Source organism: Pyrus communis, chromosome 5, assembly GCF_963583255.1.
Source record: "Pyrus communis chromosome 5, drPyrComm1.1, whole genome shotgun sequence".
Classification (NCBI taxonomy): domain Eukaryota; kingdom Viridiplantae; phylum Streptophyta; class Magnoliopsida; order Rosales; family Rosaceae; genus Pyrus; species Pyrus communis.
This window is the reverse complement of record NC_084807.1, coordinates 24,055,922-24,197,449: the sequence shown is the minus strand read 5'-3', so window position 1 is coordinate 24,197,449 and position 141,528 is coordinate 24,055,922. Positions and strand designations below refer to the sequence as shown.

At 38.1% G+C, this 141,528-nt stretch overlaps 17 protein-coding genes across 18 annotated transcripts; 12 read left to right on the top strand and 5 right to left on the bottom strand.

The window, feature by feature from the left end:
- Positions 1-968: 968 nt before the first annotated feature.
- Positions 969-4,977, bottom strand: LOC137734634 (auxin transporter-like protein 2). Of its 2 annotated transcripts, none has more exons than XM_068473884.1 (9): positions 4,830-4,977; positions 3,810-3,999; positions 3,513-3,698; positions 3,282-3,394; positions 2,744-2,927; positions 2,539-2,636; positions 1,941-2,148; positions 1,510-1,767; positions 969-1,335 (listed from the first exon to the last, which is right to left on the bottom strand). In XM_068473884.1, the coding sequence occupies exons 2-9, from the start codon at positions 3,978-3,980 to the stop codon at positions 1,120-1,122; spliced, it is 1,434 nt and encodes a 477-aa protein (XP_068329985.1). In that variant the 5' UTR covers positions 3,981-3,999; positions 4,830-4,977; the 3' UTR covers positions 969-1,119. The 2 variants fall into 2 exon arrangements, with proteins under 2 accessions (XP_068329985.1, XP_068329986.1); XM_068473885.1 differs by lacking the exon at positions 4,830-4,977 and adding an exon at positions 4,189-4,413.
- Positions 4,978-15,072: 10,095 nt separating this feature from the next.
- LOC137733659 (large ribosomal subunit protein uL10-like) lies at positions 15,073-17,704 on the top strand. The gene is made up of 5 exons (XM_068472805.1): positions 15,073-15,543; positions 15,626-15,694; positions 16,723-16,821; positions 16,905-17,297; positions 17,401-17,704. The coding sequence occupies exons 1-5, from the start codon at positions 15,286-15,288 to the stop codon at positions 17,545-17,547; spliced, it is 966 nt and encodes a 321-aa protein (XP_068328906.1). The 5' UTR covers positions 15,073-15,285; the 3' UTR covers positions 17,548-17,704.
- Positions 17,705-27,243: 9,539 nt separating this feature from the next.
- Positions 27,244-29,066, top strand: LOC137734668 (nematode resistance protein-like HSPRO2). The gene has a single exon (XM_068473928.1). The coding sequence runs from the start codon at positions 27,377-27,379 to the stop codon at positions 28,835-28,837; it is 1,461 nt and encodes a 486-aa protein (XP_068330029.1). The 5' UTR covers positions 27,244-27,376; the 3' UTR covers positions 28,838-29,066.
- A 7,391-nt stretch (positions 29,067-36,457) lies between these two features.
- On the top strand, positions 36,458-38,747 carry LOC137733858 (uncharacterized). The gene is made up of 2 exons (XM_068473054.1): positions 36,458-37,968; positions 38,282-38,747. The coding sequence occupies exons 1-2, from the start codon at positions 36,581-36,583 to the stop codon at positions 38,535-38,537; spliced, it is 1,644 nt and encodes a 547-aa protein (XP_068329155.1). The 5' UTR covers positions 36,458-36,580; the 3' UTR covers positions 38,538-38,747.
- A 185-nt stretch (positions 38,748-38,932) lies between these two features.
- Positions 38,933-42,085, bottom strand: LOC137733859 (glycosylinositol phosphorylceramide mannosyl transferase 1). Its single transcript, XM_068473055.1, has 5 exons — positions 41,748-42,085; positions 40,725-41,118; positions 40,272-40,435; positions 40,069-40,139; positions 38,933-39,346 (listed from the first exon to the last, which is right to left on the bottom strand). Exons 1-5 carry the CDS (start codon positions 41,942-41,944, stop codon positions 39,186-39,188), a joined length of 987 nt encoding a protein of 328 aa, XP_068329156.1. The 5' UTR covers positions 41,945-42,085; the 3' UTR covers positions 38,933-39,185.
- A 7,215-nt stretch (positions 42,086-49,300) lies between these two features.
- On the top strand, positions 49,301-50,974 carry LOC137733856 (aquaporin PIP1-2). The gene is made up of 4 exons (XM_068473052.1): positions 49,301-49,726; positions 49,826-50,124; positions 50,250-50,390; positions 50,538-50,974. Exons 1-4 carry the CDS (start codon positions 49,390-49,392, stop codon positions 50,628-50,630), a joined length of 870 nt encoding a protein of 289 aa, XP_068329153.1. The 5' UTR covers positions 49,301-49,389; the 3' UTR covers positions 50,631-50,974.
- A 1,739-nt stretch (positions 50,975-52,713) lies between these two features.
- On the top strand, positions 52,714-55,565 carry LOC137733857 (eukaryotic translation initiation factor 3 subunit F-like). Its single transcript, XM_068473053.1, has 6 exons — positions 52,714-53,052; positions 53,169-53,248; positions 53,692-53,921; positions 54,712-54,833; positions 54,911-55,024; positions 55,258-55,565. The coding sequence occupies exons 1-6, from the start codon at positions 52,831-52,833 to the stop codon at positions 55,345-55,347; spliced, it is 858 nt and encodes a 285-aa protein (XP_068329154.1). The 5' UTR covers positions 52,714-52,830; the 3' UTR covers positions 55,348-55,565.
- A 6,903-nt stretch (positions 55,566-62,468) lies between these two features.
- On the top strand, positions 62,469-63,356 carry LOC137734454 (uncharacterized). The gene is made up of 2 exons (XM_068473719.1): positions 62,469-62,765; positions 62,877-63,356. The coding sequence occupies exons 1-2, from the start codon at positions 62,469-62,471 to the stop codon at positions 63,354-63,356; spliced, it is 777 nt and encodes a 258-aa protein (XP_068329820.1).
- Positions 63,357-63,661: 305 nt separating this feature from the next.
- Positions 63,662-64,891, top strand: LOC137734453 (uncharacterized). Its single transcript, XM_068473718.1, has one exon. It carries the CDS (start codon positions 63,662-63,664, stop codon positions 64,889-64,891), a length of 1,230 nt encoding a protein of 409 aa, XP_068329819.1.
- A 5,837-nt stretch (positions 64,892-70,728) lies between these two features.
- On the top strand, positions 70,729-71,440 carry LOC137734452 (WUSCHEL-related homeobox 7-like). Its single transcript, XM_068473717.1, has 2 exons — positions 70,729-71,071; positions 71,244-71,440. Exons 1-2 carry the CDS (start codon positions 70,729-70,731, stop codon positions 71,438-71,440), a joined length of 540 nt encoding a protein of 179 aa, XP_068329818.1.
- A 2,065-nt stretch (positions 71,441-73,505) lies between these two features.
- LOC137733871 (26S proteasome non-ATPase regulatory subunit 7 homolog A-like) lies at positions 73,506-77,469 on the top strand. Its single transcript, XM_068473071.1, has 10 exons — positions 73,506-73,814; positions 74,600-74,692; positions 74,775-74,856; positions 75,461-75,557; positions 75,649-75,724; positions 75,870-75,928; positions 76,102-76,224; positions 76,634-76,691; positions 76,791-76,876; positions 77,003-77,469. The coding sequence occupies exons 1-10, from the start codon at positions 73,628-73,630 to the stop codon at positions 77,072-77,074; spliced, it is 933 nt and encodes a 310-aa protein (XP_068329172.1). The 5' UTR covers positions 73,506-73,627; the 3' UTR covers positions 77,075-77,469.
- Positions 77,470-77,645: 176 nt separating this feature from the next.
- On the bottom strand, positions 77,646-78,866 carry LOC137734451 (uncharacterized). Its single transcript, XM_068473716.1, has 2 exons — positions 78,863-78,866; positions 77,646-78,546 (listed from the first exon to the last, which is right to left on the bottom strand). The coding sequence occupies exons 1-2, from the start codon at positions 78,864-78,866 to the stop codon at positions 77,747-77,749; spliced, it is 804 nt and encodes a 267-aa protein (XP_068329817.1). The 3' UTR covers positions 77,646-77,746.
- A 357-nt stretch (positions 78,867-79,223) lies between these two features.
- Positions 79,224-80,879, bottom strand: LOC137734006 (uncharacterized acetyltransferase At3g50280-like). The gene has a single exon (XM_068473247.1). The coding sequence runs from the start codon at positions 80,792-80,794 to the stop codon at positions 79,304-79,306; it is 1,491 nt and encodes a 496-aa protein (XP_068329348.1). The 5' UTR covers positions 80,795-80,879; the 3' UTR covers positions 79,224-79,303.
- Positions 80,880-109,021: 28,142 nt separating this feature from the next.
- On the bottom strand, positions 109,022-110,330 carry LOC137734007 (protein SRC2-like). The gene has a single exon (XM_068473248.1). It carries the CDS (start codon positions 110,239-110,241, stop codon positions 109,291-109,293), a length of 951 nt encoding a protein of 316 aa, XP_068329349.1. The 5' UTR covers positions 110,242-110,330; the 3' UTR covers positions 109,022-109,290.
- A 9,877-nt stretch (positions 110,331-120,207) lies between these two features.
- LOC137734450 (probable folate-biopterin transporter 8, chloroplastic) lies at positions 120,208-120,740 on the top strand. The gene is made up of 2 exons (XM_068473714.1): positions 120,208-120,621; positions 120,735-120,740. The coding sequence occupies exons 1-2, from the start codon at positions 120,208-120,210 to the stop codon at positions 120,738-120,740; spliced, it is 420 nt and encodes a 139-aa protein (XP_068329815.1).
- An 11,937-nt stretch (positions 120,741-132,677) lies between these two features.
- On the top strand, positions 132,678-137,142 carry LOC137734136 (peroxisomal nicotinamide adenine dinucleotide carrier-like). Its single transcript, XM_068473431.1, has 11 exons — positions 132,678-132,863; positions 132,947-133,024; positions 133,194-133,268; positions 134,306-134,436; positions 134,672-134,726; positions 135,041-135,148; positions 135,695-135,763; positions 135,831-135,938; positions 136,091-136,159; positions 136,435-136,489; positions 136,657-137,142. The coding sequence occupies exons 1-11, from the start codon at positions 132,783-132,785 to the stop codon at positions 136,836-136,838; spliced, it is 1,011 nt and encodes a 336-aa protein (XP_068329532.1). The 5' UTR covers positions 132,678-132,782; the 3' UTR covers positions 136,839-137,142.
- Positions 137,143-138,878: 1,736 nt separating this feature from the next.
- On the top strand, positions 138,879-141,430 carry LOC137734828 (signal peptidase complex subunit 2-like). The gene is made up of 5 exons (XM_068474120.1): positions 138,879-139,077; positions 139,184-139,335; positions 139,503-139,584; positions 140,647-140,789; positions 140,966-141,430. Exons 1-5 carry the CDS (start codon positions 138,976-138,978, stop codon positions 141,060-141,062), a joined length of 576 nt encoding a protein of 191 aa, XP_068330221.1. The 5' UTR covers positions 138,879-138,975; the 3' UTR covers positions 141,063-141,430.
- Positions 141,431-141,528: the final 98 nt, after the last annotated feature.

The window sequence follows — 141,528 nt, the reverse complement described above, 5'->3', positions numbered from 1 at the left end:
AATAAATGAGTAGTGGCGGATTCAAGGGATCCTCTTAGGTTATGGGATCCTACTGAAATCGGGAAACATAGGGAAAAAGTCGCTAATTGACCTTATGGTCATCTAGTATGAGACCTGAGAATGCCCACAAACTGTTAGACGAAATGCCTCCTAGGCCAAGTTTGGCAAGCCTTAGCAAGTGATGCTCAACCTGCTTTAAGACAAGCCTTAGCAGCATGCCTTGGCAGGGGTGATGCTCGACATTAGGCCTTCGAAATTGTTTATAGAACTAGGAAGAAAACAGCATGCTCACTAAATGCTCGGCTAAATGCTTCAATAAAAAAATGAAAATTTTGAGTGTTGCGCACGTTTGAATCTTTTACACTAAGATCCCAGAAAGTTAAATTTATGAATCCGACCTTATCCATGAATGCGCATGATTTTTTTGTGTGTGGTTGGACGGTTGAGCCAATCCGTCGGTCAGACTGACGAATTTCTCCCATCCAAGGAGAGTGGGCCGCCCTATCATAACGTCACATGTGGGATGGATCTTGAGTCGGCCATCCAAGTCACTACTTGAGTTTCGCAGTTACACTCCCAATCCACATCAAGGGATCCCCACCATTCACATGTGACCAGTCAAACCCATAACGTACATAAATCAGCCGCAAAACGACAAGCATGAAGTTTTAATCATGTTAATCTGCTTGTGAGAAAACCAAAAACTGAAAATTTTGAATCCGTCAAAAGCGTTTAATTTCATATTGGTCATCGAAATCATCCGTTTTCGGTTTCATAAGGATTCACATGCAAATGATTTCAGATATGAATTATTTATAACAGTAATTATTTGGAATATCTAAAAGTATGACATTTCGGTTGTAAAAGTGTTTAATTCTTCTTTAAACTCGACGTATAATTGTATTCAACATCAATAAACGAAGAGAATTTATCTAGTAATTAAGTAGATTGAACATTTTAAGATAAACTAAATGTAACAAAATATTGCTTTGATTCAAAAGAAAACAACACCAATCCACTCTTCAGATCTTGCAATAATGTACTATATTTATAGGGGCTACACAAAAGATAAGGTAAAATGCAGGACACCATGTGTATGATACAATGTGAGAGAGAAGCTTAGTGATGTGGTGGTGGGGAGGCTGAGACTTTGGGAGGGCACTGGTAGCACTTTGCAAACAACCCAAAAGTGTCAACTTGCCTGATGAAGTTGGTCATGCTAGCCCACCCTCCGAATCCGAACCCGACTACGAGCACCCACACCACGATGAATGCGTTCACCACGTACATGCCTGTCCAGCTCGGGAGGAAGAACGGAAGCTTCTCTGCCGCATTCTGCCCACACGAAAATCACACAATTGCACTTTAATAAGTAATGCAAGACCAGTGATGTATAATGAAATGAGTTGCAGACAAATATGTGCTAGGTTACATAGTCTACGAGGCATCGTGCACACGCACACAGACGTATATAGTGGTCTAATGGGGAGATTAGGATTGAGGCATTACCTGGCGAGCAGCGGCGGATTTGAAGGTGAGCATATGAGCTAAGGCGGGTATGACGTAGACGGTGAAGCTGACCAAAAGAGCGCCAACGGCTGAATTAATGGGACCGAAGAAAGGAAATATGATGGCCAAGAACCAAATAGGTATCACCACAGGCAACCTGGCAATTGCCCTCAAACATATGCTCTTGGTGTCATGCATTCCAATTACTTTCTCCCAAACGAAATACAATGGCGTACAAGCAAACCCGAATGTGATGAACTGCATATGCCAACCACATGGGAAAATTACATAACCAAAATCGAAATGTTTCAAATTCGAAATCATGGCTCCGAATCTAAAGCAACCATAGTAGCTTAGCTGCTTAGGCAGCGCCAAAACAGCTAGAAAATTTAACAATGTGTACAAGTAACTAGAGTCATCATGATCATCACCTGGTGAATGAGCATCAATGTGACACCCGCATCACGCCACTTATTGCGGGGAAGGAGCGAGAAGGCGTTCGAGTGGGTGAGGAGTTGGTCGCCAAAGGCCCAGTACACAGCAGTTGCAGATGGAAGGGTTAGAGTGAATACATAGAGGGTAGCAAAGAGATAGACATACTTAAACTTCTGAGGCTTCCACATTGCATGCATGATTTCCCTGCAAACAATAACATCAATTATACCACTTATTATTCCACTTTTATTTTCCACTTTTATTCTCTCATTTATATAAGCATGACCATTCAACGTCACTCAGTCTTCACTTTGTCAGAAAACGTCATGAGTTCGAACTTCAGGGCAATAATTGTTAATAAAAAAACAAATTTTCTCACTCATATCATTTTCATGTCCCTTTCATAATTTTCACTGCTCTCTTCAACCCATTAATGGCAAGCAAAAGCTGCATAATAATGAATTCCACTGTGCAAGAAAACCCTTTTGAAAACTGAGTAAGAAAATAAAAATAAAAATAAAAAGGAAGAAGGAACATCATGATTAATTCAAGTCAAAAATTTAAAATTTAGTAACACTTTAAATAAAGACTCACACAGTAACGGCGTGGCCGCCGAAAGTGTACAGTATGTTGGTGGCGCCGGTGAAATACAAAACCAGTTTATCTGGTCCCGAGTGTTTCACACCCTCAACCTGTACATCCAAAATAACAGAGCCAAAATCAACGGTGGATAAAGAACGCAGAGATAGCCGAAGAGCGATCAGGGACGTTGATGAATGATTAAAATTAAATTTTTTACCTGGCCATGAACAATGGATGCAATGGTCATGTACCAGGCAGTGTAGGTGGTCATTCCAAGCCCTAAAAAGGACCAAATTCTGTAGTTGTGGAAGGAGGGGATGAAGACTGTGGTGGCACAGCATGCTCCAAATATGTAGGTCCATGTCCTCTTGTCCAGATGGTCATTTATATAGTATATGTTGCTGCATAACCGAGCATTAATCAACAACACAACTCAATAGTTAAGTACTAATCAAACGAAACAAGACGGGAAACATGCGCAAACAGAACTCGTTACGAATTTGTAATCAAAATTAGAACTTGCTGACACTAAACAGACAATAAATAACCCCTTTGAACTCCAGTAAACGGAAAAACGCACAAACACAACTGGCCACAAAATTTTAATCAAAGTTGAAATGGTGACACTAAACAGACAATAAGCCGTATAAAACCCACTTTTAGTGTTCTTCAAATTCAATTTTTTGATTAAAAACATATAACCGGTTTTATTTGTGCATATATAGAAGAAAAGCCCGTCATTAAAAATGACGTACCTTGCACAGCCTATAAGTTGGATGACAGATCCAAAGAGGAGGAAAGTGCAGTTGAAGGCCAATCCAATGGCTTTCCAGTAAGGACCCAGCAAACCATCCAACACTTCAAACCACTGATAAAAAAAATCCCCACAACAGAATCAAATCAAGAACTTTTCTTTTTTCTTTTTTTTCTTTCTCTGAACTGAAAATTGAGTGAAAAAATGGTTTGGCATTGTGAGAAATCATCACCTGGATGACATGGTTCTTGAAGCTGACATTTTCCTTTTCTTTTCGGCTTCGATATTCGACGTAGAGAATGCTGATCAGATAAGCAGTCCAGCTCCCCATGATCCCGTAAAATACCTGGAATATGATCCCCGAGAGCATTCCCAGTTGGGAGAAGGAGTAGGGCAGAGTCAGCAGAACCTGAGCAACCTGTTCTTGTTTTGACCAAAACAGAACAGAACAGGGCAGGACAACGTTAGATTATCAGAATTTGTGTCCGAAAATGTGAATTTTGAGGTGGGATTTTGGTAAATCTGTGACCTGGTTCGATGCGCAGCTGAACCAGGCGTCATAGACGGAGCCGCCATGCCAGAGGAAGCTTCTGAGGTTAAAACCCGAGTTCTGATCTGCTGCGTGTTCTTCTTCTTCTTCCTCTCTGCCATCGGTCTGGTTGAAGGTTATGGCCTCCTCTGATTGCTTCTGGGCTGACATTTCTTACGGATTAAAGAATCTGAAACGTTTAACAGACATGTTAAACCATGAGATTAAGGATTAATCACTCCAATAATCAAAACCCAGAAAGCAAAAACAGAGCAAAGTGAAGAATAAAAAGATACTCCACCCAAATCAAATAAAAAAATCTGACTTGTTTTGGATGATGGAAATGTGTGAAAAGGAAGAGGGTTTGTTGGGGATATACAATGGAAGCTTTTATGTGGATTTGACAAATGTGAGACTGTCTGCAGAATCGGGTACTTTCTTTAACTCCTCTCACTCTTAAGAGTGTGTATAGAGAGAGAGAGAGAGAGAGAGAGAGAGAGAGAGTGATTTATCTCGTTTTGGTCTTTGAATGAACGAAAGGAAAGCAGAGAGAGAGAGAAACACGAGCATGCAATTGCAGTGGCACTTGGGTTGGCCGTTGCAGAGAGTTTTTAATTCTGAAAACTTTCAAAGATTGGAACTTTAAAAATAAAGATATAGACTTTAGGACTCGTGTCAGACGCAGCCGAATTTCACCCCCTCTCTCCTCTGCGCTCTCTCTCTCTCTGTCTGTCTCTCTAAACTTGGCACAATCCGCGGCAGGAGTCAAAGATGATTCTGTGGGAAACAGAAGAAAGGAAGGGCAAAAGGGGAAGTTTATGGAGGTGGTGTTTTATGGGGGATTTTGATTCCTGGGTTTTTGAGAGAATAGAGAGATCTGACAGAAAGAAGGCACCTGAGAAGGAAAAGAGCTGCAGAAAGACCACTACTTTTGTGTATAAGAAAATATAATACAATTATTTATAATATATTTCAGAAGAAATTGAGAAGACAATAGAGCCAAATGAACAATGTAATTACCAGAGCATGAAATCTATTCCCTTCTCTTTCTCAGTTTCTCTGTCTCTGTGCACTGTGTTTCTGTCAACTGTTGCAGAGAAGTTAGCTTCTATAAGAAAACTTCTCGCTCTCTCCCCCTCTCCCTATTTCCCTCTCTCTCTCTCCCCCTCTCTCTGTGAGAAATACTGAAGTAGTTTTATAATGGCAGAAATGGAGGTGGTTGGACGGATTAAACTTGGATAATTCATTTCCCCGAACTAAATCCAGCTTCAGTCTTTTGTGTCAAATTCTCCTTTTTGTGTATCTCTAATATTATTTTTGTTACCTGATTTTTCTTTAATTTATTCGAAATAAATGTTAGAAGAAAAATAAATTAGTGAAGAAAAAACGAATATGAAAATTACTTTCTTTTTTTATTATGGTAAGTACATTACAATTATATCATAATTTGTATTACAGTTGTTTAGAATGCCAATTAAAATCGTGAGCTCATGTATTTAAAGTCATTGTCATAAATTGGTTTGACTCGTAGTTTGATAATTAATAGTTACATGTGTAATATGTCAAATTGTTTGGTAATAAAACATTATTAGATAAATAAACTTTGAATTGTAGATTTTACACATGTTGTATCCACGTCGTGCAAGCGAAATATTTCTATATATGATGGAAATCCAAATATGCTAGTAAATCTCCATTGATTAACTTCAAATCCAAGGTGATTATAATCATTGATCTTATCTTATACTCTTGAGAAATCTCTAAATTTTCATGAAGAGTGGAGAAGACTTACAAAATTACTTAATTACACTTAAGAGCTATTAGTTCATTAGCACCTATAATATAATAAAAGATTTTTAGTGTACCGAGAACATGCTTTAGTATATCATGTGTTATAATACAATTTGTTTGAAACTTGAAAAAAAAATCAACCGATTGTATTATTACACTTGATGTATCAGGCTGTGTTCCCGACACACTAAAAAATCTCTTTAATATAACATGGCCCATCCAATTCAATATGCAGTCACTCATCTCTGTATTTCATTTACTGTACATGTGCCTATAACCTAGAAGCGTTCAATAAATATTTGCATGATTTCTCCACCCCTAGGCCTTTGATATATCTATAGTTACTTCTTCACATTTTATATGAATGAATAATAGTGTATGGCTTTCGCTCGACAGATCCAACGTACGTTGCGAATAACAAGCTGATGACTCCCAAGAGCTATTATCAACTGAGTCATTTAATTGTTGAGCTAAGTCTTCTTAACTAGTTTCGAGTCTTTCAATTCTTGGATGATCTTTCAAGTCTTAGTACAATGAATTTCTTAGGCTTTTTATGTGCACTTTGGAAAGAAGTATATTTGGACATGAATTGTCATACAGTCCTATAATATGATTGGATTGGTAATACAGTGAAAAATGAACATAAACATTTATTATTAAAATGTGTTTGAAGAGATTCGATGAATGAAATTTTGTGGAGAAAGTCTCATTCTTTAAGAATTTGGTGAACTGCTCCTTTAACATGCAGTCAAAAAGTAAGCAGAATTAAACCTTTTAATGGAGACTTTAACCTCTATCAAAATCACCATTAACGTCTGTTTAGTTTCCTTTTTATCATGAGTGATTAGATAATAAACATGCCTATAGTGGGTGGAGGGGCCTCCTTGGTTCTTCATCTTTTTACTTAGCTTTTCCATAATATGCTCTCTGTCTCTCTTTTCTCAATTATCTCAATCTGACTCATAATTCATGCTAATTAATTCATTAATTAAAATTTGCATGGCTCACCACCTTAATTAGTAATCTGGTTTAATTTTTAGGGACATCATCCTAACCTAATAGTGCCTATCAAGTCGATTGTATTGACAAATTTACGTCTCTCTCAACCGTTTTCCCCTTTTTTTAAATTAAAAAAAAACAATTGGTAGCGAGCCACGACTTTCAGCTGTTTTAAAATAACCGATGAGATTAAGAGAATCATTAAGTAGAAGTAGTCTAGCTAGTTCTTGTTCCCATTAACCTTTTGTGAATACTAGAAGTATATATTATGCATCACGCATGCCCAAGCCTAAACAAAGTATTAATTTTGGGATTAGTGAGCAAATTAAGGTAATGATCAAAAAGCATTAGATTGGAAATGTAGACGGGTAGTACACATTCGGAACAATCGCATAATTATAGAAAATATTTGAATTCTTACGTATAAAGAGCGAAACAGTGTTAAAAAAAGATTATACTCAGCAAGTATTTCATTCAATTTTCCGTTAACTAACATCAATGGGTGAAGAATATATATAATATTGCATTAATATATACACTGTATATAACAAGAAGATTATGGATTCTATAAAGGGAAAATTAGGTTCACATCCTTCTCTTTGTTACTCCATTGATTAAAATCCTATTCATTTTGAATTTTTGATCAAGGTCATTGGGTATTAATAACATCATTAATTATTTGAATAATAAAATATTTTTATTTTTAAATATATTCCTTTAGTGTTAAAAAATGTTACAATTAGTATATTTATATTTATGGCTAAATTTTTTATCATATATTTTTATTTTTAGTTTGTACCTATTTTTAATTTGCAAATATTTTTTAATTTGTACAAATTTTCTTTTCATTTTTAATTTGTACCCATATATTAGTTCCTTTTTGTGCCCATATTTTTTAAAGTTTTATTTGTGTTTGTATCCATATGTATAACATCACGTGACATTGTATATTTAATCAATGATAGAAAAATTACATATGGTATATTTATGTTTTATGCCTAAACTTTGTATCATATATTTATATTTATAGTTTGTACCCACTTTTAGTTTGCAACATTTTTTTTTTAATTTGTAGTATTTTCTTTTTAGTTTTATTTTGTACCCATGTATTAATTTCTTTTAGAACCTATATTTTTAAAAATTCATTTGTACTCATATTTTTTAATCTTTTATTTGTACTCTAATTTGTTTATAATGTACCCATTCATCTTTATTAATGTCACATCCCGGCCCGGGGTGGATCACTTCCCGGGCCCGCTTCACCACCGTAGCACGATATTGTCCGCTTTGGGCTTACCATTCCCTCACGGTTTTGTCTTTGGGAACTCACGAGCAACTTCCCAGTGGGTCACCCATCATAGGATTGCTCTAGCCCTCTTCTCGATTAACTTCGGAGTTCCTACGGAACCCGAAGCCAGTGAGCTCCCAAAAGGCCTCGTGCTAGGTAAGGATGGGAATATACATTTAAGGATCACTCCCCTGGGCGATGTGGGATGTTACAATCCACCCCCTTAGGGGCCCGACGTCCTCATCGGCACACTCGCGACCAGGGTTAGGCTCTGATACCAATTTGTCACATCTCGGCCCGGGGTGGATCACTTCCCGGGCCCGCTCCACCACCGTAGCACAATATTGTCCGCTTTGGGCTTACCATTCCCTCACGGTTGTCACATCCCGGCCCGGGCATGACCAATTCCCGGGCCCGACTCGACCATCGTAGCACGATATTGTCCGCTTTGGGCTTACCATTCCTTCACGGTTTTGTTTTTGGGAACTCACGAGCAACTTCCCAATGGGTCACCCATCGTGGGATTGCTCTAGCCCCTTCTCGCTTAACTTCGGAGTTCCTACGGAACCCGAAGCCAGTGAGTTCCCAAAATGCCTCGTGCAAGGTAGGGATGAGAATATACATTTAAACTCCCCTGGGCGATGTGGGATGTTACAATCCACCCCCCTTAGGGGCCCGACGTCCTCGTCGGCACACCACGACCAGGGTTAGGCTCTGATACCAATTGTCACATCCCGGCCCGGAGCGGATCACTTCCCGGGGCGATGTGGGATGTTACAATCCACCCCCCTTAGGGGCCCGACATCCTCGTCAGCACACTCATGGTCAGGGTTAGGCTCTGATACCAAATTATCACATCCCGGCCCGGGACGGATCACTTCTCGGGCCCGCTTCACCACCGTAGCACGATATTGTCCGCTTTGAGCTTACCATTCCCTCACGGTTTTGTCTTTGGGAAGTCACGAGCAACTTCCCAGTGGGTCACCCATCATGGGATTGCTCTAGCCCTCTTCTCGCTTAACTTCGGAGTTCCTACGGAACCCGAAACCAGTGAGCTTCCAAAAGGCCTCGTGCTAGGTAAGGATGAGAATATACATTTAAGGATCACTCCCCTGGGCGATGTGGGATGTTACAATTAATATACCACTTTGTTATATGTGAAATGTACCAATTTTTTTGTAAAATGTAACAATTTTTTTAACACTATGGATACATTCTTTTGCTATTTATTATTTCTTATTTTTACATAGTTTTTATCCATTTATTCAATCAAAATGTTTGAATTTTTTTATTGTAACTGTTTCTAATAGTATTATAATGAGGGATTTTAAATTTATAGGATTATAAATCTCATAAAATATCAAACAATTAATGTCAAAACTATAAAAATATAAATATTAATAGTAACATAATGAGGTGTACAAAGTCAAGGGACCTTGATCAAACTTTGAATACTATTAAGGTTTTAATCAAAAAATGTTAAAGATTAAGGACCGCATTCAAAGTATCCCTTCTAAAAACCATTCGTCACAAACCATGATATATAACTAAGGTTCAACCTATGCCGCAAGATATGAATTAAAAAAACCCTAGCCGTCTGCAGAAAAAAACAAACGAAAAATTCTCTACCGCCGGTTCTTTATTTGGCTTTAAGATCAGCGGCAATCTTCTTGAAAATCAATCTTTGCAATTTGCACCTACCACTAACATCATTTCAGCATGACAAATTTGGATGGTGATGAAGTGATATTATTTTTCGCACTTCATACGTAAGGGAAAGGGTCCAACCATGCCATAATCATCACAAGGCATTTGTAGGGTACCCCACAAAATAGAAGAATATTTGCTTGAAATAAGAATGAAAAGGAAGATATTGGATATATTTGGCTTCTTCCATATCTGCAAATGCTTCTCTCAGGATTTGTTTCAGAATAGCAAACTGTGAGCTCCAAGCTTTCCTCTTTGTAGTTTATTCTTGGTATTTTCTGTCACTTTTTTCCTCCCCTCAGAATCTGTCTTGGTTATCAAGCATCCTAGGACATGATTTTTGCACCCACAAAAAAAATGGTTTATAATTTTGTAAAAGATCCATTACATGTATATTTATATAAATATATCGTTTGTACACAAGTTCGACATCTCTCATCTCTAGTTTAGTTAGAGAAAAATATTTGATGCACATATTTTTTAATATACGCACACTTCATTTGAAAACTATTTTAATTATCTTTCACTTTATTCGATGCAAATTTCATTGAGAAAAGAAAAGAAAAAAAAAAAAAAAAAAGCCTCTATGAATTTGAGTCCCAAGATCTGAGAAAATTTTTAGTGCGCTGAAAAATTGGTGAAAATCGAACTTGCATAAGAGTACATAAAACTAACTACTTTCCGCCACTACGATAAAACGTCTTTGTTGATGGCAAACTCTTAGTTTGGAATGTGATATGAAAATTTCAACCTATTTGAAATCTCGAAGTCGTTGCTGTTTGAACAATGGAACCTTGAATTTTTTATATAATTTTTTTTTATACTAGCTGAGTTCTAAATTTCTTCACTACTAAACTTGTTCTCGTAGATTTTTAATTTAGTGAAGCTAGGGTTTTGGTTTGGTATATCAGATTAATGAATCTGATATGTAGGTTCGAAAGAACATTATTAGTGAACCTTGTTAAACATGTGATTTCTATTAACGAGCTTGATACATAGGTTCAAGTAGGGCTGAGTCATCGTTGCAACATAGAAATGCTGCTTAGTTGGATCAAAAGTTAATGGATTTAAACTACTAAGCAAAATTTTCAAGTTAAACTCAGTAATTGACTATGATTCTAATCTTATATCTAATTATCTAAAAAAAAAACTATGTAAAAGTCATTTTTCTAGTTAGATTACAATACAGCTCGAATGAGAAAAATTGCTAACCTCTCGTTGGAAATAAAATTTAATCAATGATAGAAATTAATTATTAATGTTGGACCCAAATCTATGAACGTTGACTCGAATATTCATCATTTCTAAGATTGTTATGATTGTTGTTGTATCTGTATTGAGAAGATGCGACAAAGTGTTTGGATCATTGTGCAATGCCTTAATCAAGTGTCCAGTGGCATGACAAGCCGATGATCGTAACTATGTCCACCATCACCCATTCCAAAGTGCCTCACCGGGCCACACCAAATTCCATCGGCTAAATAAAGAGTGCAAAACACAACATTTTTAATATATAATCAATCATTAATTTGATGGTTTAATGTTGCTGGATATGTTTAATTAATTTTTTGTAAATATAAAATGTTTTGGATCATCTTCTTCAAGTTTATGTGGCTAAAGCTTAATCATTGATCTGCATCAGCCTGAAAATTTAGTAATGAATATTCTGAATGTAATATGATTTGGGCGTTTGGTTGGTCCACCAATATTTTCAACTTTATTTGCATGAATAATAATTCGGTTTTATTATTATTAGGTCTACAATTTGTGCATATAATTAGTGATATTGGAATGCTAATAATTGTATTAGTGCATACTGTTTTTTTTTTTGTTAGGTCATGATATCATTAACGAGTCCTTTGTAAGTTTTACATGCTTGTGTGTATTTTGCTCTACGTAAACTCTAATTTGATTCACGAGTAAGAAGTTTCAAGTTCGAAAGTCTGTTTATAAGAACAAACTATGTGAAGTAAATGGAATCAAAGCAGGCAACAACCATCAAAATGATTCAATTCAAAATCATACTAAGACTTGTTTGGAAGTGCTTATAAATGACTAAAAGCGTTTTTGATTTTGGTGAAAGTATTTTTTGAACTAATTCTTAGCAAATTTAAAAGTGAATCATGAAAAAACACTTACACTATGTTTGGATGAGGAAAATAAACTTGGAATTTAGATAAAAGTCAGAATTTATAAATTGATATGCATCAATTCTCTTGTTTGGATTCATAAACATAGAAATTTAGAATTTCTGCATGGAAAAAGAACTTGGAATTTAAGACCTTCAATTCCCAAGTTTAAATTCCATGTAAATAGGTGTCATTTCCCAATTTCTATGATTGGGAGTTTAAAAATAACAAATTCCGTATTCAATTCCATTGTTCTTTTAAATTAACCAAACAAGAAAATTCACAAATTATAGAAAATAAAATCCTGTCATTTCAATTTCCGTCATTTTAAAATTCTTTAGTAATCTTAAATCTGTTCATCCAAACATAGTGTTTCCTACAAGAAGCACATAACTGGTGCTTCTTGCATGAAAAATAGGAAGCACCTTCAAGTGATTTTGGAACCCAAATTTTTTATTTTTTATTTTGTTGTAAAAGCTAGTTCAATCATTTTAAAAGTACTTCCAAACAAGCCCTAAATACATTTAGAAAAAATCATGCTAAATAAGACAATCATCTCCTACATGTCCGTTGTCCACTACAACCAGGTCCATCCTTTTGAACCCTACAATTTCTTTCTTGCTCCACACTTTACACTACCATGTGACAAGTTTATCTCTAAGTGTCCGCTAATAAGGGAGTAACGCTGTACCAATGTCGATTGTATTGAAGCAAAGATTGTACTGTGTAACCAAAGATATATTATTGTAAGATAATCTAATTTGACATTGGAGAGACATGAGCCTGTTGCTCTAGTAGTGTCGAATTCCACGGACCATGTGTTAGTTAGCATGGAGTCTTTTCAAAGGACACCTTCCACCACCTACCCAATCTAATATGAAATATATCATGGACTTGGAGACTTGAATTTTGGTCTTTTGTCTGCCATTAATGGCTCCCATCGATTTTGCATCCATTAACGCTCACAGAAATTGTGCTGCAACATGAACTCACTTGTCTTTGTCCCTCTCCTTATTTCTGACCTCTCATTGCTGGCTCTAACTTCCGTTACCCTTCCCACTTCAGCAAAAATCGAAGTTTTGGGCATGGTTGTCTGGCATCTGCGTTGCATAAGGCATCACACTCGTAGACGGACACTCTAAATAAGATAGCATTGTTATCTTATTGTGAATGTGTTGTCTTACACATCAGCCGTAATCAAGATATTGATTAGAGTATGTCGCGTAAGATAACACATTCACAATGTAGCATAACCATGTGTGTGGCTCCCAAGGTCGTATCCATAAAGGCCAAAATTTTCAATTTTAATAAGGATGATGTTATCCACACGCCTCTTTTTACCTTCCACACAATCCTCATAATTTCCGATCGTTTACTCGAATAAATTGAAAAAGGTCAAAAGATATAAATTATCAGAGTTGTGTGAGAGATAAATGTATGGATAACATCACCCCTTTAACAATCAAGTAGGAGCCTAAGGCTTGTGCAAGAAGCACTTATGCTCACAAGCACTTGGTTATTTAAAAAAAAAAATCAAATACTTTTCTAGTTTTGGAGGTGCTTCGCCAAAAAAGGCGAATTTATTAAATTTTTCATTAATTTAAATCATGTGACTTGCATGTGTTTAAGGACTTATCTTTTTTTTTTTTTTTTCTTCGAAAAAAAAAGTACAAAGTTAACTTGGAAGGGTAAATTAGAAATTAGATTCGCAACCAATATGCAACGTTAAAGGCATATAGGCAAGGAAGTGATGGTATTAGCTTCTAATATGTGTTACGTGCAAGTCACGTGACTTAAGTTGACGAAAAATAGGTTATAATAGTTTTAAATATAATAGTAAGGATGAAATTAGCAATTTTTAATGAATTTAGGGACTTGTTTTACCGAAAAAAAAAAAGTTTTAAAACCTAATTTTCACTCAGGTGATAATCCATAAATTAATCAGCAGTTTACCCAAAATTTTATAGTCATTTTTTAGATATGAAGGACATGAGTTGGACTAAAGCTTGGACCATTATTGAAGGCTTGCCTAAGTTGCCTTTTAACTCTTTCAATTGACATATATCTAAAACTGTAACACATTGAGATATACATTCAGCTAGAAGATAAATTTTATGATATAAATTCTCGTACAAGCTACATTTGAGAATCGAAAAATGGGTATACCGGAAGCTCGTCAAGTATGCAGAACAAAGAACCCTATTTTACTTTCAATACTCGACTACACGTGGAGTTGAAGAACCCTAATAAACCCATCATCAAGAATTCTATTGTCACGTTTTCACTTTTCAGTTTTTCGGTACCAAGATTTAAGCCAAGAAGATGAAGATCATCGGGAAAATATCAACAATTGCCAATGATTCTTCCATGTTGTTGTCAATCCTGCTCACACCAACAAGACAGATTAAGAACAACGGACCATGAACGAGCGTATGCAAACTGCATCCAGTTTTAGTGATGGCTTCGAATTCAACACCATTTGAAGAGCAAACCTGATGGCAAGTTCCCCTTGTCTTTGTTAATTGAGAAATCATCCAAGTTGACGAAGGCCCGATCCTGCCTCGTTACCTGCTATCCCGAACTCGGAAATAAAGGAGAAAACGTTGCACTTCTAAAAAGGAAGAAGATGACTGAAAGCTACAAGCATTTCAGGCATGAAGAACTGATGAAGTTGACCAGGGAGCAGGTGCGGTCACACTTTTTGCAGGATTCCGAAAAAGGCTTCTTTCTTTGTGCATTTGTGGAAAATATCTGCTTCCTGTTCTCGTCGTGAGCGTTGATATTCTAAGGGGACAAATATCGTAGAACCGTAAGGAAACTAAGACGTGTGCGTGGACTGTGTAGGACATGCAAAAAAGACGCACTAATCTCTGTTCTAGTGGTCATCAGACTCATCACACCTTGAAGCTGTTTGGTAGCCCCCGTAACGTCCATCAACTATTTCCATGTTTTTAATGGTTTGCAATTCCGTAAAATGCTTCTTGAAAAAACATCGTGCATGTGCTTTTCTAAAAAGAGCTTCAATAACCAATAAGCACTTCAAACCCATTCCAAAAGCAATCCCAAACAGGCCCTGAGGTTTTCACGTAAAATTTTCGGTAAGATTATTCTTCAAATGCAATACTACCGGTTCGAAAACTTGGCTGAATTCGCCACTTATTTTTGGGCCTATTAAAGGGTCAAGTTCACTTGGGCCTATGACTCCATGAGCCCAATTCTTACCTAAAACCAAAACGGCCCATCCATCACAGCCATCAGATCGAAAAAACAAAACTAATTTACAACCGTCCGATCTAGGTTTACATCTCCTTCCCTCCACCCCACTATATAACCCCTCACTATCAACAGTTTTCCTCTTCCTCCCGCCTCCCAAGCTTTCTAGGTTTTCTTAGTTCCTCCAAAACCCTAGTCTTTCAGTAAAAAGAGAGGTTAAAGGACGGCACCGTCGCTGTCCGCCTTGACAGAGCCGCCGCTTCGTCTTGGCCCTCGATTTTGGTCTTGCTCTCTTTCCCAAACTTCCAATTTCCACTAATCTCACAAGCCCTAATTCCCTTAAATCGCAATGGCCCCTAAACCCTCCAAGGCCGACAAGAAGATAGCCTACGATTCCAAGCTCTGCTCCCTCCTCGACGAGTATGGCCAGGTCCTAATTGTCGCCGCCGACAACGTCGGCTCCAAGCAGCTCCAGAACATCCGCAAGGGGCTGCGCGGAGATTCCGTCGTTCTGATGGGGAAGAACACGATGATGAAAAGGTCCGTCAGGATCCATGCGGAGAAGACGGGCAACAGTGCTTACCTCAACCTCGTCCCTCTCCTTGTGGTACGTTTTTTGGCTCCATTTGTGGTTGCTGATTTGTTTGTATGAGTTGGTTTTCTGATTTGTTGTTGTTTTTGGGATTTAGGGCAACGTCGGTCTGATTTTCACAAAGGGTGATTTGAAGGAAGTCAGCGAAGAGGTTGGCAAGTACAAGGTAACCGAATTCAATTTCCTTTTTCGTTGTTTGAATTCATGATATTATCAATGTTAATGCGTTTTAGTGGTTGTAGTGATTTAAGATGCGTATTGTGTTATGTGAAACTGTAATATGTAATTGTTTGTTGTGTAGATTTCAAATTGGTATGAAATTTAGTGTATTTATGATCGATACGAAACCCAATTTGTTGAATTACCCGTAAGAGTAAAATTATGCTGGTTTTGTTGTTTTTGAATGTTTTTAAATCCAACAAGACCATTTACTTTCAAATATGATTATGTACATGGTTAAGCATTTTGGTCTGTTGTGTATGCTTGAGTTCATGCTATTATTATTATTTTGCATCTCATTTGTAATGTTTTGTATTGCTTATTGTATAATAGAACATGATACGTTGGTACAATTGGGCTAGACTCGGCGCTGATTTTCTGCTAACCAGGGTTTTAGTCTGCACCTCTGTATCTCAGTTCTATGCTTATAAGCAAAATCTGGCTCTTTTTTTTCTTCATATCTTTAGGTTTTTTAATATTTTAAGAAGATTCTCTTTTCTCTACAAACTTTGATGGTTTCGTTTTGAATTTGTGATGGGGGAGATTGATCCATCCCTAACTGGGCAGTTAACGAGCAGGTTACTTATGCCTTTATATTCCCTAAGTAAACGTCGCATATAGATTGCTGTTGATGTCGATGGTCCTCCCTGCTTTGGTTGGGAGCTCCTCCGTTGACGGTGTTGTCATATTCCATCGCCTTGTGGAGCAGTATCATTGCTTTTACTACTTGGGCATGCCCATGATACCTACATTTTTCAGAAAAAAAAAAAAAAAACTTTTCAAAAATTATTCTAGAGTTACTTCTTCTCAAGTATACCTTAACAAAAGGTGACATCTTTTTTTGACTTAGATGATTATACATGGGTTTAGTTTGCCTCATGATATTTTTTTGTTAATCTTGCAATCGATCCCATTTTGTTTGTGTTTTACTATATCTATCTAATTGCTAGCTGTATTTAATTTTGAATTGAGTAGGTTGGAGCCCCTGCTCGTGTTGGTTTGGTTGCTCCAATTGATGTGGTGGTTCCTCCTGGTAACACTGGTCTTGACCCATCTCAGACCTCTTTCTTCCAGGTGTGTAAATAATCGTTCACAATAAATGGTGATTACTTTTTTGTGGGTGTGGTAGTTCTGACTTGGTATGTTACGCATTTCAGGTGCTCAACATCCCCACCAAGATTAACAAGGGTACTGTTGAAATCATTACCCCTGTTGAACTTATCAAGAAGGGAGATAAGGTTGGCTCTTCTGAGGCTGCCCTACTTGCCAAGCTTGGAATCAGGCCATTCTCATATGGTCTTGTTGTCCAGATGGTGTATGACAATGGTTCCGTCTTCAGCCCACAGGTGCTTGATCTGACTGAGGATGATCTCATGGAGAAGTTTGCTTCTGGTGTCTCGATGGTTACTTCATTGGCATTGGCCATCTCATACCCCACCCTGGCAGCAGCACCACTCATGTTCCTCAATGCTTACAAGAACGTATTGGCAGTTTCTATTGCCACCGAATATTCCTTCCCACAAGCAGAGAAGGTCAAGGAGTTTCTCAAGGTATTGTGCTATTTTTCAACTGTTTGTGTCCATTTGCTTTTCGTCATTGCTCGTTTCAGTTCATTCTTGTTGGCAAGTGATTAATTGTGGGTTAACAATGCAGGATCCAAGCAAGTTTGCAGTTGCTGCAGCCCCTGTTGCTGCTGCTGCTTCCGGAGGTGCTCCAGCTGCTGCTAAGGAGGAAGAGAAGAAGCCCGAGCCCGAAGAGGAATCCGATGAGGAAATGGGTTTCAGTTTGTTTGATGATTAAGAAGCTATGGTTCATAGCTGAACTTGAGAGTGGAAATTCACATTTGCGTGGTTTAGTTTATTGCCGGGCATGTTTAATTTTTCTAATGTCGGATATAATGTTTTTGGTAGTAGTGTGTTGGATATTTTGTTTATTAATATAATGTTTAGTTAGTTTATGTTGTGTACCATTTATTTAGTGGTGTCAAGAACCTGTTGAGAATTTTTCAGGCTGAGACTACAGTAAGTAATTTTTAGTGCTTTTTGGAAAAGCACTTGGTAATGCCTCTTGCATTTGCGTAGTGTTATCTAGCCCAGATTACACGTGTTACAAAATCCCTTCTTCGCGAGGCAATAACAGGCGGCGACCAGGAGCAGCGTCGTTCATTTTCATCCACTCTTTCTGTTATCATTTCTTTTTGCCCGTCATTATCATACCAATGTCTCCTCCGGGATCGTCCTAATTCATTAAGTCTGATGATCTGGATAGTTGGAATTTAATTCAACAGTTATAAACAGGAACTTACTTTAAAAGTTATAATAATTTTAGCTATTAAATCAAATTTTAACTGTCTGAATCTCCGAACCTAATGGATTAGAAGGGACTCGTTGGCACGCATCAGCCTACTTTAACATGGCGGTAATCTTAGCGTTCATCACAATCTACATACCGCTGCGCTCCCAATCCAACGACAAAAACCCCCAACCAGGCTGCTGGGTTGTCGCAGAGCAGCACCGACGGCGTGGACCTCTGTTTCTCCAAATCTCGACGTGAGCAGCCCCGATGTTGTTGGGTTGGAGCGCTGCCGTGGGTCTGCCGTGTGCCGGTGTCATGGGTCAGGGGTTTTGGTCTAGACGGGTTGTGGGTTAAGAGCAGCGTGGGTTGGGTGGTGGTCGATGAGTGGGTGGGTGGGTCGAGTGATTTTCAATCCAATCCTAAGCCCATTGTGTTAGTCCACACCAAACAGTAGACGAATAGCCTAACCTAGCCTAACCTATCCCATCTAATCCTAGCCTAATCAGTCCAAAATATCAAATCCCATCTAATCCTAGCCTAACCAGTCCAAAATATCAAATCCCATCTAATCCTAGCCTAACCAGTCCAAAATATCAAATCTTATCCAATCTAGTCCACCAAATGTGACTTGAAGTTAGGAAATGGATCATCTCCAGATCATTTTCGCTAAATTCACTTAATCACTTAATCGGGACATTTGAAATTTGATTCAACAGCTAAAGTTATTATAACTTTCAAATGAGTCTTATTTTTGTAGCCGTTAAATTAAATTTTAAGAGCTCGAATTGATCGATTGAGTAGATTTGATGAAAGGGATCCATGATCCTAAAGTTATTATTTTACAAGTACACGAAGGTGTGATAGGGGTCTTTTGGTAGTGTGTATAAATGCTTTCGAGAATGAAATACATTATGTTTTAGTTTTATGAGTTTCTGGTACTAAATTGGTGATACGATAACAAAGTCCCAACTAATTGCACAGATTAGATGGGAAGATGATTAGCTAGGCAGGTCAACCCCTGTGGTCCCACTATCCATCTTCAGTTGACAATACTCTGATACACGTTCTGCTTCAACTGTTTGCAAACATAGACTAAGCTCTCATTGGAGTCTCGGGTATCGATATCGTGTACAAGGGGGTCTGTATGTTATCCTAGTAACTGGCTGAATCGACATCTGCAACATCTCGTATATCATTAGAATTTTGAATTTTAAGATGCAGACTGACGAAGAACATAATGTGATGAACTTGTGCAAAGGTAGGGTTAGCTTGCTCCTTTCATGGCTCAATCTTTCCCAATATTAGGTCCCTCTGGTCCCCTTAGCCCCATGCTACTGTTTTTTTTTTTTTTTTTTTTTTTAATGATCATTTGACTTGCAAAAGACAGGAACAACGGTGGTCATCCCCTCACGTAATGTCTATCCACATAAACCACGAACGGGGCAGGCACGCTGGTCCTTATTTCCTTAAATTAATGTTTACATTAATCAATTCAGACCCTTTTAGTCTCAATACATTATTATTTTAATATGCTTTTGAGATTTATGGAGGTGGGGTAGGTCATGAGTATTGTTTAAAGGGAACTTTAACGTAAAGTTTTCGGTATTGTTCACTTTAACGAAAAATCATATTTTTACACTAAAAAATCAATTATGATACTATTCACTTTACCTTTTATTTTGATGTAGGTGAAATATTCATACGTATATGAAAATATTGTTGGATATATCGATGTCAATATCGGTTGCGTTCAACGAAAATTATGAAAATTTGTAATTGCTGAGTATATCAACTCATTTAGATCTAGTCAAAATTAGAGAAACACTTCTCAAAAATAAAAAAAGTTCAAAATTTTGAAATATGTAACGCTTCCTACATATTTTCTTTCGTGAATCGGTAAATGTATCGAAATTTATTGATTTTTCTGTACCCTGCCTATGTAGGTTGAAGTTTGCATTTTACTCCCCTACAAACTAACAACAATTTCGTGAATATAACACGAAAGAAAATAACAACAATTTCGATACATACTTGATTTTTTAGATATTTCGATACTTGATTTTTTAGATATTTCGATAAAAATAACAACAATTTCGTGAATATTTTAAATACTGGTTATGAGTCAAGAAGCATGAACAACCAACAAAATGTCCACGCAAAAAAAAAATCTTAATCTTAACTAGAACGAGGTTTTTAATCTAGGAGTGGCAAGTGGTTGATTAATGACGTTGGTGTTTAAAGTTTAATGCGCTAATCTTGTATGAGTTTGAGTTGTGCACGTCGCGGGGTGCAAAGTTATAATCTTTGTTCCAAATTTCTTGTGCTGGGAATCTTTTGGTGTTGCTTGTCGTGCACTATGATGATTGATGGGACAAAAAATGGTTTTGTGAATTGTGACTTGGGTTTGGGATATTGTTATCATCCGTGTAATATTATCCAAGCACGCTAAGCATTTTAAGAACAAAAACATTGTTCTGTTTTGTAATGGTTTGATTGTTTTCAACGATCAATTTCAGATAATAATGTCGATACCATTATAGAAGTGATTCTTTATCTTAATAATTTGACCTTTTCCATCGTGGAGTATTATCAGTTTATTCATGTTATATCATATAAGTTTCGTTATTATTAATATAATAAATAGTTGCACGATCCGTTAATCAAATATAAAACAACATGAAAATAACAAATTTCAGATGAACTCATTAACAAGTTGGGAAGTTATCGGGTTTCCCGTTAAGAACTCATTAACGAGTCCGGTTATGTGTTAAGAATCTGGTAAGATATTGTCTGCTAGATCTATACATTAGATATAACAATTTCTTGCTTGACGTGTCAATCCGACACGAAACGACACGACCTGTTAACGAATCAGGTCGTTACTAGGTCACATGTTAAGGACTCGTTAAGATAGCAGGTTTGACACAACACAACCCATAAACTAATGAATATGACACTAAAAACGACACGAACACGACAAATACGACCCTTTTGCCACGTTTAGATGACACCTTAACTATTGCTAATTGATTTTAAAGAAAGTTTAGTATTATAACATATGAATTAGTAACACTATGTGAACACTCTGACCGTTAATCCGAAAACTTTCTCATAATGATGCTCAAAGAGCTAATAAAAATGAGCTACAATGGCATATAATTGAATGGAGGTCAATTTGTTTTCTTTTGAGTTGATTTGTAACGGTGCTATTTTGTTGGTATAATTCTAAGTCACACAACGTGATCGTGGACTTAGGCAAACTGATGGCTAGAAAATTGGTCGACCTAATCTTTTTCTTTGACGTTGGTCATCCAACTAATCACTTCATATTTTTCTTAGTTTCTTCTAGTTAGAAACTAAGAATATTAAAATGTTCTAGACCTAGCTACAATCTCGAAATATGTTACTTTTACTATTCACAGATATTTTCGTTCATAACGCATTTTTTTATTTTTTCAGTAATTTTTTATTTATTGTTTGAGACGTTTGAATTATAATATTAGATATATTTAAAAAACTACAATAACATCGCCAACACCTTTTTTTTTAACTTGGTACGATGGAATATGAACAACTGAAGGTAACATTTTTTATAACGTCTTACATAGATTCCGATTCAATCCTATCTAAAGAAGTGGATAAAGTTGGGGGCAATCCTTAGCATCCGGTGCATGATAGCGAATAATCCCCCACTTTCTGCCTCAAAGCATGCTTCCTTGCTAGGAAACCACTCCTAGCCCACAATTGACTTTCCTCCCAAGGTCAAATAAAGCAACATCAACGGCAAAAGTATCTATTAGATATTAAAAAATAAATAAAATACAATTTTGTGCTTGTATTATTGGCTCCTAATAAAAATGGTTACATGCACTCACGATTGCAACTATCTACTCGTTTCGTGAGCTCTTGTTTATCCCACCATAAGCTGTTGGACATTTATCCATATCGAAAACCGGCCGACTTTCTTAAATCTAACTAAACAACACCGTATAGCTTATTGCTTGATTAATTCAACTTCATTTTAAATGAATCCTGCACTGCAACAGAAAAGTTACCTTTTTCTGATTAAAAAATCACACTTTCGAATTGTGGAAATAATCTTTTTGAAAATCAAGGATAGGGTTACATGAAATAAATGTTTTTCTCGACTCTTGCAAAGCATGAGCCTTTTTAACTTGAAGTTACTTTTTTTTTTTTTTTTTATCTACGCCTCTGATGATCTGTCTACTTCTAATATACTTCACATCTAATACACATTCTACTCGAAAAATAAATTCAAACTCTGATGTAAAAAATGAGTAAATTAATTCTAAATAATATGGTTACGCTTGGTTTGCAAATTCTGTGTATGTTGAGTGCATATACAAGGACCCAATTTTACGTCCAATTGTTTTTTTTTTTTTTTAATAATTAAACACCAAACTTTTATTGGCTTTTGGTTGCTTTTGATGGGGTGGGCATATCCAGACTACCATACGTGCACGAGAACTTAACGGCTAAGCCAACTAACCATACCCATCCCAACTGCACCCGTCGTCGGATCATACAACTCCACCACCACCACTACTGTACGGCCAACATGGCTGCATCCTAGTGGCTTGTTAGGCACCGCCGCACAACAGTGATGATCCCACGTGTCCCGCGCACCTGTGAAGTGGGTAGCTCACGTGACCGCCACACCACGTGTAGGGAGGTGGGGGCACGTCTCACATGGTTAACCCCGCGTGATTTGGTTGGCGACCAAAAAGCGTCGCCGAGTTGGAAGGCACTTAGATTGAGTCTCGCTTTGGTGGGCCAGCGGGTAGCGGACGCGTGGCTAGTTGAAGGCGGTGGGATTGGCAGAAGTTGATGGCGGTAAACGCGGGGGATATGATCCAATCCAAGTCCAACTTGTTTGGGGATAAGAGATTTTTTAGTGTTCTCAGAATACAAGAATGAACATCACATATTATTGTACAAATGAACAAAAACTTATTATCAAATATCTCTTCAATTGTACAATAACATGTTCGAGACGCTAAAATATCTCTCAATTAATTGAATTGGATTTGGAAAAGGAGCGGAAAAAGGACAGAATTGAAGTTAAAGAGAGTGATTAGCCACTGATGGCGACATATGGTTTGGTGTCCTCTAGGAATGCGGAGGCAAGCAATATACTTGGGTCATGCAACACCATCTTTAGTGCACATTTTCAACAAAGATGGTTTAAGCATGTCCTCATTAATGCATTGATGTTTGTAGTGTAGGGGGCAACGCCGTCGCAATCGTCGCAGCGTCCTCCTTCCTTGTAACCCTCTTGCACTACCTCTTCTTGTTATGAGTTATCCAAACAGTCCCCAACGGGAAGAAGGACGTACAGTGCATACCCATAATTTGAATTGAAGAATGCAATGCCACGGCCACTTGGTTTATTTCGGGTTAAATATTATGAGTCATCTGGATTGGATATGTATGTATAAAGTAAATGTAATGTAAGGTCCGTCAGTTTGGCTGCGTAATTTTATTATAAGGAAAATTAATAAAAAAAATTTAAAAACTTTGAGTTTTAATCAAAATAATAAAAAAAATTGTTGTAAGTGAATAGTATCATAAGTGATTTTTTAGAGTAAAAATGTCATTTTCGTTAAAAATGAACAGTACCATGAATGTTCTTTTTGCTTTTCCACTTCGTTTTCACTACCAAATGTGAAACGTACAATGTTGGAAATGACATAGGTAAGTTCGAATCCTTTGAGTGCAATGCAAAACATGCAAACACCCAAATCCATCGTTCAAAATTCAAACCCTAGAGATTTCTTTAATATTTAGAAGGTGTTTTGTCATACACGAGGTTGAGACTTATAGGTGTGACGGTACATGAGCTTACTGCACATTTTCGGCTTAATTTTGACTCTCGTTGTTCTCATTCCTTTTAAAACTTCAGCTCGCGCTTGCATGTCACCATATATGAATTGTACATTTTCTTGACACCATTTTCGATGTATTGCAAGATTTCAATTTTCAAATTCTGCACCAAACAACAAAGAGAATTTTAATGAAAAACACCCGATATTGTTCACTTTAACGAAAAACCACATTTTTACACTAAAAAATCAATCATAGTCACTTTACCTTTTATTTTATCCTTATCGTTAAAATTCAAAATTTTCAAGCCTTTTTCATTACTTTTCCTAACAAATAATCCCAATATGCTACAAAATTTTATTAGAGGAGCAACAAACTTCTCTATTTGGTTGCTCAAAAACTTATTCCAACCTAACAAATAATTTTCTGAAAAATTCGGATATTCTTTATTTTCCTCGCAGTCTTCGGAAAAGGAATCCTAACTTTATATGGACATGAGCATCAAGTAATTACAAAAGAAACCAAAACCCTAATCAAATTAGTCCAAACTGTTCCATCCTATCCAGAATGCTCTTCCATATGCAGTTGGCGTTTGTAAAGACTAATTCGGCTTTAATCCAATGCGAAGCGGCGGACTAAAAGGCCGTGGTATAAAATTGGGGGGAGTCGGCTGCAGTCGTTTTCTTTCCGCTTCCCGAAATGTCCGGACAGATTTTTGAGTCCCTTCTCCTAATCCCTATCCCAACTTAACCGACAAGGGCATGGTTTCGTAAATTCTGGCTACAAACTCATGTCGCCTTCTTTAGATTTGTTGACCAATCGAGAAATGTCGACAAACATTTTCTTCTACTCAAAATTTTTGGATGACAACCAATTTTAGAGAAGGGACAACCCACGAAGCATCCAAAGAAGGAACTCGAATAAAATAATGGTCTTCTTTACAACTTGGCTACAACTATTAACCACAAAAAAATAAATATGATATATTATATTATATTTGATTCGACTCATCTAAAACTTTGCAAATTACAAATTTGTGGTCAGTAAATCTGGTTTAGGAGGTGTCGAAAGTTGGCTACAACTATTAACCACAAAAAAAAAAAATTGATTCGACTTATCTAAAACTTTGCAAATTACAAATTTGTGGTCAGTAAATCTGGTTTATGAGGTGTCAAAAGTATGCCCTAATTTGATACAATAATAAAATTTGTAGGCTTATGCAAGTCTACTATCAATAATATCGATATTGTCTCAACTTAACTGTCCATTACTAGGTGTTGAGTTTTATTTTAAAGACCTTGGTGATGTTAGAGATTGCAACTTTTATATGTTATGAATTTATTATTTATCTATGACCGGACATGAAATCTTATTCTCTAACTTTTTTTGTCCGTACAACCCAAAGTCAAAGTAATTTGAGGGAATGGTGAAGGTTCATAGGGTACGCCACTATTTTGTTCAAAAAGAGAACAAAGCCGATATAAGGGAATACAGAAACTTTTTTTCTTGTCGAAAGGGAATATAGAAACTTGATGGAGTGAGAATTTTCTATTACAGCCAATGAGTGTTGGCTCATTTAGTAAGAGCTCTGTCATGTGTCGTCTCATCAAAGTTTGATTTTCGCTGTCTACATTCTTTATTGGTGCATAATTTGTAAATTTTTACATAAATACATAAAAATTACAGCTAATAGATAGGTGCCAAGAATAAATCCTACCTTAAGATTATGAGTATACCCTGATGGTGAAAAATAACCAATCACCGCCTCAACTTTTCTTTACTAAAAAAAATTGTCTATTACAAAAAGAAGGTACATGTATCGCCGTAAATCAATATTGTAGGTATGGTTACCAATTAAGGGAAGCTAAAAGTTGTCAATTAAATTAGACAGTTGGGTGTATAGTTGGATACAGAAATAAAACGTGTTATTTTAAAAACAAATGAAAATTGAAAAAAAAAAACTAATAAAAATGGTTTAAAAACTTTGAGTTTTAACAATAAGAACAAAATAAAAGGTAAAGTGAATAGTATCATGATTGACTTTTTAGTGTAAAAATATGGTTTTTCGTTAAAGTGAACAGTACCGGGAGTTTTTCGTTAAAGTTCCAAAAAAAAAAAAAAAACCCAATATGAAAGCAATTTAGTAGATAGTAGATGGACAACGTCGCTTAACGTTGACTAAAGTCAAACTTTCAACATTCCACACTATTTTTAGGTCCATTTGAAACGAACGAAGTTATATGCATTACAAACATTATTAGATATTATTATTATTACAGGTAGTGAAAATTTCAGAACTCGAATCTTGGACAATTCCAGCACTAAAAGTTCAAGTTTTATATAGAAACAGGTGTATAGCTTGTAAAAAAGTGCATCTTGTTGAACACTTTGGACTTGTTATCACCAGCTAAACCGAATTGTGCATATGTCAACTTATATGTCTAATGAGTGAATTTATTGAGTGTTGTCGGCGCAACCTGATTACAACAAACATTTTGGTGGCACAAACATGACCCATATTAAACATTCAGAGGGTCCTTTACTCCTTCGAAGATTTGCATTTGTACATTTTCCAAATTCTAGGTGTCCACATTAGTCTCAATCTACATCTGTGACTGATTTCAAGCATAATAAAAATATATCATAAGATTGATATGTCTCACTTTAAGAATATATCTACAAGGAAAAAAAAAATGCGTGTTACAGTTAAATAAAACAATAACATAACGAGATGGTATTAAATTTGGGTTTTTACTTTTAGACAACGATATGTCTACACTAATAAGGTAGAGAAATATATTCAATTTGAACTATTATTCACAATATTAAAACTAAAATCTCACACTTACATGCAAGAAAAAAAATGTATTTTTTCTCACAACCCTCAAGTGGTAGTATTGCTCACCACCTTATCTATTAACATTAGATGAGTTTAATGTTAAAAATTTGTGTCTACCCACTATATAAATCTTAAAAATTAATCTTATTTAACGATAATAAATAAAATGATAAGTATTACCATTATTTAAAAATGATGAGCAAAAATATTTCCGTGTAAAAACACAACCCAATGTAATACTAATAGCGGAATACAGTTAAAAATTAAACCGACTTTTTCCTTTTTTATTTTGTTTTTGTATTTTTATTTAGTATTCGTTTGGTTGTTAAGAAGCTACGCTGCTACGGACACACCGTATCGGTAACTGGTTAGTCGTTTGGTGATATGGATAAGCTTCATGTGTCCACAAAACAAAAATATTAAAAACCGACTCTTTTTTTTTTTTTTTAAATTTTGTTTTCAAATCCACGACTTTCAAATTCCTCGTTCTTCATGCCCCATATATTCCACACGCCTTTTCTTCTCTTCAATTTCCTCTGCCCCATAAATACCCCTTCCCCCTCCTCATCCAGTTCAAACGCAACTCAAAACCTAAATCCAAAATTCTCAAAAACATACAAACATTGTCAAAAACGGTTTCTCTTCTGAAAAATGGTTGATTTAGATTGGAAAGCAAAGATCGTCTCCTCCAACATGCCCAGCAAATCCCCCAAGCTCTCCAACAAGCTCCACGTTTCGGTTCCCGGTTCGTTTCGGGCCGCCTGCCAAGTCCAGACCGACATTTTGGCCGCCTCCGATATGTCCTGCTCCACCTACGAGCACTACCTCCGCCTCCCTGAGCTCCGACAGCTCTGGAGCTCCCACGACTTCCCCTCTTGGAAGAACGAGTCGGTTCTCAAACCGGCTGTTCAAGCTCTCGAAATCACGTTCCGGTTCGTCTCGACTGTTTTGTCCGATCCCAGACCGTACTCGAACCGGCGCGAGTGGAAGCGCCGGCTCGAGTCGCTCACTACCAGCCAGATACAGCTCATCGCGATGTTGATCGAGGACGATGAGGAAGACAGCGAGACGCGCGGAATGGCGCCGATCGTCGATCTCAGCACGTCGAATGGGGAGCTGGCCCGCGACGGGAGCATGGCGGAGGTGTGGAGTTCGGGGGAGCACACGGTGGTGAGCCGCATCAGCGAGGCTAGTTTGCTGCCGCGGCTCGCCACGTGGCACAAATCGGAAGGGATGGCGCAGAAGATCTTGTACTCGATCGAGTGCGAGATGAACAACTGTCCGTACTCGCTGGGTCTGGGTGAGCCGAACCTCGCCGGGAAACCGAACCTGGATTACGACGCCGTTTGCAAGCCGAGCGAGCTGTATACGCTGAGGAAGAGCCCGTACGACGCCCACGTCGATAACTACGAGAACCAGACGGTGTACGCCACGCACCAGGTCCTCGAGTCGTGGGTCCACGTTTGCCGGGAGCTTCTCAAGCGCGTAACGAGCCGCATCGAATCTCGAGACTTCGAAAAGGCCGCGAGCGACTGTTACGTGATCGAACGAATATGGAAGCTCCTGGCGGAGATAGAGGATCTCCACCTTCTGATGGACCCGGCCGATTTTCTGAGGCTGAAGAATCAGCTGCGGATCAAGACGGTGGACGATACGGAGTCGTTTTGCTTCAGATCGAAGGCGCTCGTGGAAGTGACGAAGCTCTGCAAGGAACTAAGGCATAAGGTGCCGTTCATATTGGGGGTTGAGGTGGACCCCAAGGGTGGGCCGCGGATTCAGGAGGCGGCGATGAGGCTGTACTCGGAGAAGAAGGCCGGTTCGGACTCCGACTTCGGCTCGGAGAAGATCCACGTGCTGCAGGCGCTTCAGGCGATTGAGTCGGCGCTGAAGCGTTTCTACTACGTGTACAAGCAGGTGCTGGTGGTGTTGATGGGGAGCTTGGAGGCGAAGGGGAACCGAGTTGTGGTGAGTCCGGAGACTTGTGACTCGCTGAGTCGGATATTTCTGGAGCCGACTTATTTCCCGAGCTTGGACGCGGCGAAGACGTTTTTGGGGGATAGTATAAATCACGATATACACAGCGGAGACAGGCGGAGTCGGCGGACGCACTGAGCGGTTGACGCGTTGACTGATTGGGTTTGGATGTTGACTCGGTCTATTAACAAATTTTTTGACCGACCCTTGTAAGCTCTAGAAGGCGAATATTCTTTTTAGTTTTTACTTTTTTTTTTGTCCCGTCTTGGTATTTTGGTTATTTTGTCTTTTTATTTTTTATTTTTATGGTTGATCAAATCTTGTAAAATATTACAGATTTTTTTAAAATGTTAGGTAAATTACATCTTATTCTTTCAAATTTGAATGCAATTGCAATTTTATATAATATTTTTATAATATATAGATTTCATGACAAACTTTTATTTTGTTAAAATTTCACACATCTATTAGTTAAATCATTAATTTGACACTAAGCTTTAAAGAATGACATGATAAATGTACAAGTCACATATTTAATGACATGGCACAGAAAAAATAATTGGTCATTAAAAATCAATTTAAACAAAAATTTGAATTAAAACAAAATAAGGATCCACCCCTCCTCTCCCACCCGAGACCTCCATCCCCATCTCTTCTGTGTCCACCACCACCAATCATTCCGTACAGCCATGTCAATCCTCCCCCTTCTTAAATCTCCCCCTCCCAATCCTAATACTTCTAGATTATCAAAGTTGAAATTTACACAACCAATAATTTGAAAACAAAATATATGATTCCCAAATCTTGAGACACAGCATGGCGCTGATTGATACCTTCGACATCGACAGCTGAACGACCTTGCCACCCAGCCACTGCAGCAACGAGTCAAGCTAATGGTTTAACTAACAGTTATATGAAATTGCAACAAAATAAAAGTTTGTGTATACAATTGAAATATTTGAAAGATATTGTTTAAGGTTACAATTGCACTCAAATCCGAAAAGTAAAATGTAATACCCTTGAACTCTTCACAATTCGCAAGTACCTTCATCATTAAATGATATGTGTTTGCTGTGTGCTTGTAAGTTTACTCCCAAAATTTATCTGTTTCAAAATTTCAAACAGAACTTCCCTCACAAGAAGCCCTGAAGCCTCTATGCGCAACTCTCAGCCACAATGTCGGATATCAAACAATGACGGATAAAATCTATCACTTGTTAGTGCAATATATTGTTGCATCAAACAATGACGGATTTAATCCACCGAGCCAGACTATGGTGTTTGACGAAGTCCACATGCAGTTACTGTAACGTGACTTGAGGAGTTTTGCTTCACTTGGAACTCTTATCTTTTCAATTATTCCATGTTTATAGGACTTGTTTTCAAATGTTTGTTGTAAGTTAAAGCTGCGTGTAATCGTTTGTTCGATTTCTGTTTATATTTTGAATTTCAAATGTTTGTTGTAAGCTAAAGCTGCGTGTAATCGTTTGTTTGATTTCTGTTTATATTTTGAATTTCAAATGTTACATGTAATTAGGGTTTTCCAAATCCATGTAATCTTTAAACCATTATAAATACATGAATCCTATACTTGTAACTTGAAACCGTTATAAATATGTGACATTTCATCACATATCACTTTTAATGGAAAAGGTAATGAAACTGAAAAAATAAATAAAAAATAAAAAAATCCATAAGAACGGTAAGTAACATATTCATGGAATTTGATGTAACGAATGCATTGAAAATACAAACACAACTTTAATAAATAAAAAAATAGAAGAAACAAAACTATTTTAAGCACTTTCATAGAGAAAACATCATAAAAAAAATATAAATACCCAACGGGTGACACTAATTTGCAGCTAGTAAAGGGATGGTAAGTGACCTTTGCTTCACTCAAGCTGACTACGCTTCGCTTCTTCGCACACAAATATTTCCCCCTTCATCTCTAAAACTGTCATGTGAGGTTCAGCAGACAAAAAAAGAAGGATCGGGAATAGGATTCTGGGTGAAGATGATCATAGAGGTGGTCAAAGACGAGCCTAGCCGTGTCGTGTTGGACTTTTTAGAGGACCTAAAGATATCCACAGTGTGAAAATTGAGGAAAATCAAGACAGAAAATCTTCAAGACAACAAAAAAAAAAAAAAAAAAAAAAGGATACAAAACAAAATAGCAAAATTCTTGAATGAGATACCTGAAGTCTTTTTTCTTTCCTGTCCCTTCCATTCCAAAAAGCTTCATAGTTGAAGATATATCTCCATATATATTCTTTCTTAATTCGTTCATCGCAAAATCTGAAGATATGATATAAATATTAAGTAAAACTTAACATTAAATTTAAAAACTAAACTTTGAAATACAGTTGATAAAATCTAGAGGACGTTTAGCCAAAAAAGAAACTTGAACAAGATGAGCGACTATATATTATATATGAAATAATTGATTACCTAAGAGAGTTTGCAGCTACAGAGACTGATGAGAAAGCTCCATCCCTGCAGAGCCGTTATATATGATCGGTTTTCGCAGCAGTGGTAAGAGTCCTTGCTGGAAGATGTGACCAATGAAGTTTGCGCTCTAGCAATTAGGTGCACCATGCAGGTTGGATGAATCGAGTGGGAGTTTATGGAAATACCCTTATATTTCTCTTCACATAGATGAGTTTTGTACTGGTTTGACGAACCATGGATATTTTTCGTGATATTTTGACGGAGGAAATTGTTGTTGAGCTTACCCTCGTAAGAGTACATTCGCCATACTTGAATCTATGAAAATCTTGAAATCTTTCGTTTGAATTGAGACGTAGAACAAATTCAGGGACATCAGAATGAGATACAGCTTGTTTTCGTTGCTCGAAACTAACGACATCAACGGTATTAGCGGTGATACAAAACTAATTTGGAGCCAACTTGCACACTGACAAACGTCTACATATGGTCACGACACGTGTGAGTTCAATCGGTAGTATGTGGACAAGTGTCAGCTTGTGGAGAAGTCCTTAGTTATTGTAGTCACATGTGACTCAGTACTGCTACGACATACTCCACATGCATACAACTCTTTTTTTCTTTTTCTTTTTCTTTTCTTAAAGAAAAAGAAACCTATTGATTGTAAAAGTGATAACTTTGAATGAGATTACTTGAGGTCTTTTTTCTTTCCTATCCCTTCCATTCCAAAAAGCTTCATAGTTAAAGATATCTCTCCAGATATATTCTTTCTTAATTCGTTCATTGCAAAATCTGAAGATATGATATAAATATTAAGTAAAACTTAACATTGAATTTAAAAACTAAACTTTGAAATACAGTCGATAAAATCTAGAGGACGTTTAGCCAAAAAAGAGACTTGAACAAGATGAGCGACTATATATTATATATTAAATAATTGATTACCTGAGAGAGTCTGCAGCTACAGAGACTGATGAGAAAGCTCCATCCCTGCAGAGCCGTTATATATGATCGATTTTCGCAACAGTGGTAAGAGTCCTTGCTAGAAGATGTGACCAATGAAGTTTGCGCTCTAGCAATTAGGTGCACCATGCAGGTTGGATGAATCCAGTGGGAGTTTACGGAAATACCCTTATATTTCTCTTCACGTAGATGAGTTTTGTACTGGTTTGACGAACCATGATATTTTTCGTGATATTTTGACAGAGGTAATTGTTATTGAGCTTACCCTCGTAAGAGTACATTCGCCATACTTGAATCTATGAAAATCTTGAAATCTTTTGTTTGAATTGAGAAGTAGAACAAATTCAAGGACATCAGAATGAGACGCAGCTTGTTTCTGTTGCTCGAAACTAACGATATCAACGGTATTAGTGTTAATACAAAACTGGAAGTCCACATGGAAATTAAAATATCAAGTTATTTGCCCTTCTAGGGATGAACACATAATTATTTGTTTTAAACATATGACTTGTTTGGATGTGCTTTTAAAATGACTGAGAGTGCTTTTAGGAAAATTGTTTTAGGTTCCAAAAGCACTTGAAGTGCTTTATGCAAGAAACACCAATTAAGTGTTTTTTTATGATTCATTTGCATTTTTAAAGATTGGTTCTAAAAACATTTTCACCAAAAACATTTTTAGTCATTTTAAAAGTACATTCAAACAAACTCATAATTAATCCTTGCAAAAACATCCGCTAAAATTGGAACAACACAAAATATTCTGACCAATACACAACACTTGCTCAAATGGATCGCCGACGCAAATTTCCAACTCCAGCATTTGCATGTCCGAAGTAGCCTTTTCTTATATTATGTGACGTGGCTCTCCATGGACTATTATTGCTTCCCATTTCATCAATCGTCCTCCTGATCTTCCTTCCATACAAGCTCTACCGGAGGCTGAGATTCAAGCTCCCACCCGGTCCACAATCGGTGGCCGATCGTCGGAAACCTCTTCGACATAAACCCACACTGCGTGGCCCAAGTATTTAGGCCTATCTTATCAGTGTGGATTGGATTCACACTGAACGTCGTAGTGTCCAACTCGGAGTTGGCAATGGCAATGCTAAAAGAGCATGACCAGAAACTGGCTGATAGTGCTGGTAGTATGTCGATCGCAAAGTTTTACAGGATCAAATTTGGGCTGACTATGGGCTCCGCTATGTTAAGGTTAGGAAGGTGGGCAACCTCATCTTCCCTAATAGGTCAGAAGTTTGAAATCTCGGACCTATTGAGAAAGATGAGGCCGCTGCTATGGTGAAATCTTTTTGTTTTTTTTTTTTTTTTTTGAGATGAAGTACGATATTCATTGAATAGTGAAATACGTACAAAATCGAGGAAAGGGTGCTTACAGCAGGCCTTAATAAAAATCTTGTTGGGGCTTTCAACCCGATCGAAGGGAAAAAGAGTGTCCTGCACCAAAATTAACTACTAGTACTATTCTCCAATAATACATCAGAAATTACATTAGGAGGTGCTTCAAACCAAGAAAATAGGTGATCGATGGTTAAACTAAACCTTGCAAGGCGATGGGCCACTCTGTTTTTGTCCCTTCGACCAAACGAAACCTTCCATTGCTTGAAGCTTTGAAGACTATGCCGTGTATCGTCAAACAAAAGGCCATAATTAACTATCTCTGAAATAAACACTCTGCACAATTTAATTTATTTTATTTTTCATATTAGAAATGAGTTGTATCAATTTTTTATTTTAATTTTTTCTGTATGAATGCACTATATTAATGGACCATATATTAACATCTTCTTAGCAGAGATCTAGTTTATTATAGCAAGAACATGATAAGAATAAACTAGTAAAGAAGAGGCTATGTTTTCACTCAGACCTCCTATAACCATAATAAGAGAGGGTCCTATGAAGGCCCTATCATTTAGTTTTTACTACAGTGAAACGAGATTCCTACTAGTTAAGAATGGACTCATATATACTAAAAATTAAAAATTATATGAGTTAAACCGCATATAATGAACTAACCTAATAAAATACCATCCAACGTCACCATTTATTGGAGTCAAAATAAAGCTCTTTCGCTAACACGTAAATAAAAAATCAGAGTAAAATTTAGAATTCGTCCCTAAACTTTCACGACTTGTGGAGGCAGGGCAGTTGCAACGCAAGGGCTCCTGCCTTCCTTGCAATTGCCTCCAATTTTTTCTGCCTTGACTGCTGGAGATGCTCTAATTGGGATTATAATTTTTATAGTCTGTGAGTTTTTACAGGCATATATATTATACCTATCAAACAGATTACGTGAGATGTGCTTCCTGATCGAATTGGGTGATAAGAGGAGCTAAGGTTTTGGATATGGAGCACCGATCAGATCGTTAATTGGTAATTCGAGGCCTAAATCGTGAATTGAAAATTATTTGGGTTGCCAATTTTCAAACCAAGAATTGCATGATTTTCTTCTTTTAGCATTTTGTGAAGAAAAAAAGTTAAAATTTTACCGTAAAATCAATCGATAACATAAAAAATATCCAACTTACTTAAATTCTCTTCCCAAGAACGTGTAATTTCTTTCTCAACATTTTGAATTGGTATTCTTTTAAGGAAAGGGATCCTATGCGGATGCCTTCCACCAAGTCCATCAAGTCCAATAATCCGAACTATTAAAATTTGATTCAACAGTTTCAAACAGGAGACCCCTTTAGAAGTTATAACAACTTTAGCCATTAGATCAAATTTCAATGGCAAAGATTATTGGATTTTGTGGATTTGGTAGAAGGGATCCGGAAAGTATTGCATTTCTTCTTTTTAACCCTCAGCGTGCAGCTAATTTGGAGCCAACTTGCACGTTGACAGACATCTACATATGGTGGCGACATATGTGAGTTCAGTTGGTAGTATGTCGACAAGTGTCAGCTTGCGGAGAAGTCCTTAGTGATTGTAGTCACATGTGATTCGGTACTACAACGACATACTCCACATCTACACAACTTTTTTTTTTTTTTTGCTTTTTCGAAAGAAACCTATTGATTGTAAAAATGATAACCTTTTTTTTTTTTTTTTTTTTAAGGAAAACATGTAAATTTAGGATTTTATTTTATAAAGCTAATTAATTTAGTTCACGTACCATATATTAAATTATCGACTTGGTATTTAAATTATTACTCAACTAAAAGTTCAGTTCTTAAATTATTTTGTTAAAAAAACGACGATTTCTAAAATTCATTGAAACATGAGGTTTAAGATTCAGTTGACATGCAAGGCGATAGATGTATGATATTTGTGTTGAGATCTCAGGTCTCAAAAACTTATTTTTTAAGAATTTAATTTTCATTCAAGTAACAATCTAGACCGTTGATCATCGTAATTGAGCAGTAGGTGTTCTCCACGTACGTGCGATGCAAGTCCACAGACTGAATATACACCCGCGAATTTCTACCTTTCTGCGGCCAACAAGCAAAGACCCTGAAAAGGTTGTAAGTTATTCTTATTCTTCCTATCTTTTGCCCTTTTTTCTCATTTAAAATTTTGGTTCTCTCTCTCAATTCCAACAGAAACAAAAGAAAAAAGAGGAAGAATAAAACAAAGTCCAAATTTGAAGCTGAGGTTGTCTGCTCCTCCATGGTAGAGCAATTCGTGACGTAAAATGGTGGTGGCAAGCCATTCAAGCCATGGTGTTCATCGTCAATGGAGATCATTTCATGATTTCTCCACGGCCGGGAAAATAATAATCTCCCTCGATGTAACGTTCTCTTCATTTCACACTTTGCGTTTTCTTGTTTTCCAACCTTTTTTTAAGGATTTTCTTTTACAATAATTTGAGGCGGTGAGTTGTGTAATATTCACTTTCATTTATGTTCATCGAATTTCCTTTCATTTATTTACATTGAAAGATCAAGACAAGTGCAGAATGTCAAAATGTGAGTGAGAAAATCTTGTTTTAATCATATAAGAAAAGAATTTCGCCACTGCGTTCCCCCCTTTTGCGCCACTTGTTCTCTTTTTGTAATTTTGTTGCGTAATTTATATTTTGTTGATGTTTTGTTTCACTTATTCAAAAATGGCTTGAGAAAAAGAAAGAGTAGAAGAGAAAAAAAGTGTGAAAACCCAAAGTCCTTATCATTGTGGATTTGAAATTTTGTAACCTGATTAGGGCTTTTTATCTTTTTATTCAGGTTGGATTAAATGGAAGCAAAAGCTACTTATTCATGAAGCGACTTCTGGAGCCCAGTTAGACACTTTTTGGCGGATCCAAATCCTTGTTTCCTTTAAAAACCCAACGAAAAATATCCGGCAGCTCCACTTTTTGTTGCACACGGACTTCCCTTGTCACTGCTAGTGTGAACCGTGAACCGATTTTTCTCCATTTTTGCACTCTTTTTTTCCTTCAATTTTTCAGTTTTTGGGCTCTCTGTGTTTAATCTTTTCTCATCGTCTTCTCCAAATCCTGATCGTTGACTTGGAGATATGGATTCCAGAATCGTCCCCTGTTCTAAGAGCTGGCAGAGCTCGCTTCAGATTTCGGCACCAATTTCTTCTTCGTTTTCGAAAGGGTCGTCGTTTTCGGTTTCTTTTCCTTCTGTGACGAAACCCAGTGGAAGAAGCAATGGAGCTCTGGGATGCGGCTTCGTTCGTTGGCTGAACTCTTCCGGGTCGGGGAATTCGAAACGTCAACGTACTTCGAACCAAGTTTGCAGAGCAAAGTTTGATGATTTTTCGTACGAAGAATTGTCGAACCAGATTGAGGAATTGGCGCAAGGGTTCAATCTTTCCGAGGACGATGACGAGAACGTCGACGAACCGGCTTTCTTGGCGTCGAAAACTTCAAAAATCTCTCCGATTTCGACTTACCCAGAAGGCGAAAACAGCAAAGGCAGCGGCTTTTCGATGCGGTTTACGAGCTTGAAGCTCAATGCATTGGAACCCTCTCTGCTGGGGATTCATCCGGAGCCGCCGGACTGGCCGGAGAGAAGCGAAATCGTCAGAGCCACCATGGAAAGAAAGGCCAACAGCCTCGAGCTTCCGGTGTCGCTCCGGTTAATCAAGAAGAAGCAGCGGCAGCAACGGGAGGAGGGTCCAAAAAGAGAAGCCGGGGAATTTACTTTTTGCTCCCTGAACAAGGCATTCTCTTCCATGGTGTTTATAATCCGTGAGCTCCATAGCCACGCTTTGAGTATAAGGGAAAGTTTGTACTCTGAAGATCTGCAGGAGGTTATAGCCAAGGTGCAGAAGCGAGAGATGAACATGTCGTTTGTGTGGTTGTTTCAGCAGGTGTTTTCGGGGTCCCCGACTTTGATGGTTTACGTGATGATCTTGCTGGCGAATTTCAGCGTGTATTCGATGAATTGCAATGCTGTCGTTGCAGCACCTCTGCCTGTATTGATTGAGACTTTGACCCAGACTGAGACAGAGGAAAAACCCTACTCAAAACCCGATTATGTTTCCGATGACGATTCTACTAGCGTTGTGAAGAAGACCTCGAACGAGGGCGATTTTCGTGACAATGTGAGCACAGAAACTTCATTCAGGCATGCCGTTGTTGATATCGAGAAGATGTATGGCATTTCCTTGTTCAATGGTGAGGAGTTCACGGCAGAGGAGGAGGTGAAGTTGTGGAACTCTGTGATGGAGGAAGCTTCAAGAATGCAATCAGAAGTAAGGGATGAGGCTCTTGATCACGAAACGGTGCAGAAATTTGTGTCACCGATAACTGTGACTGTCGAGCCGGATTGTCATGAGCACTACTTTAGAACTGATCTTTTGTACCAGATGAGTTTAGCTCAGGATCCTCGTAATGCACTTCTGCTCTCAAACTATGCACATTTCCTCCATGTCGTGGCTCGCGATCACGATAGGTGAGTATCACTTACCAAACTATCTGCTTCAGTGTGCTTACTAATTTGCATTTAATACATTTTCTTGTTTTATGATGTGTTTGTATAAACCTAACTCGACTGAAAAGGATTGGTAGACGACTAGATTGGTTAAGTTCGTCGATGCTTCAATTCCCATTTCCATGTATTTGTGATGATTTTGTAGCAACTAGACCTCTAACGGAGTTGGATTTTAGGTTATGATCCAATTAAGTCTTTGCTTTTCATACAATAGGACTCAAATTCTGTGTAGCCTGCCTGACCGGTGTTGTGTGATCTATGTTTGCGTTTGCAGGGCCGAGGAGTGCTTCAGGCGCGCAGTGCAAGGGGAGAAACCAGACGCTGAGGCCTTGAGCCGGTATGCAGACTTCTTGTGGTTAGTAAGGAAAGACATGTGGGGCGCAGAAGAGAGGTACCAGCAAGCAATGGCAGAGGAGCCCGACAATCCCTTTTACGCCTCCAAGTATGCCAATTTCCTTTGGAGCACCGGCGCCGAAGATACTTGCTTCCCTCTCAGTACATCCTACGATAACTACAACAAAGTTTTGTAATTTTGCTAAATTTTGACGGGGTACCGATATCCGGCACTGCCAGGGATGTATTCCGGCCCCGAGTAAATTATCTATCTATAGGAAAGAATGCGACGGAGAGAATAAAAATGTCATTCTCGTTCTAGACAGGAATAACCGCAGACTTATCGCCTCTCTTAGTTTTGTAATCCAGTTTGATCGCAATAAGAAATGTGTCTGACATTGAGTTTTGATGAAGTTTTTGTCTAAATTAAACAGATTCAAAATGGAATCCCGCAATGTATAAATTCCGGGGCACAATAAACTCCTCGACGGTTATCCAACCAATCTACGATGTGGTGAATTCCTCGCCGGTCATCTGACTCTGTCATCAGGAAATACTGTTCATTCTACGTCAACCTAATACAAACTGGAACTGGAAAAGACCTATCTCATTACTCATATAGCGACTGCCTGCCTCGTGTTACATGGTAAGAATACAAGAATATCAATCTATATGGGCGTGCTAAATTGGCCGCTGCTGTCACAAAAACGCATACATTTTCGGAGAGTTAAATATTATACATCCGAGGAACAAAGAAGTACCGTAGCAACTTTAACAGGACGGAAAGTGTGGAAATTCTCATTGCTCCAGGATTTGATTGGGGAATATGTAAGCGTGTTCTGAAATCACCAAAACCAGATGTTTCGACTGTCAACAGCCTTCACAGATGTGGGTACCAGTGGCATTCGTCCAAACTCGGCAACAAATCTATCGACACAGTTGGTTCTTTTTTCAGTATGACCTCCTAAGGTACTGATACCAGTTGAACCAATCTCGAATATTTTACCTGAATGAAAAGTACAGTAATGTGTAGCGAGACGTAAGTAATCAGAAGAGAAAATACTACAACAGAAATGAAAAATGAATGTTGAATGGTGGTTAGGTATTGCGAATGCACTTCTTGGTATGCATCAACCAAAGTGACAATTAGAATATGCAGAAACATCCAGTCCAAGTTTTCAAAGGATGATAAAACACATGTTCCTAGGTGTAGCCTAAACGAACAGAATTTCATTGCATCTACATGTCACCGACATAACTTGCTTTTTTAAGATGTTAACAAAAGAAAGTCAATTCTTTTCCAAAATGTAGCGAAAACAGGAAGCGTAGGTCTACTCCTAAAAATCATATGAAAACTGATGGCATTTCCATTATTATTCTATTTATGCTGGTGAAAGAAGTAGTCCGGACACCGCAGATTCCAGGGAGCAGATAGTTGCCCGGCTAAGACATGCCTACTCTTCTCCTTAAAGTTCCGTGTAAGATTCCTCCACTGCATTTTTAGAATTTGATCTTATTTATGATGCAGAACTTATTATGGTTTGTCTTCCAACTCTTATAACACATCAATCTGTAATATTATCTCATTTCAAACTAATTTGGATTTTAAAGACCGTGAGTAAAGCAAAATAGCTACCTGTTGCACATCATATGATATAAGGCCGAACAAAGAAATGCAAGAAAGAAAATTTTAAACGAAGCATGCCATTGCAGAGGATATATGATTACCTTTCACCCATATAGGGGGAGCATTAGTTACATTTGCTACAAGAAAGGACATTGCAATGTCTTCACAGTTCCTGGTGAAATCCAACCCAATATTAAGTGAAAAATATTTACAATTAAACAAAAACCACACACTCGCATGTGCACACAGCTCAAAAGAAATATAAATAAGGGTAAGAAGCAAATAACAAAGCAAAAGGGCAAACCTGTTCTTGGTAATAAATTCTTTGATTGACGCTGGCATTTCATTTGTGTACAAACTCAGGTACTTTTTGTGGAAGAAGGCTGCCTTAGACAGTACCATACTGTATGTGCCCGTCCACCAAACTGACCACCATCCACCATATATGTAGTGATTCTCATCACCTTTCTGCACAGTGAGCATAAAAACTGGTAAGACAGCTGACAAGTGTGCCATACAGAGTTTTCTAAATTGTTAATAAGAAATGGGGTTTCTTCAGTAAATGTTGGCTCGCCTAAAGTATAGAACAAATGAACAATACATAGTTTCGAGCTCAAATAGATCAAAACCAACTTTGTACCTCAAACAGAAATTAATATGAGTTTTCCAACCAAGAAACTTAAAATATAGGGAAGACAGCAAGAGCGTTGGATAATACTCTCTAAATGACGAGAAAATGTAGGAGATTGAGGCATACCGGATCAACCCAGTGCATCCGAGGCACAAATCCAACCATTGTATCCGATGCACTTTGCCAAACATCAAATGCAAATTCTACTGAAGAACAAGGGAATATAACATCATCGTCAATTGAAAAAACAGCATCTGTTCTCAAATCCTTAATTTCTTTAAATCTGTTGTTCAAACTGTCTTCCTTGTTGATATCATATTTCAATTCAACTTGTCGTCCATCTCTCGTGTTCAGATGTACAATGTGATCCAGAAATTTTGTCAGAGAATCGGACGGAGGACTTGGCTCACTCCACACAATATGTATTGAATCAAGCCGAGGGCATCGAGAATAGTGAGAAATAGACTGCTTCAGAAGATCATATCTCTTCCATGTGTTCATTACAATAGAATACCCTTTCCTGCATACAAATTGCAAATTTCAGCATGAATACTTAATAAATCGTATCTCTCTACTACGATACAATCAACAATAAGACAATCGAAAAAAATCTAGGAATGTGCTCTTTAGAAAATGAGAACAACACAAAGTCAGCTTAATCTTCCCAGTCTTTCCCAAATCGAAAAATGGGGTTGAAGCAGAAAAGTGACCATATCCTTATAGCTAACACTCCGTTTCCATCGGAATCAAAGCTCCCGCTCGAACCTCTGACCTCTCGGTCACAAAAGAGCAACCTTTCCGTTGTAACAAGGCTCGCCCTCAATCCGTGGAATCAAAATTCTTAAAATAAATCAAGAAAAAATATACCTGACCCCATGGATTATATCTAATATGGAAATTATTCTCAACACTCCAAGTAAGATCACTAATCCAAAAGTTCAGAGAAGTTTGGGATTGTATTCAAATCTTTCTTAATATAGAATTTAAAAGAAAGTAGAACATCAAAATACAAACACCGAGCTTAATTATTTACTAAAAATAGAGTTATTAACAGTGATGTGCAAGTGGAAGCTTGAGCAATCAAAAAATTAGCGACTAATAAGGATATGCGGAGATTTTGGAAAAAAAAATGTAAGCAATTGTACGAACCGTGAATCCGAGGACCGTTCCAGAACCGCAGTGTGACTCGTCCATCCCATAAAATCCGAAGCTCGATTGGCGAGCACGATGAGCGTGAATCCGATGCAACAGCACAGCAGAAGCTTGACCCTCATCGATCCAACGGTCGAGATCAGCAGCTGCCGCAGCCTCTGTACCGTCCTACGGTTCCACACGCTCCCTCTCATCACCGCCGTGGCCTTCGCCAGCTCTGCCGTCGCACCAAACCTCGCGCGCCAAGCCCCGCGAAGATTCGCCCGAGCCCGAACCAGATACGAGTCAGCAAGTCAGCCTTCAGCGAGCTCTTCCACAACTTCGCTTTCGTCCCTCGCCGGTAGAGAGAGAGAGAGAGAAGAGAGAGAGAGAGAGAGAAATTGATTCAGCGTGGCGCGGGGGTGTAACTAATAACACGACGATGAGCGATGGACGGCTGAGATCAGATTAAACACGGGGCAGCTGGAGCCGTTGATCTTATCGTCGAGTTCCGTACTCGCATTTTGTTCTCAGATCGGGAGCCGGCTGATGGGGAAATAACTTGCCGTTTGAGATTTCCTGTGACCGGGGGCAGACGTTTTCTATTTTTGTCAACTGGGCAGGGGTTTGTTTAGGGTGTGAGAAGGTGGACGGAAAGATGGGTGAGAGCGAACGTGTACGACATCGAAGACGTTGACATAAGGGAATTTTGGGTGATATTTTATTGTGGGAGATGATTTGATGGAAAAATAGGACGCCGTGTTTGAAAGAGATAAAGGATCGTTTTTTATTTTTTTCCCGGACGTTAAGGACTCTTCGGATCGCCAGTTTTTCAACGCCGTTTCTTGTCTTTGTATGTTTTTTGCCGATTGTATTAGAGTGGATCTGTCTGTGGGTAACGGTATCGGTTTTTCTTTTTAGGTGGATGGGGTAAGTGTATGGGTTAATTATCCAGGTCAAAGGGTAAAGATATTATAATCGTGTCATATTGTTAGTTGAAATTCTTTTACGCTAAGTAGTTCAAATGTTACAATTTTTTTTTTTTTTAAATGAGACAACTAGTGGCTTATTCACCTTTTATGGGCATTGGGAAAACTCAGAGGCATTTAAGCATTCTCCTGGCCACAAGTCTACTTCTAGCCCAGCAACGGGTTTCGAACTCGAGATCCCCAGTTTTTAGTTTTAAGGAAGCCTTGTAACTCACCTTTTACCACTGGACCACCAGCTCGTGGTTGTTTGAATATTACGAGTATAAATGAATTGTATAATTTGAGTGATTGTTTTTATTATTATCTTGTGAATTCATATTATCTAATACTATGCAGTGTTTTGAAAATTAGTTGGGCCTACCGGCTCGTTTTGCAATGGACTCTAAATATTCGTTTTTGGACAAGCAATGAAATTGAAAGTCCAAATGCTTCATCCAACGACCCAAATGGAAGCGATGAAGAACCGACCAAATTAGAAAGGCCTCAACAAATGAAAGAGTCAAAGTCCAAATACTGATAGTCTCATTGGTGGTGCCTCTCGGTTTCTTTATTCTCTCTCAGCCCTTGGTCCAAACAACTAATTGGGCCTACCGGCTCGTTTTGCTCAAAACGCTCTCTCATTCAGAATTACGCATTCTTATATTAGTTTCTTAATCCACAAATGCCACTCTTATGTTCATTTGTGACAATTAATGAAAGTGTGTGCTGTCCATATACTTATTTTTACCTCTCACACACTCGTATTAATTTTTGGCCGTCAGATCGAATGAATCGAAAAAGATCAATGGATAAAAAATAGCAAGAGCATGTGGAAGGTAAATAGAGTTGTGTAAATAGTATTATCCTTAATGAAATACCGTTACCACCTCTCTAATATAGATGAGACTCGTTTAGGGGTGGGTTCGGTTCAATTTTTTTCGGTTTTTATTTGGTTTTATTTTTTTTGGCTCGGTTTCGGTTCGGTTTTTTTATAAAATCTGTTTTTCCATTTCAAAGAAAGTAAAGGAAGAAAAAAAGAGAAAGAGCAAGAAGATGCAAGAAGAAACAAAGAGAAATAAGATGTAGGGAGGGTCGGGTGGGGAGGAAAAAAAAGAAAAAAAAGAAAGAAGAGGGTTGGGTGGGGAAAAGAAAAAGGACTTGGATTATGGGTTAATGGTTGGCCTAAAACAAAAGCTTAAAACTTGGGTCTAAACTTAAATTGGGCTTGGAATATAAACACTCAAATATTAAATAAATAAATAAACTTAATTATATTTAATTTGGTTCGGTTCGATTTGATTTGGTTTTTGAATCATCGAAACCAAACCAATAACTTTTGGTTCAGTTTGGTTTTTTTTTCGGTTCAGGTTTTATCGATTTTTTTCAGTTTTCGGTTTTTCCAACCCACCCCTACATATGTTGGTAGGCTTTCCCTTTATTAAAAAGGTGACATAAATATAGTATGAAAAATATAATAATTGTGTGCATTACTCAGACAATGAAAACCATATGTAATGGTGGTTTATGAAACATATAGATTTTTTGTGGTAAGATTTAGTCCACGCACCACTTTACTCATGACTCAACTTTTTGAAGACATTCTATCCAACATCTTACTGTATAATCGCCATGTCATACAGACGGAGCAAATAAATATTGGATTATTTCATTGTTATCAATTATAGCGACCGATGACAGATTTCATGAAGCGTAAATGTACTAATCACACGTGTCACAAGTTTAGATACAAAAGTCATTAATAAGGTCAATTTAGTCAATGAAATTCCGTCCTTGACCTTTTGTGAGTTAGGGATGTAATGTTCACACATTCCATTTTACTTCTTATATACCTTTTGAATTTTCAGCCGTTAAATCGAATGAATTGAAGAAGATCAACGGATAAAAATTATCAAAGGGTGTGTGGATAGCACAACCCTTTGTAAGGATGTGGATCCTTTCCTAATTGTCTTCATAGGATCCTATGGATCCATTCATTACGGTTGTTTATCAAATATCGTAAGGTGTTAGATTCTGTTTGTATTCAATTTTAATAAAATAATTTAAAATAACTTATAATCGCATAATGATCAATTAACTAATAAGATAAACTGATCACTAAAATCTTCACAAAGAAAATCTAGATAAGATCCTATTCCCTTTTGTGAGGCCTGGGGAATTTGCATGGTCGACGGCGACAGGCCGGCGCTAGTGGCCACAGTGGAGTCACTGGTCATTAATTTCAACTCAAATAACATGATTTCCATGCGCATTACAGAGAGAGAGAAGAAGAATGATGGAATGGGCGGCGAAAGTCGGTCCTTACTTTAATCGCATTATTGCTTCCCAAATACCGCAACATATATTTCTTTTTTCTTCTCCTTCTTGAATTGGTGATTTCGTCATCAGAAGTTAAAAAAAGAAACAAAATTTACAAAGTGTAGTGCACATCAACTGCCCAACAAGATCATTTTCAGATTCTTTTGACGAAGATTATAGGGATCTGTAAATCGTTTTGTTCATTATTTATCGTGCGGTCAATTTTTATCATGTACTGTTTGTCTTTAATTTTAAATAAAAATATTTAAAATAATTTCTGACCGTACGACGAACGAATATGATTTACGTATCCTCAAAATCCTCACAAAGAAGATCCAACGAGGATCCGGATTCATCAATCGCATCCAAACCCCTGGATCAATACAGGACATCGCAAAGTACAAAGTGCCAGATATATATACGAAAAAAGAGCACCAAATACATTCTCCTCCCAGTCCTCATAAACCCTAATCTTTAGATATGGTTGACACAAAAAATGCCCAAGCTGGCCTGTAAAGTGGAAAACTTGACACTGCACATCCATGTCAGAACCTACGCGAGAGACCTTATGCCATCGAAAAAGATAGCATGTGATGGTATACACTTGTGAATGTATAAATTAGCAGTGAACATACGTTTCTAGTTAGCTTTATATAAGAAATTTGAGGGTAACCTAGGATCGAATTAGATTGCATGCTTTGATTATAATGTCTGCCACGAAGGAAATTCATTAATCTGTTGCTTGCAACCAAAGTTTATAAGATTTGTTTTTACATCTTTAAAGAGTCGCCTAGTGGGCTTATATTTTTTAAATTCCATGGGACTCTGTTAATTTAATAAATTATCCTTGATCTTTGTTAATTACTTTTTAAATTAGGACTGATAGGTGCTAATTACCTAATCACTTGTTCCCATCTTTTATGTGATGATTTGAAAATGACAGAACATCTCGCTTTTTGTTTGCAGCATTTTTATAAATATTTCTGTCAAGGCTTTAATCCATCTTCCAAAGAGCTTGTGCCTATCTAAATGGCGGTGCAACGTGGACGAACGACATTTACATAACAGTTCGCGGTGGTGGCTTGGGTTTTTTTTTTTTTTTTTTTTTTTTTAATAGAAGCAACAAAGTGTTTCATTAATTAGAACAACTAAATACAAGAGATGTTAGATAGACACAAATTTTTTAGAGTTGGAGATAGTTTGCACAAGATACAAATCATTCTAAACCCTTATACAGCTACCACAAACAGGAGTTCTAGGAAAAATTATCACAAAAACAGCAAACGCGATAGTCAGAATACCGGTATCCTAACATAAAGCCATCGCTAACAAGACCACATAAATCGCATAAGCGACATAAACAGATCACCGAAGCAATACAAAATTTAACGTTGGGCAACACGAATCTCTGGTTATGGCTTTGGTGGTGGAATTTAGTTGGGGATATTTTTTTGTTACGAGTTGAAAGTTTTGTGTTTTGATACTTTTGTCAAATTTAACGCGGTGCTGATTTTCTAGGGCAGCTATTCTCATGATTTTCCGGTGAAGTGGTTGCGGCATTTTGATGGGGTTATGTTTTTCGTTTTCTATTTGTCTTCTCGTTAAATGGGCTTATTGGATATTCTCTGCTTTTATTGGGTTATTTGTTGTAACTTGAATGGAGATTTTCCCATCTAATGAGTTTCTATATTTTCTTGACAAAAAAAAATGTATATATATATATATATATATTATATAATAGTGTCCTATTGATTTACAGTTGTAGTTTTTTTTTTTTTTTTTTTAAGTATTAAGTCATACATAATAACTCGTTGTCGGACTTTTTTTACTATAATATCGTTTGTAATAATAATAAGAAATTTAATTCATTTGTTTCATTTGTTTTTTTTTTTTTTTTTTGAATTGCAGCAAAATAAAATTATAGACAAGAAGCAAAGTAATGGCCCTAATCCAAGGGGCGGCTACAGCTACATAATCATAAGAATCAATGTATGTGTGTGTATGTGCGTTATAAGCGATTTGTCACCATGTGTTCAAAGATTGTGAGCCATCCATTATCTATATGGTTTTTTTATTAAGAATATTTGTCTCTTGTCTCATTGTTGTCCTACATTAGTTTTCATGCAAACCAAGTAGCAAGGTTAAATATGACATTTAATTACGAGAACTTTTTTAGTGCGGTATGTCACGTGTTATTATATAATTTAAGGAATTTTTTTTTTTTTGTTTTTTAAAGTATCTCTCAAACTGTTCAATAACGTCGTACTCCGAACACACCGAAAAATATCTTGTAAATTAGGTTAATTAATCAGTGCAGTACTATTGTCACTTTCTGCACAAAATCGAATCTCCTCTCGTAAAATAGAGTAATTTAGAGCATTGCATCGCCAACAACAAAAAACTTGGCATGGCACCTTTTGAAGCCAAAGCCTTGAGCAAAGTATGTCTTTCAAAAATATAAAAAATCCGCATACCAATCCACTTGTGAAGCTGACTAGCGACTACGGTGGTGCAGATGTGGTCCAAACAACACTTTGATCCTATTGTAGTTTTTTCGATTCGAAATCATGTTTCCCTATCATCAATTGCATACAATCATAGACATATCTACGCTTACTTGGCTCGCTGCAAAATGTTTTCGAGTTTGAAACGTAATAATGGCGGGCCAGGCCGTCCAAGCTCCATCCATGTGCTGCCTCAAAATTTCAGGTACCCCACAAATTCTGGGCCACAACAAAATAGAGGGAACATTTATCCCATAAAGAATGGGAGATGATTAAATGTAATAACCACATGCGACATTATTTTTCATTATCCAGAAGAAAAATGTTATTAGCATTTTAAAATTCGTATTCTACATTTTTTTACTTTTTATATTTAGAAAGAAAAATATATGAGGAGTATATAATAAGATTTTTGAAGTATCAATAACTCTTTCCATCCAAAAATGTCATGCGAATTGCGATTAGTACATAATTAAACTAACGAGGCTCCATTACAAATGCATTGACAAGTTTTTTATATATTTTTTGCGCATACTTAATTCCATGATTCCGTTACAGCCTTGTTAATACGCTGTTTAAGCAAAAGAAGGAGCTGTCAGCGTGCAGAGCAGTTCGAGAGTCTCTGAGTGTTTGCAGTATCGGGCTGGGTTCATATTTTTATATAAACATAACATAATTAAATTGATCGAGAGAATCAAACACATCACAAGATAAATGATTGAAGGTTTCTTTACCAACTGCCCACCTTGCAATTTGCACAAAAATGGATTTAACTAAAAACACGAGCCAAGCATGATCATCTGCGCTCCACCAGACTTATCAATGATCACGTCCAGCATCATAGTTTGCCAGAGATTGGTGTGCTTTTTTTCTTTTTTGGTTTGAATGTTACAGTAATGACGGTGTATTTACTAATATTATAACCTGAAATATTAACTTAACTATATAATATAGTAGATGTCGAATTTTGCTAGAGATTGTGACGAATTACAAGTCCGTATACTAAACGGCACGTCCTAAGCTTGGTTTTTGGTGTTGAAAAATCACACAATGATGGTTAGGGAATGCTGAAACGTCTTTATGTGTTTTCTTAGCTCCCAAATACGTGGACTACCGTGACAAAATCACCAACTTATCTCATTTTGAAAAGAAAAAAAAACAATTAAAAGTCACTTTACTCGTGCACAGATAACTAACGTGAAGAACATATACAAATTTAGTTATCAAATCAATTTTAGACGTTTGATTCGGCTTTAACACTAAAAATGTGCTTTCTAGAGCAAACCGCACCTCACAACTTTGCTCTAACTTAAACTTATTACGAATTGAGACCAAAATCGATTGAAACATAACCGTACCCACGTTTTAGTAACAGTTAGATACCAAAATTTTGTCAAAGAAACCAAAATTCAAAGAGTAGACCCGTTGGTCTGTCTCATGTCATCAATTGAAATATGCAGAGTCTAAAGCGCTGTTACACTGTTTATGATGTGATTGGTCGGTGCAGTTTTATCTCAAGCAATTCGCGAACACAATCTGCCACGTGGAAAATAACCTATATTTCCCCTTATTTTCATTACCGCATTCACGTACGTCACTTTCCGTGAAAGCTAATGAAGTGCTAGAATATCATTGGTCGGCCACATGATAATAAAAATAAAATTTAAAAACATAAAATAAAATCAAAATTAATAGAGCCGTTGGGTCCCGCCACCACCCTCCCTCACTTCACCAGCTTCCAAAACTGGGTGCGCTGGCCGTGCTATATATACTCCCACTCTGTAAACCCACTCAAATCACACCCACACCAACTCATACTCTCAGATCACAAAGATCCAACGGTCATCAGTCGCCGAGAGTTCGAGAGCGAGAATGGAGGGCAAGGAAGAGGATGTTAGGCTGGGAGCGAACAAGTTCTCGGAGAGGCAGCCGATCGGTACTTCGGCTCAGACCCAGGACGAAGGGAAAGACTACAAGGAGCCACCGCCGGCTCCACTGTTCGAGCCCGGTGAGCTGACGTCATGGTCGTTTTACAGGGCCGGGATCGCCGAGTTCATCGCCACTTTCCTGTTCCTCTACATCACAATCTTGACGGTGATGGGCGTCGTCAAGTCGAAGTCGAAGTGCACAACGGTCGGGATTCAGGGCATCGCTTGGGCTTTTGGCGGGACCATCTTCGCCCTCGTCTACAGCACCGCCGGCATCTCCGGTAATTAATTTCCCCCCAAAAAAAGCAGCCGTGTCATTAATCCGTTCTTAATTATAAGTAAATCTTGATTAACGGTGGTGATTATTGTTTATATCTCAGGTGGTCACATAAACCCGGCGGTGACTTTCGGGCTGTTTTTGGCCAGGAAGCTGTCGCTGACCAGGGCGTTGTTCTACATAGTTATGCAGACCCTAGGAGCTATAGCCGGTGCCGCCGTCGTGAAGGGCTTCGAGAAGAGCTCCACCTTCGAGATGCTGGGCGGTGGTGCCAACTCTGTTGCCCATGGTTACACCAAGGGTCAAGGACTTGGTGCTGAGATCATCGGCACCTTTGTCCTCGTCTACACCGTTTTCTCCGCCACCGACGCTAAGCGTAGCGCCAGAGACTCGCATGTTCCGGTACGCATGTCTAGTCTTGGATCATTTGCCTAGCTGAGCTTGAACTTCCTGAGTTTATTATTTTGTTGGCGTTTAATTTGGTTTGGTGATTAACTGGCTATGAATTTTGAATGGGTTTTGACCAGATTTTGGCTCCGTTGCCAATTGGGTTCGCCGTGTTCTTGGTGCACTTGGCCACCATCCCCGTCACCGGAACTGGCATCAACCCAGCCAGGAGTCTTGGCGCTGCCATCATCTACAACAAGCAGCATGCCTGGGATGACCACGTAAGCCCTCCTGATCCCAAAAGTGCTTTTATCAAATGGAAGTGCTTTCCCCACAAAAGCGCTTTTAATTATCCAATTTCAAAAACGGATTAATGGATTCTGAATTTTTGTTTCTAACTTTTGAGTATATAATTTTAATGTTGGCAGTGGATTTTCTGGGTTGGACCGTTCATTGGGGCAGCACTTGCAGCTTTGTACCACGTGGTTGTGATCAGGGCCATCCCTTTCAAGTCCAAGTGATTACTGTTAATTTACATCTTAAATCGGTTTTATGATCGTCTTTCATGCCAATCTTCGATCAAGTTTGTGTTATTTCTCATCTGTAATGCTTGTTGTTTTAAGCGTATTTTGTACGTAATTAAGGGATTAAGCTGTTAAATTAATTGTGATGTGAGCAAGCAAAAGCATGTGTGTTGATGGATGTGTATCAAGAATCAAGGGGCCCTCTGTTCCTTCTTTTTTAGGGAGAGGCCCCACCAATCCCGTCCGTCTGATGTGAGTGCTCATTTCCTTTGTATCTAGTGGCTGTGAATTTATGTATTTTTCAATTCAGAAAGAACACCAACCTTTATTTCACCACAAAACATTTAGCAAGAAGACAAAAAAATTTGATTGTTTTTTATTCACTTGGGAATTGAATAAGAGGGAGAGGGTGAGGGGTTGTTGAAGTTAGGTAGCCACCTAGCCAACGATGATGTGGTGGTGTCTTCTTGTTAATTGAGCTTGATTTCATGTTTAGTAATTCACTGGTCCCGCGTAAACAAAACCACATTTCATTTGCATTTGCATTGCCACTTAATAATAGTAATATTTATCTTCGCTAGTAAGTATACGGTTTTAAATTTGATTCTCATCAAAAGCGAAATTGAATCATATTATTATGGTTAGTCTAATGTGAGGCTGATCCTACTTTACCTCTTTAGCATAGATGATGAGCATCATAATCTCGAGTTCAATTTACCACTTTGGTTCTTAAGATTGACATAACTTCTTATTTTGGTTCTTAAAATTTTAAATCAATAAAAGTGGTAAGAGTTTTGTCAATCATCATTCGTTTTGATCATTTCGTGCAAATTTTTGTTAAATGAGGTTTAAAATTATAAAAATACCTCAACTTAATAAACAATGGACTAATAATTTGACAAAAATTCATGGTATTTTTGTTATTTTGGTTATTATTTAACGGAGATTTTTCACGAAATGATCAAAATGATTGATGGTGAACAAACTCAGAGACCACTTTTACCAATTTCAAATATTAAAGATCAAAACGAGAAGTTATGATAATTTTGAAGATAATTTTAGCTAAAAAACCTACTTACCATACATTTACTACCAAAGAGTAGTGTTCTCAATCTTCTCTCTTTTGTCTTAAAGTCCCCATCTTTTAATAATCTGAACCATAAAATTTTGTCGTTTTAAGTAAACATGCCATAATGATTCGAAGGAACTTCAGAATATTGGAAACTTAATTAAATTCATACGAGTGACTGAGCATTCATAATTTAATGAAATAATGTCATGGCCCTCCTTGTACGGACTTATCAACAAAACATCAGAGCCTGCTCCACCAAATATACCATTGGCATCAAGCATGCGCGACATATGACTTCAAATTTCACAATCGCTCATGCAATAATTTGCTCAATTGAGCTGGACCGTGGTTGCGTGGTGCATGCTGGGAAATGGGTCCTGGCATCACCCAATTGCTGAAAGGCGAAAGCCGACGTTTGTTGATTAGACGGATCGAGCAAGTCAGTAAAAAGAAAAATTGTTATGATTTTTTTTTTAGCTGTTAGTTTAGTTTTTTTGGAGTTGTTGTTTTTACATTATATTGAAATTCGTGGTTTGTACACGTAAATGACACACACGTTAGAGTTATTTTAGTGAATATCGATATTTCTTCAAAAAAATTGGAAGTGACAAGTTTTTTTTTGTTTTTTTGTTTTGAACAAACGATATTATATTCACTATGAAGGTGAAGGGAGGAGCTAAGCCTCACCATGAGTTAAAATGTAGAAGTTAGATCCACTTCTACCCTTTAACATACCTTAAATGATGTTAGCAATCAAAATTAATCCAATAATATGAGATTTGGTAGAGAGATTATTTTAAGATTGAAATGAGGGGGATGAAAGTGGCTTCAAATCTCTTGTAGCAGATTTGTGCCAGATTTACTTGAGCTAGAACCTATTTGGGCCAAGATAGGCCCATTAGACCACTTTGATGCATTACATATAATGTGACCGTTGGGCTTTTTATTGTGGCACAAAGTAAAGCTTAAAAAAAAAAAAAAAAAAAAGGTAAAATTCCAATAGTCTCCTCTCTCTCTCTCTCTCTCCCCCCCAAAACCCTAGTGGTCGTGCCATCCACCGTGCTTTCTCGCTTGCACTCTCTTAAGCCCAAAAGCAAAAACCAGATCCATCGGCGGTGAGACAGAATGGCGGCGATCGAGCACACTGTGCTACAGTTCTCCACGTCTCCGTCGTCGAGCTTGTCGGCGAAGGTTCATCCTCTCGTCATATTCAACATCTGCGATTGCTACGTTAGGCGTCCCGACCAGTCCGAGCGCGTCATCGGCACGCTCCTCGGTTCCGTCCTGCCTGACGGCACTGTTGACATCAGAAACTCATACGCTGTTCCTCATATGAGCGCCGAGCAGGTTCTTCTTCAGTGATTTGGGTTTTTCCCCCCATTTGGTTGGTGAGAAAATTGTGGTTAAATGGGGAAAATTGCGATAGAATTTTAGTGATATTTCTTCCGGTGTCAAATTTGCAGGTAGCTTTAGATATTGAGTACCATCACAATATGTTGATATCCCACCAGAAGGTGAATCCGAAGGAAGTCATTGTTGGATGGTAAATGTCGCTATCTTTTCTGTTGTTTTTAGGTTTCTTAGTTTTATCGTGCAACTTTTTCAAGCAGTTTTTATTGGCGAATTCGAATTATTTCATGTTTAATAATGATATTCATTCTGGTGGAATGTTGCTTCTTCTGTGTAATTTACGTTTAATTTGGTGCGGAACCTGTAACTAGTGCCTAAGCTTGGTAGCCAAATATATAAAGCCTTCTAGGTTGTCCAATGCGTAAGCTTGATAGCCAAATACGAATTCATAAAAGGAATAGGGAACATTCTCGTATGTCATTGGACACGTTAGAACGCGAACTCTGTTCTCCCGAATGATAGTTTTGCGAATTTCCAAGTTCATGCCAGTGTATTTTAAACATATAACTAATAGAGATTTGTAAGCTTTCAAGTTGATTGGAATGCTTATTGTGGTGCCTTCATGATTACTTGTAGGTATTCGACTGGTCTTGGAGTTACTGGTGGTAGCGCATTGTTCCATGAATTCTATTCTAGAGAAGCTCCCAACCCAGTTCATTTGACTGTTGATACTGGATTCATTAATGGAGTGGGTACCATAAAAGCTTATGTTTCGGTGAATTTGTCTCTTGGAGATCGTCAACGTGCAGCTCAGTTTCAAGAAATTCCTCTTGATCTTCGCATGGTTGAAGCTGAGCGAGTTGGATGTAAGTTTAACCCTCTCAACTTTGATTGTTTGTAGTATCATATTTGGGCCATATTGGTTCTCATACACCAAAAACACTCACTTGATCTTCCCTCTATAGTTTTCTGACTTGATGAAACTGAAGTAACTTGTGTGCTGTGTTTTGGAGGAAACTCGAAGGAACTAGTTATTCTGAGAAGTAGTACAAATAAGTGAATTACAATTTTTTTTTAAAATTGGGGGTTCGACTTGTCCATAAGGAACAGTTTGTTTATGGTCTCAGTTGTCCAATGGCCTATAGCCAAAAGATATTCGCTTTATGATGTTACCATTCCATGAAATGATATATGCGCTCTGTTAGTCAAGCATTGCATTTTAGGAGCTGTTATTCTATATTAGCACACAAGTGTGTATACAACTCACTGGGTCATATTTTACTTCCGTTGGATGGGATATCTGGATATGACCACCGAGATGCATTGAGATGCTTACGACTCACCTTGTACTCAAGAGTCCTGTACTTAATGTAACAAATCAAACACACGACCTCTTTATTGTGAGTTTGTATGTGTATTGTGAACACATGGGTATCATTTGTAATAGATAAAAATGCTGATGGAGTTTGAGGTTTTAAAAATGGATGCTGCTGTGCTGCTTTTTTCATTGAAGTTTATTTCATACTGCCACTTATGAGTTTTTATTCTGTATATTGGTCGAACTCATTGCTTCCTACTAATTTTTGGATATGATTGTTTGAGATTTATGCATGATGTCGATCTGATTCGAAATAATATACTTTTCCATGATGGCAGATGATATTTTAAAGACCCCAATGGTTGACAAACTCCCAACTGATCTGGAAGGAATGGAAGCCTCGATGGAGAGACTTCTAGCTTTAATTGATGATGTTTACAAATATGTTGACAATGTTGTGGTTAGTAAGGAGGCTTAATCTTCTTACGTTTCTTTCCTTTTTTGTACCTTAAATATAATGACGGATCATGTTTTCAGGAAGGCCGTGCTGAACAAGATAACACTATAGGGAGATTTCTTTTTGATACAATTGCATCTCTTCCGAAACTGTCTCCCTCAGCTTTTGATAAGCTTATCAATGACAGCCTACAGGTACTATATATTTTTGTTCATATTGTTGTAGGATACAGTTTAGGATAGTTATTTACTTTATTTATCTATTATCAGTGGCGTTCACAGCTTCCTGTTGTCGGTTATAAGAAAATCGTGCAAAATGGTTCATCAACATGTTCGCAATGGTCCAGTTGCAAATTTTACTACTAGGTTATCAGTTTTGCGAGCGTTTCTTTGACCATATACTTGTACTATTGTTTTGTTGCTTGCAGGACAACTTGCTCTTACTGTATTTGTCAAGCATAACAAGGACACAGCTCACCCTAGCCGAAAAATTGAACACAGCTGCTCAGGTTCTGTAATGCCTTCGCTTACAGAATCATGAAATTCTACCTTTGAAAGTAATCTGTTAAGGATATATGACCTGCTGTGGGAACGGGGTCTTTGTTTGCAGAGAAGGGTGTAATATTTTTTTTCATAGAAAATATAGGTAGGATTTCAATCTTTTCGCTACCGCCTTAACTGTTGGCTAGAAACACGATCATTTTTGGAGCTAATTGCATGGTTCGTACCCTGTTTATGTACCGTTTTGTGAAGCTTCGACCTTGTAGTTTATTTCATCAAACCCAGAATAAAATGTTCCCTAATTCTTAATAGAGTTTTTTTATCACAAATGGTCCATGAGACTGACCAAACTTATCATTTTGGTTCCTCAGTTTCAAAATCAATCAATATCGTCCTTGATATTCGTTACCACACGTCAATTTGGTCATTCCGTGTAGATTATGTTAATTATTTTGTTAGTTTGTATGTGAGATCCACAAATCCAATAAAATTGTGACACGTGGATTATACAAAAGAATGATTTTTATCGCAAATGATCATTGACATTGATCAAACTTCTCATTCTGGTCCCTGAGTTTCAAAAATCAATAAATTTGGTCCCTGATTTTCACTATTGCACATCAATAGTCATTCCATTAAAATTTAGTCAATATTTTTTGTTAGTGTGCTGATGTGGTTCCACTAGTCCAATCATATAGTGTCAAGTGGATTAATTATAAGAAACTAATATTTTATTTTTCTTTTAGTTTTAGTTTTTAATTTCTTATGGTACTTTTAGTTTTAAATCTTAAAAAATTATTTTTTTTCATAGTTAATCCATGTGGCGCCATATGATTGGACCAGTGGGACCATATTATCACACTAACAAAAAATATTGACGAAATTTGAATGGAATGACTAAATTGATATGCAGTAGTGAAAGTCAGGGACCAAATTAATCGATTTCTGAAACTCAGGGACCAAAATGAGGAGTTTGATTAATGTCAGAGACCATTTTTGATAAAAACTCTTCTTTTGTGTAATCCACATGTCACCATTTTATTGGATATGCGGGTCCCACATGCAAACTAACAGAAATAGTTGACAGAATCTAAACGGAAGGACCAAATTGATGTGTAGTGGTGAATGTCAGGGACAACATTGATTGATTTTGAAAGTGAGAGACCAAAATGATGAGTTTGGTTAATCTCAGGGACCATTGGTGATAAAAATCCTTCCTAATACACACCCCTACTTTCTTGACTGGCTTGTAACTAATATTCAACACTCTCTGTAAATTTCTTCTCCTTTGCTGATAAATTTGGGAGGCTTTAAATAATTTTGGCATTCCCAATTTTCTTCGAGAGGCCAAGTTTCTTGACGATGCCATTGCTAACTTAGAGCATAGTTTGTTTGCAGAGTGTATTTGGGTTCATAGTACATGCCCTGCTTTCCATGATAGTTTCCCAATGAGTAAGAAGCATGTAGGTCAACTTGGTACAAGAACGGACCTAGACTCCATCCTACGAGAGATTTTTTAGTTTGATCGGAATACGAGACAATACATCACATGTCATTATGAAATTGGACTGTAGTTTTTTTTTTCAAGTGTCCTTCAAATTGTATAGTAACACTTTGTGTACTACTCATTTTCTGAACATACTGAAAAATCTTTCCAAACCATCCCAACTTACAAATATGTCCTACCAAATAAAAGGGTTTCAATGCCCAAAAAAAAAAAAAACAAAACAAAACAAAAAAAAAAAAAAGAAAAAAGAAAAAAGAGCCTCCACATGGGCTTCATGACACACCCCGTCCCGAAGGAGGGCATGCTGGCCGTCACGTGAGAGTGACGTAACCATTTACACAGTACGGAAGCTTTAAAGATACAATTTCTAAGATTAAACACCCAAAGGTGAGTCCTAATTTTTGTCCATTCTGTCAGAACACCGTTGGATTCCTCGTAGCCACCAAGCTCTGATATCTTAAACCTGGAGGGGCGCAAAACAAAGTTGAGTGGGTCAGCAAAACAAAATTATTCAGAACCTTCTTTTCTCTTTGAATATACTAACCCCTCGCCGTAAAACAAGTATAGTTTCCCAGAAATAAAGTATATACTCATATACGTAATATATCTCAAATTATGCTAGACAATATGAATGTATGTCATGCCAAGTATCATAACAGAATGCTCATCATCTCTATGTGAATATGATGGAATAACATATAATCAATTCAACATTCGGCTATAAACATAGCTCATACTATTTCATTCTAATCAACTCAGCCCTCGGCTGCATATATAACTCATAATTAACTCATCATAATCAACTCAGCCCTCGGCTGCATATATAGCTCATAATCATTTCATCACAATCAACTCAGCCCTCGGCTGCATATATAGCTCATAATCATCTCATCACATCAACAACATAACATCTGGCAGCCGGAGTCACTTAACGTGACTTGTACGGCTGCATATATAGCTCAAATCACAAACTTAATAACTGAACAACTGAACCTGCCCATGAGTCGGAACCACCTAAAGTGGTCTGTACGACAGGACTGGGTGTAACGTATATATATACGCTCTAGTGCTACGATCACGTGAAGGCTGTGCGAATAATCGCGGGTCACCTACGAGTCGGAACCACCTAATGTGGTCTGTACGACAGGCCTGTGCACCTAGCTTGGATCCAAGCTGAGCATATGGTGCGGGAGGTGAACATCACGTGAAGGACTGTGCCCTGCTCAGGGCGGGAGCACTAACACCGGAGGTGCAGGTTATGAGCTCTCTAAGCATCTCTATCATATCATTCTTCATATCTCAATCATATCTCATGATCGTTATCAGCATAATATCTCAATCGTATCTTAATTATATCTCAATCATATTTCAATCATATCACAATCGTATAATTCATCATATTTCAATCATATTCCAAACGTATTTCATACGTATATCAAATGTATATCAAATGTATGTCAAATGTAGCTTACCTGGGCCTCCTCAGCACCATGCAACAGTATGCATAATTATGGTAATGCAAATATTAAAATATGATGCATAAATGACATGATATTTAATTCGTATTTCTTTTAAAATACGTTTTCTGGGAAATACGTCAAGCATACGTATATATATACTGAAAAATAACTGCCCACTCACTGATAAGTAGCCGGTTCGTAACCCTCACGCCTAGTTTGGTTACATTCGTCGTCCGTACAAGTTTCACCTATAAAAGAATAATTATAAAATCATCATTTAAACGCACATACACAAACATTCGTCAACAACTTTCTCATACGTTGCTCAATTTGGGTGTGTGAATATACCACGGTGATCTACACGACGTCACGAACACGTGACAATTTTTAGAACTCAATTTGGAGGTCTCACGCGCCCTCACGCGCCCTGTATATGCGCTGCCCACGCGCGCGTCTTCTTCCTCGCGTCGCCGGACTGGTTTCGCCGAAGGTGAGTGTTTTGCCGGAATTTCTGGGTAAACTTCAAAGTGTCATAACTTCTTCATTTCTTAACCATTTTCGACGTACTTTATATCAAAATAAGGTATTGACGAGACGAACACATCCATACCTGCCTCGACCCCTAACTCGCCGTGGATTCGCCGGAAAAAGCCTCGAAAGCTTCGGCCAAACTTTGAACCAAGCTATCCCGACGTCCAAATTTGTCCAACGAAGCACTCCGAGGCTCCTTGGGACCTCACTAAGACATCTACAAGCTTCAAAATCCCAAAAACATGCTAGATTAAGTTTGCATGAATAGTACCTAAATCGGACTACCTCGAATCGACATGAAAACGAAGGATTTCTCACCTGAAAATGGTATGGTTGCACTCGTACGAGCTTCACGAGTTCGAAGGTGTCCTTAGTTTCCTCGATCTGGGATGGTTTGAAGGGTTTTGGGTTTGTCCGTACAAGTGTGAAGGAAGAAGAAGAAATGAGAGCTCGGGAGAGAGAGAGAGAAGAGACAGAGGGAGAGGGAATCACGGGAGAGATAGAGACAGTGTGTGTGAGTGTGTGTGTGTGGTCCAACACATGCCACACCACACAAAACAACACTAAACGTAAATGTAACGAACTAGGGGTAAAATGGTCAATTCATACGTACGTTTTTTATAATCTCGGGACGGGATGTCACACTTCAAATAATAAAGGCCCAAAAATGACTAATAGAGAAAACCCTTAAAACCTAGGTGGTGACAACCCGCCGCAGCTATTAGGAAACCAGAAGCGGCCGACAACCCACACCACCAATTTCGTAGCATAAAATTACCATTGCTCACCCGTACATCGTACCATATACATACCTTTAATTGCTCCAAATAAAAAACAATCTAAAGCACATATCAACAATATCATCAAACCTAAAGCAAAATTGAAAATTATCACCAATTAACTTGCAACCCAAAAGGAACAGCCAAAACTCACAGCCAGTGGTGGACCCATAGAGGGACCTAGGAGGTCCCAGGACCCTTCGGCAACCCTTAATCGTTGCTTGAAATTTTTCAGGGACCCCTCGCACTCGAGGAGGTAGGCTTGTGTGTGCAAGCTGCAACGATTGAGCAGAGGCGTCTTAGGAGAAGACGACCGCGTGAAAAAGTTTTCTTTTTTAAGGCTTGGCCCAAAACGCTCGTTTTGGTCAACTGTTTTAATTTTTTTTAATTAAAACAATATACAAAACTTAGTCGTTAGTGTATATTTTGTTTTAAATTCCCAGCTAGCACGTCCCCCAAGTCCCACTCTTTCCCATCCCTTCCCCCATCCCATTGCCCTGATTTTCACATATTCACCCAATCCCCAGTTCCCTAATTTTCAAAACCCTAAAATTCTAAATCCTACCCGATCCCATATTTAAACTTTGCTCCAATATCATACCTCAATTTGTTTCAAATCTCCACACCACCACCATTTGGTTCAAAATTCATGGAAGTTTTTTGGTATTCTAATCTAATCTCAATGAAATTATATTAGATATTGATGGAGGTTTATAGTCAATTATTTGATATGATTATTGATATGTTTTATGTTTGTATACTCATGTGATTATTGGAATTTAGATGGGATTTTTGTTTATTGGTTAATTGGTATATATTTTGTGTTTTTTTTATCAATTGTGTAATGTAAAAATAAGAAACATGGAAAGATTTTTCACCACAGCCAATAACACCCTCTATTTGAATAATCTTGAAAGAGGCTTGAGAATAAAACTCCAATGTTATAATTAAACTTTTCAATGTTATTTTTGTCTATTAATTTTTTGACCTTTATTATTGGGACCCTCCAACTTTAAAATTATGGATCCGCTACTGCTCACAGCTACCCCGAAACCAACAACATAATTCCAATGTCGGCGAAGTAGGACATGAATTCAGAATTAAAGAAGGAGGTAGGGCAAATCATTGCGCCGAACCCAAGTATTTTGTTTTGCACACCTTCAACTGAATGAGCGACAATCCGATCTCGCGATAGGCAGCGTACACAAGAGCTCAGTCGAACTTCTCAATTAAAAACATGCAAAATGACGGCAAAAGAGAGTCTTGAGGGCTACATTTGTATTATGGGTTAGGGAATTGAGGTTCATTTATAGCTATTAGAAATCTGGTGCACAATACCAAGAAATAGGTTGGAACTAGACAATAACCAAAAGTGGAAAGAACAAAGTTCCCTAATTGAAATGTTGCTCAAGCCCACAACCATTGAGCAGAGATGGATAAAAAAACAACCAGTAGGAGGGAAAAAAAAGGGAACATATAAGGGGTGAGAAATGGAAGAGAAATCAGAGGATAACCAAAAGTGGGGAAATCAAGTTACTGAATGAAACGTTGCTCAAGCCCACAACCACCGACAATAGGGGATTAAGGTGCACTACCATTTGAGTAGAGATGGGGCAGGCCACCATCTTTGGAGAGATGGGGCACTCTACCATCGTGCAAGAGATGGATAAAAAAACAGCCAGTAAGAGGGGACAAATCAAAAGAGACAGGTTGAGAAAATAGGAGAGAAATTGGGAGGGGGATATGCTAAGTAAGGGAAAGAGAGGGGAGGAAATCGAGGCACGTGAAAGGGAGGGGAAGGAATTGAGGCACGTGGAAGGGATGATGGTATCGCAGGGAAAAAGGAAAGAGAATGAGGAGTTGCATGACAAAGTGGGGAGAGAGGGAAAATGTAGAGGGTGGGAACGGGATGGGAAGAGGGAAAAGGGCTAGCAAAAAGGTAAGATGCGGGCTGCCGCTAACCCAAAGTCAGAGTAAGGGGCAGCGGCTATGAGGTTTTCAGATCTAGGATTGTTTTGGAAAAGGGCTTTCATCTGGGTTCCATTGGCTTTGAAGGAAAATCGAAGGATTCGCCATGGAGTGGTACGTGCGCGATGATCCTGACAAAAATACGTCTACCTATTGTAAATTTTTTGTGCTTTTGATGATTCAAAATGTAGAAAATGTGGGTTCATGCTTTGTGAATTCGAAATGGTACCTGAGGTGTTGGAATGGGTTGAATGTGGGTTTTGTTTATTCTTGTTTAAAAAGGTGGATTTATGCTTTGTTAATTTGAAATGGTTCCTACGGTGTTGGAATGGATTGAATGTGGGTTTTGTTTATTCTTCTAGCATTGTTTATTCTTTGTTTGAAAATGTGGTTTATGCTTTCTTAATTCGAAATGGTTACTGAGTTGTTGGATAATGGGTTGGTTGCTTTGTTGCTTTGTTTATTGTTGTGAAGATAAGGTGGTTGGATAGTGGGTTTGTTACTTTGTTTATTCTTGTGAAGATAAGGTGGTTTGTTGCTTGGTTTGTTGTTGTTGAGAAATGGTTAATGTGCTTTGGCTATTTGCTTTTAGTTGTGGTTTGTTGCAATTGCATATAGTTGCATATAGAATGTTGTGCATTGGTTTTTGTTGTTAGCTTTTAAAATGCAATTAGTTGCATATAGAATGTTGTGCATTAGTTGCATATAGAATGGTTTGTTAGGTTAAAAACAATTGCTTATGTTTGTTGTTGGCTCTTAATTAGGGTTTGTTTTTGTGAATTTCAGTTTTTCCAGAACTATTCTCTATTGAATTGCATCATGGTGAGGAGATAAGTTATTACATGTACGTTGGGGGAAAAGTGACATATATAGATAACTGTGATAAAGACCTCATGTCACTGCTGGTGATATATGATATGGTAGAGGCAGTTGGATACATTGAGACGTTCATGAACTATTATTTCAAGATTCCCAACATGAACCTTTCCAATGGTTTGAAGCAGATTCAAAGTGATTTCGATGTTCAGTCCATGTTCAATTTTGTTCTAAAAGATAAAGTGATTGAGATGTACATCGAAGAATTGACGATAGAAAAAGCCGTAACCCAAGAGCAACAGTTTCTGAAGTCCATAGAAGTGACAGGTCCAAGTAAAGTGGTTATTGAGGAGATAAGTAGTTCAGATGAGAATGTTGGGCCAACAACACTTAAACTAATAGGATATAAGGGCTTGCTAGCTATTGAAGGGCCATAAGTGGATGATTGTTGCACATCTCAAGTAGTGCAAACATGTGTGACTGAGGTAGGAGAGATAAATGCTGAAGAAGGGAATGGTCAGAAAGAGAAAAATTGTGAAGGGCCAGATAAGAGTAAGGCGAAATATGTGGCTGAGGTAGGAGAAAATGATACTAAAGGGGATGTAGGAGAGGGGGATGTAGGCGAGGGGGATACTGAAGTATTCTTTGATGTACTTATTAGTTTGGAAGGGAATGTTGAAGAAGAGAATGAAGAAGCTACTGAAGAAGATGATAGTGACTTTGAAGAGAGTGAATATGGGAGTGATGCTGATAACCCAGTGTTTTCCAAGTTTGATGAAAGGGATTATGAGCAAAGAAGTGTAAGGCAATCTGAGCAAAGCCGAGAAAGAGAAGAAGAGCAAAGGGAAGAAGAATTTGATACTGCAAATATGGAACAAAATGTGATTGATGATTTAGACTATAACTCTGATGCTTTTGAGAGTGTACACTCTTCAGATGATGAAAGAGGCAAAAAACATGAGTGATTTCCAGAGTTCAATAAGAAAACATATCCCACTCTTACACTTGGGTTTGTTTTCAGGGATCATGTCCAATTCAAGCGAGCTGTCATCATGTATTCCCTAGTGAATGGATATGGAGAAATCCATTTTCCTAGGAATGAGAAATTGAAAGTTATAGCAAAGTGTGCAAAAGGGTGCCCTTGGAAGTGTTGTGTTGGAAAAATGTACGGTTCGAACAATATACAGATCAAGACCATACTTGATGAACACACTTGGGGAGAACTTGGGCAAACAAGAATATGAAGTCCCTTTTGCTGACTAATTTGTACATGGATAGGATAAAACTGAATCTCAAATGGCATGTGGATTCCTTTTTGGCAACTGTTGAATCAGAGTGGAATCACGGTTGTACAAAGAGGAAGGCTTACAGGGCTTTAGATAGGGCTTTAAAGATCATTGAGGGAAAACATGCAGAGCAGTACACAAAGTTGTGGGACTTTTCTGAGGAAGTGAAGAAGACTAACCTTGGAAGCAAAGTGAAGGTGAAGTTGGATAGAGGGAAGTTCCAAGGGATATATGTGTCCTTGGGGGCTTGTAAAGAGGGGTTTAAGTCAGGGTGCAGACCATTGATAAGATTAGATGTGTGTCATTTAAAAAGTGTATATGGAGGTCAGCAACTTTGTGCTGTTGGCATTGACCCAAATGATGAAACATTGGTTATAGCGTATGCAGTTGTAGAAATGGAGAATAAGTCTAGTTGGATTTGGTTCTTAGAGTTATTGGCCGTTGATGTTGGGATTGTCAATCAAGGGGGATGGAGATTTATTAGTGATCAGCAAAATGGGTTAATTCTGACCTTTAAAAAAGTCCTCATTAATTCCCACCACAGATTTTGCATGAGACATTTGTATACCAACTTCAGAAAATTGTTCAAAGGGAAAACATTGAAGGATGCTTTGTGGTCAATAGCCAGAACAACAACAATTGCCTACTTCAAAAAAGCAATAGAGGATATGAAGAAGCTTGATGAAAAAGGCCTACGATTGGTTGGTGAATTGCCTGCACATCATTGGAGCAAGTCCCATTTTGAAACACATCCCAAGTATGACATGTTGCTGAACAATCTCTGTGAAAGTTTCAATGATGTCTTACTTATACTGAGACAAAAACATATTGTCACCATGTTGCTCCTTATTCACACACTCTTGATAATGAGAATTCAGATGAAAAGGGATATAATTGTGAACAAAGTTGGAGATCTCTGTCCTAAAATCAAGAAAAAGTTGGAGGAAGCCAAAATTCAAAGTGGCAGATGTATTGCACAATGGTCAGGGGGCTTTAAATTTCAAGTTGATGCTGGAAGGGGGGAGCAATATGTGGTTGACTTGGTTGAGAAAACCTGTTCTTGCAGAAAGTATGCCCTTGACAGGAATCCTACGCAACCATGCAATATCGGCCATAAATTTCAAGAGAGAAAAACCGGAAGACTATGTCGATGCTTATTATTCGAAGGCGCGGCACTTGGAGGTGTATTCTCATTTAGTAATGCCGATGAATAAGATGTCTTTGTGGGAGGAAACTAATAAACTACCAATATTGCCTCCTACATATACAAGGCAACCTGGAAGGCCGAGGAAGAAGAGAAACAAGGAAGCTGTTGAGAGGGACAATAAGGGTGAACAAATTCCCACAAACCCAACAAATAATCCTCAAGGTCCTCCTCAGCCACTTAAGCTAGGAAGAAAATTGCAAGTCACTTTGAAATGTACCATATGTAAAAAGGAAGGTCATAATGCAAGAACCCATCATAGACATCTTCCTCCAAGGGACAAACAGGTAACATTTTCTACTTTATATGGTTTTTTAAACCTTTAACATCATATTACACTCTTAATCCTTTAACATCATTTTTTACTTTGTAGGCATCCACATCTGCTCAAGGACAAACTGCACCTAAAAAAGGACAAGGAAAACAAAGGTAAAAACTTAACCATTTCCTTAGTTGTAAAACATTTGGATTTAGTTAAAAAGCTTGCTTGGTCTCTAAATAAACTTTGGATTTAGGCATCACAATCAATAACTGAATCACCTAGAAGCACCAAGCAGAGAAAGACCAAGCAATCCACTAACTGAATCATCCAAAGGCACCAAGCACAAAAATACCAACCAACCCAGCCACATCCACGTTTTTTGCACAGATGGTTGTTTTTTGTAAAAGAATTGTGAAGTTAGAATAAGTTTTATGCATCCAATAGGTCTTTTGTGAATTGAATGGATGATGTAGTAGGTTTTTATGAATTCAGTAGGTTTTGTAATGTTGGTTGGAGATGCTAGATGAATTCTGTTAGTTTTTTTAACAGGTTTAACAATTTCTGGATAATTAAGCAGGTTTTATGCTTAATTTGGTCTATTTCATATTTTTCTTGCAAATGATGAGTAGTTTGTGTTTGAATACACTTGTTTTGTTATTGTTGTGGTTATATCATTATTTTTGGGTGAGATTTTTCAAATTTGAGGTCAAGGATGATATAATATGTGCTTAAGGATGATAATATGTGCTTAAAATGGTATATCACAGGGTTTTTTTTTTTTTTTTTTTGGGCGGGAAAATTCAAATTACCCAAAAAAAAAAACCAAATATATTTTCTGACGTGGATGCCATTTGGCGGGGAAACATTGGATGTGGTGCCACGTGAAATCCATCTCGGCAAGGAACTGGGCTTCGGATCAAGCCATGTCAGCATTTAACTGACCAATTCATGGACAAGGTAAATGAGGTATAACATTGGACCAAATTCTAAAGATGAGGTATAACATTGTCAATTTTAAAAGATGAGGTATGAAAGTGTCGTGATGTCAATAGTTGAGGTAGTTTTTTGTACTTTACCCTTAATTTTATGAACATTTTAATGTAAAAATATTTAAATTTTGATAAATATTGAAAAATCACTAAATCTTTCCACAAAGCAAGCCTTCAACTTTCATCAATCGTTCAACTTTCACCAAACTTTCAACGTAAGTACTTCTTCCTCTCTGGAATGTATTTGTTGAGGTCCTCCCGTGTCAAATTTATTTCGAACCTCTCTGGCTCCCTAACCCCTTCTTCCTTCATTTGCAAGTGCATTTGGGTCACTCTTTTTAGTGAATTTTGAGTTAAGTAATTTTTTTTTAATTATTTTAGCCGTTGGATTTAAATTTGGGCCGTTAGATCTTTTTTTTTTTTTTTACCGTTAGATTTGATTATATTCGATGGGTTGGGTTTGGTGGCCGACATATGCGCTGATAGCGGGGCCCACCCTGTCGGACGTTGAAGGGCTTAGCCTGCGTGCAGCGAATTGGGCGCATGATCGGGCCGAGAGTGGGCTGGGAAAGGGAGAGTCCACGCGTTTCTGGGCTATTTCTTGAGGGGAATTTAGACCTCAATTGGCATTTGTCTTTTAGCCCAAAGATTTGGCTTGGGTTGGGTTGGGTTTTTGCGGGGGCGGGGGGGGGGGGGGGGGTGGGAATAGGGGGGAAATTTGACATTTAGCCCGGGGTTGGAGAGAGTCATAGAGTGAGCTGAGTTATGAATGAATATGGTTTGCGATGGGTAAATATAACACATTCTCATACAATTAACAGAAACCAACTAAAATGCATATATATTGAATATTTTTTCCTTTTGAATACAAGCAATTTGAATTTCTACTACGATTTAAACTCGTGGCACAATGGGTTGAAGAAAATGACTCTAATCACCAGAACAATACTTGTGCATATGCACGATCATAATTGATAACAACCAAAATTATGTTAGTGGGTTTACTTGAAACCTAATAATCTAATGATTTTGGCCTTTTGCCATTCATGAGAAGTCAGGTAGCAGGCAACTAGTATATATGATTGGATCCTTTTCCCCCCAAAATCATATTCTCTATCCTTAAATATAAAAAATAAGGGTTTGATATGAGTGGGGTTGGCTTTTGGCCTTTTTGTCTGGGATGATGGCGGTGAAGCTTCCACTGCAGCAGCAAAAATGGAAGACAAGAAAGTAGAAAAGAAGGCAGGATTTTTAGGGGACGGCCTGGATTTTACGCGTGCCCTAATTCTAGCTTATGACTTCTCGAATCTCACATTCACCATAACATAAACATCTTCCCGACTCTTTTCCAGAAACATTGTATCAAAAGGTTTATAGCTTTGTAGATAGATTAGATAGATGGACAAACACAAAAGACAAACAGGACACCGTGGCACTTTTACCAATCTCACCCTTCCAAGTTAACTCTCTTTATGGTTAACAATAGGGAACTGGCTTAGTTTCAAATGTTTTGTTCTAAGATTTGGAAGTTGGGTTTTTCAGTCAAATGTTGTTAGTGAAATGCTTTGATCGAGAAGCATGCGTTCCTTAAGATAATCATGTTCTTAAACACTAAATCTGTTGAGAGAGCATGAGAATGTCACATAGAAGGATGAAAGTTTAGTATACGATCTTAAAAAGTTTTAAGCTTCTCCACCCGTCCCTATATGATTTTGCATTGGATATTTCATTCAAACATGGTATCATAGTCAAGATTGTACAGGTTCACGTCTCACCTATTAAGAATTGTCTACATGTTAGACTCAAAAGATGTCATAGGCAATTGGATATATTTTATGTAAGGATGTGGAGAGTTGTCCGGCGTAAAAAAATTACGACAGACTTTGCACGTGGACATTAGAGGAGAAAGGGTGGGAGCATTGGGTTCCTTTTGACCCCAAAATAGTTCATTCTATATCATCACGCAACCATCATTCTGTATATAAAATTTTGATTCCACCAATGCATGTGCATGATTATAAAGAATAAAATATTTTGACGAATACAAGTCCAGTATAGAAGTTTAAAAGAGATTTTGAACTTGTCTAACCATTACCTAGGTTAGGAACTCTCTGTTCTAGCAAATATTATTCATCTGCATAAGCAGAAAGAGGGGCAAAAGTTGCTTCCAAAGGAGACATGATCGAGATGACGATGATCGTGGGTTGGCACTTACCCAGCCAAATGCAAACCCTAGTGCTTATGCCAACCCAGCAAAAACCCTAGTGCGGTATTACCAGGATTAAACAAATTAAATAAACCCATGATCTATCCAAATTTGGTATATATCCTGATGATCACATATATTATCAGAGTCATAACTCACTGATCACCTGTTACCTGCATAGCCTGTTCACTAATTAACTAGATTACTTAGTTTGGCACTAATTAATTAAGAGTCCAAGGAGTTAGATAGAAGACCACATTCACAGACAGCAGTCAGCAAACTATTGTGCCAAGTACAAACAGACAAATATTTTACTCGTGAATGCGAACATCATCGGGAATTGTTGAAAGTGCGCAACACAATTTGGCCAAATTGCTCTTCGATCTTGACTAGCAATTAACAAATCATATATTAAATACTATTCAAAATCTTGAGAGATCAAACCATGCATGCTCGAAGACTTTTCTTGGGATTTTGTCACAAACGTCTGAATTAAATGGATCATGAACCATTATCCTCGTTTTGAAGTAATCAATAAGGTTCTAAATATTACCGTTCCTAGTTTAACTTTATTTTCTTTTTAAGTATTGGAATAAATTTCGAGTTTGAATTTTTTTTTTTTTTAAATAAAAAATAAAAAATACAAAACTTGATAAGATTAATAGCATGCATACACCCCATGTTAATTATAGTTCATTTTAATTAATTATTTTCATTCATCAAATGTTTAAGATTCATTCTATTTGATTATTGGCTTTGTTTGATTAATTAGTTGCTCATGGTTATGTCTATTTGCTCCTCTTAGAATTGATTGATCCACTTATATTAAAAACCCTCCTCTAGCTACTAGCTAGGGTTTCTTTGATCTACACTTTGTCATGCACTCGTTTATCAATGAAACTTATATATGTTCATCGGCAAAAAAGAATAGCATGTATTACGTAAATTAGTTCCTTTTTCCTTCTTGAAAGTTCAAACTTTCAAACTCCACATAAAAAAATAAATCGCATGCAAATCTCATGGCGTATATATCATGCTTTTAACCATTGTTCAGACTTTTCATTCAACATAATCGCCGTGTAGGGACAAACCCTAAAGAACAGAACTTCACCTACACTTTTGATCACTCCCAGAATTGGATAGCCTGCTATCAAATGAGAAGTGCGTTTCTAAAATTTTCAATATATATTTCGAACCCTAAAGCAAAAGATGAAGCAAACCGAGTGACTGGAAAAAGGGGGATGTAGTTGCTTACGACAGGAGGCACATGACATAACATAATCCAATATGTCTCCTCTTCTCTTTGCCCTTTTTGGCTGGTCATGAGTTGTCTGTCCCTCCTAAATTTCAATTTGTGGTGGCTTTATTGTCGCTTTGTTTATGTTCCCACACTGCGCATCCTTAAAAGGAGGTTTACGATTTCCCCACCCTATTTGACTGAGCTATGATCAGTCTTTAGGGTCAACCTAACTCAGTATCTTTGTCAGTCTGCTGCGAACAAAACCATCCAATCCAAATCAGACAATGTGTAATTTTGACTTCCACTTGCATCGATCGATCTTTTTTTGCCCTGGATAATTACCTTCATGAGATTTGCACTCTTCTGTATGACCTTTAGCAGACACCAACTGAATTAACTATGATGCTTGGCCTTACTCACATGTCTTAATTATCTTGGACTTACTATATTAATTCTGGACTGTTTGAAAATGATTCTTTAAAAGGTACTTCTGCCAAGAAGTAGGACGAAATTTTTAAGAAACATATGCAAGCGTTTTTTAGAAACACTTGAAATACTTGCTAAAAAAAGCACATACATAGTAAGTGTTATTCCAAAACGATTATTTTTTTTTAAAGCACTTTCAAACTTGCTCTTATCTAATGTTCCATAGCATGAGAATTATAAAATTGAAAAGCACAAAAAACCGAAAAAAATCTATACTGTGCATATGAACTCAAGAAATATATACAAACCGTAAAATTGTATTTTAGTGAAAACTTTCATCTTGTCTACTCGCCGACCAATGTTGAACATTGGCAGCTTTCGTGCATGTCCCTCTATTTCTAATTTCTATCTCCCTGCGCACAAAAAACAGGGAAAAGATAATTAATTAAAACCGAACAAATCCACATAATTATTCAATCTCAAATTCCCTAAAAACAACGCAGACAAATGTATAAACAAAGTGCTGATTTCAATAAATCCAAAACATTTAAACAATAAAAGATGTAGCGCAAAAAAATAATAAAAAAAAAACCAATGGATCCACTTTAGGGTATTATATATGCACACGGGTTCACACTGTTTTGAGTTCAAGGGCTCAGAAAGAAGGAAGTTCCTGAGGCAGCAGCAGAGACCGGTTTTGTTTCTAGCCATTTGAAGCTGAAATATGGACGATGGCATGCCAGGGTTTTGCATTAAAGGATCGAGTTTTCGCAGTGGTGGTGGCGGTGGTAATGGTAATAGTGGAACCAAGTGCGGGCGTTGGAATCCAACCATTGAACAGGTTAAAGTGCTGACTGACCTGTTCAGGTCTGGACTCCGAACGCCGAGCACTGATCAGATTCAGAAAATCTCCTCTCAGCTAAGCTTTTATGGAAAGATCGAGAGCAAGAACGTCTTTTACTGGTTTCAGAATCACAAAGCCAGAGAAAGACAAAAGCGGCGTAAAGTTTCTATTGATGACAAGGATATCATTCGTCAAGATCAGGAGAACAAGCCGTCTCCAAAACGTACGTTAATTAATCATTAGCTGTAAAAATTTTATCTTTTTTGATGTTCTTCACTTTAGGGTTTTCTAGTATGCACCGGAATTCTGGGCCGCACATCTAATCACGAGTGTTCAAACTCTCAGTTAATATTTTTCTTTGCTAATGTCGTGGTTTTATGTTCCGTTCATTGCAGAAATAAATCAGGTTTCGGAGCCGGCGAGAGTGATTGAGACCCTTCAACTTTTCCCGATAAACTCTTTAAACGAATCTGACGGAGAGAAGCTGAGATTTCATGCAAATGAATATTGCAAGGAGACATCAGCTTTTACTTACACTGTTGGGGCAGAAATGGACCTTCCACCTTTGGATCTGCGCTTAAGTTTCCAATAATTTACATGCTTCAAATTTATGAGAAAATGAACGTAAAAAAGAAGAAGCTCCAGCTAGCTAGCTAGTAGCCATGGCTGCCATTTGTAGAATTTAGGGTTTAGCAGCTGGCATGAAGGGTCAACAGAAAGGTAAGGAGGGAGAGATAGAGGTTGAAAAGCTTTCGCAGTATTGACGCTAATTTGAGTTGTTGAATTAAAATATTGGAAATTCTTGGACATTCTTCTCTGCATGTGCACTTTCTTGTTGTTATTAATTTCTCTGTGATTTACTCTGTTGGGTTTCTTGTTTGTATGAATGGCTTGGAAATCGGAACTTTCTCTTGGCCACGTGAGAAATGTCTCCTTGGGCTGCAAAATTGTGAATGGAATTGCTACACTTGGCCTTGGTCATATGACTCATATACCTTTTACTTACCTTGGGTCTGCTTCCCCACTTGCCCACAGCTCTCATTTTATCCTTAATAAGTAATGGCAACTACCAAAACTATTCTTAAATTTCATTTGGAGATTCTAAACCTGCTCTTTCATGCGGATCTGAGCGTATTTACATTATTTGTTCGGATGCGTTATCTCTTATGCACTCGAGTTTGAATTCTTTCTTTACAATTGGAATTAGATTAAAATATAATATTGTCGTTTAGAAAAATTGGCCATTCATGAATAACTTAAAGCTCCGGTTCTGGAATCTCATACATTGAGAGTAGTTTTGGAAGTTGCAATAATAAATAGTGATAGCATAAGAGTAATTTAACAAAAGGGATATTCGAGCTTAATACCTATTTCAATATTGAAACGAGAAGTGTGACTCTTCTAGTTCAAATTAAAGGGGAGTGTATACAACTTGTTTACTTCTTATTTACCTATGACATTTCAAAGAGTGAAATTGTCGTATATACTGTGTCATTTTATTTAGGAAATTATAAACACACACTTTTTTAACTTCTCACACACCTCTATTTAATCTTGTCCATTGTTTTCGTTTGATTCATTTAATTCAATGATCAAAAGCAAAGAGGAGTATGTGAGAGACTAAACAATGTGTGTGAAAATCATCATCATTTATTCATACGGTTGAAGAACACTCTAGATGGTCCGAACCACTTACAAGAGGAATTATGGACATGGCCTTATGCAAGAGGAACCAACGTTCCTTCATGTGCAGCGTCTGCTTATATTCATGATATTTCTGCTTCTACTAGCTATCGTTTTAGATGATTTTTTTTCATGTGTTTTCTTTGTAAGTGGGGTTCCCTTATCGTGTTACTTGCTATGTTATTTCCATCAATGAGGCTTGGCTTTATGTCCCCCTCATTTGTATTTCCATTCTTATCTGAATAAGATGATGGGGTTGAAAAAAAAAAAAGAAAAAGAAAAAAAAAGGCCATACAACCATACTCGTAAACCTGGAGTCCCCATGTTTAATTTGCTCACCTTGGCTCACCCAAATGGTCTTCCTGTGTGCCTTGCTTATGCCCCATACGCCAGGGCGGACGTAAGAACCTCTCCTCATGTAGGTACAAACTTCATTGCAAAGGTTCCGCTCTTTTCTAAATGAGTTGACAATCTACCTAATCTGATTGTGGGACGTAAGAATCTCACCCTGCCATGGAATGGTTTTGAGAGGAGCATGTATGAGTACTCTGATACAAGTGTCAGGGCCATAACAATAACATGACCGGCTAGAATGATTTGTTTTTAGCATGTCGACGATATCTCATATTTGTGTCGTTGAAACTAATCTATATATTTTCGACATATTATATTCAACATTTTAATTTTGATTTTCACAAAACTTGAGACTAATAATATAAAGTGACTTTTTTATAATCGAAACATTTGTATTTCAACATCACTTTAACCAAAAGCTCAAAAAATAAAAAAAAATAAAAAAAAAGGATAAACAATTTGCGAAAGGCCGAAAAGCAATGAAGTTTACCGTAATAAGCCCATAAATCTTGGGCTCAACTGTCACAACATGGGCTTTGCGGCCCAACTCATTTCTCCAGAAGCAAACAAAAGTATTTCACATATAATATTGGTGAGAGAACCGGAAGGAAACAGAACAACAGCCGAGCAAGCAGCTTTTTACAGACAAATTATAGGGAGAAAGGTTTCCTGCGGGAGAAGCTAACTCAAAAATTTCCGCAAAAAAGCAGGAAAATTCAGAGAAAGCAGAAGAAATCTAGCAATGGATGTGATCAAAACGCAGCAAATCTCATCGAGGCCGATCGAAAAGGTGATAGTTCACCCGCTGGTTCTGCTCAGCATCGTCGACAACTACAACAGGGTCGCCAAAGACAGTCGCAAGCGCGTCGTCGGAGTTCTGCTCGGCTCGTCGTTCAAGGGCACCGTCGACGTCACCAACAGCTACGCCGGTTCGTTTATTTCTCGCTCTTTTACTCCCGCAGCTTCTCGGCTCTGTGTGGATCTCGTTTGCTTTTATTTATTTTTAAATAATTTTATTGAATTTTTGATTTTTTTTATCTGATTAAGGAAGTTTTGAATTTGAATTTGAATTTTGCTCCGGCTGTTGTTAATTATTGTTTGCTTAGTGGGAAAAATTGGTCTTTAGGCTCTATATATCTGCTGCTTTGAGCTTGAAATTAAATTGGCTGAACAAATTTATCTTGCATTTGTATGCTGATATATGAATTAGTACTCACGTAATTTAGACCAAGTTTCAAAATTTAGATGTACAAAAGGTAAAAGTAATGCAATTTGATAATTCATTTCGGGTTGAACTCGGAGGTACTGATGTCTTTGTAGCATAAATGTGCAAATATTTTCTTTCCCAATGCGTAGACTCGTGCAATTTGGAGATTTATTAGTGTATGTACGGCACAATATGCTTTCTATTTCTGCTTCCTATTGAATTGTACGTTCCTTCGTTGTTGGTCTCTACACTTGCGTTCTTGTACTGCTTTGACTTCGAGATTGCTTGTTGGTTTTCCGAGAGATTGTGATGTAGCGTCAGCCTCGAATTACATGCTTGTCCCCTTAAATTTAACTTGTTAGTTTGGTTTGTGCTCTTATTAGACTAGAAGATTTCTTATTTTGCCTTTCCATGTTTTATTTTATAATTTTTATTCTAAAACCTTTTATGTTTCCAGTTCAAGCACGTTACTTTTGACTCATATAATACATGAATTTCTGTTCTCAGTGCCCTTTGAAGAGGATGACAAGGACCCAAGTATCTGGTTTCTTGATCACAACTACCACGAAGCCATGTATTCCATGGCAAAGAGAATAAATGGTACTAATCAAGGATACATCTCTTATTTCCGATACATACATTATATGTTATGATGAAAAGATTGACACATAATTTTTTGCAGCTAAGGAGCATGTTGTGGGATGGTACAGCACAGGGCCCAAATTGCGAGAAAATGACTTGGACATTCACCGTTTATTTAATAAGTAAGTTTCTCAGCTCTATGCAAACAGTGCTACTTGGACCTGAGATTCCATTAGGCTATGAATATCATGAATGCTTCCTATAAGTTATAACAAGTCTGGTCAACAAAATTAATTTGAGGGACTTCATGGAGATAAACTGAGACGTGTAAGGTTCATATTGCTCACACTGAGATTGGAGAAACTAAGTCCTCCATTGACTAAAACTAGAAGAAGCAAAAGTGCACTTCTTCCGGTTCTCCCCTTCTTTTTTTTCTCTTTACTCCTCATTGTGTTATACCGTTTTGTTGGTGTAACTTGAAGTTTGGTAAAAACAGTAGCTAAGATGGCTGAGATTATGGAAATTTTGAGGTTGTGCATCAGTTATCTGTAAACTATTGATGGTTGGTTACGAAGAAGCACTATATCTGTAAACAGTAACTATTGATGGTTGTATTTAATAAAACAGTTGAAATATTCTGGCATACTTATTTAGTTTTTTATCTCTATCGCGGCGGAACATTATTAAATTTAGCATCCATCTACAGGCACATACTTCCCTTTCTTATACTTTCGTTAATATTTATCTTTTCGTCCCCCTATATCATGTTTTCCTTTTGATTTTCAGCTATGTTCCAAATCCTGTCTTGGTCATTATAGATGTCCAACCTAAGGAGCTGGGAATACCCACAAAAGCTTACTGTACTGTTGAAGAGGTTAAAGAGGTAGAATCACAATTTTTTTACATTGCTTTTCCTAACTTGAAATCTGGTTTTAATGCTACAAACTTGAATTAACATTTCGGTATGGGTACAGAATGCTACCCAGAAAAGTCAGAAGGTGTTTGTTCATGTGCCTTCTGAAATTGCTGCCCATGAAGTTGAGGAAATTGGTATGCCCTCCTTTATTTTAACATTGATTGGAATGACTTCTAACTTATTGCGTTCACATTTTAATTTTTGCTTTCCTTTGTGCGTTGGTGGGTGTCATTTTGATCCTACATATGGTTTTTATTTACCATTTTTCCCTTTTAACAGGAGTGGAACACTTGCTTAGAGACGTAAAGGATACAACCATCAGCACTCTTGCAACAGAGGTTCGGTTTTATTAGATTTTCATTTAGCATTTTCGCTTTTTATTCACTCACAAACAGACATGCATGTCTGTGAATATGGATGTGTGCGCACCAGTGTATGTTGTTGAAATGATTAGAGTTTCTTATGAGTATAAAAGGCAATACAAAAAACTTAGTATCCTATCCTTGTATAGGTGACAGGGAAACTCACAGGTTTGAAGGGATTGGAAGCAAGACTTAAAGAGATTCGGGGTTATCTCGACCTTGTTATTGATGGCAAGCTCCCATTAAACCACGAGATATTGTACCACCTACAGGTCTGGCTTTGGCTTACCATATATATAGTACAAGCCATAATCTGATATCTCTCCAACTTTTATGAGGTTTTGGTGCAAGTTTGATTTATATCTAACTTTTGTATCTCCACAATGAAATATGGTTCTTCTATATATTTGCCACCTATTGATAATTAGTAAAACTAATGAAAAGGGCTTGAAAACTTTGAGTTTAACGAAAAGGACAAAAATGTGTTGTAAGTGAATAGTACCAGGATTGACTCTTTAGAGTAAAAATATGGTTTTTCGTTAAAGTGAACAATACCGGGAGCTTTTCGTTAAATACTTTTGTTGCTCCAAATGAAATATGGTTCTATATATTCGCCCCTATTGATAATTTCACCATCAAACTTGGTAATTTTTCTTATTTCGCTATTCAAAATTCATGCAGGATGTGTTCAATCTACTTCCAAATCTTAATGTTTCTGATTTGGTCAAGGCCTTTTCAGGTAAACCCAACCTTTCGCATAAACCGCTTTTTGGTTAGGTTTGTTCTTGTGCAAATGCTTCTTTTGTTAGAGAGTTCATGTTCTTGTTGTCATGTGCAGTGAAAACAAATGATATGATGTTGGTTATTTATCTTTCATCCCTCATCCGAAGTGTTATCGCTCTTCACAACTTGATCAACAACAAGGTGAGATGCATTTCCATGAATGTATTACTTTATTATTAGGATTCCTCTTTTACATCAATACAAGAGACGACATCATTCTTTGTGTGCTCATTACGATTTTATTGTGAAAATTTTGGAATATTTCAGATGCACAATAAGGAGCACGAAAAGGCAGAAGACTCTAAACAAGTTGCTGTGTCAGCTGCCGCTGGAAGCTAGAAGTATTTAAATTTGGCTCGGACTTTAGAGGGGCGTCATCTGTTGGACGAAGATAACCGATGCGCTTGATGGATTTCGAGTTTGATTTGGAGGGATGCATAGGACATGCCTCATTAGCAATCAACGTAATCTTTAGCTATGCCCCAGACGCTGCTCACTTCCTTTCGAACATATGATTTCCGGGTTCTCGAGCGATAATGGAGATACTCGTCTTGTATTCTAAAATTTCCGTTGCTTTCCTTCTTTCTTTTTCCTTTGTTGACGCCTTGTTTCATCCGTGTTAGTAACCTAATGAAATTGGAACCGAAATATCGATCCTTGATTTTCCGTTCATTTCCAAACGCATAGCGTTTGAAGTATTCAGATTCATGATTTCTCGTGCGTTTATGAGACAACCAGTGCTTAAAAAGTATTGGGGTTTTAAATTATGATTCGATTTTGAATGTCTCTCAAATCCAGAACATCATTAGAAAATAAGTACGTTATCGATTCGATTTTGAATGTCTCTCAAACCGAGAACATTATTAGAAAATAAGTACGTTATCGAATTAAGTCGAAACGATTACAAAATCAAATTCATATGTTTCTCTGAGTAATTTTTGGAGGGTACAGGATTTGAAGTTAAAACATGATGTTAATTTGCAGATGTTAAGTTTTTTTTCACTCTTCCACTCAGTCTTCTTCTTCGGTCTGAAACGCTTGCTGGAACTCGGCATCCATGACAACCCCATCCATAACATGCACCACGCTCGCCTTCCTCCTCACATCAACCCTCTCCGACCGAACTCCGTTCACCACCACCGCCCCGTCCTCCTCCTTCGACAACCACAGCGTAAACCCAGATATCGAATCGTACGACAGCTCCTTCCCAATCGGCACATTGTCCGAAGCAATACTCCTCGGCACCGTCGAGAACCCCAGCACTCGCGAAATTATCGCGTACGTGTCGTTCATCTTCTCGGGCGACAAGCTATCCTTCCATCTAAGCCGCAGATCGCGCGCGAAGGCTCTCTCCGAAGGGAGGAACACGGTGAAGGGAAGATCTTCCGGCAGCATTTCGAGCGTCATTTCTCCGAACTTCCCGATCGGTAATTTGTCGTTTTGTGAGGCTTTTCGGCTGGCTTTTGTGGCGACGTATGGTCCGAGCGGGATGTCTGGAAGCCGCAGGATTGAGATTGTGAGGATTACGAAACAAGAAATCGACACGAACCCGAATACGAATACAATCGGGTTTCTGAGAATCCGGGTTCTACTCATCGTCTGAGGTTCAGGACGGTCCGGATCTGGCGACGCGGCGGCAGGGAAGGCGTTTGATTCAGCCGAGATGGAGTTGCTGCTGAGGTCCAACTCCAGTTTCCGGCTGTCGAGAAGTTGAGACGAAGGCTGATAAAGCCTGAGATTTTGGGATGTAAGAATTTTAAAAGCATCGAGATTGATGCGACGTCGTACTCTTGCTGGACTCAGTGAAGAGACTTAACATCAATGCGGCCCAAACATTAGCCTCAAAACTACATCTAAGGTTTGATTATAAACTAGGTTTACTGTTTGACACATAGTAAGTTTATAATAACAAAATTAAGAAAAATTACGTTTATAAAATGTGTCAGTCAATAATTAACGCTACAGAGATGTCATATTTATTTTAAATGCAGAAGATTTAATCTCACTTCAGTTGACTAAGATAATAAGATAATATGCTCATCTTTATCCTAGTTGACTATCGTACTTTGGCATATATGTAGGTCATGAAGGAAAAAAAGAGTTAAAAATTGTAAAGAAAATTAATACACATCTAAAATGACATAAGAAAATACTTATATTACAAATAAAAAGGAATTCACAAATAGACAGCAGTACATCCCTCCCTTTTGTTCTTCCAGACCAGATTAATCACCCCCGTTCAACCCAATCCCACGTCAGCACCCAGGCGCCCATAGTAATCGAACGGTCATTGGAGACTACTGATCGAATTTCATTCTTTGATCAACAAGAAATTTTTCAAAATGACTTGTACGCAGATGATAAACTACGTATTTTTATATAACTAATTTAAATTTTTATTTTTTAAATATTGACATGTGAGATATTAACTCATACTCTGATCATAAAAAAAAAAATCTCTCTCGACGAGAAATTTTTCGATACGACTCCTCCCTACATTCACCCACATCCTATCTTTTTTCCTCTTCCTTTTAAACTTTAAACAAAATGTAACGTCATTTTACAGGCTCAGCTGGACACGTATTGCATGAACTCAGAATCTGTTTCGAGACCAGCCATTGCGTCAGGCGCCAAAACCACCTCGAGGTCAACGCTACCACCTCCTTCCCTCCCCGGAAACGCCGATATCTTCCCATCGAACTTATTCGCCCGCCCGCTCCGAATGGCCATCGGCCGCCCCCACCCGAAATCGTTGTCGTACATCGGGAACCTCGGCGAGCTCCCCATCGTCATCATCGCACCGTCGAAGTTCCCAAGCGGGAACACCCGCGGGTTCCGTTCCCAATCCTCAATGACGCCCCGCACACTATTGTTATCGTGCGCCTTCACACTCTTGTTCAGTTGCTCCGCGCACCACTTTGTGTCGTGCGACAGCACCTCTTCCGCCGTCGCGTACGTCGGGATGCTCTGAATCGCGTTCCCGAAGTAGAATGCGTCCAGTTTTGGCTCCAGCCTGTGACGGCAGTTCACCGCCATTCTGAACGTCGTCGTTTGGGACGACGGCAGGTTCCTCGCGCGCGTCACGGATCGCCAGAGCAGCGCGCAGAGCGACTGAAACGACGAGATCTCCGCCGTAGTTTTGGAGTTCGCGTTCGAAGTTTTGAACCAGTTTTCAATAATTGACGTCACTCTCGCGCCGTTATCGTTGTTTTGGTAGGGGTCGTTACTCTGCTTCCCAAGAATCTCGACGGCGCTCAGCAAAACGTCTTCGTTTTCAGACCATTTTTTGTTGTTGGTTCGGGCCTTGAGCTTCTGTATAGCTTCTCTGCTGAAGCTGAAAATTCTCTCGCGCAATGGCTCGTCCACGTTGAATGTGACTTTCGGACCGCCGTCTGGGAATCGTAGCACTGCAGGCGAGATCAGAACTGAGTTCCGGCTGAAGTCCGGCTGCCTCGTGATTGTCAATTTTTTGTAGTTATAATTCTCATTCGGTGATAGTGAAGATGCTCGGCAGAGCTCCGCGAAGGTGTTGAAGAAGTTCCAGAAGGAGGTGCCGTCGGTGACGGCGTGGTTGACGGAGCATCCGATAAAAACGGCGTCGTTGAGCTCGGTGACCTGGACGGCCAGGATTGCGTTGTGATGGCCAGTGTAGCTGACGGTCCTGTCGAAGGCGAACAACTCCTTGACGCAATCGGGGACGTCAGCAGGGCCCAAAACATCTCGGATTGAGAGACTGGGGGCGGACGCGTGGATGAAGTCGGCGCCAGCATCGTTGCAGCTGATGTACACGTGGCCGGTGGGATAGGTGGTTAGTCTGCCAGCCAATGGGGGGAAGCGGGAGAGGGTTTGGGAGAGGGAGGATTTGAGGAGGGGGATGAGGGTGGAGGGGATGATGGGGTAGGGAGGGAGGGGGAAGAGGAGGCCCTTCTGGATGTAATGGCAGGAGAGCATGGGGAGGTCGGAGACGGAGAGGGGGAGGTCGGAGAGGGAGGAGGGCAGATCAGGGAAGACGGTGCATTTGGAAATGATTAGAGACATTGGCGAATCGGAAGAAGGCATTCTTTGAAATTTTTAGGGATAAAAAATCGAAGAATTGTTGCTTCGTCTTCTTCTTCGGAGGATGGCCAAGTCTGTGTAGGTTAAACTGGAGTAGTGAGGAGGAGTGAGGAAAAGTGTGGGAGTTGGGAGTGGTATTTATAGGGTGGGATTGGGGATTTGGGTTCATGAATGTGCATACGTACGATTTGTGGTTTAGCTGATGTTCCCCTTTGTTATTATTTGCTGATTTGGCTATCATGGACTTCTTAATTTTTAATTTTTGTGTTCCATGAGTGTGTGTGTGTGTCTGATGATACATTGACTATGGGCTGTTTGGGGTTACTTCTAAATATATATTTTTTAAGGAAAATGCTCGGAATGTTATATTTATGTTTATATTGGTATAATATTTGATTTGCTAAGTAATATGTTTATGCTATGTTAATTAATGAGTTTTTGGTATTGAATTTTAGTCATATCAATCATTTGTCATATTATATGGTACACTAATGTAATACAAATATATGGTGATGCAACGCATGCGTAAAAGGGATACAAACGTATACCCTGAAGAACAAAGTTTTCTGAATCCATTAGAGTTTAAGAGAAAACCCAAGGGTCGTTTAATTAATTCTGAAATTGATGATTACAATAGGAGCCAAAGGGTTTAAATAGACTTAATCTGACCTTGGTAAGTTTATAGGAGGTCTTAAGAAATACAAAACGTTAATAAGATGGAAAAATGAAAATTTTTATTTTTATTACAAACTTTAAAACGCTATTTTTGAAGCCTAAACTATCATTTTTGACCTTAAACATGACAAGCTTATGATCTAACCATGAGGCGTTCTTCTCACAATTCCCTTTAAAACGACATATACATGTGCAATTCTAACACCTGAATATTTCTCGATTAAATCCAATATTTCCGAACCTTAATTCTTCTTTTCCAAAATTTGAGACATTTTATTTTCTTTATCTTTTTTCGTCAGAATTGACTCATATCTCTCCTACATCATATGATCTCCATAATACTCTAATCGAAGCATTTAGTACGTGCTTTTTCAAAAAGTTTTTTTTTGTTTATGAACTGGACACATTTAAATTTTTTGGCCTCTTAAGAACAAAATTTGAAGGATTTGGTCAGGACTTTCTGTCTCTCCGAAAGCTCTCTCCCTCAACAAAACCCTAACCGGCTGCTTCCATCGTCGCCAGCCTTTGGCTATGGTTGGGGGCCGATGGCAGCTTCCCTCCTAGCCTTTTCTCCCTTCTTCTTCCCCCTTCTTCCCCCTTTTTCTCCATCCCAACCTTCTCCTCCTCGCCACCCATGACTTTCTTCCCCCAACATCATGTCGACTTCTCCTTTCCGGCCTTCACCTACCTCATCTCCCCTCCTATGCTTATCTCCCACCTTTTTGTGTGTAGCATTCATTGGATTTATGCCTTGTACCCTGATATGGGCATGCCCTTTCAAGATTTTTTTGTTTTGGTGTTGGCTTTTCTTGGTGTGGGGTGGATTCGAGCTGCAGGTGGTTTGGATCCACCTTCTTCAACTCTTTTATAGGGTGGTATCACCTTCCTCATTTGGTTCCAGTGGCTGCACTGATGTGTGCACTCAGATTTGATGGCTCGACTTGTTCTGACGGCTTGGTTTGATCTGGTGGCTAGGCTTGTACGGCTCAGACCTGGTGGCTCTACTGCCTGTTACAGCTAGCCCTTTTGGTGCTCGATGTGTGGATGCCAGTACCTCACTCAGGCGAATTTATAGGTGGTCTTGGCCTGTGTGCCTCATCCCCATCTGTGATGAGTGGACCAGTGGATTCCTTCTCGGAGTAGTGTAGTTGTTTTCACTCGCCTTATGTGCACCGTGGTGGCGCTGTTGTTTTTGCTAGATTGGTCTTCACCTTTGTGCGATGCGTTATGTAGTCTCGTCTATCAACAGTGACTTGATGTGGTCTTGCTTTACCGCGATGACTTTATGTCACTACTACAAAAGTACTCAGTAGTATCATTCTAAAAAACGACAAGAAAAACCTATTTATGTCGGATATTAGCAAAAAATCCGACAAAAATTCATGGAGTGGCAGATAAAATAACCAACAACATTGCATGCGTCACGGAAAGGCTTTTCCTGTCAGATATGACTCTTAATCCGCCAAGAAAATAGTATCGGATACAAGTGACATTAATACTCCCCTCGGTTATAGGGGACATCAGTTGTTGAGAAATCCCGTCGGATATAAAGACAATGTTGTCACATATAAATGACATAATAAAAAAATATAAAAATATAAAAGAATATAAACTAAATTTATGTTTTGAATAAAAATAAAAATAAACAAAAATGCTCCTTTATCTGACACCCATGCTCATTTAAAAAAATTAAAAAACTAAAAAATTAAAATCCATATCTGACATAAATGCTTCCATTGGTAATGTTCTTCAACAATAAATCTCATTATACAAAGTGTTTATACAACAAAATAAAGAAAACATAATGATTTTATTTTAAAAAAGGGACAATTGGTAGCAAGCCACGGTTATCCACTTCTGCCGAGGGCCAGGAAGACTCACAGAGGCATTTCAGCCTCCCCTTGGCCACAAGTCTGGCTTCCACTCTAGCAGTGGATTTCGAACCCGAGACCTCCAGTTTTTAGTTTTAAAGAAGCCTCGTAATCCGCCTTTTACCACTGGACCACCAGTTCGTAGTTAAAAAACATAATGATGACTTTTCCTTTTTCCTATCTTCTTTTCCTTTTCTTCTTTTCTTCACCAGTGCTACCTTTCTCCTTTCCCCCTCTTCTTCTTTCGGTGCTCTTCACTGCAGAACAACAGTCCATCACATGAGAAAACACGAATTACGAAAATCTCAACAACAATTGATGCCAAAAACATCACTAAATATTAACAAATTAGATAAAATAAATATGGTTTAAATAGAGCAATGTATGAGAAATTTGATAATTAGCAAATTAGTCATAAAAATAGATTGAATTGCACAAAAACTACAAAACCATAATAAAATTAGGGAACTACAAATTTTTAGTTAACTCGAAAAAGTTGAAACAAAATCCATCACTAATTACCTCAGATAAGCAAAATCTTTTACACACAATAGAAAACGGGAGTAGGAAAGCGAGACATTTCTAGTGTTTCACGTAAATCCTGTGTTGTCATCCTAGAGAGAGAAGACGGGGAGATGAGATCGGCGACTATCATGGAGAGAATGATGGAGGAACTGAATGAAGTGGATAAAAAAAGCATGCTAAGAAGATGAAATGACAAGAAGGAAGGGGAGAAAAGAAGAAAGAGATGCCAAAAAGAAGAAGGGGGAAATGAAAAGGAAATGAAGGTGAAGAGGAGAAGAAGATAGGAGAGAGGAGAAGGGGAGAAGAGAAAGAGAAGGAAAGAAGGAGGAGAGGAAAATGAATGCAGCGAGAAGGAGAAGAAACTGGGGAAGGGAGAAGGCAGCAGTGCAAGGAAGAGGGAGAGTGGTTTTATTATGTAGAATTGGTAGTATTGTCGGTTAAAACCGACAACAATGTAAAAATGTGTTCGACACACTTTCCTATTGTCGTTGGATAGAACCGACAACACACTTTTCAACGTAAAGAATGGTGGGAAATATCCCATCCAAAATTTGCCACGATTTAAAAATATAAAATAATAATTGTGTCGGATATAACCAACAAAGTTAGTATAAAAAATTTGAAAATATTTGTGTCAGATATAACCGCCAGAGTTAGTATTAAAAATTTGAAAATAATACAATGTAATATGACACATTACTTACTCATGTTGGATATATCTACTAGAATTGGTTAAAATTATTTAAAAAATAAATCTAGAGGAGTTAAGGTCCTGCTTCATTATTCTTGTCAGAAAGTAGTGCACTAATGTCAGATATAAGCGACAGTAGTACTTTGTTATCCGACACTTTTTAAACATGTTGTCGGAAATATTTTATCCGATAGTAATAGTATAAAACCGCCACCACTCTCTGACACATTAAGCCAATTTTATAGTAGTGTGTGGCCTCGTTGTTCAGGGATGACCATTATGGCTGCTGGTATTGCTCTGTTGTGGCTCTCGTTTATTGTGAGATATTTGTACTAGTGGCACTTGTGAGCTTGGCAGCTGTGTGTTCATGCTTGTGGTCGTCTACTAGGGGTTTTGCTCTTATTTGTCTATTTGCGCAAATTCACTCTAGATCAATTTGTTGGTCACTGGAGCTATGTACCAATAAAACCCTTGTAGTTGTTTGTGTTGATTAATGAAAGACCATATTATCGTTTCTTGTAAAAAAAAAAAAAAAAAAAGAAGAAGAACAAAATTTGAAGACATGCCCGCTCTCTCTCTTTCTTACTAGCCCTGATATGCTTGAAATACTGTCAAAATAGCATCAAAACTGCAGATACGTTTTTTTCATTCCATATTAGGACTAACTTTGGTAATACGATAGCATTCTCGGTAAGTTTCTCTTTATATGTGGTTCTCGTTTTATCTTTATTCTCACAAAATACTTGTGGAAAGAAAGAGAATATATGCAATGGAGACAGAAAAGTTTTTCTTCTCATTGCGGCGCTTCTTGTTGGATTTGGAAACTATATGCCGAAATCCCTAGCGAGCTAGCTTCTTATTGGATTTGCATCCTGCACCGGAAGAGAAGTACAATTTGTTCAGCTTGGTGCCATCTTTTGTTGACTTCAATTCAATTTCCACAGCCAAACTAAACTGATGACCTGCAGATCTCTCACCACCGTGGCAACTTTAAAATATTGTACGCGTTGACTGTTGACGAGCTAGCCACAGTATTATATATATATATATATATATATATATATATAGAAGAAATTAGATTATCATCTCTTCTTTTGTTACTTCATTGATTAAAACCTTATTCTTTTTCAATTTTTGATTAAGATCCTTGGGTATTAATAACATCATTAATTATTTCAATAAGACTGTAACATCCCGTCCCGGGATTATTAAACGCACGTGTGAAATTACCTTTTTGCCCTTAGGTTGTTTTGTCACGTTGTGGGTTGTTTTGTGTGGTGTGGCATGTGTTGGACCACACACACACACACTCACACACACAGACACTCTTCCCCTCCCTCTGTCTCTCTCCCCCGTGCCTCTCTCTTCCTTCCCGTTATCACCATACGTACGGACAAACACCAAAACCACTCAAACCGTGACAGATCGAGGAAACTAAGGACACCATTCGACTCGTGAGGTCGAGGCGAGCACGACCATAGCATTTTCAGGTAAGAACTTCGACGTTTTCACGTCGATATCGCGAGGTCCGTTTTGAGCACTGTTCATGCAACGTTAATTTACTTAGTTTTTGGACATTTGAAGCTTGTAGGTGTGTTGGTGAGGTCCTAAGGAGCGTCGGAGTAGCTCGTTGGACGAATTTGGACGTCGGGAAGGCCTAGTTCGAAGTTGGCCGGTTTTTGAGTTTTGAGACAGGTATGATCGCGTAACTTTTAGCCTTTAAAAGTGGTCCAACGTGATTCTACTAGTTTAGGGCTTTCTTTTGGTCCAAGAATCATAGAAAACGGTTGAGAAACGAAGGAGAATAGTTAGTTTAAAGTTTTTCCCAGTTTCCGGCGACCGGAGTCCGGCGAGGGTAGGCCGGAGAAGAAAGGGGAATATTCCGTCAAGTTTGACGGAATATTCCTAACGGCAGTGACGGTATCCGGTTAGATTTGACGGAATATTCCGTCAGTTTAACGGAATATTCCTGACGGCGTCTGTTGACACCGTCAGTGTGCCTGGCACGTGGCCGCGCGTGGGGGCGCGTGGGTCCGTGCCTGTGCTGGCGCGTGGGGGCGCGTGCGGGGTCCAAAAATTATTTTAAAAATATGGTTGTGATCCTGAGGTTGTGTAGAGCACGTTGGTATATTCATTTGTCCATTTTGAGTAATGTATGAGAAGTTATTACGAGAAACGGGTTATGTGCTTTAAAGTTAACGTTTTTATAGTTGTTTCGCATTTAGGTGACACGTACCCAGAGGACGAGCGTGCACACGCGAGACAGGGGGGCTACGACCCTTCTACATACCAGTGAGTGGGCTTTTGTTTTCCGTATATACCTATATACATTTATATTCCCAGAAATTGTTTTAAAAGGGTTATTTGCCTTATGCCATGCATGTTATTATTAACGTTTATGCATCATCACATTCATTAGTAGTAGCATGCATATACATATTTATATGTGGGTGCTGTGGAGGCATAGGTAAGTGCCAGGTAAGCGTTATTTAACGATTGCATTAAATAGTGGTTAGAGATGCTTAGAGAGCTCATAACCTGTACCCCCGGTGTTAGTGCTCCCGCCCTGAGCAGGGCACAGGCCTTCACGTGATGTTCACCTCCCGCACCTTAGGCTCAGCTTGGATCCAAGCTAGGTGCACAGGCCTGTCGTACAGACCACATTAGGTGGTTCCGACTTGTAGGTGACCCGCGATTATTCGCCCAGGCTTCACGTGATCGTAGCACTTATTTACACCCAGTCCTGTCGTACAGACCACTTTAGGTGGTTCCGACTCGTGGGCAGGTTTAGATATTGAGATTGAGGTTTGAGCTCTAGATGTAGCCGTACAGGTCACGTAGGTGACTCCGGCTGCCTGATTACATGATATTGATTATGATTATACCTGGGCACTTGCATATCACTTTGAGATTTGGCATGGCATATCTTGAGCATGATTGGTATACCCTTGAGCATGTTTTGCATGTTTACACATACGTACATATGTTTATTTTCTGGGAAGTATACAGGTTTTACGGCGAGGGGTTAGAAAGTATTTTATGAAATGGTTTTCAAAGAGCTTTGTTTTTGCCCACTCACGTTTTTGTTTTGCGCCCCTCCAGGTTCTAGTTGCTTAGCCGTTGCGGTGGTTTCCCTTGAGAGCTTTTCGGCGTTCTGACAGACACTCCCTATTGTAGGGTCGCCTTCGGGCGTACTACTGTTGTTGTTTTAATTGGACTGCTATAGACCTGCTCTGAGTTTGTATCGCACTAACTAGCACTCATTCTAGTACTTGTATGCTAGTTTTTAATTATTTCGTACTTTCATATTACTACTTACTAGCTTTCGCACGTGCACATAGCTACGTCACCTTTGAGTGACGGCCAGCACGCTCCGATCTCGGTCGGGGTGTGTCAGTTTGGTATCAGAGCCTAGGTTTGGCAGTCCTGTGTCCTTGTGAGTATTCTAATAATTTTGGTGTCTTCTGTCAGAACTATGCCGCCTCGTCGGGAACCCCGTCGCTCTTCTGAGCCTATGTTCCCCGATATTACTCAGTTGGGGGAAGCTTTTGCTACAGCCCTTCAGGCAGTGATGCGCCCTCCCCAGAGGACTCCTCTGGAGACCATGTACAATCTGAAGTTGGATAAGTTTAAGGGCAGTGAGGGACCCGAGAGTGCAGAGCGCTGGCTAGAACACATAGAGAAGACTTTCCGGGTGCTACATAATCAGGGGAACTTGCCTATGGAGAGGTGGGTCGAGACGACCGCTTGGTTTCTAGATACGGAGTCGGCAGCTTGGTGGGAGCAGGAGCTCCGTAGGTTGACTCCGGATCAGAGGATTGATTGGAACGTGTTTACGGGGTTGTTTAGGAGAAGATATGTACCCCCTGAGTACATTGACCGCAAGAAGCAGGAGTTTTCCGAACTGAAACAGCGGAAGATGTCAGCGAATGAGTACTACCGTAAGTTTACGGACTTGTCCCGTTATCACCCTGATGTCGCTGGTAATCCGGCGGAGATGCTCCGTCTTTTCCGTCTGGGCACAAGGAAGAAGTGGCGTTCTATGGCGTCTACGGTCCACAGCGAGACTTATCGGGACTTCTATGAGATACTGTTGAGGATCGAGGATTCTGAGAATATGTCGAGCGATACGGATGAAGAGAAGGACGGCAACCAGAAGAAAGATGACAAAGGCAAAGGTCAGGCATCGCTCGGGCCCCGACAAACTCAGAACTTCAAGAGAGGTGGAGCTAGTTCTAGTTCTTCGAGTGGTGGCTTCAGTGCCACTGGGCAGGGTCGTGGAGGTAGATTTTCTGGTGGCGCTAGAGGCCAGAGGCAGGGCGATGGTGGGCGAGGCAGAGCCCCTATTTGCCGCAGGTGTAACAACCGACATTTCGGTGAGTGTAGACGTGGTAGCAACGGTTGTTTCACATGTGGACAGGTGGGACATAGAGCGGCAAATTGTCCCCAGGGTCAGCAGCAGCAGAAACCACAGCAGACCTTTATGCCACCGCCTGCACCACTCCAGCAGATCCAGGGTCCTAGTAGTTACGGCCAGACGGGTCGAGGTGGTGCTTACCACTATCAGGGTGATGCTGTCCCTTATGCTCCGGGGCAGTATCAGTACCCTCAGGATCCCTATTCCCAGGGTGGCTATCCCCAGTATTCAGGCGGCTATATGCCGTATCCTCCAGCCCCAGCGGGTGGTTCACAGTGGTATCAGGGAGGACAGTATCAGCAGGGGGAGATTGCCACTAGCAGTGCAGGATCTTCGAGACAGTCAGGCCAGCCCAGTCAGGGGCGTGGTGCTCAGGGACGCGGTGTTCAGGCGAGCCGAGGCCGCGGTGGGCGTCAGCAGGGACAGGGGCGTCTTCACAATATTTCTCTGCAGGACGCTCAGAACAACCCAGACTTGATTATGGGTACGTTGAACATTCTTGGTTGTTTTGCTAGAGTCTTAATTGATTGTGGAGCTACACATTCCGTAATTTCTCATACATTTGCTCAAGCGACGCAACCTCGCCCCACACCCCTAGGGTATGATTTAGAGTTTGTTATGCCTAGGGGAGAGAGTTGCGTTGTAGATTGTGTGTACCCGGGGTGTCCAGTGATCGTAGAGGGTGTTGCTTTGTCAGCCGATCTTATCCCGTTAGATATTGTGGACTTTGATGTGATTCTGGGCACGGACTGGTTGCACTTCTATCGTGCCAACATTGACTGTTACGGGAAAGTAGTTACGTTTCACCGACCTGGACTACCTGTGGTTACTTTCGTGGGTGAGCAGAGTGGGGTGAGATATGGCGTTATTTCGGCGCTACGAGCGAAAAAGTTGTTAACTAAGGGTTGTCAGGGGTATCTGGCTCATGTGGTGCTGGATGAGGTTGTTACTAGCAGAATAGAGGATGTGAGAGTGGTCAGACACTTCCCTGATGTATTTCCTGAGGATTTACCTGGGTTACCCCCAGATCGAGACGTAGAGTTCACCATTGAGTTACTTCCAGGTACTAATCCTATTTCTCTAACTCCATATCGTATGGCTCCCGCGGAGTTAAGGGAATTGAAAGTTCAGCTGCAGGAGTTAGTGGATAAGGGATTTATTCAGCCTAGTACTTCGCCTTGGGGTGCTCCAGTTCTGTTTGTGAGGAAGAAGGATGGAACTTTGAGACTGTGCATCGACTACAGGCAACTCAATCGGGTGACGATTAAAAACCGTTATCCATTGCCTCGTATCGATGATTTGTTTGATCAGCTGAGAGGTGCTTGCGTGTTCTCTAAGATAGACTTGAGGTCTGGTTACTATCAGCTGAAGATCAGTAGGGATGATGTCCCTAAGACGGCGTTCAGGACTCGTTACGGTCATTACGAGTTTCTGGTTATGCCATTTGGATTGACGAATGCACCAGCCGCCTTTATGGATTTGATGAACCGAGTATTCCAGCCTTACTTGGATAGATTCGTCATTGTCTTCATTGACGATATTCTGGTGTATTCTAAGTCGAAAGCGGAGCATGTTCGACATCTTACTTTGGTGTTGAAAAGGTTGAGGGAACACCAGTTATATGCTAAGTTTAGCAAGTGCCAGTTCTGGTTAGACCAAGTTGCGTTCTTGGGACACGTCATTTCTGCTCAGGGTATTCTGGTTGACCCTCAGAAGGTTGCAGCGGTAGAGAGTTGGGAGCAACCGCGAACCGTCACCGAAGTGAGAAGTTTCCTTGGTTTGGCAGGGTATTATCGGAGGTTCGTTAAGGATTTTTCGGTGATTGCCTTGCCGTTGACGAGGCTAACGAGGAAGGATGTCAAATTTGAGTGGGATGATAGGTGCGAGCGGAGTTTCCAACAGTTGAAGCATTGTCTCACTCATGCACCTGTTTTGGCACTCCCAGACGATAGTGGTGATTTCGAGGTTTACAGCGATGCTTCCTTGAATGGTTTGGGATGTGTATTAATGCAGCATGGTAGGGTGATTGCTTATGCTTCGCGGCAGTTGAAACCTCATGAGAGGAATTACCCTACACATGATTTGGAGTTGGCCGCTATCATTTTTGCGTTAAAGTTGTGGAGGCACTATCTTTACGGAGAAAAGTGCAGGATCTTTACGGATCACAAGAGTCTCCAGTATCTCTTTACTCAGAAGGAACTCAATCTTCGTCAGCGGAGGTGGTTGGAGTTGCTCAGCGATTACGATTGCACGATTGATTATCATCCTGGTCGTGCGAACGTAGTGGCTGATGCACTTAGCAGGAAGTCACAGGGCCGTATTAATGCGTTGTACGCTAGTCGTGCTCCTCTTTTGGTGGACTTGCGTACTACGGGGGTAAGGCTAGAAGCCGAAGATCGAGATGTGGCATTACTTGCTAATTTCCAAGTTAGGCCGATACTTGTTGATCGGGTGCTTGAGATTCAGGTAGCTGATCAAGAGACTCAAGAACTTATTCAAGCTCGAGAACAAGGAAAGAGGCGAGATCTCAGAGTTCGAGATTCGGATGGCATGTTGATGCTAGAAGGTAGAATGTTCGTGCCTAATAGTGTGGAGTTGAAGAAGGAAATTCTCGATGAAGCACATATCTCGGCTTATGCCATGCACCCAGGAGCTACTAAAATGTATCATACCATTCGACCGTTTTATTATTGGCCGGGTATGAAGAGGGAGATAGCCGAGTATGTGAGCAGGTGTGCTGTTTGTCAACAAGTTAAAGCAGAAAGGAAGAAGCCGTTTGGGTTGTTGCAGCCGCTTCCCGTTCCAGAGTGGAAATGGGAAAATATCACCATGGATTTTGTGTACAAGCTCCCACGTACACATAATGGCTTTGACGGCATTTGGGTGATCGTCGATCGACTCACTAAGTCGGCTCATTTTATTCCAGTGAGAGAGAAGTATTCTTTGAGCCGTTTAGCGGAGTTGTTCATCTCGAAGGTGGTGAAGTATCATGGTGTCCCAGTGAGTATTGTTTCGGATCGAGATCCACGATTTACGTCGAAGTTTTGGGTAGCTTTCCAGGAAGCTTTGGGCACGAGATTACTTTACAGCACGGCGTATCATCCACAGACAGACGGACAGTCAGAGAGAACTATTCAGACCTTGGAGGATATGCTACGAGCTTCGGTGTTGCAGTTTGGTGACGCTTGGCATCAAAGATTGGATTTGATGGAATTTGCTTACAACAACAGTTTTCATTCGAGCATTGGCATGGCGCCATTTGAGGCCTTGTATGGCAGAGCTTGTCGCACACCGTTATGTTGGTCAGAGGTTGGAGAAAGAGTTTTAGTGGGTCCGGAGATTGTCGAGGAGACTACTCTGAATGTTCAGGTAATCAAGTCTAACTTGAAAGCAGCTCAGGACAGGCAGAAGAGCCTAGCGGATCGGCATGCTACGGACAGAACATATGAGGTCGGAGATCGGGTATTTCTGAAGCTTTCACCGTGGAGAGGTGTTGTGCGGTTCGGAAAGAAAGGGAAGTTGAGCCCTCGGTACATTGGACCATACGTGGTCACAGAACGAGTCGGTGAGGTAGCTTACAGGTTGGAGTTGCCCCCGGAGTTGGCTAGAGTGCATAATGTTTTTCACGTGTCTATGCTCCGACACTATGTTGCTGATCCATCTCACGTGATACCTCCTCAACCGCTTGAGATTAACCCAGATTTGACGTACGACGAGGAACCGGTGACGATCATCGATTGGAAAGAGAAGGTTCTGAGGAACAAGACGGTGAATTTAGTGAAGGTTTTGTGGAGGAACCATTTAGTTGAGGAAGCTACGTGGGAGACAGAAGATCGAATGAGGGATTTGTATCCTCGATTGTTCTTTGACCACTAGGGGTCGTTGCTTGGTTGTTTTGAATTTCGGGACGAAATTCTTTTAAGGAGGGAAGGTTGTAACATCCCGTCCCGGGATTATTAAACGCACGTGTGAAATTACCTTTTTGCCCTTAGGTTGTTTTGTCACGTTGTGGGTTGTTTTGTGTGGTGTGGCATGTGTTGGACCACACACACACACACTCACACACACAGACACTCTTCCCCTCCCTCTGTCTCTCTCCCCCGTGCCTCTCTCTTCCTTCCCGTTATCACCATACGTACGGACAAACACCAAAACCACTCAAACCGTGACAGATCGAGGAAACTAAGGACACCATTCGACTCGTGAGGTCGAGGCGAGCACGACCATAGCATTTTCAGGTAAGAACTTCGACGTTTTCACGTCGATATCGCGAGGTCCGTTTTGAGCACTGTTCATGCAACGTTAATTTACTTAGTTTTTGGACATTTGAAGCTTGTAGGTGTGTTGGTGAGGTCCTAAGGAGCGTCGGAGTAGCTCGTTGGACGAATTTGGACGTCGGGAAGGCCTAGTTCGAAGTTGGCCGGTTTTTGAGTTTTGAGACAGGTATGATCGCGTAACTTTTAGCCTTTAAAAGTGGTCCAACGTGATTCTACTAGTTTAGGGCTTTCTTTTGGTCCAAGAATCATAGAAAACGGTTGAGAAACGAAGGAGAATAGTTAGTTTAAAGTTTTTCCCAGTTTCCGGCGACCGGAGTCCGGCGAGGGTAGGCCGGAGAAGAAAGGGGAATATTCCGTCAAGTTTGACGGAATATTCCTAACGGCAGTGACGGTATCCGGTTAGATTTGACGGAATATTCCGTCAGTTTAACGGAATATTCCTGACGGCGTCTGTTGACACCGTCAGTGTGCCTGGCACGTGGCCGCGCGTGGGGGCGCGTGGGTCCGTGCCTGTGCTGGCGCGTGGGGGCGCGTGCGGGGTCCAAAAATTATTTTAAAAATATGGTTGTGATCCTGAGGTTGTGTAGAGCACGTTGGTATATTCATTTGTCCATTTTGAGTAATGTATGAGAAGTTATTACGAGAAACGGGTTATGTGCTTTAAAGTTAACGTTTTTATAGTTGTTTCGCATTTAGGTGACACGTACCCAGAGGACGAGCGTGCACACGCGAGACAGGGGGGCTACGACCCTTCTACATACCAGTGAGTGGGCTTTTGTTTTCCGTATATACCTATATACATTTATATTCCCAGAAATTGTTTTAAAAGGGTTATTTGCCTTATGCCATGCATGTTATTATTAACGTTTATGCATCATCACATTCATTAGTAGTAGCATGCATATACATATTTATATGTGGGTGCTGTGGAGGCATAGGTAAGTGCCAGGTAAGCGTTATTTAACGATTGCATTAAATAGTGGTTAGAGATGCTTAGAGAGCTCATAACCTGTACCCCCGGTGTTAGTGCTCCTGCCCTGAGCAGGGCACAGGCCTTCACGTGATGTTCACCTCCCGCACCTTAGGCTCAGCTTGGATCCAAGCTAGGTGCACAGGCCTGTCGTACAGACCACATTAGGTGGTTCCGACTTGTAGGTGACCCGCGATTATTCGCCCAGGCTTCACGTGATCGTAGCACTTATTTACACCCAGTCCTGTCGTACAGACCACTTTAGGTGGTTCCGACTCGTGGGCAGGTTTAGATATTGAGATTGAGGTTTGAGCTCTAGATGTAGCCGTACAGGTCACGTAGGTGACTCCGGCTGCCTGATTACATGATATTGATTATGATTATACCTGGGCACTTGCATATCACTTTGAGATTTGGCATGGCATATCTTGAGCATGATTGGTATACCCTTGAGCATGTTTTGCATGTTTACACATACGTACATATGTTTATTTTCTGGGAAGTATACAGGTTTTACGGCGAGGGGTTAGAAAGTATTTTATGAAATGGTTTTCAAAGAGCTTTGTTTTTGCCCACTCACGTTTTTGTTTTGCGCCCCTCCAGGTTCTAGTTGCTTAGCCGTTGCGGTGGTTTCCCTTGAGAGCTTTTCGGCGTTCTGACAGACACTCCCCATTGTAGGGTCGCCTTCGGGCGTACTACTGTTGTTGTTTTAATTGGACTGCTATAGACCTGCTCTGAGTTTGTATCGCACTAACTAGCACTCATTCTAGTACTTGTATGCTAGTTTTTAATTATTTCGTACTTTCATATTACTACTTACTAGCTTCCGCACGTGCACATGGCTACGTCACCTTTGAGTGACGGCCAGCACGCTCCGATCTCGGTCGGGGTGTGTCAAAGACAATATTTTTTATTGTTAAATATATTCCTTTAGTGTTAAAAATGCTACAATTAGCATATTTATATTTATGGCTAAATTTTTTATCATATATTTTTATTTTTAGTTTGTACCCATTTTTAATTTGCAAACCTTTTTTTAATTTGCACCAATTTTTGTTTTCAATTTTAATTTGTACCCATATATTAATTTCTTTTTGTGCCCACATTTTTTTAAATTTTATTTTGTATTTGTGCCCATGTGTTTACCGTCACGTGACATTGTATAATTAATCAATGATAGAAAAATTACAAATAGTATATTTATGTTTTATGGCTAAACTTTGTATCATATATTTATATTTTTAGTTTGTACCCACTTTTAATTTGCAATTTTTTTAAAATTTGTAGTATTTTCTTTTTAGTTTTAATATGTACCATGTATTAATTTCTTTTTGCGCCCATATTTTTTAAAATTTTCATTTGTACTCATAATTTTTTAATCTTTTATTTGTACCCTAATTTATTTATAATGTACCCATTCTTCTTTATTAATGTACCACTTTGTTATATGTGAAACGTACCAATTTTTTTTTAACACTATGGATACATTCTTTTGCCATTTACTATTTCTTATTGTTACATAGGTTTTATCCATTTATTCAATCAAAATGTTTAAATTTTTTTATTGTAGCAGTTTCTAATAGTATTATAATGAGGGATTTTAAATTTGTAGGATTATAAATCTCATAAAATATCAAACAATTAATGTCAAAACTATAAAAATATAAATATTAATAGTAATATAATGAGGTGTACAAAGTCAAAGGACTTTCATCAAACTTTGAATACTATTAAGGTTTTAGTTAAAGAGTGTTAGGAATTAGGGACTGCATCCAAAGTATCTCATATATACACACACACACACTATTCGAATTCAATAATTTTGGAAGGCAGCGAAGCAAATGCAAATGGGTGTTTGGAGGATTACAAACTAATTAAGCATATCGGTGTGAGATTTTCTGATATAGTTAAGAATCTGCAGTGAGATGTGATCTTCTACTTGCAAATCTGAGCTAATATATGCAGCCAACGGAGTCCTCCAGCAATATCCAATGGAGTCCGCCTTGGACTACACAATTCCCATACATAAAGAGATACTCATGCTTCCCCACGTATCCAATTAATACATATCTGCGATTTCACACCGGCACTCCTTCCCATCAATATACTGCAGATTTTGCAGTCCATGTCATATATGCATGCGAGTCAATGCATATATTTAGGTCATATAGGGGAATGCGGATTGGATAGCATTGTTCACATATTTATTTTTAGCTCTCAGACATTTTTATTAATTTTTTTATCATTGATCTTCTTCAATTTATTCGATCTGACGGTCGAAAATTGAAAGGGGTGTGTAAGAAGTAAAAATAGATGTGTAGATAACACTACTCTTTTGATACGTTCATATATCAATGACGTATATCAATAATATTAAAATGTTCAAAAGCAAAGCTAATTAACTAGCTTAACTCTTTTTTTTATATGTTAATATATATCAACAATATAAATAATATCAACAACATATATATCATTAATTAATATATCCACAATATAATATAGGGAAGTCTTATTGGCACACTTCAAAAATCTCATTCTACACTCCTCACAAGTGTATTTTTCTTTCTTAATATAGAAAGTTTGGAGTGTGGAATGAGATTTTTAAAGTACTAATAATAATTCCTTATAAAATATTATAGTTAACCGCACAGAAAAATACATTATAAAAATATATAATGCAGCATCATATACCCAATACCAAAAAATAAATCAAAAGCATATATTGGTATTGTAGTCACAAGTTGTCAACTAGCTAGGGTGATTGATGTTAATTTATGTGTATAAATTGTTTTATTTTTGGTAGAATTAATCCCTATGGCAATATATTTATCTTCTTTCTTAACACTGCCAATTAGCTTAAACAGCACTCACTTGCCAGTCAGCGTACTTGTGATTGAGTTAAACTTTGTGAAGATTCCACGATAATCATATATTTTCCTCATGCAAAAATTTAATTATCCATGTAATTAATTAATTAATTAATTATATTAAGAATAGCGCCGACTATATACATTCTGTAGGTTGGTTGTCATTCTCCCGATCCCTAGAAAGGACGGCCCCAGAGAATCTCAACTGTTTAGTTAGCTAACCTTGAACTGTCCTCTCCAAATTAATCAATTAATTGTGCTTACTAATTAATAATTTTTTAGCTTATGTTTGAAATTACCTGAAGGAAATGGTCGGCTAATTAATTAAGTTATATTTTCGTGAGAATCTCCTAATTAAAACCCTCAATTCTGATTTGTCGGCGTGGGCCAGATTTTTATTGCTAATTACTATTAAATTGTCACTAGTGAGATGGCAATATTTAAATAAAATTAGAAAATACTCCAAAAAAATGGAGAATTATGTTAATAGAAAATAGAGCACATTCGGTTGATGAAGTAGCTAACTTATGTATGTGGATTAAGTAATTGTTTGACTTGAGAAGGTCCATTGCTCCTTTATCTTTGAAAAAAAATATATAAATAATATTATGCAGCAACCAAAAAGAAAAATATAGTATTGTGACAGCCCGTGCTGTCCAAATACTAAGACCCCATTTCCCAATTTGGGTTTTAATTGCTGGGATCGACGTAAGGTTTGGCTGCAGCTTCCTGGATGTATGCCACCTGGATGTATCCCAGCTTCCCTGGGATCAAGAGTTACCAAGTGTTGCAGTAGAGAGATTTTTCAGTGTGATCGGTATACGGAATGGTACATCACATGTCATTATACAAATGGTAGGATATGTGTGTTAAAAAGTTAATAACTTAAAAAATAAAATTTCCTACTACTCCTATTCAAACACGTAGTATACCATTTGTGTTTCCGTCACAATTAAAAATTTCTCGTTGAAGTGAGCCTTGACATCTGCCACGTGTATGACAGTTCAAAACCAGCCACGCATGGGAGGTATGAAATGGCAAATTGGCAATGCATGTACTTCTGCATTTTTTTTTTGTATTTACTTCTGCATGCATTTGCCTGGAAAGCTCAATCATCGGGTGTTAAGGTCCTTCGAATCTGAGACATTTTGGAGATTTTTATTTCAACTTGGTTTCTTCTTGGGGTAAAGTTCACGTTAGGGTTTCAGAACTATAGGAGCGTGGAAAATTGAGTAGAACTGGATAACATTATCGGCTAAGATAAAAATAGTTGAATGCAAGTGGATGCTTGGTTGCAACTATTGGTTCATATACATGGAAAATGTTTGATGGTATTTTTACTTCTGGTATTAGAATTATTTTGATTTTTCACGCGTTTATTAACATATGTGAATTAAAGTATACAAGCTATGTATTACAATTTACAATCCGTAATTTAAGGTGACTTCGGGAAATGCGGATAAAAATAAAGGGAAGAAAAAGAGAGGAGCCAGAAAAGTTTTGGTCTTCATCAGCTCAAGAACACCACGAAGAACCCAGTAAATTATGAAGAAGGACAGAGTGGGTCTAGTTTATAATTAAAACTTGTTTTAATTGTTTTTATCCACGTGGCACAAATCTTGTGGTCTCTATGATGGCCATGTAGGCATATGATATATCGGAGGCACTGATGAAAACTATAACAGATGTATGAAAATAAAATGAAATAATAAGTAAATGTATGAGATTGAAATGTTTTAAAGATATTGTATAAGGTTGCAACACAAATATGATAGAGTCAAATATAATTACCTTAAAATATATATTTAAACAGTCAAGGGCTATGTTTAACAAAACATTAGCTAGAGATGACCTAATAGGTTGACAAACATAGCAAAGGACTAAAACATAGAGAATGGCTACATTTTAGGTAAGAGCTACATGTAGCCTTTCATTTTTCCTTCTACCCCTAATTAGTCTCCAACTCTCCTTCCCAAAAAAAAAAAAAAAAAAAAAAAAAGGTTCTTTTAACCTAATTGTTGTTTGTTTGAAGCGCTAAAACCCCGACTACTGCTCATCTCCACCCCCAACCTCCCCTCCCAAATTCGGTTCCCAATCTATCGATTCCTGTCGACGGTGGTAGTTTTTAGAGTTTGGTTTTTATTGGAAAGGTAGCTAGTATACCTCTAACTTTTTTGGAGTTGCTAAAATTAATGTGAATTTGCCATTGCAATTTATTCTACATAGTTTCATAAATAAAGATTGCATTACCGCCAACAACTCCCCAAATTTTTACATTTACTCCAACTCAATATTTTTGCATAATATACCAACTTGATTGGCTCTTTGTAACATTAAATAAGAAGTCTCCCAACAAATAAAAGCAACTTGTGCATTGGGAGTAATTTTTAATTGTGCCGATAACACATTCCGGTACAAATTGTAAAATACATTTGGTTAGATTGTATTATGATACTTGTGTATAAGACCGTGTTTCCGGCACATTGAAAAATTTGTCTTGCATTGAGGTTTATGTGTTGTATCCCATTGAACGTTTTAGTTCCATATAGTGTACGGTAATCAACGGATGATGACGAATGTGTACACAAAGTATTTTTCGGCGTTTCCAATCAACACATTCAAATTTTTGAACCAAGCAATTCAGCAACCATCACAATCACCACAGTCCAGTTTGTATATAACACAGTAATGGACAAAATAAAATGGAGACTAACTTAGATTTATTGACATATATGAAACGCTCGACCAAAGTGATTTAAACGTGTTTGTGTACTTTTTTTTTCTTTTTTTACAACCTTACCTTCTTTATATTTTATCTTTACGATAGATAACCTACGTCTACTATATTCTTGTAACATCTCACTATTTTTTGAGTCGACAAATATATTATCTCGCATGTATTTTTGTGTATTTGGGTGCAACCAAAACTTTTAATTCTGCCTAAAAGAAAAAGGAAAGAGCAAGCGACCCTTTACCACAGTAGTGGAAAAGTGTTATGCTCTTGCATGATGCCGTCGGTTCAAACATTGTCGGTGGCTAAGCTAACATTTAACTTACTAACGTTATCGCTCGACTAAAAAAAAAAAAAAAGAAGAAAGAAGATCAAGAAGAAGCAAAAGAAATGAGTCAATGAAGCACAAATGCAACAACAACGTTTATCTTTGCCACCCTCACCCTTTTCCTACATATTTTGGACTTATATTTACAATTTTTTTATGGTAATTATCTTCTCTGGTATGTTCAGGGTTTATGTGCTAACTATAATCCCCCTCTTACTTTATATTTATTTTGAAATTATTTGCATCCACCTTAATTGTAGAGTACACTACTTTATAATTAAAATCCTTGATTCTCTTTAAGGGTCACCCTCAAATATTGTTTTTTCATCTATATGTATCAAACAAATGCAAATCAATTTAATTTATCACATATAGATCATAAGAACGGATTCAGGATTCAAAACTCAAGTGGGCCCGAATTTCATTAGTTGAGTGATTTTTTATAAATTTCGATAGTATCTCATTTGTTTATAAGGAAAACTAATATAAATGGCTTGAAAACTTTGAGCTTTAACAATAAGGACAAAAATAAAAGATAAAGTGAATAGTACCATGATTGACTTTTTAATGTAAAAATATGATTTTCGTTAAAGTGAATAGTACCGGAAGCTTTTCATTAAAGTTCCCTTGTTTCTATGACTTTTCTCATATTTTATAAAACCTGTTAATTGACTTCAAGTATAACATATATAAAACTACATTAATAAATTACGAATTCATAATTAAAATTTCTAGTCGCACAGATTAAGAAAAAAAACAAATAAAATTCACAATTGAATTTCCAATTGTAGCTTGACCGCATATACATATCCCTTCGTAAATTTTCATAAAAAGAGAAATAATAAATGTTAATATATAATTAAGTTGTGAGTCCATGAAGTACCATTGAGAACAAACACTTATAATTACTTAATTAAGTTGTGAGTCCATGAAGTACCATTGGGGACAAACACTATTACTTATTTATGGTCGGTTTGGAGGTGATTTTAAAATGGTCAAAAACATTTTTTGTGAAAATGTTTTTTATACCAATCCTTAGTAAAAATTCAAATGGATTCTGAAAAAACACTTGAAGTGTTTCCTATAAGAAACACATATCTTATACTTCTTTCAAAAAGCATTTGCTTTTAGAACCCAAGTTCAGTTTTACAAATTTTTTTTAATTATTTTAAAAGTATTTCCAAATAAACGTTTAATAAATGATGAGTACCATGCATTTGAACCAAAGCACATAAAATGAAAGAGCAAAGTACCTGCGTTACTCATGCCACCGACCCTAATACCAAAAATAAACATCGTTTCTCAAAGAATTTTTATGCCAGTTTTATTCTCACTAACGTCTTTGTTTTGACGTGACCATTTTCTAGGGTTTCCTTTTATGTCTTTTTATGCACGAGCATGAACACATTGACGAAGGTCAAAATGTCTACAGTACAAAGTATATCGAATATTTGTTAATATTTTATTAACGTTCATGTACCTGGTGGGTTTATTTGGAAAAAAAATTGGAACAGTCCTCCTGCGTGAATTAAATATATTCCCCGTTGACGTTCTTTGAATTAGGGCATCGCCTCACTCGGCCGGCCAAGAAGCGCCCATAATTCTGAAAGGTTCAGCCCACCAAACTGCATGCGGCCGGCAGATGCCATGAGACAAAGACATTTAATTTCTTCTTCTTACTATTATCTTTAATTATTAATTCTTCATTTTAACCACCATTACGTATCATTGTCGTTGATGAGACTGAGAGTAGTATTTCTTAAATTTTATTCCAAATGATGAATTCATCCATACATTGTATAGATTCATGATCAATCAAGGGATAAATCTTCTTGCGTCTCAAGTAGCATAAACAATGATCAATCAAGTGATAAGTCCTTTTTGATAATATATAAAAGGCCTAGTTGATAATTAACTCTGTACAGTGAGAGAATCTCAGACGTATTCAATGCACAATCATAATAGCCTCTTCGTCACTATAGAGAAAACAATCACTATACACTCGTGATTGGGTAGGAGGCGTGTTATGCAGTGTAGTGTTGTCGGTACATGAGAGAATATAGATCATTAGAAGGAAAATAAAAAGAAAAATTATAGAAAACGAAACTATACTAGCTAGATCATTGTATCAAAGTTTACAATAAAAATTGAGGAAAAGTAATAAAGGGGAGGGTAATATAGACCCATATAATAATGAAAGCTCAAGTAGTGAATTAGTGTCCCTCATATGATTATCTTTTGTCATTATATTGATGATATACAGAAAATTGATTGTTAAGTTGGTTGAAGAGTATAGAGGTAGTTGGGGGAAGAAGGTAGTTAATTAAGGTACGTAATTTGGATGATCAGCATGGTGACTCAGGTTTGTAGGGCTTCATTGTCCAACTGATCTAATAATTAACAGAGATTTTAGTTTAAAGGAATATTTGAGATTCCAAGAATAAGTACGTAACTATTGTAAGTCTATTTTAGTGAGGGAATAAAGAGAAAATGCAGCACAGGAAGAAAGAGAGAAGATTGTTGGGAAATTTTTGTGGGTAGTTCTTACCACTTTGTGCATGTATTTATAATAAACATAGCGGGTTCCTTGTCTAACAAAAAATACAAAGTACAATACAAAAGATCTAGAGCATAATCCTAAGTACAATCTATTAAGATTTACACAATTATACTCTTAAAAAAATAAAATAAGTAACAGTAACCACACTCATCTTTCTCCAATATTCGAAGAGCATGAACCTCAAATTATTGAAAAGGTGATGCTCCGGACATGGTCGTTTTCTGTCACATTGTTACCCCCCATCAACTCACTACAAATTGCATTCCGACAATCAAAACCAACTCTGAACCTCAGCCTTTCCCGTTGACTACATATAAATTTTGTTCATGGTCGCTGAATTATTACATCCATGGTTAAATGATATATTATTTAATTGATTGTTTGAAGAATAAAAAATAATATTATTCATATAGAGAGTTCTTGGACTACCAACTACTTTCAACAACAATACAATACTTCATACATAGACGAAAGAAATATTTCAAATTACCTTGAGGTGTGTTAAAAATTGTAGGAAAGCCTTCTGAATGTGTGACCAAATTGCAGTAGGAACATATTCGCTTGGATTGTTGATAAATTTTGATTGCTTGTCAATTTCGTTGCATAGCTCGTGTAATAATTGATCATAGCATAAATAGGAAATTCTATTAGAGTAACTTCCATCAACTCAATAATGGAAGGAGAAAGATGTAACTTGCATAGAAAATATGTCATTCTTCAAGCTCTAAGGGTTTTTAAGTGATGAGAGATGGCGAGATAATAAGTTTGGATTAGGACATTTCACGATCACAAAGCAATGGTGCTCTATCTCCTCTAGTATTGGGAAAAGAAAAAAAAAATTCATTCTTCAACAAAACTTAGAAATCTCATGTAATTAATAAATCATCACTAAAAAAATTGTAGCGTAATAATTGAATACAATCACATGAAATAATCAATGTGTACATGTTTGACGATCAAGAACTTTTTAACAAGGCACATGATTAGTAAGGGTAGGCATACAAATTGGTACACCAAGAACAATTTCTACTTCAAATAATTGGATAGAGTGTCCTCGTCCTCCACTTTGATGAGTCGGTCAGTGGTTCCGTTTTCGGAGTAGTGTACATTGTCTTGTTGCGGTTGCGCTTTTGCGATGACTGTACGTTGTCGTCGTCATAGAGTGATAATTTATGTGGTCTTGTCTTCCAACGATGACTTGATGTGGTCTTACTCTCATTAGTGTGGCCAATATAGTCTTCTCTGGTAAAGATTTGTTGTGTCTATCATTATTTTGCGCAGATTTATATTAGTGATGTCGGTATGTTTGTGTTTGTAGTAGCCGTATAGGGTTTACTTTAATTTGCTTAACTGTGCAAATTCATTCCAGATTAATTTATTACTCTCTGAAGCTATGTACCCGACTAACACCGTTGTACTAATTTTGTTGATGAATGAAAATAACTCTATCATTTCTTGTAAAAAGAAAATTGTGGTCATGATAATGAACGTCATTATACTTTGTACAGGATCCGTGAATTTCCTAAATGCATGCATGTTATCGTTGAAAACAAAAGGCTAGCTAGCAATAGCAATATTAGCATGCGGTGGGGCGGTGAAAACAAAAGGCTAACTAGCAATAGCAATATTAGTATGCAGTAGGGGTTAGACTGTTCAGTTTGAATAAGTTTTACCTTTAAACTACAACCGAACCAATTAATTTATACTAAAACTAGTGGAGAAACCAAATTTTCAGTGTTTCATGTTCCTAATGGTTCCCTTCAGTTCGAGATTACACTTTTTACTCTAAAAGTGTACGATATTATTCAGTTTTGTTTCATTGAGTCGGTTCTTTGCTCACCCCTGGACCATGCAGCGTTGTGGTCCAAAAAAGAACAGCATGTTATTAATTAGGTGAATAAAACTGGTAAGTTTTTGCAGTTTTGCTCTTCGTGCACGGTATCTATATATACAGAAAGTCGTAAGGTTAGATAGATATCTACACAGATGTTTCAGATCACGGAAAGTATAAAGCTAGAAACAGATAAAGGAAATGGCAATTGTAGCTTGATTATTCGAATTAAAACTAGAAATTCACACTTAATTTAACCAAGAAGCAGCAACAGCAGAAATTGACACTTTTGCTTTTGTGTGTGACAGCTAGCTCTTCTCAAAGTATATGTAATTACAAGTCCCGTTGATTCGACAGGCGATTAACGGAAAAATCTAGCTAGAAAAACATATAGAATAAGACTCAAAAAAACATAAATCTCCAAATAAACATATTTCGTCGGTTGGGGGAGTATAATTTTAGTAGGGTATATGACGAATTAAAAGAACGATCGATTGCAGGAAAGAAAGCATAAAAGAACCACAATGTTGCTATGATAACCAAAATGTTAGATTTAAGAACATATTGTAATCGCTTCTTGATGAATAATATCCATATATCTTTTCTTATATTCATGCTTGTTTTGTGAAGATAAATCGATAGATTTCAATTTTTAGGAAGAAGCACAACACCCAAAGGGCATCATAAGCTCACTAATCATTATATTCTTCCAACAATAAATATGAAATAAGGTCATGAGGTTTCTCAAACCAAAACAGGAACAAGACGGATCCACCGGAGAAGCTCATTTCCCTTCTCTTTTTTCAGAACAAAAGGAGGATACGGACAAAATCGTGTCAAAATGAAGAATGTAGCAAGCAGTGATGAGCAATTCTGTTAGCCTAACGAGTAGAAAAAACTCCAATAATCCCAAGCAGCAAGCTTTTGATTAATCAAACTGAGATAAATCATATACCCTACTAAAATTTGAAAAAAATATTAATTATATGTTAGTCTTGAACGAATAAATAATACAATAGCTTGTATATATCTGATCACATAATCTGTTTTGTCTTCTGTATGTCTTAATCTGTCTTTTCACAATCAATCTAAGTCAAAGAAAAAAGAAACAACAAAGATAATATGAATCTTACGTCTATACATACACACATACATACATACACACATACATACATATATATATATATATATATATTATACACACACATTCATTGAAAGGGGATAGAAGATGTTCATGTTCTCCTCCCCCACGAGTCACGACTGGATAAGCCAACTTTGTTTAGCCTAATCACGTCTAAGTTCTAACATCATTCATCCAATATTGTATACATATAGCTAAAAAAAAAAAGGAAAAAAAAAAAAAAAAAAAAAAAAAGAGAGAAGAAGAAAGATATGTTCTTGATATCTAAGTGGATTGGAATTCAGTTCCGATTCCACTTGAGCTTTCTTTCCAAGATCTTTTTGGGACAAGTAGATTGGACACCATGATTTCGTTTCAACACGCATATCAGCTGGGGAATTGGAAATGTATCTGCAAACAGCTCCCTCATCTAGTCTGTGCTCCACTCATTTGGAATAAGAAAATAAATTGCTTTGCTGTGATAAGAGTTATTATGCTCTTGCATAGACGACAAATCATAATATGACATGTCTGTATATTTTATTATTTTTAATTTATAAACGAGTTGTGTTTCATATACATGCGAGACAATAATTTGCATACAAAAATAATATATAGCTTTTTCTTAGTCAAAATGATTTCGTTAACACCACAAATCAAGTGGAAGTTTAGGGATTTGGCATTGATACGGATGTGACAATTTGGTATCAGAGCCAATCTCTGGTTGGATGTGTGCCGACGAGGATGTCGGGCCCCTAAGGGGGGTGGATTGTAACATCCCACATCGCCCAGGGGAGTGGATCATGTAAGCCTTATATATATTCCCATCTCTACCTAGCACGAGCCATTTTGAGAGCTCACTGGCTTCGGGTTACATCTGAACTCCGAAGTTAAACAAGATCGCAAGAGAGCAATCCCAGGATGGGTGACCCACTGGGAAGTTCTCGTGTGAGTTCCCAGAAACAAAACCGTGAGGGCGTGGTCAGAGCCCAAAACGAACAATATCGTGCTATGATAGAGTCGAACCCGGTATATGGTGGGGGTGTGTCAATATGTGTTTTTGTCGTGTCCATTTCGAGTGGTTGTGGTTTTACAAAATCTGTAAACATTCCCAAATAAAAGTAGAGGCAAAGCTAAGTAGATATCATATATTCTATGTTTGTAATGATGAATTTTTATTTATTTTTTTGATAAACTTGCATTTTAGGAATGCACATATTTTATTTCTTACAAGTAACATATCTTTAACATATAATTTTTCATAGTCGAAACTGTTTAGTTTTTTAAAGTTTATGATTCATTTGAACCAGAGATCATTTGTTATCCAATTATATCAAATAATGAACGATTCATTATGAATATGTTATTTAATACTCACGTCAATTTATTTTATACATTTGGATATATAAACAATCTCAAATTCAAATCATTTTGATAGATAACCAAATTAAAGTTAATAAATTAAATAGTTTTGGTTATAAAATTTATACGTTTAAGATACATTATTTGTAAATAGGAAAGAGGATCCTCTCTGGATCCACTTTGTAAGGATCCTAGGGATCCTCACATCTAAGCCGTTCATCGTACATCATACGACCAGTTTTTGTCAGATACTATTTGTGTTTAATTTTAAATAAAAAAAAGTCAAATAAGTTCTGACTGCATGATACACGATGAATGACTAAGATGTGAGGATCTCTAGAATTCCCACAAAGTGAATGCAGATGAGATCCAATCCCCGTAAATAGTGGGATCTTGCACTTCTCCCAATAGAATTGTGCAAGTACTATCCCTTTTATTATAGAGAGAGGATTCTCGTCAGATCTTCTTTGTGATGTGATAAACAAATGTGATTTGAGGATCCCTGTATCCTCACATAGAGGATCCTCACTCTTTATTATGCAACGTGCCAAGAAAAATAATAATATATTAATAAAAGGGCCTTGACAATCACATGGGCTTCAGCGACGTATTCTTTCTCACGTGGCTTGTGCATGGAGTCTGCCTTCTGATGATAAGCCCATTCGGCTACGCCCAAAATGGAGTGTTCAGTTGGTTTTGGGCCCAGATACGCAGGGTGGCTGCTGTCGGCTAAAGAAAATACGTAGCTTCAACATTGAGAGCTTAAGGGGGGAAAAAAAGTATAGGTACTTGAGATACAGTCTAGTGATGTTACTCTTCGTTTATAAGTGAGTGATCCTAAATTTAAATCTCGTGGATCGAGATTCGACACCAATTTATTCTCTTTGTACCCAAAAAAAAAAAACCCCGAATGGTTAACAATGAAAATTGATTTTATCTTACAACCGGGGTTTTGATTATTCGGTACAAAAAGTTACAACCCGAAAGTGTATCGAGTTGATATTATCGTTAGTATCCAGCCAATATCACGTCAACCGTCGATCTACAAGTCACTAGTACTTGATCGATATGCAGTCAGTACTTGATCGATAAGTTGTTTGTCATCAATTTAGAGATTCAAAATCCTCCTCTTAGTCACCCATCCCGCCGCCCGTTCCTCCCTCACCATCTCCGATAGACCATCGGCATCTGCAAAATCGGAATCGGACCAACTACCACAATAAAGCCCAACTCTTCGTCCTCATATTGGATCTGAGAGGCTTCACTAACTCGACGTCAAGATCATGAGAAGTTAGTACGAATGGAGCGAATTCGTACCCTAAATGTCAATCACAGAAGCTCAAACGAACCGTCAAATATCAAAAAGCATGCCCTTGCTGCACCGCATATAAGATCAGTTGTAGGAAGACGAAACACTTACGGGTCCGTTTTATAACCATCCGTTTTCAGTTTTTTATTTCATTTTTTGTGCTAAAGATAGACAAAAACGAGGAAAATTAAAAACTAAAAACGAAATGGCTATAAAACAGACCGTAAGATAACCTCGAATCAATATTCAGCTTCAGCATGAAAACTAAAATCACCGCCTTCCTGACTATAGTGATTCAATCATCTAAACAAAAGCTCAATGCCGACTGAGGCTAGCATTCCTCTTCATCCTAAATGGCACTTTCATCCAACTCTATGATTTCCTCTACCATGCTAAAAACTACTCTCTGTATATAAAGCTTCAGCATGCTCCTGGAACATACAGTTCCAAACCCCCTCCGGAAACACGACCCTTAGCAATGATCATCGCTAGTAAATCAAACAACCAAACCCGGAACTGTACCAACTATTTGGGATCAATCACACAATTCATTCCAAGATGATCAATCAAGCAATTCACCCCAAGACAATCAATCGCGCGATTCATTCTAATATGATCAATCGCTAAATTCGTTCCAAGAATGATCAATCACACGATTCATTCCAAGAATGATCAAACACAAAATTCATTCCAAGATACATAAACACTCATTCGATTAAAACGAATCAACTAATCACATTACGAGCTCCGCATAAATTTCAATAGCAAACCAGCATTTATTTCATTAAATGAAACGCTGACTTAACAACAAAGTTTAAATCTTTGTCTAAATTCATTCAGCAACAACCATCCAAAGACCCAAACCAAATTCCACATAAAACCATATAAATATACAGTGTGAATTGTGAAACCGCCGGTTTACCATTGCGCTTTAGTAATTAAAGCGTACCTAAACCACGATTCAATCAGTAATCGGCACAATAATTGCTGTACTCATCACGCTCACGCATGTCATTCTCGACCCTCTCCGCCATCTTATCTTCTTCATACCGTAACCCCTCATCCAATGCCAGTGCACCAAGACCTCCAGCCACTGCGCCCACAGCCAATCCGGTGCCCAATCCCATCTTCCCACTCTTGGGCTTCTGATTCTGATCATAATTCGAGTAGTCCAATGGCGCTGAAGGCCCACCAGGTCCACCGGTCCCACTAGGCCCGCCATAGTTTACCGGTCGGTCGAAGAACGGCCTTGGTGGAGGCGGTGGCGCGCTGGAGTAGTACGCGGGATAGTAACTCGAGTACGGATCGGAATAGGAGCTGTAATGGTAAGGCGGAGGCGGTGGCGAAGGCGATGGACTAGGAGCTGAAGCTTGTAAAGTAGAGCTGTAAGGCGACGGCGAGTATGACCTGAAGTCGCGAACAGGCGGTGGGGGCATAGGGGTACCACCGTAAAAATAGCCATGAGGAGGGGTAATATGGTAATCTGGCGGCAGAGGTCGCTCTCGAACGGCGAGCTTTACGCGGATCTTGCCCTGGGGACGGCCGGAGGGACGGACGAGCTGGAAGGTCCGGATTCGGGTCGAGCCGTCCTGATCGAGCAGGTCCTTGAGTGGGACCCGGAGGGTGCCGACTAAGGGCTTGGGAGTGTCGGAGGGTTTGGAGTGGAAGATTTCGAGGGTGAGGAACGAGTCGTGGAGGGAGAGGGTGAGGGGGACGGTGAACCGCTCGTTCCAGACCGGGCAGGTGGAGCCGGAGTCGTCGGACTTGGTGGCCAGCCGGCGGTCGGGGTCCGCCCAGAAGACCGCGTAGGGCTTGAGGTCGCCGTTCTTCCAGTTGACGTTCTTGAGATGCTTGGCGGAGACGATCGTGAGGTCGAGATCGAGAGGCCTCTGCGGCGGAGGGCGGGAGGAAGCCATGAGGTTAGGCGTCTCTGTGCTAACGTGCGCTAGTGGAGAGGGTGCTGAGGGTGCGTAGGATAATGGGCAAGAAGGAGAGAAGGGATTGAATTTTTGTTGGGCCATGGTAATGGGGTAGTCAAAGGGGGTGCGCGCATGTAACATGACGATAATACCCTCCTTTGTATTTTAACTTCTTTCGCAGAAAGTAAATAGAAAAATTACTGAATAGAAAACGCGTTTCTCAAACATATAATTGAAAAGCTACCTTATCATGGAGAGGTTGACATATTTATATTAGTTGTGAGAGTATTAGGGATTAAGAAATTTTTTCGGTAACATGATCTAATTCTAATCCCTTGTTAGCTCGTAATCTTGGATTGGGAGAATTTTGATTTGGACCGCCGTCGAATAGAGAAAAACATAACTGAAACTGAAATCATTATATTCTACATATTTGTCATCATAGGAACGTGAATACAACTGCAAATACGGGGTGAATTTTGTTTATCAAATTACCATACCACTGAATTACCAATTGTACCATACCAAATTTATACCGTAATTTTATTCTAATTAATATTTATACTGAACTATATATTTTTGCTATGATAATGGTATCCAAATCTTATTCCATATTGAACCAATACTATATATGGGGAGCATTACCCATATCTATAATTTATATACATTGTAATTACTATTTTGGTCACTCAAGTTGGCATAACTTCTCATTTTGATCTTATAATTTAAAAATTAATCAACCTCATTCTGTCTAGTTTATGTCCATTTTAGCATTAAAAGTGGTCATGTACGCTCATGTAATGTAACCAGTATTTGAAGGGAAAAATGTCAAAAACCCAACCAACGAAATAAACCATCACCCAGCCCAATTTAATCACCGTCAGCTATCCCATCTCCAGCAATCTCTCTTTCTTTTTTGACGTTTTTGCCTCTAAAAGGTTGGTCCCATGTGACAACTTTTGATGCTAAAATAGAAGGAAATTGGACTAAATGACCAAATTGATTTGCTGTAACCAATTTTCAGGAACGAAATTGGTTGATTTTAATTTTATAGACCAAAATAAGGAGTTATATCAATTTCAAGACTATTTATGAAACCCATTAGACTTTATATATAAAAATAAATTTATAAAGATGGATTTTGGCCCCATAAGATTGTCCAATAATAAAGTGACAATATCACTACTATACCAACCGATTATTCGGTATATTAAAATTTTGTACGATAATGATAATAGGTTTTGTCAAATAAAAAATGTGGCATGATAATTGGTATCGTAACCTAGGTTTTGTCAAATCAAAAATGTGGCATGATAATTGGTATCGTAACCGTATTGAACTCACTCTAACTCAAATATCCTTTCTCCTTTTGATGTGACATGGCCTAATTGGGTTGTTGGGCCATAAATGGTGATGCAATCCATGTACCACAGACACTATTATATTAAATAAGTGCAGCTGAGATTTAAGCAGGGGTGTATTATCTACACACCCTTTATTAATTTATGTCTATTGATTTTCTTCAATTCAGCTGATCTGAAGGTCGAAAACTAAAAAGATATGAGAAAAGTAAAAAGAGGTGTGTGTATATCACACCTCCTTAAGTATTATAATAAAATACATGCATTTTTTGAGTTATATGTATCATGTTTTAAGTTTGCGACTTATGATTATTTGAAATCTTTTAGTTTTCTAGGAGTTGTATTCTAAGTCTTTATTTCATTTGTTTTTTCATATTTCTCGCTTTAAGTTGTAAGCCTATAAATACTTGTATTTGTAAAGAGAATAGGAGGAGAAGTTGTTTGAAATATTATATTGAAATTTGAGTTAGAATCTCATTTTTTAAGTGTCTTGCTCTTGTTTAGAAGTTTGTTGCTTTGTTTTTTAAGTTGTTTATGTTGTAGACTGGTACTAGAAACGAAATTATTAAGGTTTTAAGGTCTCTCTTCATACTATAAAATAGTAAACCCCACCTATCTATCATTTTTATACCTATTCTATTCATTTTATTTTCATTTTCATTTTTCCACCTCGCTGAATGGGCTAAAATTCAATTTAGCAAGATCTTGGATTTTTTTTCCTTTTTCTTTTCTTGATTTGTTATTAACTCTACTTGAAATTTGTTTGTTTGTTAAAGTAGTCCTAATTTGGATTTTTATTCTTTTACAAGCCGATAATTTAATCTAAGTTACACGGATGTATAGAGAGGGTTTGGACCCGAGTGCAATAGAACTAATCACTAGCGCAATCAAACACATGCCTACTTGAACATTGATATAATGTGTTTTATTTCATAGTCCAGTAAAATCTCTCTATAATAATAGGAATAATCTCCTTATAGTGATAAAAATTTCGGTCCCAACTTCAACTAGTATAGGAATAAACTCCATAGTGTAATAATTTATAATTTTTCGATGTCCAGTCTTAAGGAAAATTGCCTCTATATAGTAATAATATAAAAATATACAATGTCAGAAATAAAAATTTAAGATGTCAGAAGTAAAAGTTTAAGATAAACCAAAATGTTGCTAGCTTCGATGATCTCTTCAATTGAAGCATACACCACTGTTCGAAGATCTCTTCGTATATTAACCGTGGGTGACATAGCTGATGATAGAAGAACCGAATCAGTTGAAAATTGCATTAGATTTATTGTATATATTCACATAAAGTTATTTACAAAGAGAAGCATACATGCACTAGATAAGTATAAAACTTTGTAGCTACACCTCTATTAAGTAATAACCTTAATAACCTCCCTAAAGTTATAAAATTGGGTTGGTCCCAATATCATCACTATAGACTATAGTGGGTTGGTCTCAGCTTTATGACTATATAGAGGTTTTACTGACATAACTGAGTAGTTCAAAAAATCAACTGTACAGTTGTAGCCAAGGCCCTTGTGTATGGAATGAGAGTGTGCACAGTGCACTGCAGACTTGCAGTTACTTTGTCAATTTGTCATTATTTTGGTTAAATCAGATCAACCTCTTGCTTGTCCTGCAATGCTTATTACTTCAAGTTTGCTAAATACATGTGAATGCACTGTTGCTAGATACATAGCTTTTGTATTCAATAAATATGGGATCACGAGGATTCGAACACAAGATATTGGGCGTAGGGTTAAATATGCTTAACCAAAAACGAGCTACAAGTCTGTTGCACAATTGATCATATATACAGAAAACTGCATCTCATGAACAAATCCAAAACTGTATTAGAATAATAAGAGGATAGAAAAACTGTATGACATATCTAGCATCAGTAATCGAACCTCATCAGAGTTTATGAGGAACTAATTAACCCAACAATCCTTAACACAGCCATCTAAAAGCACTAAAAACTGGGTGAAGAAAACAAAAATAAGGGTGAGACAAGCAAATTAACTAGCCAGGAAAATATTTAATTAGGTGCTATATCTGGTCGGTTGACTTAGTAACATGGACAAGATTATGTATCCTTCAGCCTTCAATCCATGCCCTCCGCTCTTCACAAGTCCGAACCGGCCTTTTATTTCCTCGTTCATCTTCGGCAACCGGATTCGAGTCCTGCTCACGGACTTCCCGCGGGAGGTTCCTGGCTCAGACTTGTCCCCGGGCCCGACGACCTCCACATGCAAGAATCCCCAGCGCAAAAGGCTAGCCCCGAACTTGATATTCACTCTTCCGTTCCATTTAGGGTTTGGTAACCCGTAGACTTTTCCCGACTTGTACTCGTTGTCGGGCTCGACCCAAACGACGACTTTATAACGCCTGTCATCGCAGGGTATAGTGCTGTGGCTAGGGTTGTCGATGTCCTCGGCATGGGAGACGTGGAGGCTCAAAACTACTGGGGCTTCTTGGTTTTCCAACGAGTAGTCATCTTCTTCCACGGAGACTCTGTTCTTCTTTAGGGCTCTGCTGCCGCAGCGAGTGGTGCCATTGTTGTTACAGTGTGCCATCTTCCTCGTCATATATGCAGCAGTACGGGTAAAAGAAGAGTTAGTTTTATGTGTATATATGAGTGAGAGAGAGTTGATCTAGGGAAGAATTTATATGGCTAAGGAAGTCTTAGTTAGGCAGGAACAAAATAATTAATGACCTAATTGGAAATTTACAATGACAAAACCTTGTTCCCTCCCTCGTGCTTTCTCTCCCTCTCAATGTTTATCTGATAGGGACTCTAGGTTTTCGTTTCATCAAGTTGTAGCAACTCCGGCTGCCATCCTTTGGGCCTATTATATGTGAATTACTGTTTTGGGCTCCCGTGTTCTTTTTATTCAAACAGTGTTTTAGTGCACTGCCTGTCAATATTAAATATTTCTACTGTTTTTATTCAAACTCACCATATATAAAGTAGTGTACGCTACAATTAAGGTGGATGCAAATAATTTCAAAATAAATATGAAGTAAGAGGGGGATTATAGTTAGCACATAAACCCTGAACATATCAGAGAAGATAATTACCATAAAAAAATTGTAAATATAAGTCCAAAATATTTAGGAAAAGGGTGAGGGTGGCAAAGATGTACGTTGTTGTTGCATTTGTGCTTCATTGACTCATTTCTTTTGCTTCTTCTTGATCTTCTTTCTTTTTTCTTTTTTTTTTTTTTTTTTTTTTTTTTTTTTTTTTTAAGTTGAGCGATAACCTTAGTAAGTTAAATGTTAGGTTGGCCGCCGACAGTGTTTGAACCGACGTCGTCATGCAAGAGCATAATACATTTCCACTACTATGGTAAAGGGTCACTTGCTATTCCCTTTTTCTTTTAGGCAGAATTAAAAGTTTTGGTTGCACCCAAAGTACACAAAAATACATGCGAGATAATATACTTGTCGACTCAAAAAATAGTGAGATGTTACAATAATATACTAGACGTAGGTTATCTATCGTAAAGATAAAATATAAAGAAGGTAAGGTTGTAAAAAAAGAAAAAAAAAGTACACAAACTCGTTTAAATCACTTTGGTCAAGCGTTTCATATATGTCAATAAATCTAAGTTAGTCTCCATTTTATTTTGTCCATTGCTGTGTTATATACAAACTGGACTGTGTTGATTGTGAAAGTTGCTGAATTGCTTGGTTCAAAAATTTGAATGTGTTGATTGGAAACGCCGAAAAATACTTAGTGTACACATTTGTCATCATCCGTGGATTACCGTACTCTATATGGAACTAAAACGTTCAACGGGGTACAACACATAACCTCAATGCAAGAGAAATTTTTCAGTGTGCCGGAAATACGATCTCATACACAACTATCATAATACAATCTAACTAAATGTATTTTACAATTTGTACTGGAATGTGTTATCGGCACAATTAAAAATTACTCCCAATGCACAAGTTGCTTTTATTTGTTGGGAGACTTCTTATTTAATGTTACAAAGAGCCAATCAAGTTGGTATATTATGCAAAAATATTGAGTTAAAGTAAATGTAAAAATTTGCGGAGTTGTTGGCGGTAATGCAATCTTTATTTATGAAACTATATAGAATAAACCTCAATGCAAGAGAAATTTGTTGGCGGTACAGATTTGTGTACACATTCGCCATCATCCGCTGATTACCGTACTCTATATGGAATTCAACGGGATACAGCACATGAACCTCAATGCAAGAAATTTTTTTTAGTGTGACGGGAACACGGTCTCATACACAAGTATCATAATACAATTTAACCAAATATCACTACTACAATATTAGTTTTAGGTGGCGGATGATGGTGTCGGATATTAGACAAATCATGTCGGATAAATTATATCCGACACATCATTTAATTAGTGACAGATATTAGAAAAATCCTGTCAGTTATAACTGACAGTATTTTTAATCCTTTTTTAAACACTTTTGACAAATTCTGGTGGTTTTTAAGTTAATGGTGGCGGTTATAACCGACATAAATTGACTATTTTATTATTTTACTTTCTGACGGTTATTATTTTAGTATTCTGGCGGTTATAACCGACAGAAATGAAAATTTTATTACTTAAAATGTTATATTGATTAAAATAAATAAATAAACACATATTTTAAATTTTTTTTTCACTCATTATCCTAAAGTCTAATGAACCCAATTCCCACTAGCCATAAATTTTCCGAGAGAATAATAACAACATACTACAATTTGAAGCTCTATCATTTTTGTAATAAGGATTATGCTCCCTCATAGGCAAGCAACAAGATACAAAGAAATTCAAACAATTTTTTTCAATGTGTCGCAAAGCACATTGTCTGGCACATAAACATACATGAACATCTGGTGTACTCTATCATGTTTGATTTTATTATTTTAAAATGTTATATTGATTAAAAATAAATAAATAAACACATGTTTTAAATTTTTTTTTTTCACTCATGGCCCTGTCTGATATAACCTACATGAACAAAGCAAAATTTTGGACGGCCGCCAGAATAATTTCTGAATGGTTTTTTTTTACACATGCTATCTCAGAGAATATACAAACATATTTGAGGGTTGGATTGTCGAAACTAGTTTCATAGAATGCATATCCTATCAAATTGATAGATTTAACAAGCACTTAAGAATTAATGTTATACTTCCATTAAGTATAAAATAAGATGTATCCACTAGTGTAAATATTTTAAATTGATTGAAGATCGAATTCATTCATTGCATTCTTATAGGGTTGATGAGTGTAGCTGTAAAAAATCATCAAAATCGGAGCTAAAATAACCGGTCAATTATGATTTTTAGTTTATAACCATCGAAAACTTTTATTCTGTTACCTAATCTCTGAATGTTTGTTTTTTGCGATTTTTTACGTATGCGATATCAGAGTGTGTACAAACAAGTTTGATGGTTGGATTGTTGAAAAACATTTTGTAGAATGCGTATTGCATTAAAACGGTAGATTAAACAAACACTTAGAGTTAATGTTATACTTCCCCATCAAGTATAAAATAAGATTTTGTGGTTTTCAATACTGTAAATATTTTCAATTGAAGATCGAATTTGTTCAATGCATTCTTGTAGGGTCGAGGAGTGTAGTTGTAAAAAATCATCAAAATCGGAGCTAAAATAACCGTTAAATTGTGATTTTTTGTTTATAACCGTCGAAAACTTTTGTTCTGTTACTTAAGAGCAGTTCCAGCCCTCACCATTTGGACCGGCACCAAGTGAAAAAAACAGCCCAGCACCCTGTCCATCACCTCCAGCCCGCAAAACAGTCTGGCACCCAGCCCAAGCCAGGCAGCAGCCCAGCCCATTTCGGACAGACCCAGAAGCCGGTCCAAAAGGCTGGCGCGTGCACAACACTCGCGACTGGGCGTGAGTAGCCGACAGCCATTTCAGGCAGTGGGGCCCGCTTCTCAGGCCACTTGCATATACCCAGTTGAGGGCTACGTGGCCCTCCTCAGAGTCGTTGGATTTCCAACGGTAAAAAAATTTAAATTTGACTTTTAAATTGGACCGTCCGATCACAGATCAACGGTCCACATTTTTTTCACCAAAAATAAAAAAAAAGGCCCAACGGTCAGAAATTTGACCATTGGCCACGTGGCAGCTGGTTGGCTGTTGGATTTGATTATTTTTCAAATCCAACAGTCCAGATTAATTACAACATTAAAATTTATTAAAAATTAATTAAAAATTGTGAATTTTTTTTTAAAAAATACATAAAAATTTTAAAAAATTAATTTTTTTTCTATAAATACCTAACCCTCATCTTCCACCTTACACCACATTTCAATATTTTCTACACTTTCTACACTTTCTACATTTGAATATTTTGTACACTTTGAGAGAAAAAAATGACTTCGTGGAAGCTCAGTGAAGATGTTACGTTGTGTGAATGTTGGGATAATGACACGTGGCGTGACAAGATTGGTTAAAAATCTTATCGAAATCTTGCCTAAATTATTGTAAACAGGAAGTGACACGTGGGTTATCGGGATTGGTTGAAAATCTTAGCGGAAACCTATTCAAAAAATAGTACGTTCGGATAATGACACGTGGCGTGACGAGATTGGTTAAAAATCCTATCCAAAATTAAAACTATTTTATTTATTTATTATTTTATAAAAAAATTATTTAATATTTTAAATGGACTGGGTGCCAGCGCATGTTGTAAGGTTGGAGATCGTTTGTGCCAGCGCATTTTTAGACTAGGTGCCAACACATTTTTTTTGAGGTGGAGATACTTTGGCCTATTACTGTTCATTAGGTCTATTACTGTTCACTGAAGTGGATAAATGGGTTGGGTGCTGGCGCAAAGTCCTTAGGGGTGGAGTTGCTCTAACCTCTGAATGTTTTTTTTTTACAATTTTTTACATATGCAATCTCGGAGTGTGTACAAATAAGTTGGACGGTTGGATCGTTGAAAAAAGTTTCGTAAAATACATATTGCGTCAAAACAATAGATTAAACAAACACTTAGAGTTAATATTATACTTCTATTAAGTATAAAATAAGATTTTGTGATATCTACTAGTGTAAATATTTTAAATTGAAGATCAAATTTATTCATTACATTTTTATAGGGTCGAGGAGTGTAGCTGTAAAAAATCATCAAAATCAGAGCTAAAATAACCGTTAGTGATTTTTTGTTTATAACCATCGAAAACTTTTGTTCCGTTACGTAATCTCTGAATGTTTTTTTTTTACGATTTTTTATGTATGCAATATCGGAGTGTATACAAATAAGTTTGACGGTTGGATTGTTGAAAAAAGTTTCGTAGAATGCATATTGCGTCAAAACAATAGATTAAACAAACACTTCGAGTTAATATTATAATTCTATTAAGTATAAAATAAGATTTTGTGGTATCCACTAGTGTAAATATTTTAAATTGAAGATTAAATTTATTCATTACATTCTTATAGGGTCGAGGAGTGTGATTTTTTTATTTTTTACGTATGCGATATCGGAGTGTGTACAAACAATTATTAAACCAAACAATTATTTATTTAATTTTTAAAAACGTATTCTATTTAAATACATATTATTTATTTATTTATTAAGTCAAACAATTATTATTTTATTTTTTAAAATCGTAACAAAATTTTGGGGAGGAATTTAAAATTTTGGAAGGGAATTTTGGAGGGATTTGTGCCGCCATTTTTTTCTGTCGGTTATAACCGACAGCATTGAAAATTTTATGTCGGTTTTTATTTAAAAAAAATATTTCTATTGGTTTTAACAGATAATAATGAAAATTTTCCACATTAAAACCCCTTCATCTCTTCCTTGCACTGGCCTTCTCCCTTCCCCCCTTCCCCCTTCCCCCTTCCTTCCCCCTTTTCTCCTCTCCGCATATCCTTCTTCTTTTTATATTTTTTGTTTGCATTCTCCCTTCTCCTATTAATTTTCAAATAAGAGAAAAACAGAAGAGAAAAACCAAAGCAATGCCGGCACAGAAGCGCACCCACGAGGCCATGGAAGATGATCCTCCGCAGAACTACCGAGAAAACAGCCACGAAACGCCCCAAGACGAAGAGGGCAAAAATCCAAATCTGATCTCATCGATCAGGTACATGCAAATTTTCGATTTTTTTTCTTCAGAATTTTGGTTTTGGGTATTTGAAGAAATGGGAAAGATGGGATTTTGAGAATGTGTGGTGACGGAGAATGTGTGGTGACGGAGAGCAGCTGAAACGCGGCCAACGGCAAGATATGGAGGTCGTTTTGGAGAAGAAAGATGCTGCTAATTGGGAAGGGAGTTGGAAAAAGTTGAATTGGGTATTGGGTATTGATTGTTCTTATTGTCATGCTTGGGAAATTTTGTGTCGTTTCCGTTGATTGTGTAAGTGTTTGATGTTTGAATGTTGTGTGTGATTTGGGATCTCCATTCTTTTCTTCGTTCTTCTATTTATGGAAGATGTGGGTTTTCTCTTCTGTGTTTCTGTTTTCTTTTCCATTCGAGCTCTTCCTAACCGTATGGCATGCGTTCTTCTGAGTAATCTTGGAGCATCCATTACAGAAGTAGCACAGGATGCTCTTGTTGCAGAGTAAGGCCAAGAGAAAAATATGGCTGGCCTCCAGTCTTATGCATTCATGGCAGCAGCTGCTGGTGGAATCCTTGGCAACTTAATAGGTGGATATTTCTTGATGAAAACGCCGCCCAGAACCATGTTTCTTGTATTTGCAGTTTTACTCTCTGCTCAACTTGCAATTTCGTTGAGAATACGAGAGGAATCTCTTGATTTACCACAATTACCAGATGACAGTCTTATAAGAAAACCAATCTTTGAAAGTATCAGGAAACAATTTTCTGAGTTGCAGATGGGTATTCAAAAGGAAAGTATAGCTCGTCCTTTTATTTGGATTGTAGCTTCTATTGCCATGGTCCCAGTCCTGTCAGGTTCCATCTTCTGCTATCAAACACAAAGACTACATCTCGATCCTGCAAAAATTGGCATTTCTCGAGTGGTCGGCCAGTTGGTGCTTCTTTTCAAATGTCATTTTTTATATTTTTTTTATTATTAATATATTTGATGTTGGTTTTATCCGACAGAAAATGCACCTAGTTATATTATTAATATATTCTCTGTCAGTTATAGCCGATACAAGTTATGTTGGTTTTATATATTTTTTGTCGGTTTTATCTGGCATAAATTCTGTCGGTTTTATATTTTCTGTCGGTTTTACATATTTTTTGTTGGTTTATGAGGAACTAATTAACCCAACAACCCTTAACACAGCCATGTAAAAGCACTAAAAACTGGGTGAAGAAAACAAAAATAAGGGTGAGACAAGCAAATTAACTAGCTAGGAAAATATTTAATTAGGTGCTATATCTGGTCGGTTGACTTAGACCTGGTTTGGTACTGAGGTAATTCTGAAAAAAGCTGTTATCAAAAAAAGCTGGGAACTGTTTTTGTGTTTGGTAAACACTCATCTTCAGCTTTTTTTCACAGTTTTGGATGAAAAAAAGCAAAAAACAAGAAGCTGCAAAACCTAGCTTTGAAAAACTGGCTTTTTTTCACATCTGTTTTACATAAAAGTTTACCAAATACTCTAAACTTTGACAAAAAAATTTACCAAACACTCTGCTGCTTTATTTCACAGCTGCTTATTCTCACAGCACAGCAGAAGCAGTTTTTTTTCAAAGCACAGCAATACCAAACCAGCCCTTAGTAACATGGAAAAGATTATGTATCCTTCAGCCTTCAATCCATGCCCTCCGTTCTTCACAAGTCCGAACCGGCCTTTTATTTCCTCGTTCATCTTCGGCAACCGGATTTGAGTCCTGCTCACGGACTTCCCGCGGGAGGTTCCTGGCATGGACTTGTCCCCGGGCCCGACGACCTCCACACGCAAGAATCCCCAGCGCAAAAGGCTAGCCCCGAACTTGATATTCACTCTTCCGTTCCATTTAGGGTTTGGTAACCCGTAGACTTTTCCCGACTTGTCAGTTATATCCGACACAATTTTTATCGGTTTTAAAGTATTTTCTATCAGAAAATTCATTTCCTGACACTGGCAATTCTGACGCTTATTATATCCGCCACTGGATCATTTTCTGTTAGATTTTGCTTAATATTTGACAGTAATACACGTTTCTTGTCGATTATCATAGCGCTACTAATAAATGGTTTTGTAGTAGTGTGTATTTTACAATTTGTACTGGAAGTGTTCTCAGCACAATTAAAAATTACTCCCAATGCACAAGTTGCTTTTATTTGTTGGGAGACTTCTTATTTAATGTTACAAAGAGCCAATCAAGTTGGTATATTATGCAAAAATATTGAGTTGGAGTAAATGTAAAAATTTGGGGAGTTGTTGGCAGTGTTCTAGTACAATTTAGAGTAAAATTCAAGTTTAAGTACGTTGCCTGCCTCTCACCACAAGAACAAACCCCGATCTTTTTCTTTAATTCACACAGACACCTTCATGAAAACAAAGAGCTGTACCTGTACTCAAGCCTTTATAATAAAAAGGGATTTTAGATTTTTCACTAAAATAAGATTCTTTTATATTTTAACATAAATGGTTTTCTAAATTCAATTTAAGTATTTATTTTAAAAACTTACCATTTAAATATTTCTACTGTATTTATTATTTACAAACTTACCATTCAAAATTCTACATGTTTATTATTAAAGTTTTTTTTTGCTCTAATCATATTAATGGATAAAAAATTATTCCAAATTTAAATTCTTATAATTAAAAAAAAAAATCAATGCTTATGAGCGTTACAACAAACTTATGTTAGCAAGTCAACATCAATACAAAAACAATTATATTTATAAAAAAACTTAAAAGTACGGAAGTATCAATACATAAGTATAGGTACATAAGTATCGATACAAAAATATTGGTACATAAACTTTGGTATCCAGGGAGAAATTCACGCACTAAAAACAATAGATAATAATATATGACTTTTCTAATTATATGAACTTAGTAATTATCAGTGTAGTATATGTTCTTTTTAGTTTAATAATTATCAGTGTAACTAAGATTTTTGTTGCTTATTATAATCAAAAAATAATGTAGACAAAAAAACTCAATAATTATTACAATCTAATTAATATAATAATATCTAAAAACTATAATTAAATGTCAAGGACTAGAATTGGTTTTTAATCTTAAAGAAGAATTTTTTTTTTTTTTTTTTGAACAAATGATATTATCTACTAAGGATAGGAGGTGGGCTTAGCCTTATAATGGGCTAGCAATAATATGGTTTAAATTCGCCTTCGGCAAGAATCAAACCTAAGGCTTCTCACTTACAAGTGAAGAATAATACCATTGGACTGTGGTACTAAGTGACTGAAGATTTCATTTTAAGAGTGATACTTTTCAAGGATTATAATGAAACTTTCTGTAATAGAAACCTGCCCATGTTCTAACCTATACACTTGTATGCTAAAAAGATTAAAACCCTTGTTGGCAGGATATTTTACTTGGATTAGGAAAGACTCGTATGCATGGTAACTTATAGAAAATTGATTGTTAGTATTGTACATGTTTGTTACTTTCTTAAATTTGATATGGACTAGCAGTTTTGACACTTCTCATTTCTTTAATTAAATCTTCAAATTACACATTTTACGGTTTGAAATGCATTGATTGAACAAAGAGTCCAAAAATTGAATATCAATTATATCTCATCAAGAAGTACATGTCACTTAGTATTACAATCTAGTAATATTTCTCTTCATTGTAAGTGAGAGGTCTTAGGTTCGATTCTCGCCAAAAGCAAAGTCACTGGCATCAAATTTTAAATCAAAATCTCAATATGAACAAACTTAACTAGTTAGCTTACTCATATAAGCTTATATATTGACTAAGTTTCATAAAATAATAATAATAATAATGTGTCCTTCAGCTTTCAGTACATGCCCTTCGTTCTTTACCAGTCTAAACTTGCCTTCTTTTTTCTGACTCATCTTCGGCAACGGGGTTCTAGTCCTGGTGACACTAGATATCCCACAGGAGGTCCTGACTCAGACTCGTCTTTCTCGAACCTTAGGACATCCATGTGCAGAGATCACCATCCCAAAAGCTTGGCGCTGAGCCAGATATATACTTGTCCATTCCATCTAGGGTTTGGCAAGCCGTAGACCAACTTCGACTCGTACCTTTACCAGGTTCAACCCATAGGACACTCATAACGACTTGTCAGTATAATTAGCACTCCTCTTCTTCTTCTGCAGATTTCCTCTTTAGGGCTCTGGTCCATCGTCGGTACAAGTTAGTTGTTCCGTTGTTCACATTATCATGTGCCCTCATCATCCTTGCCGTAGCCAAACTGTATGAAAAGAATGTGTTCGTGTATGAGTCAAAGGGGATAAAGTTGATGCACATAGGAAATAAGATATAATTACGCAACGCAGCTAAGGTCGAAAGAAAACGAAAAATAAAAGCAGAAATAAGAAATCATGTCTTACTCACTCATTCTTATAAATTGTCTGGTAAATCATGGATCCGATGTGATGTCCCCGATTCATCATTTGAACCACAGCATGTTTATGCTTGAGTTTCTTCTTGTTCGAGAGGAGAACGATGCATTCGTTTTCTTTCATTTCTCTCCAGAACAAGGCCAAACAAGATATAATCTCAACCTAATAAGTGTGTTTGAGAAAGGATTACAGTGATAGCCAATTTATAGAGGTGTCTAGGTCAGGCAGGTTGGCCACGCCTTAAAGCGTTGCCAACATGGTAATCTTGGATTGGTCAATTCATGTCTGAAATGCACGGTGATTGCTCAACCATGTCATACTGACTAACTAGGAAAATGATGTGGACAACATGTTTTACCTAACAATTTCCATATATATATATATGTAGTGTGTGTATTTTATGTTCCTATTATGTGGACGCGAAATGTTTTACCTAACAATTTCCATATATAATATTCAATATAAATGGTACTTACTGGGTAATTAACAAGAAATTGGGTGAACATGGCTGGATACACTATTTAATTAAAATGCATGCATTATTTAGTTTGTTGATAGATGCATGAATATTTTATGTGAAATCTGTTTGGAGAATTTATTAATGTAAGATTTATATGCTGGCCAAATATTAATTTACCTAAACATTTTCATATAATTTTTTTTTAAAACAAGTACGATATTTAATGATATGATTGAGCAAATACGTATTATATGGAGGATAACAAGTCTCTTCCTACACAACACGCGTACCTACATGCTATGCGTGTAACAATTGGCTTTTTTTTTTTTTATTATTTATTTTTTGTCTGATAATATAGTATTTATTGTTTTTATTTTTATAATTTTACTTGTTTTAGTTATTATTATTTTTTATGAAAATATGTTTAAAAAAATAACAACCTTACTAACCACGTAGTCTCGTGCGTGATTTTTTGTTTAAAATCATAATGGAAGAATGGCAATTTTGTGATTATGAATGCTTCACATTTTTTGCTTTCTTTTTTTATATACTAACTACCCACACTTCTGTCACTTAATACTACGATCTAGTGGTATTCCTCTTCACTTGTAAGTGAGAAGTTTTAGGTTCGATTCTCGCCAAAGGTGAATTTGAACCATATTATTGCTAGCCTATTGTGAGGTTAAACCTACATGTCACATCCCGGCCCGGGCCCCCACCACATCCCGGGCTCGACTTCACCGGAGCACGATATTGTCTGCTTTGGGCCCCTACCACACCCTCACGGTTTTGTTTCTGGGAAGTCACACGAGAACTTCCCAGTGGGTTATCCATCCTGCTATCCACACTTGCACTACATAGGTATTTCTTTAATTTTCTGAATTTGTTTTTCTTTTAAAATTTTAATGAAAGAAGGGCAATTTTGAAATTATAAAAGTTTTACTTTTTGTTCCTCCTTACTTTATATAAAAGAAATTGTTATTTGCACTCTAAAAATCTTATTCTACACTTCTCACAATTGTATTTTTTTTAATAATATGGAAAGTTTGGAGTGCTAATAACAATTCCCTAAATAAATAGTACATAATTATGTAATAACAAACTAGGTATTAGGAGTAGGTTACTTAAAAGTCACAATGCATGAACATTTCATATTCTTTGGAAAAAAACATATTAAGCTATTACTATAATCATATAATTTGGATGAACGGTTATCTATAATTATTATTTGCCAAATTTATATAGGTGAATAATCACGGATTTTCTTAATTGCAATTATTTTGTCTGTCCTTATCGTCCGCTAGTTATTTCTACATTTTATGTTTTCTTTTCAAGTGGTAATATGGGTGAATTTTGTCATTGTAATTAGCTTTATTATGTTTTCAGATCTTTAGAATTTATCCAATCCTAGTGTCACGGGCCATATGTTACAAACAAAGAAAACGCCCAAGACATCATATATCTAGGCCCATAAAGCCTTGTCTTCATAGAAGCTTCCGGAACATCCCGGAAAAATCAAGAACATGGCGGAGCGTTCAAGATAATCTAGGGCATTCCGGAACAATCCACACAAGTGTACAAATTCAAGCCTCACCTAGAACAATCTAGATTAGGCAAGTTGTATCTAGAACTATACTAGATATTTTTGGATGTAAGTAGGGAATTCTAGAACCCTCCATTGAGGAGGTTACTTAGGCCTATAAATAGGAGGCAAGGTCATTTGGCCAAGGCATCCAAGAATTGTAAGCAATTGTAAAGTTCTCCTAAGTTTCAATACAAAACTTCCATTCTCCCATCTTCTAAGTGATTTTGGCATTCTCCAAGCTATCTTAGCTTTCTTAGTGATTCAATCCGGGGAAGCGAGGCTTCGAAGGCTTACTTAGCTTGTTCATCGAGGTATTCAAGTCTAAGTGCCGCACGGGCGGAAGGCTTAAAGAGTCATCCCGTGACAGCTGGTATCAGAGCCTGGTTCGGGAATCACTTGAAGGAAAGTAGGATATGGCAAGTGGAGAGATGGTGTCCGGAGTCTCCGATCCAAGGGAGCGTATTGCCGAGGTCCAAGACGTTGCCAAGAGCAAACCAAAGTTAAAGGACTTGCAAGCATCGATGGAGACCATGGAGGAGCGACTCGAGAAGGTGGAACGAACCATACTCGAGTTCGATACTCGACTTGATGAGGACGTTGTCGACAAGGAGGAAATCCAAACCATGGTGGACGATGGTAAGGATGAACTGCGTGGCTTGGTGGAAGGGCTACGAGATGAGCTCCTTGGCGCCCTCAATACCATGGCAGACAAGATGCGGAGGGAAGTCCAGGTTCACCTTGACAACATAGAGGCAAGGTTTGTGGCGCTTCAAGAAGAGATAAAAGACACAAGGGAACTTAAGGGAGATGTAGCGTTTTGTAAAGAAGCAGTCGTGAAGCAATTCGTGCAAGGGCCGAGGGAAATCAAGGCGTTGGACTCCAAGGTAATCGACTCCTTTAAACCCAAATCCTATAATGGGAAAAGGGAAGCAAAGGAGCTCGACACATTCGTGTGGAACGTGGAGCGATACTTCAAGTACCTGAAGCTTGAAGATGACGAGTCCAAAATCTCAACGGCAACCATGTTCTTAGCTGACAATGCCCTTATGTGGTGGCGTCGTCGGAGCATGGAGATTGAGCAAGGTACGTTCTCTCTCACCACTTGGGATGAATTTAAGAAAGATCTTATGTTGCACTCCTATCCCCAAAATGCCAAGTACGAAGCCAAGGAGAAACTAAGGTGGCTCAAGCAAACGGAGAGCGTCAAAGACTATGTCAACACCTTCGTGAGTTTGTTATTCGAGGTGCCCAACATGTTAGAGGAAGACAAGCTCATGTACTTCATGAGTGGACTGCAAAATTGGGCAAAACTCGAACTACAAAGGAGACACGTGCAAACATTGTTTGATGCCATTGCCGCCGCCGAATCCTTGATTGAGTTTAAATCAAGCCACCAAGGTGATTCCAAGTCCACGGGGAAGAGGGGTAACCATGAGAAAAGTGGGGGAGAACATAAGCCGAAGGATAAGGCTGAGACAAGCAAACCGAAGGAGAAGAAAGCTGGTAAGCATGACAAAAGCAAGGGTAAGTCTTGGCAACCCACTTGTTACTTATGCGACGGCCCTCACATGATGCGAGATTACCCACAAAAGAAGGCCCTTAAGGCCATGGCTTTCAAGGAGGACAAGGTCGAGGAGAGTAACGATGCAAGGATGGGATGCATCCGTCTACTGAATGTCATCCAAACAACCCTCCCACAACCTAAGGCTCAAGTTGAGGGAGGATCATTGTTCGTCGACGTCAAGACTGGTGACAAGACAACGCGTGTGTTGGTGGACACGGGAGCAACCCACAACTTCATGACGTCGGAGGAAGCTACAAGGCTTGGCCTCCGAGTCACAAAGGAGCCCGGTAGCGTGAAGACGGTAAATTCCGCTGCCACCTCCATTGTCGGAATTGCGCGCAATGTACAAGTAGACATTGGCGCATGGAAGGGAAAGATCGACTTCACCATAGTCAAGATGGACGACTATGGCGTAGTCATTGGGTTAGAGTTCATGGACAAGGTACGAGCCTTTCCCATTCCCTTCTACAATATTTTTTGTATCTTGGACGACGGAAGACAACCTTGCCTGGTGCCATTGGAGAGGCAAGCCAAGAAGTGTACCCAGCATTTGTCGGCAATTCAATTTGCCAAGTCCTGGAAGAAAGGCGAGGCCACATTTCTTGCAACCCTAATGTTGAATGAAGGGGAGGAGAAGTACGGGCCTTTGCCGAAACAAGTGGAAGCCGTCCTTATGGAGTTTGCGGACGTGATGCCTAAGGAACTGCCAAAGAAGTTGCCACCAAGGAGAGAGGTCGACCATGCGATTGAGTTGGAGCCTGGTGCTAAGCCTCCCTCCAAATCACCTTATAGGATGTCGCCACCCGAGTTGGAGGAATTGAGGAAGCAACTCAACGAACTACTTGATGCTGGCTACATCCAACCTTCCAAGTCCCCATATGGTGCACCCGTCTTGTTCCAACGCAAGAAAGAAGGTAGCCTAAGGTTGTGCATCGACTATCGAGCATTGAACAAGATTACCATCAAGAACAAGTACCCACTTCCGTTGATCGCCGACTTATTCGATCAACTTGGTGAAGCAAGGTACTTCACAAAGTTAGATCTTCGATCAGGATACTACCAAGTGAGGATAGCCCCTGGAGACGAATCGAAGACGGCGATGGTGACTAGATATGGATCGTTCGAGTATAAAGTCATGCCATTTGGTCTGACCAATGCCCCTGCAACATTCTGCACATTGATGAACAAGGTATTCCATCCTTATCTTGACAAGTTTGTCGTGGTTTACATTGATGATATCGTTATCTATAGCAAGACATTGGAGGAGCACGTCAAGCACTTGCGCATAGTGTTCAAGACCCTTCGGGAGCATGAACTCTATGTCAAGAAGGAGAAATGCTTCTTTGCCACAAAAGAAGTAGAATTTCTTGGCCACAAGATAAAGGAGGGGAAACTTATGATGGAAAAGGGCAAGATCAAGGCCATTCAAGAGTGGGAACCGCCGACCAAGGTACCAACACTACGATCCTTTCTGGGGCTAGCCAACTACTATCGAAGATTCATTAAAGGGTATTCAGCCATAGCGGCACCCTTAACAGACCTTCTTAAGAAGAACAAGGCATGGGAATGGACGGATCGGTGTCAAGAGGCCTTTGAGAGGTTGAAGAAGGCCCTAATGGAGGAGCCTGTACTGAGGTTACCCGACCTTAGTAAGCCATTTGAGTTGCACACTGATGCTTCCGACTTTGCCATAGGAGGAGTGTTGATGCAAGAGGGACATCCGATAGCCTATGAAAGTCGCAAGCTAAACAATGCCGAGAAGAAGTACACGACCCATGAAAAGGAGATGACCGCCATCGTCCATTGCCTTAGAGTTTGGAGGCATTACTTGCTTGGTACTCCCTTCATCATCAAGACGGACAACGTTGCCACTAGCTACTTTCAAACCCAACAAAAGCTCACACCTAAGCAAGCAAGGTGGCAAGAGTTCTTAGCGGAGTTTGATTACAAGCTAGAGTACAAGCAAGGAAAGGAGAACGTGGTGGCCGATGCTCTAAGTAGACGAGTAGAGTTAATGGCTACGGTACTCAAGCCGCAAAGCCATCTCTTGGGCCGTGTCCAAGAAGGTTTATCACATGACGTCCAAGCCAAGAACACTGTGGAGTTCGTCAAGGATGGGAAGACAAGAAGGTTTTGGCTTGAGGACGGCTTGTTATACACCAAAGGCAAGCGGATCTACGTCCCAAAGTGGGGAAGCTTAAGGAAAGAAATCCTGAAGGAGTGCCATGACTCAATGTGGGCAGGACATCCTGGCACTCACCGCACGTTGGCTTTGGTGAGCGATGCTTATTATTGGCCGCAAATGCGGGATGATGTAGATTCATACGTGAAGACTTGTCTTGTGTGCCAACAAGACAAAGTGGAACAAAGGCAACCGGGAGGATTGTTGGAACCACTTCCCACCCCATCAAGACCATGGGAGTGTCTAACCATGGATTTCATCACACATTTGCCCAAGTCTGATGGATGTGGATCTATCTTCGTCGTGGTCGATAGATTCACCAAATATGCCACTTTCATACCCACACCTGTGGAGTGCACAGTCGAAGTAGCTGCACGCTTGTTTCTAAAGCACGTGGTGAAGTATTGGGGTGTTCCGAGGAGCATAGTCAGTGATCGAGATGCTCGCTTCACGGGTAGATTTTGGAAGGAGCTCTTCAAGCTACTTGGCTCAAAATTAGACTTTTCCACCGCTTTTCATCCCCAGACTGACGGACAAACGGAGCGGGTTAATGCATTGTTAGAGACTTATTTGCGGCACTATGTTAGTGCCAATCAACGAGATTGGGCTAAGTTACTTGATGTTGCCCAATTCTCTTATAACTTCCAACGTTCGGAGTCGACGGGGAAAAGTCCGTTCGAGTTGGCTGTAGGGCAACAACCCTTGACCCCGAACACGGTCGTGACTGGCTACACGGGGAATAGTCCAGCCGCTTTCAAAACCGCTAAGGAGTGGCAATTAGCCCACGAACTTGCTCGAGCTCATTTGGAGAAGGCTTAAAGAGTCATCCCGTGACACTAGGATCTTGAAGATTCCATATTTACTTTGCGGCTTTTTAGTGAAAATGTCTGATTGACATAATTTTTCATTTTGATCTTTGAAATTTGAAATTGATAGAAAATGTTCCTGAGTTTGTTCACAATTAATCATTTTGAACATTCAGTGAAAAATGCCCCTTAAATAAGGATAAAATAACAAAAATACCCTCAATTTTGTCAAAACACCATAGCCTATTGTTTATTAAGGTGAGATTATGTTTGTCATTTTGGTCCTTATTTAACAGAATTTTTAACAAAATGATCAAAATGATTAATGGTGGTCAAACTTAGGGAGCACTTCTGTTGATTTCAAATATAAGAGACCAAAGTGAGGAGTTATGTCAATTTCAATGACTATTTTTTGCTAAAACGCCCTACTTTTCTAGTTCAAAGAATCAAAGTAATTAAGCATCATAAATATGCATATAATTTTAGTTTTTCTATCATCAAGAAGTCCAAAATTGGAATTAGAATAAAAGAAATTGTATGAGTACCTCATATTTAATGAAGAACTATCTAAAAATCCAAAATCTCAATAACAATCTAACTAGTTAGGTCACTCATCTAAGCTTATATGTTGACTATGTTTCATCGACAAAAATAAAGCCCTTAAGCTTTTAGTACATGCCCTTCACTCTTTAGTCTTTACCAGTCCAAACCGGCCTTCTTTTTTTCATCTTTGACAACGAGATTCTAGTCCAGCTCACACTAGATGTCCCATTGAAGGTCCTTGGGTCGGACTCGTCTTCCCAAACCTTAGCACCTCAACGTGCAGAGATCCTCATCCCAAAAGGTTGGTGCTGAGTTGAAAATACAATCGTTGATTCCATCTTGGTTTAGCCAGTCTATGTATGATTCGACTCGTATTTTTTATCGGGTTCAACCCATAAGACAAGTTGGTAGTGTCTATCAATACAAAATATTGTAGTATAAGTAGGGTAGATGTCGATAGTCAAAACCACTTCTTCGTTCGAGTACAAGAATTTTTCTTGTTCATCATTCTTTTCTTCTATAGCGCTCTGGTGCAATTAATTATACCGTTGTTCATCATCCTTACCATTGCCAAGCTGTATATAAAAATTAAAGACCTAAGATCATCTCCAACCGAAGGGTTCAAAGGGTCAGAGGGCCAAAAACTGTCTCCAACCAAGGGTTAGGCTAAAGGGTTTGTGGGCCCCACCAGGCCAAAACAAGCCAATTAGGCCAGAGGGCTGGCCATCTTCAGCCAGCCCACTATTTTATTTTTGGTTATTTTCCATTTGCCTAACCCTTTTTTTTTTTTTTGGACTTTTTCTTTTTTTTAATTTCTAATTTTTTTCCTACTCCATTTCTCACATATTTTTCATCATTCCATACTATTTTACCTCATTTTATTTCAATTTTTCACATTCCATACTATATCCCTTTGGCCCTCGGCTGAATATGGTTTTTTGTCACATGGCTACTTTTGGCCTATGGCCCTCTGGCCCTTGGTTGGAGATGGTAACAAATATGGTCTTGCACTGTTTATTAAAATATTAATTTCTTGAAGGGCCAAAGGGCTAAAACGAGCCGTCTAACCCTTCTTCGGTTGGAGATAGGCTAATAGAAGACATCAAACAAAAACAAAAATTATAGAGAAAAACCCAGCAAAAACAAACAAATTTGGTCTTCCTACCATTTTCGATAAATAAAACATAAATGAGGAAGATCACTACTCTCACAAGCATTCCTCTTGAAGAATATTCTCCTTGTAGATTTATTTTTTATTTTTTCAAGTTTCATTTAATATTTCACAAACAAAATCAAAATTGAAGGGCAAAATGGTCAAAAGGAAAAGAACCGACCACACGTCAAAAGCCTTCTTGAACGGAACAACTAACCGATGAGGCGGGCCCCGATCGCGATTGCCATCAGCATGACTGCTTTCTGAGTACCTTCGATAAGGCCAAAGTCAGAGACCCTTCTCCCAACAACCATAAAAATTTCAGATCTCCGTACCCTCGATGGCTCGCTACATTTTCCCGAGAAAATAGGAAACCTTCACAAACATTTTCTCGAGCAAATATGTCCGACGCTTTGATCAATGGGCTCGCCGGAGCTGGCGGCGGGATCATCGCCCAGCTCATCACCTATCCTCTTCAGACTGTACAAAATTTCTCCACTCTGGCGCCTTTCGTAATTGTTTTTCTTTATTTTTGGTTAATTTTTTGGGTCCTGATCTGCTGCAGGTGAATACTCGTCAACAAACGGACCGTGATCTGAAGGAGAAGAAGAAGAAACTCGGAACTGTGGAGCACATATGTCAGGTCTTTCCTTTTCCAATTTTCATCTTCGTTTTGAAGTTTTCGTAAACTTTTAGTATTTTACCTTGTTTGGTTGCTGAGAAAATGGACGGGAAAATCTGAGAAAGGACACGTTTCTCTGTTTGTTTCACCGTATTTTATTATTTGGCGCGTGTGTGAATTTGATGTGCAGGTTATAAAAAATGAAGGATGGGAACGGTTGTATGGAGGTTTGACGCCATCGTTGGTGGGCACGGCAGCATCTCAGGTGAAGCTCTTTGCTGGATTGTTTTACTTCTTCGAATAGTAATTTCATTCTAATTGTTACAATGATTAGAAACTAGGATGGAGCGAGCGAAATTATATGCGCTCTTAGGAACTATTGCACAAAGTTGACATTGATTGTTTGCTAGCTAAGGAATTGATGGGAAAGAGCAGAAATTTGGAACTGTTTCTAACGGAGCGGAAACTGAATTAAATAGATTGTAGAGCAGTGTGGACTTATTTACAGGACATCTCTTATACTATCCGAGCAATGGTGTTACTTGGGTTTTCGATTGGCCAGAATCCTGTAGGACAAAATAACAGATACCATTGATAAGTTATCCTCTTGGTTAGTCCTAGTGATTGCAATTGTGTTATCCCAAAATTATCTAGCCTCCATTGTTAGGCTGTGTGCGTGAAGCTGCCCAAACCTACGGAGGCATGGCTGGCTTTTTTCCTTGAACACCACTACACCTAATCAAAACATATTATGTGTACTGGCACAGTTATTATTTATTTCATTAGTTTTTATAAATTGAGTCCATTTGATAAATCATGTGTTAGTGATGGATGCTGCCCAAACCTACGGAGGCATGGCTGGCTTCCCTGAACACCACTACACCTAATCAAAACATAAATTTGAGTCCATTTGATATTAGCGGATGGATGCTTTCTGCGAGTTAGTGATGGTAACAGTTTGCGTTGATCTGCATCATCAATGAAAGCATTTGAACTGCTAATATTACATAAAAGGAGACAACCCTGAGCATTTTGTTTATGCTTATGCAGTCTTGTGAATAACAAAGTGAAACAAGTCTGCCTGCTGCAATGTGCTTTCCCATCGTTAGCTAAATAAACTTTAATGCTCTTTTTGTAGCGTCTTTTGAGTCAGAACTTCGTTTGTGTTACATGATATACGGCAACTTATATTCTTCTCTCACAAAGTAGGTTACCTATAAACCATGTATTGTGTAAATCCGCATAAATAATTTTTTATTTGGTTATATGGTTTCTTATGCACTTGCGATTTTATTGGTACAGGGTGTTTACTATTATTTCTATCAAATATTCAGGAACAAGGCTGAAGCTGCTGCTCTTGAACGGAGGAAGATGGGGGTTGGTGATGGGTCTGTCGGAATGCTCTCTTCACTTTTGGTTGCTGCATTATCTGGGTATTTCTTTATTCATATGATTATGGGCCTCGGGACATTGTCTGTTTCTTATATATTCAAAGCTATAAAGGTATCATTTCCTCAAATGGTTGCATTCGCTCTTTCTGAAAGCTTTTAAGAAAAAGCGGATCAAGAGAACAGAAAAGTTTTGGCAGAACTATATTTTTTATTGATAGTTTTTTTCTTAGTCATATGATTTGTTGCTGAAAACGTCATCTCAATTTTATTCCTGTAGGTGCGTGAATGTGCTGTTCACAAATCCTATATGGGTAATTGTTACGCGTATGCAGGTAAAATGAAAAAGCTAATTGACATTAGTCTCAAATTTCATTGAATCTCCAAATCAAGTGACAGGATAGTTTATATTTGAATGTCTTATGTGGGTAGTTGCCTTTGTTAAAAGTGACCGTTGAAGAACACTTCATTTCAGGATTTAGAACTGATTCAGAATTTTGAAATGCCTGTGATGTTAGTTACCAACTTCACCAAATTATTTTATCCTTCTGTGTTGCTAATTTACCAAACTGAGCTTGTGCATCTCTCACACTAAGTATACAAGTTTGATGTTATTAATTTATCGTTTGTTCTTGTTTTGCATTGTTAGACTCATAAAAAATCCGCCAAGTCCCAGCCTGGTCAGGAGCTATTAACTGCTCCAGATGAAGAAATCCTTGCTGCAGCTGAGCCTCCTCCATTCGGCACGGCACATGCGGTTGGTATTATGTTTTTTTTGTTGGTGGTGGTGGTGGTGGGTTGGGGGGGTTGTAACTGGGCCATATTTGCTGATGAATAAGTATTATATAGTTGCGTAGTACTACATAACATGGGTTGAAACGTTTGTATCAAACATCGTGACTGCGTGATATGTAACTTAAATGAATAAGAGAGACATTCAAATAACCATTGAAGAGATGATTCGAAACAAAAGAGAACATTCAAATAACTACAACCAACTAACTATTAATTGAAATTCCTGAATTTTGAACCAAACTGGTTGTTGATGGTAAACACGACTGGTCCTTCACCTATTAGTAGTACTACTGAAGGAAGTGCGTGCACTGTAGATACTGAAATATATGGTGAATTTGTAATTCCGTGGGTAAATTTACAACAATAAGTATTGAGGAGTGGGCTGGATAGTAGTCTTTCTGTTGATTTCAATATTGAATTCGGTTTTCTGAGTTTTACAAGTTGGGCTTCAGTGCCAGCTATATTTCTTTTCATATTCTTTTCTTAACTCTATATGGAACATATACAGATTCAGGAAGTTTATGATGAAGGTGGAGTTTTCGGCTTCTGGAGAGGTGTTTTCCCGACATTGATCATGGTATGTGAGAAGTGACTCTTATACAGGGTAAGGGAGTATGATTAATTGTTCCTGCTTTTGATCACAGGTGAGTAATCCTTCCATGCAATTTATGCTGTATGAAACTATGCTGAAGAAGCTGAAGCAAAGACGTGCCTTGAATAAGAAGGGTAACAATGGGATTACTGCTTTAGAGGTTAGGTTTCATTTAGATCTTAAACTTTTCAGCATCGGTAACCTTCTGTAAATATTTCATGATAACCTTTTTATCAGAATACTTACAATGCTAATATTATGTTACTCACTCTTGATTGCCGTATGAGCTAATAGATTGCCTAATACTGCTAGATATTTCTTCTTGGTGCTTTGGCGAAACTAGGGGCTACGGTTGTGACATATCCTCTTCTAGTTGTGAAGGTAATGCACACATACAGATCTAAATTTGTGAAGCAATGCACACTTGAGTTATAATGTGAATGGATTGCTGCTGACGAACCGGACTGACCTATCTTGAAGTTTTTAACTTTTAAGCTCCTTAAAATCGAAAAAGATTAAGGAGAAGATGGGACTGGGAAAGTGGGAATAGACAAGACTTGCTTTGCATTAACGTTATATTGTGATTTCATCCATTATTTCCTAGTATTTTTACGTTAAATAGTTTAAAATTCTTATTGAGTCTCTTGCTTTTCCAGTCGAGGCTTCAAGCAAAACAGGTTACAAATGGTGACAAAAGGCAACACTATAAAGGTTGGAACTTTCAACTGTTAGCCAGAGCTTCGTATCCTGCATAAAATCTGCTTTACATTTGATTGACTTAACCTCAAAACTAAAAACTTCGATTCAGTATATTTTCAGATATAGAAGTTTCGTGTTCGTGAATCATGATGTTGCGTATTCTTTTGTTCTACTTTCAGGCACATCAGATGCTATTTTAAAGATGATTCGCTATGAAGGATTATACGGGTTTTACAAAGGGATGGGAACGAAAATAGTCCAAAGTGTACTTGCAGCTGCCGTTCTGTTCATGATTAAGGAGGAACTTGTCAAGGGTGCTCGGTTCTTGCTCACTAGCAAAGTAAAGTCAAAGCCTCCATAGTCGTGAACCTTTCGTCGTTCATTTTTCTGTCACTCGCTTCGACCCCGATTCCCAATTATTTCATCTCATGATGTTATCAAGGAATTGCAGGATCAAATTTTTATTATTCGAAATGTATTGCCATTGTTGGTAAGCCGATAACCTTGAATACAAGGGATTTATGGGGATCAATTTGGGATTATCTTATTAGTGTACGCTTTACATATGGACATAATTCACCATATGAATAATTGTATATTCAAAAGGAGACCTAACATGAATAAAATCAACAAATAAGAATCATAAGATCAAAAGTTTGGTATTTGCCTACTAGCTTATGGTCTTTTGGGTCTATAGGTAGTTCTTTTTTCTGAAAAAGGAATGGTTTAGTGATATTTCTCTTTTTAAAAACAGAATAGGATCGTGTTCAGTTTTATACCTCGTTATTGATTTAAAACTAAATTTTGAATCGATTTACTTCTAGACTTCAAAAAAATATTTGTTTTTGGTTTTCTGATGAATGAACACAAAGTAGAGTCTGATGACTGATGCTATTTTATTCTTATCACTTTGAAGCCAAAATGATATCAGTATTGACATAACTTCTAATTTGGATCTCTGACATTTAAAATTAGTTTGTCTTTGAGTTTGTTCGCCTAAATAAGACCATTGTTTATTAAATTAAAGGTATTTAGGGCCAGTTTAATATTCTATGCTCTTTTAAGAATCGATGGTGAGAAGTGGAACACCTCCTTCAGACCAACTACAGAGTAAGCTTCTACCGCGCCCAACAAGGGCGGCTTATCCCGGTTCTGGTTCCCTCCGTGCGTGTATCCATCCTTTGATCAACCGGGCCTTTAAATCCTTGGTTTTCAACCTCAGATGGATAATGTTTTTGAACTGCTGCCAAATCAAGATCACAGATCCGCAAAGCCGTCCTGCCTGTCCTGTTCAGTCAGTTCCATATTGGTAAGCATGATTGCGGTCTGATCCCTTATTTGATCAGACCGCTCCTGGTGTTCAAACTAGTCATTAATGGTCGGCTTCATTTTGATGTGTTTTAAGAATAATCAACTGTAAAATAAAGCATATGAGTGTTTGGTAAATTGTATTTTAAAAGTGTTGTGAATAAGAAAAGCAGTGTAAAAGCGTTTGATAAATTTTAATATAAAAGTAGTATAATTGTATAAAATGACAAAATGGACATAGTAGTAGAAGTGGGGAGACAACAGTAGTGGCAGAGACAACGGTGGTAACGGTGGTGGTTGCGATGGTGATGATGATGGCAATAATGATGGAGGTATGGTGGTGATGTTAATAGTGGGATGTGATGGTTGGGGTGTAGAGGTAGCAATGTTGCTAGGAGCGGTGGTAATGCCGGTGGTGGCAGTTGTGGCTGTGGTGTAGAGGTAACAATGGTGCTAGGGGTGTTGGTAATGCTGGTGGTGGCAGTGGTGGCGGTTGTGGTTATAGTGGAGGTATGGTTGTGGCGTTAATAGTTGGATGTGGTGGTTGGGGTATAGAGGTAACAATGGTGTTAGGGGCGTTGGTAATGATGGTGCTGGCGATTGTGGTTGTGGTGGCAATGGTGGCGGTTATGATGGTGGTGGAGGCAACAATGGTGGCAATTATGGTTATGACGGCAGTGGTGGCGGTTGCAGTTATGATTATGGTAGTGGCAACAATGGCGGTGGTAATGGCGTTATTAGTCTAATGTTAATGTTTGTAGTGGTAGGTCGTAAAAATCATTTTATTCTCTAAGAGATAAAATGCGTGTGAAGGGCAAATAATGTTATTTTTTAAATATTAATGAAGATATTACAACAATTGAAATACGTATTATAAGCTCAACTCTGCTTTTTATTAATGCAACTTATAAAAGCAACCTACAAGTTGTTTTTAAAAGCTGCTATCTGGAGTCCATTATTTTTAAAATAAGCAACATATTTTACTTTTATCAAATATTTTTTTACTGTTTAACTTTAAAATAAAGCAGTTTTTGATGGAAAAAAAAGCAATGCCAAACGGAACTTAATCCTTAACAATAGAATAGCATCAGCGATCCCACCGAAACTGTACCCACTCATCCTCTCTCTTCTCTCTCAGAGACAAAACCCGTCAAATTCAGTCCTCCAATCCAAAATCTCCCCCAAAGAAAATGCAGGAAAATAAATCAGACTCGGCCAGCAAAAACCCTAAGAAGGCCAATCTCCTCGACCACCACTCTATCAAACACATCCTCGACGAGTCCGTCACCGAGGTAGGTTACTCGCTCTTCCCTCTCGATCCATTTTCCCTCTCCATTTTTTATTTTATTTTAATTTTTGGTTATTTTTTTGTTGAATTTGTCACTGCAATTCGAACAGATTGTGACGGGGCGCGGATATGTGGAGGACGTGCGGATGAGCAATGTGAGGCTGTTTCTGGGCACCATCATCATCGCAATCGCTCTCTTCGCTCAGTTTTACAAGAAGAAGTTCCCCGAAAACCGAGATTTTCTCATCCTCTGCATCGTCTTATATCCTAGTTTATCTTGTTGCTTGTGTTTGTATTTGTTTATATGCTTTGAGTTTCTGTTTGGTTGATGAGAAAACGCCTGATTTGTTTCCGAATTTTCGATCCTTGTTCTTTTTAGTGTTGTATGGGTGTTGGGTTCAAATGTGTTTGATCTTTGACTCTTGGCACGTATATAGTCTTCAATGTGCTGTTGCAGCTGATCATATTCACCAAGGAGAAGAATGCCATTCTCTTCACGTATCCTCCCGCTGTATGTTTTCTCCTTTTTATTGGAAATGTCGCTACAAATTCTTGATAGCATGTTGATACTTTGCTTTTAGGTTATTAATTTTTGCCCGTATGTGAGCCGATGATAATTGCTAATCTAATTGCAAACAGGGTATGCTTTGATGAATTTGATATGAGCCTATATAATAGGACACACTATGTTTAGGTATCTTTATGTCTAGCTTCAGTTGTTATATCACTGTTGCATCCATCCGTACTCAATTTCCATAGGTTCGAGCTCAGGAACTCGTGACACCGTCCACAACCAATATCGAGTCGCCTTTAATGTTGGTCCAATCCTTCTTGGGCAGCCCATTGATTTCAAATCTTTACCTTCTGCCACCGAATAGTTGTTCTATCACCTGCAATTTAGATTTAGGGTGTTTGCTTGGTATTGTTTGACTGGAAATTGTGTGGTGACTTATTAAAGTCTAAAGGACCCGAATGTCTATATATGATAATATATGATATATTCTTGTTCTTTGATGAGATGTATCTTCCCCTGTTGCTTGTTGGATATGCATTATGTAACCGGGACATGTCTCAGACATTATGCTCAAATGCATCAAATCTTGCGTTCACAGTAGGGTGGAATATGAAAAAGTCTCTACTCAAATGCGTCTTGAGAGTTTCTTGTTCCGTCGTGAGAATAGATTCAAACTGACATTTCAGTTTTTCATACCACTGGTCTTTTTTGATGTAGTTTATAGTTAAACAGAATTACTTTTTCTTTTATCACATATATGTTTTTTCTTATCAGTTGATTTGTATGATCTTATAGTTCCTTTTTCTTTTTAGTATTTACCATTTTGAACTGAACCCTATGCGTAAGCAATTTACGGTACTGTTTTCTTTTTGTACAATTTGATGAACAACTTCTATGTTGAACCACACAGGCTTACACTGAAGTGCAATATGTATATTAATATATGATTGTTCCTACAATTTTATGAGTTAGACTCATCAATTAATGTCTAGTGTGTAGCTAAACGTTTGCCTTGGTGAAAGTTTGTAAGATTCATTCAGTTGCAAATTATTCACGCAGGATTCGTTCACAAGCACTGGATTGGTGGTCTCTTCCAAATTGCCAAGGTTCTCTGATATGTACACTCTTGTGATAGCAAGTTCAGACCCCAAATCGATTTCTGCAAATCAACCAGTGCAGTTCACCAAGAGTGTTACTCAGTGGTCTCTCTCTCGCTCTCTCTCTCTCTCTCTCTCACACACACACACACACACACACAAACGCCACGTGCACACATACAGACCAAGACTTGAACATGCACTTCTGAAGACCATACTCGTGCATATAGAGATCAACATACACCATAATCAGTATTTTTTCAAATTTGGTAACATTTCAGGTTCACCAAGGACGGAGTTTTGGTGGAGGGCCTCTTCTGGAAAGATGTCGAAGCACTGATAAATGAATACCAGAGAGAACCAAAGAAGAGGAAGTGATAGGAAGCTACTTCATATCGTCGTTGGTGGAGACGCCGGTTGGAACGGAAAGAGCTTTGGCTTAGCTGTCACATGATTACAGATGTAGCTCCTTAACAATTTTAGATTTTCTCACGAGTAACTTTGGAACCGAAATTAGTTTAAACTTATATCTCACCGTTGTTATTCATAGAAGTTAGAGACGAGTACTACTAAAACGAACGGCTAGCGATTTTAACTCTTTTCTCGCTCCCTAGATTTAAGAACTCTTCGGAGAATCTGTATCTTAAAAGGTGGACAGAGAACGAGATTGAAGATGTTCTTAGTTGACGCAATTAATGCGGTATTGATACTCACTTTCGTTAAAAAAAAAAAAAAAAAAAGTTCATTGATTGATTAAACTCCAATTGTTAAAATGTTATTCGTGTTTAAAGTTGTATTTTGTTGCGATTTTTTTTTTAACAAATGATATTTTACACTTAAGTGA

Bases quoted from the DNA above. Each gene is read 5' to 3' on its own strand.
- LOC137734634 (XM_068473884.1), bottom strand. From the start codon at position 3,980: ATGTCAGCCCAGAAGCAATCAGAGGAGGCCATAACCTTCAACCAGACC. The intron at 2,637-2,743 runs GTAAAAAATTTA...TTGGATGTACAG, and splicing joins CATCCATTGTTCATGGCCAG to GTTGAGGGTGTGAAACACTC. The intron at 2,149-2,538 runs GTGAGTCTTTAT...TATTGTTTGCAG, and splicing joins GGCGGCCACGCCGTTACTGT to GGAAATCATGCATGCAATGT.
- LOC137733659 (XM_068472805.1), top strand. From the start codon at position 15,286: ATGGCCCCTAAACCCTCCAAGGCCGACAAGAAGATAGCCTACGATTCC. The intron at 15,695-16,722 runs GTAACCGAATTC...TGAATTGAGTAG, and splicing joins AAGAGGTTGGCAAGTACAAG to GTTGGAGCCCCTGCTCGTGT. The intron at 16,822-16,904 runs GTGTGTAAATAA...TACGCATTTCAG, and splicing joins CTCAGACCTCTTTCTTCCAG to GTGCTCAACATCCCCACCAA.
- LOC137734668 (XM_068473928.1), top strand. From the start codon at position 27,377: ATGGTTGATTTAGATTGGAAAGCAAAGATCGTCTCCTCCAACATGCCC.
- LOC137733858 (XM_068473054.1), top strand. From the start codon at position 36,581: ATGGATTCCAGAATCGTCCCCTGTTCTAAGAGCTGGCAGAGCTCGCTT. The intron at 37,969-38,281 runs GTGAGTATCACT...TTGCGTTTGCAG, and splicing joins GTGGCTCGCGATCACGATAG to GGCCGAGGAGTGCTTCAGGC.
- LOC137733859 (XM_068473055.1), bottom strand. From the start codon at position 41,944: ATGAGAGGGAGCGTGTGGAACCGTAGGACGGTACAGAGGCTGCGGCAG. The intron at 41,119-41,747 runs GTTCGTACAATT...ATTTGTATGCAG, and splicing joins GAACGGTCCTCGGATTCACG to GAAAGGGTATTCTATTGTAA. The intron at 39,347-40,068 runs GTAATCATATAT...CTTTTCATTCAG, and splicing joins TCCCCCTATATGGGTGAAAG to GTAAAATATTCGAGATTGGT.
- LOC137733856 (XM_068473052.1), top strand. From the start codon at position 49,390: ATGGAGGGCAAGGAAGAGGATGTTAGGCTGGGAGCGAACAAGTTCTCG. The intron at 50,125-50,249 runs GTACGCATGTCT...GGTTTTGACCAG, and splicing joins CCAGAGACTCGCATGTTCCG to ATTTTGGCTCCGTTGCCAAT. The intron at 50,391-50,537 runs GTAAGCCCTCCT...TAATGTTGGCAG, and splicing joins AGCATGCCTGGGATGACCAC to TGGATTTTCTGGGTTGGACC.
- LOC137733857 (XM_068473053.1), top strand. From the start codon at position 52,831: ATGGCGGCGATCGAGCACACTGTGCTACAGTTCTCCACGTCTCCGTCG. The intron at 53,249-53,691 runs GTAAATGTCGCT...GATTACTTGTAG, and splicing joins AAGGAAGTCATTGTTGGATG to GTATTCGACTGGTCTTGGAG. The intron at 55,025-55,257 runs GTACTATATATT...TGTTGCTTGCAG, and splicing joins TTATCAATGACAGCCTACAG to GACAACTTGCTCTTACTGTA.
- LOC137734454 (XM_068473719.1), top strand. From the start codon at position 62,469: ATGTCACTGCTGGTGATATATGATATGGTAGAGGCAGTTGGATACATT. The intron at 62,766-62,876 runs GTTGGGCCAACA...TGTGTGACTGAG, and splicing joins TAAGTAGTTCAGATGAGAAT to GTAGGAGAGATAAATGCTGA.
- LOC137734453 (XM_068473718.1), top strand. From the start codon at position 63,662: ATGGATAGGATAAAACTGAATCTCAAATGGCATGTGGATTCCTTTTTG.
- LOC137734452 (XM_068473717.1), top strand. From the start codon at position 70,729: ATGGACGATGGCATGCCAGGGTTTTGCATTAAAGGATCGAGTTTTCGC. The intron at 71,072-71,243 runs GTACGTTAATTA...CGTTCATTGCAG, and splicing joins GAACAAGCCGTCTCCAAAAC to AAATAAATCAGGTTTCGGAG.
- LOC137733871 (XM_068473071.1), top strand. From the start codon at position 73,628: ATGGATGTGATCAAAACGCAGCAAATCTCATCGAGGCCGATCGAAAAG. The intron at 74,857-75,460 runs GTAAGTTTCTCA...TTTGATTTTCAG, and splicing joins ATTCACCGTTTATTTAATAA to CTATGTTCCAAATCCTGTCT. The intron at 76,225-76,633 runs GTCTGGCTTTGG...AAATTCATGCAG, and splicing joins AGATATTGTACCACCTACAG to GATGTGTTCAATCTACTTCC.
- LOC137734006 (XM_068473247.1), bottom strand. From the start codon at position 80,794: ATGCCTTCTTCCGATTCGCCAATGTCTCTAATCATTTCCAAATGCACC.
- LOC137734007 (XM_068473248.1), bottom strand. From the start codon at position 110,241: ATGGCTTCCTCCCGCCCTCCGCCGCAGAGGCCTCTCGATCTCGACCTC.
- LOC137734450 (XM_068473714.1), top strand. From the start codon at position 120,208: ATGGCTGGCCTCCAGTCTTATGCATTCATGGCAGCAGCTGCTGGTGGA.
- LOC137734136 (XM_068473431.1), top strand. From the start codon at position 132,783: ATGTCCGACGCTTTGATCAATGGGCTCGCCGGAGCTGGCGGCGGGATC. The intron at 134,437-134,671 runs GTATTTCTTTAT...TTATTCCTGTAG, and splicing joins TTGGTTGCTGCATTATCTGG to GTGCGTGAATGTGCTGTTCA. The intron at 135,939-136,090 runs GTTAGGTTTCAT...TAATACTGCTAG, and splicing joins ATGGGATTACTGCTTTAGAG to ATATTTCTTCTTGGTGCTTT.
- LOC137734828 (XM_068474120.1), top strand. From the start codon at position 138,976: ATGCAGGAAAATAAATCAGACTCGGCCAGCAAAAACCCTAAGAAGGCC. The intron at 139,585-140,646 runs GTATGTTTTCTC...TTATTCACGCAG, and splicing joins TCTTCACGTATCCTCCCGCT to GATTCGTTCACAAGCACTGG. The intron at 140,790-140,965 runs GTCTCTCTCTCG...GTAACATTTCAG, and splicing joins ACCAAGAGTGTTACTCAGTG to GTTCACCAAGGACGGAGTTT.